This window comes from Lissotriton helveticus (assembly GCF_964261635.1).
Source record: "Lissotriton helveticus chromosome 1_1 unlocalized genomic scaffold, aLisHel1.1 SUPER_1_unloc_82, whole genome shotgun sequence".
Classification (NCBI taxonomy): domain Eukaryota; kingdom Metazoa; phylum Chordata; class Amphibia; order Caudata; family Salamandridae; genus Lissotriton; species Lissotriton helveticus.
The window spans coordinates 321,573-465,751 of NW_027611728.1; the positions used below are offsets into that span (position 1 = coordinate 321,573).

Below are 144,179 nucleotides of genomic sequence, written 5' to 3' on the forward strand. Positions count from 1 at the left end.
TAACACACACCGTCGTTATGTTTTGCTATATCTTGAAGGCTGATTATGTCCGCTTGCCACTGATAATCTATACACGCATTAACGATTGTGGGTCGCCTCTTAAAACGTCTTCTGGCAGGTTTATGTAGTGAATATGCCTCCTCTCCTGATAACCATGTCTTCACAGCTTCTCTGCTTACAGACTCCTTTTCAGCCACAGCCCTTCTATATAGAGCTGCGCCGCTTCCAAAGCTGCCAACCCCTCTTGTATCATAATAAAGTTTTCTTAACAGGCCCTCCGACATGTTAGCGGGCATTACAGTACAGGAAATGAAAGACGCTTGTTTTGTGTAAGAACATTTTATTAAAAAAGAATGAGTATTACCATATCACAGACATTTTACATTATTACATAGCAAGTACGGCTTACATAAAGGTATCTTGAGGGTGTAACATTCTACTACATTACTTTAAATGCACGCTATAAGGTCACAATACATCAGGCCTTATCTATTATAAAACAGCCTTTGTGGTGCCAAGGATACCACTTTTCTGTTTTTTAGATACAGATTACACATGCGCCTTTCTATAAGTCTCTGTGCCATCTTTTTGTCACAGCACACACCTGTGCCTGGCATGCTTCTTAGTTTTGCGTAGGGGTCGTTGGCATAGCGTATCTCCTTGACTGTCGCTATCATGATCTTCAGCATGTTCGGATGGACAAAACTATTTTCAGCGCTCAGGCCGTGCACCACCCTTAGCAGCTTATGCATCTTGTACGGGTCTAGCATACTACATATGTACCGGATTACACGGTCTCTGTATGATCCGGATAGACACTCGTGCGCCCCCTGTTCAGGGTCGTTAATACGATGGCCGAAACACAGGCTGTAATAGTCCCTTTTGACGCATGTGTATACAACCACAGCTGCGAAACCTTTAACACTTGATATGTCATCAGTGGTGAACCCAACTCTGGTGAACCCTGGCGTTGGTTTTTCAGAGTCGTCGTTCTTAGAACACTCTTCACACTCCTTAGACATAGGTGTCCCCAGATTTGTGGAACTCCCCGTCTGGTTTGCACAGCATATACAAGACAGATTCAAGCTGCGACCTTTTGCAGTCTGCCCCTGGGCATCAGTTCTTTTCGGTGTTTCATCCTAGGTTCAAAAGATAAATATTGACAACCCGTTAGCGTTAGAAAGACAACAAACGTTCATGTAAAGGGTCTACTCCTAAATTTTTTTTTTGACTTACCACCACATTTTCACCATCCTCTGCAGCGCCTCTGAAATCTTGAGAGTCGGTAATATCCATTGGGGACCCTTCATCTTCCACGCTTGTACCAGGCTGTTGCACAACTACTTCCTGAGGACTCGTCATGTGAACATCCGGGGTTTCATAGATGGGTGTGTTAGGAGCTGGTGCTCTCTAGAGGGGCCAAAAGTAAGATTAACGTTTGGTATTTGAAGAAATAAAATACATCCTTATGCAAAATAGTTGCTCCTAACATTTTAACTCACCTCCACATTTTCAAACCCCGCGTCGGCTACTCTGACATCTTGAGAGTCGGTAATATCCATTGGTGAGCCCTCATCTTCCACGCTTGTACCAGGCTGTTGCACACCTACTTCCTGAGGACTCGTCATGTGAACATCCATGGTTTCATAGACGGGTGTATTAGGAGGAACTATGGATTCTTCCTCATCCTCCAACTCCAAGAGCATGCTTTGCTCACACGCCAAACCGTCACTCGAACACTCGCTAGAGCTGCTGTCACGCTTAATCGGGGGCACCCGGCTCGGCCATTGCTTAACAAACCCCCAGCCAGAAGGTTCTCCTGGTTGAGCATTATGTTCCATTACCGCAGGTCTGGTTCTGTAAAAGCTACTGACGGGGATCTGTGAGCCACCAAACCAATGTTTTCTCTCAATTGGTTTATAGCTCTTCCTTTCTGCCATGGTGACCCTTCACGTTGTCCGGCGGCTGCTTGCTACAACAGGCTCCTGACAAAGGCTTATATGTATTCAAAGAAATCACCACCCCTAAAAGAGGCGTATACCTCTACACCACAACAGGGACACATGGCCATAGGGCTGCTTTGCCACGCCTCTACCTCCAAAAAACAACCCGCCCCCTGTGACTCATACGCCCCTTCCGGGGCACCTGCCGGCCCTTGTCAACACTCGGGCCACCTGTCACTTGTTTGAGGCCAGCAGTTTAAGGCCAGAAGTTTAAGACCAGGCTGTTTAAGGCCAGATCAAACCCTGGTCTTAAACAGTCCTGGTCTTAAACTGTCAAAATTGAGACCAGAAGTTTAAGACCAGACATGTCAAAAGCTGTCAAAATTGCGACCAGCCTTTTGCGACCAGACATGTCACTTTCGCGACCAGGATTTTTTGATGAGTGGTATCCCGGCTTACTACTGCCCTCTCATGCCAGATTATTCTAGCGGCCCTGCAAATACCTTTGTCGGTGAAGATTAAGTTCAACTAATAACTGAACAAAAGAAATATGATTGTTTTATTATGACGTCACTGCACGAAATTGAAAAAAAACCTGAGAAGGCTGGTCTGATTTTCATGAGACGGGACCCCCTCAAAGCAGAACAACTCCGAGATATGAAACGGGCGATAAGACCCCGAGAACACTGGCGGCCTGACAGCAGGGAGCGGCTCACGGGCCGGGCATGCTTCATGTAAAGCAAACAACAGCTTTAAAATAAGCCTCGCCTGAGTGCCTATGTGCGACACTATTTAAGCCTTGAAAGCAGTTTTATAACATCTGTCAACACTGTCACAACAAAGCCCGGACAGATGAAATGTCTGTGACCTGAAATATTTAAAATGGGGGTGTTATGCAATCATTGGCCGACGCTCCAAAAAGAGGGGGCAGGAAAGACCCGGTACCTCTAAGGCTCCCTCTGCAGAGGCAGGCTCAGTATATGAGAGCCAGGCATCCCAGCCTAAGTGACCGTCCCTGTCAGGGCGAACGGACAGATGGATGCACAAGTGAATGAATGCATGAGATAATGAATCAAGGTAATACGGAGTAGCTGCAGGGGCAGTTCCAACGTAGATTATTAGTTAAAAATGAAACTGGAGTGTGGGCGAGACTCTTGGAGAGGAACATTTCTATAATGCTGTGCTGAACGAATCAAAAGTTTTTACTGTCTTACAACCTGACTTCAAGCTCTCACTAGGACCCAGAAGGTAGACATTGGAGTTTTATTTATGGCCAATCACCAACACAGCGGTGACGCTAAATCACTCATTATTACATGAAACACTTTCAAACTAAGACCAGGATAAATGTCAGATTACACTATACCTTAAAATATACTTCAGACCCTCATCATGGACGTACACTAACCCTCTATGAACATCAAAGCTATATTTATATTGGCTGAGCTAACTTAATAGGTACTATCGTGACCCACAACAAATGCACACCATTAATCAAAATAGAACAATGCTAATGACTTCGTATCTGTAATTAAAAAACAGGTGGAGCCACTACGAATAGCTGTAATCTGTCGCTCCACTAGCATTCCAGAATACTGCAAACCTTAACTTATGAATGCTGCGCCACCCGGGTCGCAGCTAATCGGGCAGATGACCTTGAAAACCAGAATGATTTAAGATATCAGGAACATCAAGGCTCGAGCAGCAGACTTCCAGCAAGGAAAACAAGCACTGTTTACAGAAAAGAGTGCCTTGCCATGCGCCGCTGCCACAAAGTGAACGCAACGCGAAGCCTTTGAAATCCCAATCCGAACAGATGGCAATGAGAGCGCCCCTGCTCGTAACCGCAAGCAATAGGCCGTGGACAGAGCAAAGGCGAGAAATGCACCCGCCTCTGCCCAATTGCGTGCTGTCATTCTTAGTGGCAGAGTGGGCTAAAGAACGATTATGGATTAAACCCAGATCAGTTTACTGGGGGTGAGTGCTTGTATTGTCAACGCTCCTTCCATCATTTCCTATGGTTTTTCTTTGTCCGCCATAAGTTGGCAGGGTATGCTCAGACATGAGTCCCCTGCTCACTTTGCCACTGGATTCAAGCAAGCCGGCCTGATGAAGGCTGAAATGCCAGAAACCGGACCTCGGTAGCTTGTTTCCGGTCCAGGGAAGGCTGACTCGGTCCTTTCGTAAGCGGCTCAAAAAAGGTTGTGTAACCCGGCAACTCCATTAACTTCTCCACCGGATCAGGAGGGTCGCCGCCTGGATACCATTGGGAAGAAATTCACCACAATGGCTGCTACGATGGTCAGGGCAGCAAACTACAACCGTCAGATGTGGTCAGAGATCGCGGCATTGGTTGACCAACTTCCAGAATCTTCCAAGGCAGAGGCACATAAGATCCTGCAAGAGGGCGAGAAAATATCTTCTGAAATCATAGATTGTGCCGTGGATATTTCGTCAACGGGTTTCAGACAGCTCGCAGGTGCTGCAGTCTTGAGGAGGTAGGGCTGGCTTAAGGCTACAACTTTTCAGCCTGAAGTGTAGGCAAGAGTGCTCATTTTGCCATTTGATGGAGAGTCCCTCTTCGGCAAGCATGTGGACGACTCCCTGGAGTCCATCAAGAAAGACACGAACACTGCTCGTGCCCTGGGATCTCTCCAGGACTGGAAACTGCCCTCCTCCAATTTTCCTGGCTCTTCCCAGTACCGCTCCTACGGTGAAAACAAGCAGCGCTACTCCTACCAAACTCAGAGTAAGCAATCCAATTCCAGGCCTTGCAGGCGGAAAACCACTTACAGAGGAGGTACTACCTCTAAAAAACAGTGACTTTCCATGGATCACGTGTTCTCCTGCTCGGAAACTTGGAGGTCGAATCTCCCAACACTTTTGCAATTGGTCGAAAATAACTTCAGATCGTTGGGTCCTGGATGTCATCTTAAAGGGCCACGCTCTCGAATTTCTCAAATTTCCTCCCAACCGCCCATCCTGTGGCCCTCCACTAGCACACTTGAAGGAACTGTTTGCACAAGTCGCAGTTATGATTAAAAAAGGGGCTGTCAAAGTGGTTCCTCAATTACAACAGGGCCGGTGCTTTTATTCCTGCTTTTTTCTTATAAAGAAAAAATCGGGAGAGTGTCGCCCCATCCTAGACCTCCGAGCCCTGAACAAGTTCATCAAGTCCCAAACATTTCGGATGCTGACTTTGCTGGAAATTTTACAGTTCCTGAATTCCGGGGAGTTCCTCTCCACAATCGACCTCCAAGGTGCCAATCCACCACAGGAAGTACCTTCGTTTCACAGTGGGATTGAAACACTTCCAATTCAAAGTTTTACCTTTTGGGCCTTCATTCCGCTCCGAGAGTCTTCACAAAGATCATGGCTCCGGTTGCGGCTTATCTACGCCTACAGGGCATACAGTTCTACCCATATTTGGACGACTGCTTGATAAAGGCCCAAACTTTTCTGGCAGCAAGACCACACACTCAGGCTTGCCTGTCCGTCTTTCAAACACTGGGTTCTTCCGTCAACCACGATAAGTCGCATGTCCGTCCAGTACAACAAAGGATCTTTCTGGAGGCATTGATACACTCTCATCTGGCGAAGGTGTTTGTTTCGCAGGAGCGCCAAGATCGCATCACCAAGATGGTGGATCTTCTACGTTCAAGAAAGTCTGCTTCTGTCCGGATGTTAAAGTCCTTTCTGGGCATGGCATCGTCCTGCATACAACTGATCCCCAATTGCAGGCTACGCATGCGAGTCCTACAAGAGGAGTTGGACAAACAATGGCGGCAGGTCTCAGGGTCGTTCAACGACAAAGTCTGCCTGACCCCTCGCATTAAGGGTGCATTGGAATGCTGGGCTCACCTTCCAAACATCACAACTGAGTGGCGTTCCAGGACACAGACCCCACGCTTACCCGTACGACGGACGCTTCCTTAGAGGGTTGGGAGACGCACCTCGAGGGGTTGTCAGTCAAAGGCAAATGGACGGCAGTTCAGCGCAAATGGCATATCAATCGCCTGGAGCTTTTGGCTATCTTTCTCGCTCTGAAATCTTTCCGGCTGCTGGTGGAAGGGAAGTCGCTTCTGGTGCGTACGGACAACACCACCAGTATGCACTACCTCAAAAAGCAAGGGCGTATGAGATCTCTTTGGCTCTCCAGACAGGCATTAAAGATCTGGTAATGGGCAATACACCATCGAGTCCAGTTAACAGCAGTTCACGTACCGGGTGCCTCCAACGCCCTTGCAGACTCTCTCAGCAGATCGGCAACAGACAATCACGAGTGGGAACTCCATCAACTGACTCTGGAGTCTGTGTTTCACTCGTGGGGCCAGACGGAGCTGGATCTATTTGCGAATCCACTCAACCGCAAATGCATACGCTCCGCAAGTTGGCATCCCCACAACGGATCGAGCGGGAATGCATTTTCGATCAACTGGTCGAACAAATTCGTTTATGCTTTTCCACCAATCCCTCTGATACCACGCCTCCTGCACAAGATGAGACTTCAACTGTGTCACTTCCTGTTGATTGCGCCCAGGTGGCTGCGTCGGCCATGGTTCACGGATCTTCTTCTGTTTTCCCAGTGCGATACGATTCTCCTTCGTCCCCTGCCTCATCTTCTCACCATGAACCACGGCCAAATTTGCCATCCAGATCCAGCGTCTCTTCAGCTTCACGCTTGGAACATGAGCACCATGAGTTTGAACATCTAAATATTACTCCTGAGTGCAGAGAGGTTCTTGCTCATGCATGTGCTCCTTCGACAATCAAAACCTATAAATTAAAATGGAAATGGTTTTGTGTTTCATGCCATACGGAAAAGGTTGATCCTCTGCTCGCAACACCTGAGCAAATCCTGCCTTTCTTCCTCCTCTTGGCAAAGTCGGGACTTTCGCATTCTACTCTCAAAGTCTTCCTGGCCGCGATTTCCCGCTTTCGCCATGATGGTTCCACTTCTTTGTACTCCTCTCGGATTATTCGCCAGTTCTTTAAAGGCCTGTTCCGGATGTTTCCGCATATCCGGCATCCACCTCCTGCTTGGCGTCTGAATCTTGTCTTAGCACAGCTTCTCAAGCCTCCATTCAAACCTATTCACTCAGTGGAACTGAAATTCCTTACTTGGAAAGTTTCCCTCCTCCTCGCGCTGACGTCATCCAGGTGAGTGAGCGACATCCAAGCTTTCACCATTCAGCCTCCTTTTCTTCAATTCTCAAGGGACGCTGTTACACTTCGTACAAACCCAAAGTTTATTCCAAACGTTCCTTCTGACTTCCATCTTAACGAACCTGTCATTCTTAAGATTTTTTTCCCAGACCCTCAGTCTCCAGCTGAGCATTCTCTACATTCCTTAGTCCTGAAGTGATGCCTCAAATTCTACATCCAACGCACTGCTCTGACCAGCTCTTTGTGGCCTATGGACGGATGCGCAAGGGGCATCCAGTCACTAAACAAATGATAACTCGCTGGATTTCTTCGGCCATCTCCTTATGCCATCAATGAGCTGGCAAGCCTCTTTCTGCTCCGGTGCGGGTACACTCGACGAGAGCAGTCGCATCTTCTACCACCCTGTTTGCTGGAGTGCTTCTACATCAGATCTGCTGGGCGGCAACGTGGTCTAGCAGGCACACGTTCACGAGGCACTACTGTCTGGAGTCAGCTAATGCTGTGGACACTGCTGTGGGTCAAGCTATGCCACGAAATCTCTTCAGAAAAGGTGAGCCTCTGCTGCTTCCCGCCTCCTGTCATAAAAGGTTCTCTCATAGTTTTAAGCAATGTTCCTATTTGCATTTACTTGATTGCATTGTTCTTGTTGCCTTTTATGACTTTCTCATGTTGGCTTACTGCTTTCTATTCTTATTCAAGCATGTGAATCTATGAAAGACACCCTAATACTGGAGAAGAACAAAAGTTACTTACCTGTAAACTGTGGTTCTCCAGTATTGGTGTCTTTCATAGATTCACATGCGACCCACCCTTCCTCCCCTCAGAGGCTCTCTTCTCCTCATGCACTCTTGGTCACTTTGGTGCTACGAAAATCTGAGAGCTTGAGCTTCTAGAAGGTGCTGCAGCCTGATTGGTTGGAATGTGGACCATTATAATGACATTGATATGTTACTAAAGTGAACTCCCCCTTTGGCTTTCTATGGGCCTATGTTGTTCTATGGTACTTTTTAATTTCTTCTTTATATCTATTTATATTCTTATTTACATATATGTATGCATATTTATGATGTTTTCTATATGTATATATATATATATATTACTACTATTTTATGTACCGTGGGACTCCCACTTCGATGACGGGGAATTATTCAAGCATGTGAATCTATGAAAGACACCAATACTGGAGAACCACAGTTTACAGGTAAGTAACTTTTGTTCTTCTGCCTCGTCAGTTTCAGAGCCAGAGTCTGTGTCTGTTGTCACTCGGGAAGCAGGAGCTAGGAGTTATCTGTATGAGCACGGCAAGTGTTTAGTGTATCCTCAAATTAGTCATCCTTTCTGCTAAGGCGCATATGTGTCTCCTCAGCTAGGGCCCAGTCGAGCGCATCTCTATGCCAGAGGGCAATCGTTGGGGCATGCTGGGATTGCATGTTTACGTCATGCCTGTACCATAAGCGACTGACCACATTTATAGGTTATCTTGCGCCCTTCTGGCATCTAAAGAGGCTTAGTAAGCAGCATTTGTGTGTCAGATCAATACTTAGTTGTGTGGCATGCACTATTTCTTCGACAGCTTGTTGTCAGAAGGAGTGTATTGCATCGCAGGGCCATGGTTAATGTAAGAAATCAGCCCCCACAGTGTTGCAGTGCAAGCATATATCTGGGCAAGACACGACCATTCGATAAAGGTCTTGTGGCGTTAAGTAGGTTCTTCGTTGAAAATTATGATGTATCAGTCGCAAATGGGAATTACCAGACCATGCTATGTTATTTCACAGGACCGCTGTGAACCGATTCCAGTCTTGATCTTCCATTGGAATGTCAAAGTCTAAATTCCAGGCCTCTCGGGTCCGTGTGTGGTGTCTACTGTACAGTTTAAAATGCAGCCCTTCGGGGGTGCGAGGGGTCCTGGCTCCTGCTCTCCGTTTCGGGGATGTTACAACCAATACCAGCAGAACCATCCCTATCCGGGCCAACCGCGTTACTCCTCCTCCCTGCAACAGCAGTTGTTTCGACGGCCACAGTCTGCCTCTTACGAGCAGTACAGAGGGAAATCCTCCTGCTGAATCTGACCAAAGTTGGAGGATCTCCCATTTCTTCTCCAATTGGTCCGCAATAACTACAGATCGATGGGTTTTGGACATAGTGTCCAGAGACTACACTCTGGAATTTGTGAAATTCCCCCCAAATTCTTCCCCCAGAGGTCTTCCTCCTGACCGTTTGAAGGAACTTTTATGCCAAATCAATCTCATGTTAAGGAAAGGAGCGATCAAAGTGTACCGAATCTTCAAGGGGATGCAGGCTTCTATTCAAGATTCTTCCAAATCAAGGAAAAATTGGGGGGAGTGGCGCCCCATTCTGGACATTCGTTCCCTCAAAAAGATTCTCAAGAAGCAAACTTTCCGGATGTTGTCTCTTCTAAAAGTGCTTCAATTACTGTCTCAAGGGGATTACAAGCCAACACTGGACCTTCAAGATGCCTATTTTCATGTCCCTATTCTACCCAGACACAGAAAATTCCTGCGATTCAGAGTGGCTGGCAGAGATTTTCAATTCCAAGTCCTTCCATCTGGCCTTCGCTCTGCACCCGAATGTTCACCAAAGTCTTGGCACCGGTGGCAGCATATCTTGGTCAAGCTGGTGTCCAAATATTTCGCTAACTCAACGACTGCCTTATAAAGGCGCAGTCGTTCGCAGTCGCAACCAGACACACTCAATCATGCCTGTTTCTGCGTCTTTCCATCAATCTGGAGAAGTCTCAGTTCACCCCCTCTCAAGTGAGGACCTTCTTGGAGGCCATCATAGACACACAACAAAGAAGGGCTTTTGTCTCAAACGGAAGACAACAGCGGATTTCCAAACTGGCAACTCTAAAGCGCACATAAAAGTATGTTTCTGTTCGACAGTTCAAATCGCTTGTGGGGATGCTGTCTTCTGGTATTCCCCTAATTCCAATTGTTGCCTCAAAATGGGACCCCAACTGGAGGAACTCGACAACCAATTGCAACAAGTCTCAGGGTCCTTCGACGTCATCAACATCACGTCTCAGATACGAAGAGCATTGCTATGGTGGACTTGCATAACAAACATCTCAGCAGTTCGTTTGTAGTGGAAACTCCAATTTTCATCCTCACAACAGATGCCTCCCTCGAATGGTGGGTAGCGCATCTTCAAGCCCTCACAGTCAAGGGGAAGTGGGAAACCCACCTATGAACTTGGCACATAAACATTTTTGAGTTACTGGCGATATTCCCAGCTCTGAAGTCCTTTTGCACCCTCATTCAAGGAGCTTCAATGTTGATCCGAATGGACAGCACAACAAGCATGCATTATGTGACCAAACAAGGGGGCACGAGATCCACTTTGCTATTCCTACAAGCTCAGCAAATTTGGGATTTGTCGATTCAACATCAGATCACTTTAACAGCAGTCCATGTTCCGGGGGTGTCCAACCTTCTAGCGGACTCCTTGAGCAGGTCGGTCTTGTCAAACCACTAGTGGGAACTTCATCAGCCGACGCTGGACCGCATCTTTCAGCTTTGTGGACACCCCAATCTGGATTTATTTGCGGCCAACCTGAACAGCAAATGCCCATTCTATGCGAGTTGGCTTCTCCACTCAGAATCGTGCTGGAATGCGTTTTTGATGAACTGGTCAAAAATATATGCTTACGCTTTTCCACCGATTCCTCTAGTCACAAGGGTACTTTGGAAAATGCAGAAATAACCCTGCTGCATTCTTCTCATAGCCCGCAGATGGCCTCGCCAGTTCTGGTTCACGGAGCTCCTCCTTCTGTCGGATTGCAATCCAATTTGGCTGCGCCCAATTTCGAATCTTCTTACTATGAACCACGGCCTGATCTGCCATCCGAATCCAACTGGCGCCTGAGAACTATGAGTTTGCTAATTTGATTATTCCTCCGGACTGCAGGGAGTTCCTCACCAACGCTAGAGAACCCTCCACTATCAAAACCTACAAACTCAAGTGGAAACGGTTCTATCTTTGGTGTGAAGCTTCAAATTCAAATTCTTCAGTTTAACTCTGAGAAGACAGAGATTCTACACTGTGCAGTAGAGAGAATCCCTCCTAAACTTCCGCTTGAGTTTTGGCCAACATCCCCTGCTACTCCATTGGCTCCCAGTAGCGTGGTACATAATCTGGGAGTCATGGTTGACAACAGATTGACATTAGAAAACTGTCAACAAAACAGCTGGAAGTGGTTTTACTCTGATCAGAGCATTTCGGAAAATCCTTCCGGTGTTCTCTTAACAGAACGGAGCGCTGATAGTCAGGAGCACCATCCTCAGTAAGCTGGACTATTGTGATGCCCTGTTACTAGAATCCCCGCAATATCTGATTGAGAGATTGCAGAGAGTACAGACCATGGCGGCCAAACTGGTACTAGTGCAACCACGCTGCTCCTCCGCCTCCCGGGCACTCTCAGATTTACACTGGCTGCCAGTCTCGCAGAGGATACGATTTAAGGCACTATGTATAGTATTTAAGGCTCTACATGGTCACTGTCCCAGATCTCTGCAGGAGAAACTGACATGGTATGTCCCTCCACGAGCACTGCTCTCCTCATTGGCTAATCTGGTGAGGTTGCCTAAAGTTAGGAAAGTCAAATCAAGAGGTAGGGCCTTCAGTGCGGCAGCGTCCTGCCTTTGGAATACTCTTCCATTTGATACGAGACAAATGGACAACATCCTGCAGTTTAGAAAAAGGTTAAAAACCTGGCTCTACCCTCGAGTAGGCTCCTTGGCATCCTGCTAACTTCTTCCTGGCAGGGGACACAGTCTCTCGGCCCTAAGCTAGTCGCCTGTATCACAGCGCCAGGTTACCCGTAGGGTGTCAGTTGCTAACTTAAATAAATAAATGTTCACCCTGTTCACTCTACGCCAATTAGCAAAATCCGGCCTCTTTCACTCTACCCTGAAGGTTTTTCTGGCTGCAATTTCCAGATTCCGGCAGGATGGCTCCAATTCTCTTTATTTTTCAAGAATTATTCAATAGTTTTTCAAAGGCTTATTTCAGATGTTCCCTCCCATTCGACGCCCGCCTCCTCCTTGGCATCTGAACATTGTGTTGGCACAACTCATGAAGTCCCCATTTGAGCCCATTCGTAGGGCTGATCTTAAAATGGTCTCCTTGAAGACATCACTGCTTTTAGCTCTTACTTCGAGTCAGCGAGATACAAGCTTTTACTATCAAACCACCTTTTCTTCAATTCACCAAAGACGCTGTGGTGCTCCGCACTAATCTGGCCTTAATTCCTAAAGTTCCATCTGATTTCCACCTGAATGAGCCGTTCATCTTAAAGACTTTTCCCCTAATACACAGTTGCCAGCAGGAAAGACTTTACATTCTCTAGATGTTAAGAGATGTTTGACATTTTATTTGCAAAGAACAACCAGTATCCGTTAAACTGATCAGCTCTTCATAGCCTACGGCAGGATGCGTAAAGAACCTCCAGTTGCTAAACAGACTATTGCACGTTGGATATCTAGAGCAATTTCCTTTTGCAATCAGCAAGCAGGCAAGACACTTCAAGCAACGATTAAAGCGCACTCTACTAGAGCAGTCTCCTCTTCTACTTCTCTCTTTGCTGGTGTGCCTCTTCATCAGATTTGCAGAGCTGCGACCAAGCACTACTGTCTGGAAGCTGCCAACAATGCTGACACAGCTGTTGGGCAAGCGGTGCTACGTAATCTTTTTAAGTAAGGTGAGCCTCTGTTTCGTACCTCCTCCTGCACACATTGTATATATGTATATATTTCTGCTTTTGCAGATGTGCCCATGTTTACTGCTATACTGTAATATACGTATATGTATTCTCTCGTACTCTGTTTATAATGTACTTATGGCTTACTATTTACAGTTCTCGAATTACTGCTATCTACTCTGATTCAAGCATGTGAATCTATGAAAGATACCCCAATACTGGAGAAGAACATAAGTTACTTACCTGAAAACTGTGCTTCTCCAGTATTGATATATTTCATAGATTCACGTGTGACCCACCCACCTCCCCTCGGAGGCTCCCCTCTTCCCCTTGGCTCTTATGCCACACTTGTGCTCGTAAATCGGAGAGCCTGAGCCTCTGAGGAGAAGGTTCCAGAGGGTGCTGTCGCCTGATTGGCTGGAGTCTGGACCATATCTAATGACTTGGACAAGTTATTAAAGTGACAAGTTTTTTCCTATTAACTTCTATGTTACAATACTTCCTATTGCTCTTTTAGCTATGCTTTCGCTATACTATTGCTATATTGCTATTCTGTGTACCGTGGGAATCCCACTTCGACGACGGGGAATGATTCAAGCATGTGAATCTATCAAAGATACCAATACTGGAGAACCACAGTTTACAGGTAAGTAACTTATGTTCATTTTCCTGATCTTCCGGAGCAGAAAAAAGCAGGTAGAGACCACCGTCCCAATCTGGGATTCCATAGACAGATCGCAGTCAATTGTGATGCCAAGGCTTTTAGTTTATCTAGATGGTAGGGGTGGTTTCCCAACTAAGTCGGCCAAAAATTAGAGTTCCAGGGCCCACCAATTAGGATCCTTTTAGTTTTGTCTGGGCTAAAATTGAGGTGGTTAATGTTCATCCAACTACCAATATGTCACTTGGTAGCTGCAGACTTGTCGATTTCCAAGATCAGTTGATGATCGTCAGCGTAGTTGAAAGTGCATACCTTTCTTTAGCCGAAGGATTGAATTAGAGGATACAGATACAGATTAAAAAGGTGCGGTGACAGGGAGGAGCCCTGCGGCACCCCACAAGTCAATTTGACTTTAGAGGTAGAGAATTGGGCACAGCGTACAGCTTGAGTGCGATCCTCTTGGAAAGGTGCACGCCACTTAACCACTTCGCTGCTAATGACAAGGGTAACTCGTCATGGAGTTTCCATTGATTTCAATGGAAATTGCATTGAAACATCATGTGGTACCTTAGCACTAAAGGGGTTAAGGGCCAGGCCCTGTATCCCTACATTACTCACATTATCCAATAAGAGGGCGATGAATACTGTAGAGAAAGGTTAGTTTCATCCTCTTTCATTGGAGGGGAGGGCGTCAAGAATACAGGTGCCTCTTTTGGACATAGTTAGCCCCCACTTGTTGCCTGGAAAATATTGTGGGTTAGACTGGAAGTGCACAGAGTCCCTTCCAACCATGCCTTCTGTGCCAGATCTCATTCCCTAAACTGTGCCAGTCATTACCACAATTGGCACCCCTTTAGCTCACATATAAGTTCCTAGTAAAAGGTACCCCTGGTACCAAGTGCCTTGTGGTTAAAGAGGGTCCCTACGGGCTGCAGCACAAATTATGCCACCCTAAGGGGTCCCTCACCTAGCACATGCACACTGCCACAGCATCCTGAGTGTCTTGGTGCAGACAAAACTGAAGAGCTAACCTGTGTGCCATACCCATGAACACTGCTAGAGGGGTGTCTTCCCTTATCTGAGGCAGTGAGTTAAAGTTCACAGATGTATATAGTGCGACTCATCACCCGTGATGGTTTCCAGACGCTGTCTATGGTCACGGGGTGATAAAGTGATTTTCCCAGAATCACAGGATGTTGCGCTGAAGCAGAGACTCAAACCCGGATCCCCAGTTCCTGAGTCGGCAGCTCTGGCTGCTGCACTACATCCTCACCTCATCCTGTGAGGACATATCTGCATGAAATGCCCCTGATGCCCCTGCAATATACTACTTGATTCCTGGATAGTGTAAGTGACCAGGGAAGTCATAGTAAGTACATAGGCTGGACACTCGCCATTATGAGTTCCCCAGCTTCATGATGGCTTCACTGAAATATGTGATGTTTGGCATCAAGCATCTCAACATAATAAACCTGCACTGATTCCAGTCTCGATTTTCCTATAACTTGCACACAGAGGGCCCCTTAGGGGGGGGCCCCTGAAACCTACCAATCCTTAGTGTGGTCATTGACTGGCCCGAGCCAGCCTGCTACCACCAGACTATGTTCTGACCTCAGGGGAGAGTGCCTGCGCACAACAATGCCTTTCCTGGGTGGAGGTGTTCACATCTCCCCCTGGACAGGAAGAGCCATCCGTGGTGGGGAGCTTCAAAGGTCTTGCCTCTTTTGTAATGTGACCCCAGCCTCTCCTGTTCAAAGGAGCTGGCCTCCATCCTGTCCTCACCCCCTTTTTAGTGTCAGGACATGCCGGAAACCTTTGATAGAATAAGCCCCCCTCTGCCAACTCCACCCCTCGGTGCTGGAGGCTAGGTCAAGTACACTTTTCAGTGCCCACCATCGTTAAGATGATGGGACTTATCCAGTTAGCTCTAGGACTGTGTCCTCCTCTCACAGAAGGTGGGCATGTTAGAGGGCCTAGACACCCCAGGCAAAGAGCCCATTGGACACCACCTGTCACTCCCTTGTAACACCCTTAAATCTAGTTTTCAGATGGCATCCCCAGTCCATGAACTTCAGTTCCTGACCACCTAAGAAGAGCTGGGCACTACCGATCTGCACCAGCAGAGATGATTGCAGAGAACTACTGTACACGGGTGTTCCAGGACCTTTTGTCTAAAGTAAAATCTGGATCCCCTACGGACTGCTGCCCACCACACGCCCTAAAAGAAGCCTTCACCGGCCTCCCGGGTCCAGCCCTCTCTCTTCTGAATGAGGCCCTATTCTAGGGTTGTGTCCCTAAGGCCTTTAAAGAGGCAATTGTGGTTCCCCTTCTGAAGAAATCAGGGGCAGACCCCCAGATCCTGTTGAATTACCGCCCAATCTCCTTGCTCTCGTACCTGGCAAAGGTACTGGAGGCTCATGTGGTGAAGTGCCTGTCCAATTTTATTGAACAATAAAACTATCTCGACTCGCACCAAGCTGGTTTTCGGCCTGCCCACTCAACGGAGACCGCAATACTGGTGGTATTGGACTCCCTGCGAAAGAAGGCTGACAGGGGTACTACTCAGGCCCTGGTGCTGTTGGATCTCTCAGTTGCCTTTGACACTGTCGACCATGGTATCTTGGTGGACCATGTCAAGGAGGCTGGCATTCAGGCTCAGCCCTTAGTTAGATTAGCTCCTTTCTAGAGGATCGCTCCCAGTCAGTCTAGAGCGAGAGTCCACCATGAGTGGACCTCTTCTGGACTCCTCAACGTTACCTGCAGCCTCTGCAAGGAGACCCCCTCCACCTTGACGTGCTCTGGTATGCCTTTTCTGACACCAAAAGGCACCCTTGCAACCATCCGTCCTGGGCTTTGGTGAAGAGGACAAAAAGTGTTGCTACGTCCTCAAGAATCAAAACTTACGATGACAGCTTTTGGTTTCCTTCAACCGGCCTCCTGGCCTGAGCCTGCAGACCTTTTCCAATTTGGCTTGTCTTTGATGCTGTGTTGGCATCCTGCACCCGGATGTCCCCGTACCGCTGGTGGTGCGGTGTAGTCATGGTGCTGCCTTGGGCCATGTCCAGTGTTGGCCTCAACTCCCAGAGACTCGTTCACCCAAGCCGCTGTTACTTACCTGTAAGCAGCCTCTGTCCGATTGCCCAAGTCCCCCTTAATTTGTATTGGGTTTCCAACCTTGAACTTGCACCTGGGCGCCCCTGTGCCGCTGGTGGTGCACTGTTGGTTCTGAAGTGAACCGTGTCCAATACTAACCTTAACTTCCGAAGAATGGTCTTGTAAGTAGATGTTGCCTATACGTATGTTGAATGTTTTCTTCATCCCATAGGTTAACATTGCAAAGTCTGGAAATTGCACTAATTTTCCACTTTTTATATTGAACAGTATTTCTATTGCAAAACGTATTTACTCAAGATGAAATTCTGTGGGTCCGCAAAATAAATCTAACCAAGTATCATTTTATAAATTGGTCTTAGATTTATTCATTGAGTATGTGTCATTTATTGCCACTGTGTGTACAACAGTGTGCATCATTTATTGCCACTGTGTGTACAACAAATGCTTAAAACTACCCTTGTATACTGATCCCCCACACTACCACAAAAGAGCAATAGTATTATCTACTTTAACCTCTGAAAATCTCTGGGGATCCACTGGACTCTCTGCACACTATGCCTGTTTTTGGTGTAAACCCAGGCACGACCAGCCACAGGAAAACCACATGGTTCACCGACGCCCTCAAAGACTCAAAGAAATCCTGCCGTACTCTTCATGAAAGGATGACAGAAAACATGACAGACCTTAAGAACACCACTCGCAAACACCACCAGCTGATCTGCACCACCAAAAGGACCTCGTTCAAAGAGTGGCTGGACAACAACACCCACAACAGCAAGAAACTCTTCAACATCGTAAAAGAGCTCTCCAACCCCAGTGCCAGCAACAACGACATCACACCGTCGCAAGACCTCTGCAACTCCCTCGCCACGTTCTTCTAACGCAAGTTCGCAGATATACACGACAGCTTTGACGCCCAGAATCCGCCTCCAGTCACCAAACCAACGACCCCCACCACCACCCTCAGCGCCTGGACCCCCATCAGCACAGAAGACACCACCCACGTCATGAACACCGTCCACTCTGGCTCTCCCTCTGACCCATGCCCCCATCATATCTACAACAAAGCCGACACCATCATCGCACCCCAATTCCAGAACATCATAAACAACTCCTTCGATATCTGGGGCATATCAACTCTCGAAATTCGGATACCAGGAGGGTCAAGAAGGGTCGCCACAACTCAGGGAACTCCGACCCCCTACCAGCCAGTGTGAGTGTGAGTTTCTCCATACCCAGTATCATCCAAAGCCGTTGAAGCCAGCCGGAGAGTGTAGGGATTTGGGCGGTGCGCCAGGGGATCAAGATGTTCTGCAAGGCCGCCCCTATGGCAATCGCTATTAGTCGTCCCCTTCGGGATTTTAGTGGATACATCAATGGGTTAGGCAGGCCCAGGAGGATATAGGAGGGAAAACGAGGGAGCCGAGTTTCTAAGTGAAGATCTATTTCATCCAGTACTTGGGACCAGTATGGCTATATGTGGGTGCAACTCCAGAGGATGTGTTCCAATGTTCCTTTCTCCCCACACTCCCTTCAACAACAGATCGCTACGTCGAGGGTCAATGCGATTCACGCGCTCCGGCATATGGTACCAGTTAGTAACTATCTGACACATGAAAGTGCGCCTTAATTTCATTGCCCTTGATTCATACTCTGGACCATAGTTGAGGGATAGGTCTAGGCCTAGTCCTTGCAACACACTATAGATTTGCGTGCGGCAGAGGCCAGAACTCAAAAGTCACGGTACCAGATACAAGTAGGTGGTAACTCAGGGCGGGGGAAAACACCTGTTGTCCGTGGAGGGGAAATTCCCATCTCAAAAATCTACATTAAAAATAAATTAATATTATTCTTTTTTAAATATCTGTTTGATGCCAGTCCATATGACTTTAATATCTGCCTTTGGGATTCCATGTTACAAGTCCATAGGGTGCATATATCCTTTGTGTGCTTAATAAAATGTTGGAAATTCTACAAATCCTCACTCCTACACCCAAGTACTCTCATGCTACCATTCTACACTCTGCTCTGTCTGAAGAACAGCTCAACATTTTCAAAATTCTGCAATTCGGCATTGATATGGCTTGTGTAAATTATTTTTGGGGAAATGTACATGTATTATGTATTAACTATTTAATTTTAATACTGTAGGTGATTGAAATTACGGACGAAGAAAGCAAGATTTAGCACCAGACAACTGAATGTTAGTGCCATAAGAAGGATTATTTTGAAAAACTGAAGGACATCCAGCATTCTAAGTTTAAACAATTTCCAGAATCTAGGTGTGGCGAGGAAGTGGGAGCTGAGGAAAGTACTATACCTGTAAGTGAAGTCTCTAATTTTGCATTTCATTAACCCAGAGCAAAGCCATATCTGTGCACACAGCATCAGAAATAATCCCAGAAAGACCAATCACAACATCCTCATCTGAAATATTATCAGAAAGACAAATTACCTCAGCATTACAGAATAACGTTCATCTAAAGCATCATGTAATTTCAGAGAGGAAGCACACACTGCATAAAAGAAATATATAACAAAAGGTTTCTTCTGCAAACCATCAAAGAAAAGACTCTGAAAGAAGACTCCGAAGCTGACACGTTAACAACCAAAAGATTGGAAAATCTCCTCTGTTCAACAAGCGTTTTTAACCAGTTACACAAGTTTGAGATTATCTGCCTCGGGATATAACACCTCAACCCACTCTGCTCATTCGGGCGAAAACCTTAAAAATTCACCACTTTATTGTGTTGTTCGTGACCATCTCAGATTGTTTCCTTTTTTATTGTGTACTGTTCTGTAATTCTATGTAAATCGCCTCAACCTTATCTGTTGTGCAGGAATGATATGTAAAACTGTTAAATATCAAAATGGATTAAATGAGCACCGTTGCGCTATAGCTAATGTAAATAAATCCTCGTCTTCAGAACTACAATCCTTAACCTTACACCAAACACAGAACGGGTAAAAGGAACTGATGTTCTGTGACTGATGAGCCACAATATTACTGTGCATGTTCTAATGTTCTCAGTTACTGCCATTGCGCCAGTGCAAAAAGGTACTTCTCAGTTTAATCATTAAATATCAGACTAACTCCTTATCACTGCATTGCTAAGAACCTATGCAAATTGATTTGAGAAAAACTTCAGTCACAAAATAAGTTGCTGCCGGAGAGGCTATAACCAAAAGACTATTATCTGCTACAAACATTTCGACAGGTGTTACAGGGCTGCATCCAGACATATTTTGCTCAATGCAAGTGTTAAGAAGATTACACACAATATCTTTTAGAGATAAATGCTGAACATTATCTAAACAAGCCAGACTCTAAAATCGGGTTCACTCTTACCGTGGCATATAAGCAAGAGAAAACTAAATGTAGAGATATTAACTCTAGGAATACACATTTTAAAAACACGGGCTGTGAGAACAATTTCAGTGTTCAAACCCGCCTCAATCAAAGCAAAATAACCCAAGTTGGGGAAAAAGTTACCTGTGCCAAAAAAGATTCAGCCATAAATCTCATCTCACTGAATTTGAGAGAATGCACACTGGGAAAATCCTCTCTCAGTGCTCTGAATGGCAAAAAAGTTTCAGCCGTAAATCTAATCTCACTACGCATATGAGAATCCACACTGGGGAAAAACCTTATCAGTGCTCTGAATGCCAGAAAAGGTTTAGTTTCAAACCGCAACTTTCTCTACATGCATTAACCCACTCTGTGGAAAACCCTTATCAGTGCTCTGAATGCCAAAAAAGTTTCAGCAGTAAATTTTATCTCACTGAACATATAAGAATCCACACTGGGGAAAAACCTTATCAGTGCTCTGAATGCCAGGAAAGGTTTTATAACAAACAACGTCTTTCTCGACATGTTATAACCCACTCAGGCGAAAAACCTTACCAGTGCTCTGAATGCCAGAAATCTTTCATTTACAAAAACAATCTCACTAAGCATATAAGAACCCACTCTGGGGAAAAACCTTTTCAGTGCTCTGAATGCCAGAAATGTTTCAGTCAAAAATCCAGTCTCACTCTGCATAGAAGAACCCACACTGGGGATAAACCTTTTCAGTGCTCTGAATGCCAGAAATGTTTCAGTTGCAAAGGCAAACTCACTGTACATACAAGAATCCACACTGGGGAAAAACCTTATCAGTGCTCTGAATGCCAGGAAAGGTTTGGTAACAAAGAAAGTCTTTCTCGACATGCAATAACCCACACTGGGGACAAACCTTATCAGTGCTCTGAATGCCAAGAAAAGTTTTATAACAAACAAAGTCTTTCTCGACATGTAATAACCCACTCTGTGGAAAAACCTTACCAGTGCTCTGAATGCCAGAAATATTTCAGTGATGAAAGAGACCTTACTCGACATACAAGGACCCACACTGGGGAAAAACCTTATCAGTGCTCTGAATGCCAGAAAAGGTTTTGTAAAAAACAAAGTCTTTCTCTACATGTATTAAGCCACACTGGGGAAAAACCTTACCAGTGCTCTGAATGCCAGAAATATTTCAGTAAAAAAAGAGACCTTACTGTACATACAAGGACCCACACTGGGGAAAAACCTTATCAGTGCTCTGAATGCCAGAAAAGGTTTTGTAAAAAACAAAGTCTTTCTCTACATGTATTAACCCACACTGGGGAAAAACCTCACCAGTGCTCTGAATGTCAGAAATATTTCATTAGAAAAATAGGACTTATTATACATATAAGGACCCACACTGGAGAAAAACCTTATCAGTGCACGGATTGCCAGAAATGTTTCAATACCCAACCCGAGCTCACTTGGCATAGAAGAACCCACACTGGAGAGAAACCTTATCAGTGCCTGGAATGCCAGAAATGTTTCATTGACAAAAACAGTCTCACTCATCATATAATAACCCACACTGGGGAAAAACCTTTTAAGTGCTCTGAATGCCAGAAATGTTTCAGTGTAAAAATCAAACTCACTAAACATACAAGAATCCACACTGGGGAAAAACCATATCAGTGCTCTGAATGCCAGAAAAGGTTTGGTAACAAACAAAGTCTTTCTAATCATGCAGTGACCCATTTTGTGGAACAACCTTATCAGTGCTCTGAATGCCAGAAATGTTTCAATGAAAAACGCCATCTCACGGTGCATATAAGAACCCACACTGGGGAAAAACCTTATCAGTGCTCTGAATGCCAGAAATGTTTCAATGTAAAATGCCAACTCAAGGTGCATATAAGAACCCACACTGGGGAAAAACCTTATCAGTGCTCTGAATGCCAGAAATTTTTCAGTTTAAAAAGTAGTCTCTCACAGCACATAAGAATCCACACTGGGGAAAAACCTTATCAGTGCTCTGAAAGCCAGGAAAGGTTTTGTAACCAACAAAGCCTTTCTCAACATTCAATAACCCATTCTGTGGAACATCCTTATCAGTGCTCTGAATGCCAGAAATGTTTCAGTATAAAAAGTAGTCTCACACGGCACATAAGAATCCACACTGGGGAAAGACCTTATCAGTGCATTGAATGCCACAAATGTTTCAGTGAAAAAATCAATCTCACTCGCCATATAAGAACCCACACTGGGGAAAAACCTTATCAGTGCACGGATTGCCAGAAATGTTTCAATACCCATACCCAGTTCACTCGGCATAGAAGAACCCACACAGGAGAGCAACCTTATCAGTGCCCGGAATGCCAGAAATGTTTCATTGACAAAAACGGTCTCACTCATCATATAAGAACCCACACTGGGGAGAAACCTTATCAGTGCTCCGAATGCCAAAAATGTTTCAGCCGTAAATCTGATCTCACTGCACATGGGAGAATCCACACTGGGGGAAACACATCAGTGCTCTAAATGTCAGAAAAGATTCAGAGGTAGTGATGGTTACATGCACCATAAGAAAACACACCATCAAAAATACTTCAGTGCTCCAAGTGCCAGAAAAGCATCATCAATTTTAAATGCAATCTCACTCTACATGAGCAGACGCACACAGCGAAGAAACATTACCTATGCTGTGAATGCCATAAATTCCTATTTTTTTATAGGCACAGCCTCACTAACCATAATCCACTCCATACTGATGAAAACCTTATGAGTGCTCTGAATGCCAGAAAAGCTGCAGAGAAAAATGCTATCTCACCATGAGAAACTCCACACTGGAGAAAATCCTTATGACATAAAAGCTTGAATCTGAAAGATAGTGTTATGCTTCATGAGAGATCCCACTCTGGGAAAAAACCTTACGAGTGCTCGAAATGCAAGCAAAGTTTTGGTCACAAATTACTTCTCACTTTTCATGAGCAAACTCACACGGGAGAAAAAAGCCTTGTGTGTTCTGAATGTCAGATAAGGTTTAATCACGAATACAATGTCACTTCACATGAGAGAATTCACACTGGACTAAAGCCTTATACAGGAGGGGAAAGCCAGAAACGTTATACTCATAAAGGAGATCTCACTAAACATGAGAAATGCACCCACACCAGTTAAAAAGTAAGGCGTATCTTGAGTTGCAGAAAAGCTTCTAACAACCTGACTTTACATGAGAGAACACATATTGTAGTTTCAATAGGATTAATCAAGAAATTCTTGCAGGATAACTTAGGCTGCCCGCATGCAACCTCCAAAGAAATTTCAGGCCTTGAAAATATTTGAATTGCAACAAAATCCACAATTTGAGTATCTGAAAGTTACAAAACTCTCAAGGTCTTTACTTGACACAGAGAAGTGTTAGTACTTGCAAACATCAACTAATTAACAAAAAATTCACAATATTAATGTCTTACATTTTCTCCACCCAAAAGGTTTCTACTCACACTTGTTTCTTAACATATGACTGAAATCTAGAATTTCATGATAAGATTAGGCTAGGCGGTGTTCCTCAATGAAGAACTCTGCAGGGAGAGGCTGAGGAGAGAGTGCATCAGTGAAGGGACGGCGCAAGGAGAGGCTGAGGAGAGTGCATCAGTGAAGGGACAGTGCAGGGACAGTGCAGGGAGAGGCTGAGGAGAGAGTGCATCAGTGAAGGGACAGTGCAGGGACAGTGCAGGGAGAGGCTGAGGAGAGAGTGCATCAGTGAAGGGACAGTGCAGGGAGAGGCTGAGCAGAGAGTGCATCAGTGAAGGGACGGTGCAGGGAGAGGCTGAGCAGAGAGTGCATCAGTGAAGGGGCAGTGCAGGGACAGTGCAGGGAGAGGCTGAGGAGAGAGTGCATCAGTGAAGGGACAGTGCAGGGAGAGGCTGAGCAGAGAGTGCAGCAGTGAAGGGATGGTGAAGGGAGAGGCTGAGGAGAGAGTGCATCAGTGAAAGGATGGTGCAGGGAGAGGCTGAGGAGAAAGTGCAGCAGTAAAAGGATGGTGCAGTGAGAGACTGAGGAGAGTGCAACAGTGAAGAGACGGTATAGTGGAGCTGAGGAGAGAGTGAAGGGATGGTGCAGTAAGAGGCTGAGGAGAGTGCTTCAGTGAAGCGATGGTCCTGTGAGATGCTGAGGAGAGAGTGCAGCAGTGAGTGATGGTGCAGTGGAGGAGTGAGGGCTGCAGCCTGGATGGGGGGGGCTGAGCAGAGAGTGCAGCAGTGAAGCGATGGCGCAGGGAGAGGTTGAGGAGAGAGTGCAGCAGTAAAAGGACAGTGCAGTGTAAAAATAAAAATATGCCTTACCTCTAACATAAACTAAAATCAACATACATACCTGCCTGAACAACTCCGTGCACAGCGGTGCACATCGCTGAAGGGAATCGCCACGGGCCATGTTGAACCTAGAAAAGAGAGAATAAACATCTGAGAGTAGCCCCCCACTTACCTCCTCCATCACCAGCTTCGGAGAAGCCACACGGATAGCAATCCCCATGTCTGCAAGCTTGTCCAGCACATCCTGTAAGTCTAGGTTACGCCGGGACTTGGCTCGGGACAATGCGCGACCCTGAAAGATCTTTAAATGCCGAGGAGCGGGCGATTACTGACGGATGTCGTGGCGTCATTCAGGTTCAGCTGGAGCACGTTTCCCAGGAAGGGCAGCGGGGCGGGCCCTGTGGGTCACCGGTGCGAGGGATACCACAGCCTCCGGAGCTCCAGCAGCAGCAGTATGGGGCAGACCAGTTTGGGAACTTAAATCAGATATACGCTATTGTCTTTGGTATTGTGCGCTAAATGCGCCGAACAGGCCATTTTGTGATAAGGTAGCGCTACAAAAACACAGCCATTAAAACATACATAATAAAGTGTCAGTCAGTTCTCCCCCTTTAAAATTGTGCGGGGAAATGATTCTGTAAAAAAGATCAATATTAGATTAAACAATTATGATTTGGCGGTAGTCAGATGCCCTTTTTTCTGTTCTCAAAATTAGTGATGCTGCACACTTTCTACTAACTCCGTATAACTCTTCTTTTTCAATGATCTCTTTTCTTAGGTGCTATGTAGAGCGCCAAGATGCTTCTTTTCTGTCTCTTAGCCACACAGGTATTCTCTTCTGTCCCGTGCCAGTGCTAGCTCAAAAAATTATGTAGAATATAAATTAAGTAGCAATGTAGGTGAGAATGAGCATTTTACATAAGTGGCAAGTTAGTGGCGGAGTTCACAGGGTGTACATTTCCGTAAGAGGGTGTGTCTGCTTCATCACAATGCCCTTAACCCCTCCGCCCTGACTGAAGCGTACCTGCGGAGGTCAGGGCGGAGAACATTTTCAGAAACACTCTAAAAAGGACTACAAATTGCGTTTGTTTCTTTTAATACCACAGTGCAAAGGTTGAAAATGCTTTACTGTGGCAGAAGATGCATTCAGCGACATTTCGCCCAAAATGCACTCTGTAACCAAAAGTTCACTCAGAATTATTTAAGAAAGCGACGCATTTAAACACCTGTTCATGAATATCAACTAACCCGCTCACCATCTCTCATGCGCTCCCTCATGCACATGTAATCAACTGTGATGATCCCACACCCCAATTCTCGCTGGTACTGCTCAGCTGGATTCTCTGCACATAAGGTGCTATCTATTAGCCTTCTCGCATGCAGCACCAAGTTGAAACCATCGAGCTTTCTCCCACTGCACATCTAGGACTCATTTGCCTTATCACCTTCAGACATCCAGACTACATAACCAGTCTTCAGAGTAGTAGGTGCGCCTCTAATATTTGATTTAACTGTGTTTTTCACATTAGCTGTAAATGCCACTCAGTAAACAACCGGCAGTAGTGGAAAGCAGTGACCTATAACCCCAAAAGCGTTGCACACCTCGTGCAGCTTATACCCCGCCCACTAGTGAATGGCTTGGAACGGATTCGCACCCCCTCAATAGGGAACCAGGCCGTGCCCAGGGGATGCCCTTCTGGCACGGTGGAAAAATATGCTGCCCCCAGTACTGCAGTCAGCATGCCAGCCAGCTGCAGGCCGCCCCTGGGGAGCACCCCGGACCCAGGCTGCGTATGGGGGGGTCAGGTGGACTTCCTTCCCTTTGGACGGAGGAGTTCGGCCCTCCACAATGAAAAAGAATCAATCAGTTCTACCGGGATCCCTAGTCAGACAAAGGCCCGGCTCCGGATTCTCCCCGAGCTCACCCACTCCCAGGATACCGACCTTCAGGAGATCCTGCAGCCGAGACTGGCACCGAGGAGGACGGGGACGGCGAGGCAGAACAGGCTGGCGTCGGGGCGCTCTTCTTGGCTGACTTCTTCTCCTTCTTCCAGGGGAACTCTGCTGCCAGGGGCAGCCCCCCAGGCTAGGCCAGGGCCGGGTGCGGGGGCTGCTGGGCCCCTCCATTCAAGAGCCGCTTCTGGCCGCGGGCCCTGGGCTGGCTGCCGCTGCCACCGCCGCTGCTGAGGTTGCCGTGGCCGCGGCTGGGGATGCTCTGCTCGAAAGGAGGAGGAATTAATGTCGAGTCCTTGATTGATGAAGTTTGAAATGTCTCCAAAGCTGAGGAGGGAGCTGAGGCGGTGAATGGCGAAGCCAAGGAGGAGCAGCCGAGGCGCTCAAATACATGGAGAGCGGGCGGGGGGCGGGAAACAGACAGGGGGAAGTAGGCACAAACAGACACGGACAGAGAAAATACATGGAGAGCGTGAGGGGGCGGGAAACAGACAGGGGGAAGAAGGCACGGAGGGAAACAAACACGGGCTTACCTTCACTGCGAAGGATAGAAAATGGCGGACACAAGCTTCCGGATTTTGAGGATTTATGGGCGTGGTTTTGCTGTCCTGAGTGACGGACGACGTCACAGGGCTAAAGAACGCAAAAAATCACGCCCCCAAATCCGAAAAAGACGGGGCTTCTTTGGAGGGACGGCTCTCTCCTCCAATTACCGAGACCTAAAAAGGTTAAAAACCTGGCTCTACCCTCGAGTATGCTCCTTGGCATCCTGCTAACTCCTTCCTGGCAGGGGACACAGTCTCTCGGCCCTAAGCTAGTCGCCTGCATCACAGCGCCAGGTTACCCGTAGGGTGTCAGTTGCGCTTTACAAATAATGATAAATAAATAAATAAATAATTGTTCACCCTGTTCACTCTACGCCAGAGCAGCTTCTGCCTTTTTTCTGAGAATTAGCAAAATCCAGACTCTCTCACTCTACTATGAACGTTTTTCTGGCTGCACTTTTCAAATTCCGTCAGGATGGCTCCAATTCTCTTTATTCTTCAAGAAATATTCAACAATTTTTCAAAGGCTTATTTCAGATGTTCCCTAAAATTCGACGCCCGCCTCCTCCTTGGTATCTGAACATTGTGTTGGCACAACTCATGAAGTCCCCATTTGAGCCCATTCGTAGGGCTGATCTTAAATTCATCTCCTTGAAGACATCGCTGCTTTTAGCTCTTACATCGAGTCAGCGAGATACAAGCTTTTACTATCAAACCACCTTTTCTTCAATTCACCAAAGACGCTGTGGTGCTCCGCACTAATCCGACCTTAATTCCTAAAGTTCCATCTGATTGCCACCTGAATGAGCCTGTCATCTTAAAGTCTTTTTCCCTAATCCACAGCAATAGCAAATTTCTCCGTACATGAAGAGCTAGGTATACCATTTCTATGTGATAAAATAGCAGTAAACCCTCTAGTATGTTGGCTAAATTGTTGGTTAAATAACGATGTACCTCTTACTCAGCTTATATTGAGGGAAGCGCTAACATGGGAAAACAGGCTTAAGGTTCCATGGATAAAGTATTTAAGTAACTGCTTCAGGGAAATTGGGCGCCCGAACTCTTCTTAACTCCAAAATCCATTACGAAACTGGATGTTATTCTTGTGAAGAACGCTTTTATCTCTTCCAGGTACTTAGTCAGGGACGCCGGTGAAATAAGGAAAGGAAGTGTACGAAAACATGGGCTATTAAAAACAACTTTGCTCATGGAACCGTCCCTGTCATGGCCAATGTCAAGCTATGATCGTTTTCTGTTGACAAGGTTCAGGCTGGATTTATTTCACTTATTGCTGGCCGTGCCAAAGGGATCCTACCGTGGACAAGTGTTGCCGGCTTGCGGCTGCGACGAAAAGTCTCCGCAAGACCTGGCACACTTTTTATTCTTCTGTCCGTTTTACATTATACCACGGAGGTTATATTTAAAACCCTGTCTTAAAAAATTGAATTTCTCTCAATTTAGACCAGCACTTTATTATCTTCAGATGCTAAGCTGTGATTGTACCCTATTTGTATGCAGTTTTTTAAAATTAGCACTCAAATTTAGGAAAAGTATGGAAGGTTAATTGTACCGGTAATAGATATATCTCTAGAAAAATACTAACCTTTTTATATCCTCTGAACACTCCTTTTTAACATTTTGAGTGTACATCCTGGCTGTAACTTTTTGTAACCTTTTATAATCAATTTAATCTAGCTGTTTTTAACTTCTTTATGTAAATACGAGTCAATATATGTTTTGTGTGTAATGCTTTTATGGTTGTTATTTTAAATAACCGAATAAAGTTATTTGACTTGACTAATCCACAGTTGCCAGCAGAAAAGACTTTACATTCTCTAGATGTTAAGAGATGTTTGAAATGTTATTTGCAAAGAACAACCAGTATCCGTAAAACTGATCAGCTCTTCATAGCCTACGGCAGGATGCGTAAAGAACCTCCAGTTGCTAAACAGACTATTGCATATTGGATATCTAGAGCAATTTCCTCTTGCAATCAGCAAGCAGGCAAGACACTTCATGTAACGATTAAAGCGCACTCTACTAGAGCAGTCTCCTCTTCTACTTCTCTCTTTGCTGGTGTGCCTCTTCATCAGATTTGCAGAGCTGCCACCAAGCACTACTGTCTGGAAGCTGCCAACAATGCTGATACAGCTGTGGGGCAAGCGGTGCTACGTAATCTTTTTAAGTAAGGTGAGCCTCTGTTTTTTACCTCCTCCTGCACACATTGTATATATGTATATATTTCTGTTTTTGCAGATGTGCCCATGTTTACAGCTATAATGTAATATACGTATATGTATTCTCTCATACTCTGTTTATGGTTTACTTATGGTTTACCATGCACAGTTCTCAAATTACTGCTATCTACTCTGATTCAAGCGTGTGAATCTATGAAAGATACCCCAATACTGGAGAAGAACATAAGTTACTTACCTGAAAACTGTGGTTGTCCAGTATTGGTATCTTTCATAGATTCACATGCGACCCACCCACCTCCCCTCAGAGGCTCCCCTCTTCTCCTTGGCTTTTATGCCACACTTGTGCTAAAAAATCTGAGAGCCTGCGCCTCTGAGGAGAAGGTTCCAGAGAGTTCTGTTGCCTGATTGGCTGGAATTTGGACCATATCTAATGACTTGGACAAGTTATTAAAGTGACAAGTTTTTTCCTATTACCTTCTATGTTACAATACGTCCTATTGCTCTTTTAGCTATGCTTTCACTATGCTATTGCTATATTGCTATTTATTCTATGTACCGTGGGACTCACACTTCGACGACAGGCATTCAAGCATGTGAATCTATCAAAGATACCAATACTGGAAAACCACAATTTACAGGTAAGTAACTTATGTTCATCTTCCTGATCTTATGGAGCTGAAAAAAGCAGGTAGAGACCACCGTCCCAATCTGGGATTTCATAGACATATCCCAGTCAATTGTGATGCCAAGGCTTTTAGTTGATCAAGATCACGGGTACTCATAGTACGGCCCGCGGGCCGCCAGCGGCCCGGCAAACCTTCCTTGGTGGCCCACGGACCTTGCAGACATCATACCCGTGATTTAAAAAATTTTTTTTTAAAGAGTTTCTGCAAACACTGGGCGCGACTCTGTGAGAGTCTGCTGCTCTGTGGGGGCACGCCATTCCAGTGATAGTCAGAGTGGAGCTGCAAGGGCACTAAGAGGTGAAATACAAAAGCCTCATTAACATGAAAATGTTCTTTTAAAGTCCTGTGAAGTGCTCAGGTGCGGCTGTATGTGTGTATGTGTGCCCGTGAAGCTATCTCAGCTGGGGCACACACAGGCAGGGTGAGATGAAAGAGGGAGACAGAGGGAGGTAGAGGGAGATAGACAGAGGGAGAGTGAGGGAGAGTGGGACAGGGAGGTAGAGGGAGGGAGAGCGGGAAAGGGAGGGAGAGCGGGAAAGGGCAGCAGAGGGAGGGAGAGCGATGGAGAGCGATGGAGAGCGATGGAGGCAGAGGGAGGGAGAGAGGGAGAGAGGAAGGGAAAGGGAGGCAGGAAGGGAGAGGGAGGGAGGGAGGGAAAGGGAGGCAGAGGGAGAGAGAGTGAGGGAGAGGGAGGGAGGAAGGGAAAGGGAGGCAGAGGGATCGAGGAAGAGGGAGGGAGGAAGGGAAAGGGAGGCAGAGGGAGGGAGAGTGAGGGAGAGGGAGGGAGGGAAAGGGAGGCAGAGGGAGGGAGAGCGAGGGAAGAAGGGAAAGGGAGGCAGAGCGAGGGAGAGGGTGGGAGGCAGAGCAAGGGAGAGGGAGAGGCAGAGCGAAGGAGAGCAAGGGAGAGGGAGGGAGGCAGAGCGATAGGGAGGGAGGCAGAGCGAGGGAGAGGGAGGGAGGAAGGGAAAGGGAGGCAGAGCGAGGGAGGGAGGCAGAGCGAGGGAGAGAGAGGGAGAGAGGAAGGGAAAGGGAGGCAGGAAGGGAGAGTGAGGGAGAGCGAGTGAGAGGGAGGGAGGAAGGGAAAGGGAGGCAGAGCGAGGGAGAGTGAGGGAGGACAGGAGAGCGAGGGAGAGGGAGGGAGGAAGGGAGAGCAAGGCAGAGCTAGGCAGAGCGAGAGAGAGTGAGGGAGGAAGGGAGAGCGAGGGAGGAAGAGAGAGCGAGGCAGAGTGAGGGAGAGCAAGGGAGGAAGGGAAAGGGAGGGAGAGCGAGGAAGGGAAAGGGAGACAGAGCGAGGAAGGGAAAGGGAGACAGACCGAGGGAGGCAGAACGAGGAAGGGAAAGGGAGACAGAGGGAGACAGAGCGAGGGAGACAGAGTGAGGGAGACAGAGCGAGGGAGACAGAGCGAGGGAGACAGAGCAAGGGAGACAGTGCGAGGAAGACAGTGGGAGAGGGAAGGAGAGAGAGGAAGACAGTGAGGGAGAGGGGAGGAGAGAGAGAGAGGGAGACAGAGAGAGAGCAAGGGAGTGAGAGGGAGTGAGACAGTCTGAGCGAGACAGAGGGAGAGAGGGAGGGAGAGAGAGAAATAGAGAGAGGGAGGGAAACAGAGAGAGTGGGAGATAGAGATGGAGGGAGACAGAGGGAGGGAGATGGAGAGGGAGAAAAAGGGAGGGTGGACAGAGAGGGAGGGAGACAGAGTGAGGGAGACGGAGAGAGGGAGACAGAGGGAGACAGACCGAGGATGACAGACGGAGGGAGAGAGAGGGATGGAGACAGAGGGAGAGAGGGAGCAATAGAGAGAGGGAGGGAGAGGGAGAGACAGAGAGAGAATGAGAGAGAATGAGAGAGAGACGTGTGTATGCCGGGTCTGGTGGCTCAGTGGACGAAGACATCCGCTGCAGGGACCTGTGTTCAACCTCATGGCCACAGTTTTTTTGTTGCTCTAGCCCCAACCACTCCCCCTCTGACCCTGCCCCCACCGGTGCGGCCCTCGGACACAAACCACACTGTAAATTTTGCCCCCGAGAGAAAGTTTGTGAGTACCCATGTTCTAGATGGTAGGGGTGGGTTTCCCAACTAAGTCGGTCAAAAATTTGAGTTCCAGGACCCACCAATTAGGATCATTTCAGCTTTGTCTGGGTTTAAATGCAGGTGGTTACTGTTCATCCAGCTACCAATATGTCACATGGTAGTTTGAAAGTTACTAACGGAGGCTGCAGACATGTCGATTTCCAAGATCAGTTGATGATTGTCAACTTAATTAAAAGTGCATACCTTCCTTTCGTCTAAGGATTGAATTAGAGGATACAGATACAGAATAAAAAGGTGCGGTGACAGGGAGGAGCCCTGCGGCACCCCACAAGTCAATTTGACTTTAGAGGTAGAGAATTGGGCACAGCGTACAGCTTGAGTGCGATCCTCTTGGAAAGAGGTAAGCCACTTAAGGGCCAGGCCCTGTATCCCTGCATTACTCACATTGTCCACCAAGAGGACGATGAAGACTCTATAGAGGAAGGTTAGTTTCATCCTCTTTCATTTGGGGGTGAGAACGTCACAAATATACATGTCTCTTTTGGACATAGTCAACCCGTACTTGTTGCCTGGAAAATATTGTGGTTTAGACTGGAAGTGCACAGCGTCCCTGCCAACCAGGCCCCCTGTGCCAGAGCTCCTTCCCTAAACTGTACACGTAATTTCCACAATTGGCACCCCTTTAGCTCACATATAAGTTCCTAGTAAAAGGTACCCCTGGTACCAAGTGCCTTGTGGTTAAAGAGGGTCCCTAAGGGCTGCAGCACAAATTATGCCACCATAAGGGACCCCTCACCAAGCACATGCACACTGCCACAGCGGCCTGAGTGTCTTGGTGCAGACAAAACTGAAGAGCCAACAAGGCACACATCCTTGTGTGCCATTCCCATAAACACTGCTAGAGGGGTTTCCTACCCATATCTCAGGCAGTGAGTTAAAATGTGCAGATTTATATAGTGCGGCTCATTACCTGTGAGGGTTTCCAGACGCTGTCTATGGTCACGGGGTGATAAAGTGATTTGCTCAGAATGACACGATGTTGCGCTGAAGCAGAGACTCAAACCCGGATCCCCAGTTCCCGAGTCGGCAGCTCTGGCTGCTGCACTACATCCTCACACCCCTGTGAGGGCATATCTGCATGAAATGCCCCTGATGCCCCTGCAATATCCTACTTGATTCCTGGATATTGTAAGTGACCAGGGAAGTCATAGTAAGTACATAGGCTGGACACTCGTCATTATGAGTTCGCCAGCTCCATGATGGCTTCACTGAAATATGTGATGTTTGGCACCAAGCATCTCAACATAATAAACTTGCGCTGGTTCCAGTGTCGATTTTATTATAAATTGCACACATAGGGCCCCTTAGAGGGGTCCCCTGAAACCTACCAATTGTTAGTGTGGTCATTGACTGGCCCGAGCCAGCCTGCTACCACCAGAGTGTGTTCTGACTTCAGGGGAGAGTGCCTGCGCACTCTGAGGCTGAGAACAATGCCTTTCCTGGGTGGAGGTGTTTACGTCTCCACCTGGACAGGAAGAGCCATCCGTGGTGGGGTGCTTCAGAGGTCTTGCCTCCTTTTTAATGTGACCCCAGCCTCTCCTGTTCGAAGGAGCTGGCCTCCATTCTGTCCTCACCTCCTTTTTAGTGTCGGGACAGGCCGGAAACCTTTGATAGAATAGGCGATGTGCCCCCCTCTTTCAACCCCAGCCCTCGGATGCTGGAGGCTAGGTCAAGTACACTTTTCAGTGCCCACCATCTTGAAGATGATGGGACTTATCCAGTTAGGGCTAGGACTGTGTCCTCCTCTCACAGAAGGTGGGCATGTTAGAGGGCCTAGACACCCCATGCAAAAGGCCCATTGGACACCACCTGTCACTCCCTTATAACACCCTTAAATCTAGTTTTTAGGTGGCATCCCCAGTCCATGAACTTCAGTTCCTGACCACCTAAGAAGAGCTGGGCACTACCGATCTGCACCAGCAGAGAAGATTGCAGAAAACTACTGTATACAGGTGTTCCAGGACCTTTTGTCTAAAGTAAAGTCTGGATCCCCTACGGACTGCTGCCCACCACACGTCCTAAAAGATGCCTTCACCGGCCTCCCGGGTCCAGCCCTCTCTCTCCTGAATGAGTCCCTATTCCAGGGTTGTGTCCCTAAGGCCTTTAAAGAGGCAATTGTGGTTCCCCTTCTGAAGAAATCAGGGGCCCAGATCCTGTTGAATTACAGCCCAGTCTCCTTGCTCTCGTACCTGGCAAAGGTACTGGAGGCTCATGTGGTGAAGTGCCTTTCCAATTTTATTGAACAATCAAACTATCTCGACTCACACCAAGCTGGGTTTTGGTCTGCCCACTCAACGGAGACCGTAATACTGGCGGTATTGGACTCCCTGCGAGATAGGGCTGACAGAGGTGCTCCTCAGGCCCTGGTGCTGTTAGATCTCTCAGTTGCCTTTGACACTGTCGACCATGGTATCTTTGTGGACAATGTCAAGGAGGCTGGCATTCAGGGCTCAGCCCTTAGTTAGATTAGCTCCTTTCTAGAGGATCGCTCCCAGTCAGTCTAGAGCGAAAGTCCACCATGAGCGGACCTCTTCTGGACTCCTCAACGTTACCTGCAGCCTCTGCAAGGAGACCCCCTCGACCTTGACGTGCTCTGGTATGCCTTTTCTGACACCAAAAGGCACCCCTGCAACCATCCATCCTGGGCTTTGGTGAAGAGGACAAAAGGTGTTGCTACATCCTCAAGAATCAAAACTTACGATGACAGCTTTTGGTTTCCTTCGACCGGCCTCCTGGCCCGAGCCTGCAGACCTTTTCCAATTTGGCCTGTCTTTGATGCTGTGTTGGCATCTTGCACCCTATGTCCCTGTGCCGCTGGTGGTGTGGTGTAGTCATGGTGCTGCCTTGGGCCATGTCCAGTGTTGGCCTCAACCTCCAGAGACTCGTTCACCCAAGCCGCTGTTACTTACCTGTAAGCAGCCTCTGTCCGATTGCCCAAGTCCCCCTTAATTTGTATGGGGTTTCCAACCTTGCACCTGCACCTGGGCGCCCCTGTGCTGCTGGTGGTGCACTGTTGGTTCTGAACAGAACCGTGTCCAATACTGACCTTAACTTTCGTAGAATGGTCTTGTAAGTAGATGTTGCCTATACGTATGTTGAATGTTTTCTTCACCCTATAGGTTAACATTGCAAAGTCTGGAAATTGCACTAATTTTCCACTTTTTATATTGAACATATTTCTATTGCAAAACGTATTTACTCAAGATGAAATTCTGTGGGTCTGCAAAATAAATCTAACCAATTGTCATTTCATAAATTGGTCTCAGATTTATTCATTGAGTGTGTGTCATTTATTGCCACTGTGTGTACAACAAATGCTTAAAACTACCCTTGTATACTGCTCCCCCACACTACCACAAAAGAGCAATAGTATTATCTACTTTAGCCTCTGAAAATCTCTGGGGATCCACTGCACTCTCTGCACACTATACCTCTTTTTGGTGTAGACCCAGGCACGACCAGCAATAGGAAAACCACATGGTTGAAGGCGCTAGGGGGCGCACAGCGGAATGGCTGCCTAGACGTGCAGCTCCGCCGGGCGGATCACAAAATCGCCGAAAATGTGCGGAATTTCGTGATGGAAAGGAGCGCAAAACATCTTGAACTGTAGGTGGATGACCGGAGCCCTGGTGGATGTGAAGGGGGCCGAAACAACAGCGCAGGCACTTTGATGTGGACGTTTGCTCGGAGGTGATCGGAAACGGACAAGATGGTGTCCGGAGACCGGCGGAAAACGACAGCGGTGAGTCTGCTGAGCAGAGACTACCGGCGCTAGTGGTGGCAGAGACATTGGGACCGGATTGCTCGGCAGAGTGGCAGGCCATGACCCCTTAATTGCTGGCAAAGCATAACCACACATGGCGCTGGACCCCTCCAGGGCAGCTGAGACGGCCGTTGTCAGTGTGGGGGAAGGGTGGCCCTGAGCATTACGAGCTGCTGCGCAAAGGTGAATTTGCGAGACTGGCTGCCAAGTGTTGATCGCGGGGGATCTTACACGCCAGTGCGATATAGGAGATCTAATGAGGAGTGCAAAAAATAAGAACTCAGGCTAAATAGAAGAATTGGGCTGGCATACCGCATTAGAAACGGAAACCAAAATGGCGGCGCCAAAATACATGATAATAAATCCATGCAGCACACGACAGTAGAGAGCTCCCATGACTGTCAACTGCGACCTCAGTGGCTCCTATCAGGAACTATTGCCTGCACTAGCAAAATGGGCCACGTTAGATAACCTCGCCATCCCATTCTGGATGTAACAGCAAAGTGGAGGGGAAACAGCGGCCGGAGAGCGGAAACGCAGGGTAACTCGCACAGCGGAGGTACGCATCCATGGAGCACTAGCGACGACCACTAAAGAGGCCGGCGGGATCAGTGGCGAGGCCCAAAATCGGTGCTCGTGCTTCCACGAGAACTGGGCACCGGGACTGGCGCATCCTTTGTGCTGGAGGGACAATACCGAGACCCCTAACAACGTATATGCACTCTGGCGATCTGGGGTGCGGGAAATAACGCACTGACACAGAACGGGCTGGGTCAGATCTGTTGCCACAGTGATCATGATGCAGAGGCAGTAACTCATTAATACTTATACCACCACTAACTACATCCAACTGTTGAGGCGTACGCTGAAGGTCTACTACAGGCTGCACGTCAAGCGGGCACTCCTCCCTGATACTGCATTGTAAATCCACGGCGTCGCAAAAATGGGGAAGCCGGACAGGCAGCAGCCCAAACTCACGTTTGAAGCCAAAAAAACGCCTAAGGGCCACGCGGAATCAGTCGACGAGGAGCAAGACACGGACGCCGCGGCGACCAATGCTATGGACAACATTCTGAAGGCGATTCAGGAGTCACGGCAGGAAATTAATGCTAAACTCGATCTTCTGACGGGCAGGGTGGATAGCCTAGCATCGAAGATAGACAAACATGGCGAGCGGTTGGACACAGCTGAAAACAGGATCTCCACGGTTGAAGACGAATCGCGAGCCACATCAGCCAGATGTACAGGGATGGAGAAAGTCATGGATGTGATAAAAGCCAGGTCGGAGGAGTTGGAAGCGAGGTCAAGAAGAAACAACATACGTATAGCGGGCCTGCCAGAATCCACCAATACGGGACGCATGGAACCATACGTTGAAAACCTCTGCAAAGAACTGTTTGGCGCCGAAAACCTGTCGGCCATTTTCATAGTGGAGCGTGCTCACCGCTCCTTAGCTCCACAACCAAAACCAGGGGCCCCTCCCAGACCAATAATTGCGAGAGTCCTCAATTATCGTGACAGAGACACTGTGTTAAGACTGGCGAGAGAGAAAGGGGTGATCCAACATCAAGGTAATAAGCTGGAGTTTTACCCGGACTTCACGGTGGCGGTACAGCAAGCACGTAAGGAATTTAACGCTGTTAAGGCCAAACTGCGAGACCTGCAAGTGCCATACGCCATGTTGTATCCGGCGAGGTAGCGGGTCATCTGGGATGATAAACCGGTGTTCTTGACGACGCCCAAAGCTGCCATGGACTTCATCAAAGCGACGGTTGGTAAAGGTACAAGATCTAATCGTAGAGACCACCAGCAAGAAACGGAATGAAGGTAAGACTGTCCTATGATGTGGGTGGGAACTCTGACCTCATACAGGCCCCGCAGGTTCTGCCGACAAAAAGTGTGGTCCAATGGTGACTGATCGGCCAATGTCCATGTAAGATATCAGGTAACAGGCCAGAAATCCACAAATTGTACCTCCCCGAGATACACGAACTATGAACATAGGCACCGAGGGTCCCCCTCGGCGATGGCAGGGAGGTGTTTGAAGAGGCAGACATTAAACTTTACTGGCCGCTATGGATGACTCTTCGACGCCCACTTAGGCGGATGGTGATAGTGTGATCACCACGATTAACACTGTTGCTGGCCTGCGGAACACACTAACTGTGCACTGGCGTATTGATGCGGGCCCCCCACTGGGCTCACCGGTCACTCACCGAACATGAATTAATGCTTGTTCTAGACCTCAAAGGGACGCTGATAGGCTTTGACGATATATTCTGTTTACAGGTTACTGATCCGCCCCCATCCTCTAATCGGGATGGTGGGATGCGCCCTCGGCGGACCTCTTCTAGGGTGGTCCCCAAATAGTTCTAGTACTTAGAAAAGTTATGAGGGTAGAATGGCTTCGGCAAAATTGGGATGCTGGAGTGGGTGGGATAGGGGAAAGTTGGGGTTTGTTGTTGTTATTTTCTGAGCCAAAGGAGCAATCAAGATACACTGCCGAGTACCATATTGTAATGTATGATAACCGAACAGCATTTCACATGATACGTATTAGCGATAATGTGCTGTGTTCAAGGGGATGGAAGGTCACTGTCGGATACACTGCTGCAGGACTCACAGTCGGATGTGTTATTATATCGAGGACTAAGGGTGATTTGTCTGGAGGTGACACACGGGGACGTTCTATAGTGGTTGCAACCGCAGCACACAATAAGAAAGATGTGAGAAAATGGTAAATGCTAGTGACCTGAAACTGATAACATGGAATGTGAGAGGATTTACCAATCCTAAGAAAATCAGACAGGTCTTCGCTGCGCTTGACAGACACCATATAGATATTGCATTGATCCAAGAAACACATATAGACCCTAAGACACATAGAGCTATTGGCACACGCTGGGCAGAATCCACATATGCAGCAAACTACTCTTCTTACTCGAGGGGGGTAATGATTTTGGTGAAGAAGGGAACCAATTATAAGATCACCAGTACCATTACTGATAACAATGGAAGATATGTAATTGTGTCCGGGGTTTTGCGAGGTCAAAAGGTAACAATAGTTAACGTCTATGGTCCGAATGTAGACGCGCCGGAATTCTTTCAGGAATTGTGGGATCGTGTGTTGGAATTCAGTGACACTACTATGGTATGGGGAGGTGATTTTAATATAGGGTTATGTAACGAAAAAGATCGATCCACTTCTTCAATAGAACCACACAAGAAGGCCAGGGACAAACTCAGGGATATGATGGAGGAAATGTCGTTGTCAGACATATGGAGGATACGACATCCGACAACACATGGCGCAACACACGTAAATTTGGCACATGGAAGTTGGTCGAGAATAGACTATTGGTTGGGATCTGACAAGATGGTTCTCTGGACTGCAAATATTGTTACACTACCACGCACCTTGTCTGACCATAGCCCAGTGGCACTCACGCTACAAATACCCCATTACACACCACCACCATTCAGTTGGCGATTCAATGCACAAGCACTACTAGACCCGCTATATCTCACAACCGTCACCACTGCCATTCAAGATTACTTTCAATTAAACACTGGTTCAGTAGACGATCCCTGTATCGTGTGGGAGGCATTTAAGGCAACACTCAGAGGAGTATGCATAAGCACGACTGCGGGGATACTTAAAGACATAAGGGCACAGATTACCAGACTGGAGAGAGACATGTCCTCCCTAGAGCAGGAGTATGCCCGCACTGGAAATGTGGAGCTATTGGGGGAACTCAAGATAAAAATCGTTGAACATCAACAATTCACAGAGGACGAACTGAACTATATCACCAAGCGACCACTGGCCAGACAATTTGGCGAAGGGGGCAGACCTGGAAGGGTGCTAGCGCGGAAAATATGTAAGGGGGGAGGCCCTCAGATGGTGACTCAAATCAGGGACAAGGGTGGGACGCTACACTCCCACAATGACGAGATACTTCGCAGTTTCGTTGATAATTATGCAGAACTATATAGTTCTCAAGACCCAGCCCCGCCTCAAGAAACACTTAAATACTTAGAAGACATAGCCATAGCGTGGTTGTCTGATGGTCAGCGAGAATATCTGGCACAACCGATAACAGTAGAGGAGGTTACCGCGATTATACACGCACTCCCCAACGGCAAGGCACCGGGCCCTGATGGATTCTCATGCGAATTCTATAAAAAATTTGCTGACCTACTTGCCCCACATTTGGTTGAAATGTACGGCACCGCATTTGACCAGCAGATATTGCCACCGACGCTGAGGGAGGCGGTGATTATCACCCTATTAAAACCAGGAAAGGATCCAGAGCTATGTGACTCTTATCGACCATTGTCACTCCTGAATGTGGATTCAAAAATTTTAGCTAAGCTCTTGGCGGAACGGTTGCAACCTTTGCTGACAAACCTGATACTACCTGACCAGGCAGGCTTTATTCCTGCGAGATCCACATCACACAACACAAGAACGTTGTTCGCACTCTCCCACTACCTCACACCTCAAACTAAAGCTGTCGCGGTAATGTTGGACGCCGCAAAGGCGTTCGACTCTATTGAATGGTCTTACATTAGCACAATTTTGCAGAGAATGGGCTTCCCTCCGCGATTCATAACATGGATTGCATTACTCTACACAAAACCTGTGGCAAGAGTAAGAGTAAATGGGTACATTTCTAGCCCTTTTGACATTGCGAGGGGAACGAGGCAGGGGTGCCCGCTCTCGCCTCTGATTTTCGCCCTGGCATTAGAACCGCTAGCATGTATAGTCAGGCAAACCCACAAACAGTCAGCCCTGCAGTTCCCTGGGAGACCTCTACATATTTCGCTTTACGCAGACGACATGCTGCTATATGTACGAGACCCGGAACAGAACCTGAGTCCATTACTCCGTGACTATGTACGATTTGGACGGCACTCCGGGTTGCAAATTAACTGGGAGAAATCATTAATCATCCCACTTACCGACTCAACAGAACAATATGTCCCAGAGTTCCCACTAGACTGGCAGACGGAACCGACTCGATACCTAGGAATTTGGTACAGTCGAGACCCAGAAGAGGTTATCAGGACAAACTATGGTAGGGTACTCGCAGAATTGGAGGGGCACGTAGCCAGATGGATACAACTACCACTGTCACTGGCAGACCGAATCGCGATAGTGAAGATGAATATCCTGCCCAAACTCCTATACCTGTTCAATAATATACCCATAACACCACCCAAAGCCGTTTTCAATAGCATAAAATCGCTAGTATTAAAACTAATTTGGGCAGGTAAACAAGCTCGCATCGACCTGCATACACTCACACTACCCTACGAGAGAGGGGGGTTCTGTGTACCGGACTTTACACTCTACTATTTATGCGCACAGGCACAATATGCATCACATTGGTACCACCCCACGACATACCTGACGCACACTGCGGTTGAGGAGGGTGACGCCTCGCCAATCCCATTGACAGCGATAGTGACACACAAACGGCCTCCACTACACTCTAGAGATATTAACACGATAGATACTACCGCACGAGCATGGCAGACGCTGGGGAGAATGGCCCATAAGCTACCTCTCTATGCACCAGCACTCCCACTCCATTTCCACCAAGAGGTGTCGGTAACGAATGAAAAAGTAGGCATGGACATATTGCGGAATATAGGGATAGAAAAATTCGGAGATTTATACCATGAGGGAACTTTCTGCAAAACAGCAGATTTAACATATATTAGCAACCCAACATTACTCTTTAAATTCACGTATTATAGAGTGCAAAGGGCCATACAGGTTCTATATCCAGACTTCCCACAGGAACCGCCAACCCTGCAATCGCTGCAATTCATTATAACGTCATCCAACACAGCACATATGGCGTCTAGATTGTACAAGATAGCCCAAAGTGAAATCCCACATGCCTCTGAGAAAGCGATGCAGAGATGGAATGGTGTTCTGCCAGAGGCACTACAAGAGAATGAATGGTTGACTGCATGCACGCTGCTTAAACTACTCACTCCGAATGGGAATCTGCGTATCACGCATTTGAAGTATCTACATCAAACATATCACACGCCGAAAAGATTGTATAATTATGGGTTGCGAGACAATGCCAGATGTAAAAGATGTGGATGTGATGAGGCGGATTTTGTGCACCTGGCATGGCACTGCCAGAAGATTCAGGAGTATTGGGTGGGGGTTACGGACATGCTGGGCAAGATGGTGGGCACTGAGGTAGAATGCGACATGAGGATGTGTTTGCTTGGCCTTCTATCAGGTGTTAAGGCGGGGAGGAGAAAGTTCTGTGCGGTGGCTTTATTGATTGCTAAGAGGCAGATATCAAAATGCTGGGAAGGTAGAAATGTACCTAAAATCAAGACTTGGCTAACAGATATGACGTACTGCAGAGATAAGTTAGTCACTTATGAAGAGGATCTGCCAATTAGATCACGCCCGAAGGACTTTTGGTGCTACTTGTCGGATTATCTATTAAAAGAAGACAGTGATGGGGAATCAGGATAAAAATCCAAGAGATGCTGAAGTGGCATGTGCTAAAATGTGGCAGGGGATATCCGGCACGTTCATGAACAGTTGTGTTTAGGCTGTTATATCTAAATGTAATGTTGCATACAAGTGGCGTCGGAGTGTGGAATTGACCGAGGCTCTTTAAGTTTACTGTTTGCAATAGTTATGCCCAAACACTCGGAATCTGGGCAAAAATTTAAAACCAAAAAGTTCATGTCATAGCAAGAAAAGGGGGTACCAGGGTGGAATGATATATCTTGCAGTAAACATTAACATGACGCCGCTGGACCCCTGGGTTATCAGCTGAATGGCTGTAGACTATTGTAAAACTGCTATTTGCGGCCGGCCTCCGGGTTGTAGGCCATTGGCGGTTAAAATTGTGTTGCACTGGCAAGCCAATAAAGATTTTGTTGAACTTCAAAAAAAAAAAAAAAAAAAACCACATGGTTCACCGACGCCCTCAAAGACTCAAAGAAATCCTGCCGTACTCTCAAAAAAACCTGGCGCCATAAAAGGACGACAGAAAACATGACAGCCCTCAAGAACGCCACTCGCGAACACCACCAGCTGATCCGCACCACCAAAAGGACATCGTTCAAAGAGCGGCTGGACAACAACACCCACAACAGCAAGGAACTCTTCAACATCGTAAAAGAGCTCTCCAACCCCAGCGCCAGCAACAACGACATCACACCGTCGCAAGACTTCTGCAACTCCCTCGCCACGTTCTTCTACCGTAAGATCGCAGATATACACAACAGCTTTGATGCCCAGAATCTGCCTCCAGTCACCAAACCAATGACCCCCACCACCACCCTCAGCGCCTAGACCCCCATCAGCACAGAAGACACCACCCACGTCATGAACACCATCCACTCTGGCTCTCCCTCTGACCCATGCCCCCATCACATCTACAACAAAGCCGACACCATCATCGCACCCCAATTCCGAAACATCATAAACAACTCCTTCGCGTCAGCCACCTTCCCAGAGAGCTGGGAGCACGCAGAGATCAACGCCATTCTGAAAAAACCCACAGCAGACCCTAAAGACCTCAAGAACTTCCGCCTCATCTCTCTTCTTCCCTTCCCGGCAAAAGTCATCAAGAAGACCGTCAATAAACAGCTGACTGCATTCCTCAAGGTAAACAACTCGCTCAACCCATCCCAGTCTGCGTTTCGAGCCAACCACAGCACCGAGACCGCCCTCATCGCAGCCGACGACGACATCAGGACCCTGATGAACAACGGGGAGACAACCGCCCTCATCCTCCTAGACCTCTCAGCCGCCTTTGTTACCGTCTGCCACCGCACCCTAATAACCCACCTTTACAACACTGGGATCCAAGGAAAAGCCCTGGACTGGACCACCTCGTTCCTCTCCAACAGAACCCAGAGAGTCCGCCTCCCGCCGTTCCGCTCCGCGGCCACCAAGATCATCTGCGGCGTACCCCAAGGCTCCTCGCTCAGCCCAACCCTCTTCAAAATCTACATGAGCCCCCTCGCCGCCATTGCACGCAAACACAACCTCAAAATCATCTACTACGCCGACGACACCCAGCTGATACTCTCCCTCACCAAAGACCCAGCCACCGCCAAAACCAACCTCCAGGAAGGAATGAAAGACGTTGCAGAATGGATGAAGCTCAGTCGGCTGAAACTGAACTCAGACAAGACGGAGGTCCTCTTCCTCGGACAAACTCCATCCGCCTGGGACAACTCCTGGTGGCCCACAGCGCTGGGCACCGCACCGACACCCACGGACCAGACACGCAACCTGGGATTCATCCTGGACTCCTCCCTCACGATGACCAAACAAGTAAACGCCATCTCATCCTCATTCTTCAACACCCTGCGCCTGCTCCAAAAGATCTTCCGGTGGATCCCCACCGAAACCAGAAAGACGGTCACCCAGGCCCTCGTCACCAGCCGACTGGACTACGGGAACACCCTTTACGCAGGAACCACAGGCAATCTTCAGAAACGTCTTCAGCACATACAGAACGCCTGAGCACGACTCATCCTCGACATCCCTCGCCACAGCCACATATCTGCCCACCTGAGAGACCTGCACTGGCTCCCCGTCAGCAAGAGGATCACGTTCAGGCTCCTCACCCACACACACAAAGCACTCCACGATATGGGCCCCGAATACCTTAACAACCGCCTCACGTTCTACACTCCTACCTGCCAGCTCCGCTCCACCAGCCTTGCCCTCGTCACCATCCCATGGATTCGCAGAGCCACCACCGGAGGAAGATCCTTCTCCTACCTGGCCGCCAAGACGTGGAACTCCATCCCCACACACCTACGACTGACTCAGGACCATCTCACCTTCAGGAAACACCCCAAGACCTGGCTATTCAAGCAGTAGCGCCCCCTCTTCAGCGCCTTGATACCCTCGCTGTGAGTAGCGCGCTTTATAAATGTATTGATTGATTGATTGATCGATAGTACAGTGAGAGCCGGCTCCCCACGCTTAAGTACTCACACACACTCAGACATAGACAGACAGACACAGACACTCTCTCTCTGTCCCTCTCTCTCACAGACATTCTCACACTTACCCACCCTACCTCACATAAGAAACATATATTCAACTTCTAAATGACACTTTCAACTAGGACTAATAGTAAAAAGGTTCATGCAGAATTCATAAGATCCTACTTGTAAGGATATCTGTGCAACCATCCCCATGACAGGAAAGAAGAAATGCAAATGAATTAATCAAATGCTTTAGGAGGCTAAGCACTCTTAAACTAAGAAATGAATTAAAGATAAACCAGGAATAGAGAGAAACAGAAAAAGAAATAAGAAAGACAAAAAAAAGAGGAAAATAAAGATAATAAAAACAAGGGAGATAGAAAGTACGAAAGAAAGAAATGAGGCTCCCATATATTATATTCAGTAGTGCTTGTAATATGGCGGCCAAGATATCCGTCACGTTTGTGTCTGAGTAACCAAGGCCAGCGAACTCTAAATCAGGCTCTTGACACTTTGCAATGTTGCTGCTGTTAACTGTGCACCATTACTTCCTCAGAAGTCACAGGCAGGAGACACCTGGTCGCCTGTAACATAATTTTTATAATTACAAGTGTGTGACAATACCACATAACACCACATAAACAACAAGTGCAGATTAAACCACAGGGTTCAAATAAACCCACACACACACACACCGTAAGATTAAACCTGTACTAAACACACAAGCCTCAATAACAGGTAGATAATACTAAGACTAATGGACACAATGAAGCAGACCTAGAGATAAATGCATAGCACAGAAAAGAAAAAGGTCTTGATTTAGAGTTTGGTGAGCAGGGTACTCCTTCACAAGCGTGGTGGAGTATCCTGTCCAACAAACGGATGGTCTGCCTGATCTAGTGCAAGTCAGCTGGATTGTTATGTGTCCAGCCTTACTTGAGTGCCATCGGTGTAAATACATCGGACGGCCCTTCCTCTCTAGATCAGGCAGTCTGATGTATTTTTCTCTTGTTCAGGACCACCAGGGAATACCTGGCAGCCGTGATGAGATTTTCTTTTTAAATATATCCCACTTCCTGGGAGAAAATTATTCAGGGAGAAAGTTCCAAGGGTGTGAGGGTGATTAGTTATTGGTTTTTAAAAACAAACTCAAGCTTTGGAAGCTTGTTTTTAAAAAACACAAAAGTTGGTGAATGGCTGCCTGAAACATCCCAAGGGATCCAGAGAATTGTAGATCAACTTCCTATAGATGGTTGAGATTGCTTTTTCGGTCAGTGGATTAGTTAGCAGCTGGTCCTCCATTGGGGATGCATCAGGTAAATCCCCCCTTCCCAGATGTGACCTTGCAGAGCGTGACCCACCTGCAAATGTAAGAAACGTTTTTAGTCACCTAATTCATACTTTTGTTGTAGGATCGTGAAGGACACAAGCGCCTGTCCCCTCCACACATCGCCCGGCCACTCTAAGCTAATCAATCCTCATTTTGTGAAGCCCTGCAATCCTCCCACTGCACTTAAGAGATCACCATCATACAGTGGCGTAATTTCAGTCAGCTTACCTTCTCAGCCTAAACACTTGGTAGCCTCTCTCCACACCCTTACCACTTTTTGGGTATGAGTAGATATGGTGCACTCATACTCTCTTAAATACAGCACCAGGGTGAGGTAACCTCTCTTTCCCATGGCCAATTGATCTACCCGGTAAGCAGGATCCTCACGGTCCGCAAAAACCCGGTTGTTGACTGACACCAGCTGCGTGACCCAGTTATACTTGAGAATGCTCCGGACCGCCAGTCTACCTTAATCTCCCCTCTACACCTTACTAAGCACGAAGTGCAACCATCCCACAACAGGAGCCAAAGTTCTCAGTCTACCTTTTGAAAGAAAATGTCTGGTGGGATCTTAAAGGATGTTTTTTGCACGATGTACAGGAGACCCTGGAGGGTCATCACTTTAAATAGGGCAACTCGGCCCAGTAAGGAGAGCGGGAGTGCCCGCAAGTGTGGGGCATCCCGTAATTTCTGGAGTATGTTCCTGCCTGTGGCTCCCTTGTAATAAACACGCCCAAATATTTATGGTTTAAATCTTTATTAGACAGAAGAAAAACAGGACCCTGAGCTCCCACGACAGAATTCAAAGGAGACCACAAGATCGCAATGTATAACATTACCACAGGCAAGAAACATTTAGCGGGTCCACAGAATCAACAAGAGAAGAACAAATGAAGAATTTCCCAAACTAACGCCCCACCCGTCCCTTGTCCACCGAGAAACATAAAATTGGAAGGGATAAAGGGGAAGGCTACGCCCTGATCAGCGTCGTCTTGTATGAATTTTCGTGGAACTGTCACTAGGAATCTGCGTGTCTGGGATACGCAGTAGTCAAAGATATCTGGGGCATGTCAACTCTCGAAATTCGGACACCAGGAGGGTCAAGAAGGGTCGCCACAACTCAGGGAACTCCAACCCCCTAACAGCCAGTGTGAGTGTGAGTTTCTCCATACCCAGTATCATCCAAAGCCGTTGAAGCCAGCCGGAGAGTGTAAGGATTTGGGCAGTGCGCCAGGGGATCAAAATGTTCTGCAAGGGGGGCGTGGCCAAGATGTCGGCTTAGGTGGACGTGTTTTCCGGAGGCTCCCCGTCCTGGACTCCCAAGCCCTGTCTAATTCGCTGACCACCCTGCAGCCGGACCCGGGGCTTTGAGGCTAGGAGTGGGAGAAGGAGCAAGCCGCCGACGGGCGAAGAAAAGCACTCCACGTTACCGGCAAGCGGAGACGGGCAGCGAGAGCCTGGAGGTGGCCCGTCCCCCCGCACTTCACACGGGGCCGGGAGGTCTGCGGCGGTGCTACAACGCCAGAAGAGGCCGTCGGGGCTGCCCTGGGCGCTTGCGGAGGTCCGCTGGGAGTTGGGCCCCGTTTGGTGACTGTGGACCGAGGGGGCGACACGTGCAAGAAGCTGCCGGGGTGCCCGGCCGCGAGCAACTACGTGAGGCCCCAGCTGCGGCCTGGTGGCCGGAGGTGGGCAGCCCGGCCCCCGGCCTGGAGAGACTGCTGCCTGCCGGAGGTATGTGATCGGAGCGGTCTGGGACTGACACGGGCCGGCTCCACTTAGGATCCACTGGTGAGCGGCGGGCCGGGGGTGCCATTGCGAGGCCTAGCGGGTACTGCTAGGGAGGGCCCCGGCTGCGGCTTAGCGACTGAGAGTGCACAGGCCCGGAGGCCACGGCTGTGTCGACGTGGGACCTGAGGGCCGGAAGCGAGGCCATAACCACCGGGGGTGCGACGTGGCTGACACCACAGGGGGCACCCGGTATGGGACGTGGAGGCACGGGCCTGAGAGCAGGAAGGGCCGGCTAAATTGGAGAGCTTGGACGCGGCGTGGGCTGTGAGGAGGCAGCCTAGCTAGGGGATCTGTGCAAGAGCCCGCGTGGGGTCCCCTCGCCCCGGAGAAGGAGCACAGGCTGGGCTGAAAGGGGGTCCTGCTGGCGCCGTTACCCGGCGTGGTCCATCCCAGCGGCATCGAGCGCCCAGCAGTCGGAGCACTCTGCGGCCAGGAGGCGGAGATGGGGGTGAACGAGCCCCGCAGCGTCCTGCGGCCCAGGACAGGATCGGAGCCCTGAAGGTCAGGGAAGAGGGCCTGCAGTGGACCCACGGCTCACGGCGGTGACCCAGGGACGGCCAACGCCTCTGCAGTGGACTGTGAGTGGTGAGCCCCCATCTTCGGGGGTGGGGTGGCAGCCGGAAGGCGCGAAGGGCCTGGAGACACTGGAAGCCACAGGGGAGACGCGAAAGGCCTAGGGGCACTGGACCGCTGACGACTCGCCACGTTACCTGATCGAGCTGGGCTCCTGGTGCGGCCATCGACCCAGACGACCCGATTGCACCCCCAACAAGCAAGCGCAGAGCCAGGCGGTGGTGGAGTTGCTAGGGAGAGGGAAGATGGCGACCATCAACCGCAAGGGGAACCGCACTATCACTGACTTGTTGTCAAAAGGGAACCCCAAACCCGAAAAAAGCCCAGACAAGCTGACTCAGGGGCCCCAGACTAAGGGGAATGACCGGGATGGGGGTGAGGCCCCGGCGACCAAAGCCTTCATGGAGGCACTCTTCAACTCTCTCAAGGAGGACATTCAATCCCTTCGACAGGACATGGTGGGGGAATACAAGGAACTCCGCCGCGATGTTGATGACCTAGGGGAACGAGTGGCGGCCAACGAGCTTTCCGGACAAGCTAGGAGCGAAGAGGTGGAATTTCTCCGACAGGAAATTGTCCGACTTAATGACCAGCAGACTGACCTCCAGTCTCACACGAAGGACCTAGAAAATCGTTCCAGACGGAATAACATCAGAGTTCGGAACGTGCCCTCCTCGGCTGAAGGGGGAGATGTTACAAGCTATTTACAAGGCCTGTTCCGGGCAGTCCTCGAGGAGGGAGATGACTTCGAGATCCGCATCGATCGAGCGCACCGGTTGGGCCCGGCACGCAGGTCCCAAGGGCCTCCCCCGGACATCCTTGCTTTTCTGCCCGATTACATCTTAAAGGAACGCATCCTGAAGGCGGCACGCCTCAAACAGCCCATTCAATACCAAGGCCACGCTCTGGAACTCTTTCAGGACCTCTCAGTGATCACGCTACAGAAGAGGAGATCCTTCAAACCCGCAACTACATTCCTGCGCAATGAAGGGGTCCAGTATTCCTGGGGTCACCCCTTTAGACTGATTTTCCGTTGGAATGGGACCCTCCACCAATTGCGCTCCCTGAGAGACACCTGTTCAGTGCTCGGGATTCCTTACGAGGAGCCCCAATCAGGCTTTGGAGGCAGTGGAGACTCGACGGGGTCTCCGCCCTCATCCTCTCAAGCGACGAGCGACGGCTGGCAGAAAGTTCGACGCGGCCGATCATCGCGGAAACCGCTCAAACCTGACTTAAAGACAATGGAACAGGAAAAGGCGGCAGCGATACAAGAAGTCTCCAAAGATACAGGTGCTGGTCCATGAGGTCCGGTAAGGGGGTTATACACAGCTATACACAGCTACCTGTAGAGCGAGGGGTGGGGAATGGGGCGGGAAGTCTCGAACCGTCGGGGGGGGATTGAGTGGTGATGTGATGCTGCACTGTGGCTCCCGGGGCCTTCCACTGGGTGTGGAGCGGGGGGTGGGCGGGGGGCCTCACCGAGGCAGTGTTGAAAGAATGGCCCTGGGGAGCTATCTCGGAGCCTTTGCCGGACGAGGTGGGGTGGGTGGACGGGACATGAGGATTGCAGAGATGCCCCGGTTTGGGAGGGTGGGGCAGGGGATGGCATTTACGACGCGGTGGCCAGGTCTCGTTCCTAAATGCCTATAACTATCGGGACCTGGAATGTTAAGGGCCTAAACTCCCAGCAGAAGCACCAGAAAGTGTAGAAGTATGTGCTAGACCAACACTTAGATGTTGTCGCTTTGCAGGAAACGCATCTACTAAAGTCGGAAGACCACCGGCTCAAGCACAAGAAGTACCCCCTTATATATAAAGCCTCTGCGACCACTAAGCAAAAAGGGGTGGCGCTGCTGTTTAGTCCGGCCGCGCAGTTCGAACCGATGTGCACACAGTGTGACAAAGACGGGAGGTGGCTAATGGTCAAGGGCCGCTTAAAGGGTAAAGTGTGCACTCTGGTGTCAGTTTATGCCCCCAATACTGGTCAAAAGAGTTTTCTGCTAACACTTCTGGGTAAGGTGACAGACTTTGCCGAGGGTCCTGTTTTCCTTTTGGGAGACTTAACCTTGTTTGGCATCCAACACTAGACAGTACACACACTAGAAGATCTGACATGGGCCTATTCCCGGACTCTATCCAGGCACAGATTGAGGACATGGGGCTTCTAGACAGCTGGTGAGTGGCACACCCGGACACTCGGGATTTCTCGTTCTATTCCCATATACACCACACCTACTCACGCCTCGATTACATCTTTTTTAGTCAGTCCCTACAGGGCTCCTTGCAGGATGCAAAGATCCTCCCCATCTCCGTATCTGACCATGGGATGTACACTATTTGTTTAACCTGGCTGGGTGGTGCCCCGAAACCGGCGCGATGGTATTTCCCGGAAGCATTAGTGAGGGACAAGGAATCATGCACGCAACTGAGGGAGGCAATTGGGGAGTTTTTCTCCTTCAATAACCCGGAGGAGACCTCTGAGTATAACACCTGGGACACGTTTAAAGCGGTTCTTAGGGGTAAATGCATTGCGCTTCACTCGGCCCTTAATAAACAGCGCGCTAGAGAACGGGAAGGCCTAGAACAGGAGCTATTGAATGTCGAACAGGTTCACAAGTAGAAGCCCACCAGACAGACACTGCGAGCACTCACGGCCCTTAGAGGCAAATTGCGAGCCATATATAACAACAGAGCGGAGTTCACCCTCCTCAAATTGCGCAGCCTAGCCTACACGCAGGGGGACAAAGTGGGGAAGCACCTGGCCAGGCAGTTGAAGGATAAACGGGAGAGGGAAAATATCGGGGGCATACGAGATGGGGCGGGGAACCTACAGCACAGGGATGAGGACAAAGCCGACCTCTTTGGGGAGTTCTATGCATCACTGTATACAGCTGATACCCCTGACGCTGACCGTCAGAGCGCCTTTTTGCGGTACCTGCCCGTCCCACAGGTGCCCACGGAGTGGAACGAGGTCCTCATGGCCCCTATCACCCTAGAAGAAGTCCTAGCGGCTATCAAGTCGCTCAAGGCCCATAAGGCACCGGGGATAGATGGGTACACCGCAGTCTTCTATAAGACCTTTGCCACCGAGATTGCACCCCACCTGGTCAACCTATTCAATTGTATGGCCGCGGAGGGCAACTCAGCGGCCTCCATGAACGAGGCGGTGATCTCGGTAATCCCCAAACCGGGCAAAGACCCCTTCCTCTGTGCCTCATACAGGCCCATTGCCCTCCTTAAAGTGGACGCCAAACTTTACTCCTCTATACTGGCCAAGAGACTGGGCGACCTTATGCCGCTTATCATACACCCCGACCAGTCTGGCTTTATCAAAGGGAGGCAAACTCACGACAACACCAGGCGCATCGTCCATTTAATAGAGAAGGCCAACAAATTCAAAATACCTGCAGTGTTGATCGGTCTTGACGCCGAAAAAGCGTTCAACCGTGTGGATTGGAGCTTCCTGTGGTCCAGCCTGAGGAGGTTTGGGTTTTCCACCCAATTCATTACAATGCTCCAGGCCAACTATAGGCACCCGTGCTCTGGGGTCTCGGTCAATGGGGTGCAATCGACCCCCTTTGGTCACACTAGGGGGACGAGGCAGGGTTGTCCCCTGTCCACCTTACTCTTTGCCCTCAGCATAGAACCCCTAGCTATAGCGGTCCGGGAGCACCAAGGGATAGAGGGTCTCCCCTTCACTGGTGAGGCCCACAAAATCTCGCTCTTCGCGGACGATGTCCTCCTCTCCCTGTCCAATCCGATGAGTTCCCTCCCGCATTTACAAGAAGTGCTCACCTCCTTTGAGGGGGTGGCAGGCTTCAGAGTCAACCTGGCCAAATCCTCCATACTTAACCTAACTCTCTCTCGAGCTGAGGCCTCGCAGCTTCGAGCGCTCTCTCCGCTGGACTGGGCACCCTCCTCCTTACAGTATCTAGGGGTCCAATTGACTCCCAAGATCGATCAACTATATGCGGCCAATTTCCCTGTTCTCCTCACCCGCCTCCAACAGGAACTGTTCCGCTGGAAGCTGCTTTTCCTCTCCTGGTTGGGTCGCATACATGCCATCAAAATGACCCTCCTACCCAAACTACTCTATTTATTCCAAGCACTCCCTATAGAACTGGAGGAGGACTTCTTTGCACGTCTCAAGACCATGATCCTAAAGTTTTTGTGGCAGGGGGGAAGGGCACGTTTCTCCTTTTATATGCTATGGCGACCACAGCGAGAGGGGGGGGCGGGACTTCCAGACCTTTGCCTCTATTATAAGGCGGCTCAACTGCGCATCCTGGTTGAATGGGCACAGATGGAATCAGAAAAGCATTGGCTCCATATGGACCGCAGCGTTGCAGGCAGAACTATTTGGGATTTAATATGGCGCGCTAAAAAGACAGACCCCTGAATGCGTACATCAGCACCCCGAAACGCACCACCCTTAAAGTGTGGGACACCGTGGCTGAGAGGGAGGGCTGGACGTCCTTCCCGTCGCCGCTTACCCCAATCCACTTCACCTCTTCCTTCCCACCAGCGCTCCGAGAGGGGCCGTTCGATGCCTGGAGGACGGGCGGATGTCTCGCACTCACACACCTGTTCCACAACTACGACCCACTTACTTTTGACAATTGCAAGAGAGACTACGGGGTGGGAGACCGGGAGCGCTACCATCACGCGCAACTCCTTCACTGGGCCCTGAGTCCGCAGGTCAGGAAGGGAGCCACTAGACCTCTTACCACATTCGAGTTGTTCTTGCTCAAGGCTAAATCTATGAAAGGGGCTATCTCGACACTGTATAAACTACTGCTCTCCACAGAGACTGCACCACGGCCACGCTTTATGTCTTGGTGGGAGGGATTGGCTCAGCGGGACATTGGGGAGGAGGAGTGGAAACACCTGTGGGCAGACATCTTTCGCTTTAACCGCTCCACGAAACTGAGGGAGGCACACATGAAGGTAATGGCGGACTGATACTTGTACCCAGCTAAACTGGCTAAGATCTTCCCAGGGGCCACAGATAGGTGCTGGAGGGGGTGTGGACTACTAGTTGACTTCCAACACATATGGTGGGACTGCCCCTCCATTAGGCCGTTCTGGGAGGAGATTCTCGCTCAGATAAAATCCATTTTAGGATACCCGGTCCCGGTTACGATGGCGGAAGCTCTTCTGGGCCTTCGGGACCCCCAGCTAGAACACCAAACCAGAGCCGATAAAAGAATTATGTGGTTATGCTTGGGGGCTGCTAAACTAGCAATAGCTAATGCTTGGAAACAGAGGGAGGCACCGGCGATGTCACTGTGGCACGCCCGCCTGTGGCAGCTGCTCAGCCTGGAACGCATGTCCGACATTTCCCGTGAGGACTTTAAGAACTTTGAGTACCGCTGGGGACCACTGGTCTCGTTCCTCTCTAAGGGCCTCCCATCTGCGGTGTGCCCCTCTACTATCAGGGCCTTGCACTTGTTCCAGTTTTAAGAAGGCCTCGAGGGCTGACGCGCTACTGAATGGCACTTTCACCACTGGGGGGCGGGAGAGGGTGTTCGGGGGGGGTGGGGAGGGAGAGTTGAGGGTTCTGGGGTTTCTTTGTTACTGTTCGTATACGGATAAAATGTTCACCATTAGCTGTCCTGGAACACTGGGGACGCCCCACTGGCGGAGGCTCTCGCTGGTATGGTTGGAGCTTTGAGGTTGGGAATACCTGTCATGCACAGGGGTATTGTGATGTACCAGGGCACTTGGGGTTTCTCCCTTCTGGACTCTGCTGAGACTCGTCCCTGGCAGCTCACGCAATGACTGTTATAGACTTACTGTGCATGGTCCAGAGGTGTCTTGCGTTGTGGGGACGTATTGACCACTTCCCTTAGCCATACTGCGAATGCGATGCTCCTTGTCTTATGGGCCCCTGCGTGGGCATGTTGGCGGATTGTGCCCTGTTTTTTTTTTTTAATGTGGACAACAATAAAATCTGTTTACAAAAAAAAAATGTTCTGCAAGGCCTCCCCTTTGGCAATTGCTATTGGTCGTCCCCTTCGGGATTTAAGTGGATACATCAATGGGTTAGGCAGGCCCAGGAGGATATAGGAGGGAAAACGAGGGAGCCGAGTTTCTAAGTGAAGATCTATTTCATCCAGTACTTGGGACCAGTATGGCTGTATGTGGGTGCAACTCCAGAGGATGTGTTCCAATGTTCCTTTCTCCCCGCACTCCCTCCAACAACAGATCGCTAAGTCGAGGGTCAAAGCGATAACACGCGCTTCGGCGTATTGTACCAGTTAGTAACTATCTGACTCATGAAAGTATGCCTTAATTTCATTGCCCTTGAATCATACTCTGGACAATAGTTGAGGGATAGGTCTAGGCATAGTCCTTGCAACACACAATAGATTTGCGTGCGGCAGATGCCAGAACTCAAAAGTCAGGGTACCAGATACAAGTAGGTGGTAACTCAGGGTAGGGGAAAACGCCTGTTGTCTGTGGGAAGGAAATTCCCATCTCAAAAATATACATTAAAAAAATTTTTAGGATTCTTTTTTAAATATCTGTTTGGTGCCAGTCCATATGACTTTAATATCTGCCTTTGGGATTCTATGTTACAAGTCCATAGGGTACATGTATCCTTTGTGAGCTTAATAAAATGTTGGAAATTCTACAATTCCTCACTCCTAGATCCAAGTACTCTCAGGCTGCCGTTTTACACTCTGCTCTGTCTGAAGAACAGCTCAACATTTTCAAAATTCTGCAATTCTGCATTGATATGGCTTGTAAATTATATTTGGGGAAATTTACATGTATTAACTATTTAATTTTAATACTATAGGTGATTGAAATTACGGACGAAGAAAGCAAGATTTAGCACCAGGCAACTGAATGTTAGTGCCATAAGAAGGATTATTTTGAAAAACTGAAGGACATCCAGCATTCTAAGTTTAAACAATTTCCAGAATCTAGGTGTGACGAGGAAGCGGGAGCTGAGGAAAGTACTTTACCTGTAAGTGAAGTCTCTAATTTAGCATTTCATTAACCCAGAGCAAAGCCATATCTGTGCACACAGCATTAGAAATAATCCCAGAAAGACCAATCACAGCATCCTCATCTGAAATATTATCAGAAAGACAAATTACCTCAGCATGACAGAATAACGTTCATCTAAAGCATCATGTAATTTCAGAGAGGAAGCACACACTGCATAAAAGAAAGATATAACAAAAGGTTTCTTCTGTAAACCATCAAAGAAAAGACTCTGAAAGAAGACTCCGAAGCTGACACGTTAACAACCAAAAGATTGGAAAATCGCCTCTGTTCAACAACCATTTTTACCCAGTTACACAAGTTTGAGACTATCTGCCTCGGGATATCACACCTCGACCCACTCTGCTCTGGCAAAAACCTTAAAAATCCACCTTTTATTGTTTTCATGACTATCTCAGATTGTTTCTTTTTTAATGTGTACTGTTCTGTAATTCTATGTAAATCGCCTCAACATTATCTGTTGTGCAGGAGTGATATGTCAAAACTGATTAAATGAGCATTGTTGCGCTATAGCTAATGTAAATAAATCCTCGTCTTCAGAACTACACCTTACACCAAACATAGAAAGGGTAAAATTAACTGATGTTCTGCGACTGGTGAGCCACAATAGTACTGTGCATGTTCTAATGTTCTCACTTACTGCCATTAGGTCAGTGTAAAAAGGTACTTCTCAGTTTAATCATTAAATATCAGACTAACACCTTATCACTGCACTATAAGAATAGTTTTGAGAAATACTGCAGTCACAAAATAAGTTGCTGCCGGAGAGGCTATAACCAAAAGACTATTATCTGCTAGAAACATTTCGACAGGTGTTACAGGGCTGCTTCTAGACATATTTTGCTCAATTAAAGTGTTAAGAAGATTACACACAATTTCTTTTAGAGATAAATACTGAACATTATCTAAACAAGCCCGACTCTAAAATCGGGTTCACTCGTACCGTGGCATATAAGCAAGAGAAAACTAAATGTAACGCTAGTAATACACCTTATAAAAACACGTGCTGTGAGAACAAATTCAGTGTTCAAACCCACCTCAATCAAAGCAAAATAACCCAAGTTGGGGAAATAAGTTACCTGTGCCAAAAAAGATTCAGCCATCAATCTCATCTCACTGAATTTGAGAGAATGCACACTGGGAAAAACCTCTCTCAGTGTTCAGAGTGCCAAAAAAGTTTCAGCAGTAAATCTTATCTCACTGAGCATATGAGAATCCACACTGGGGAAAAACCTTATCAGTGCTCTGAATGCCAGAAAAGGTTTAGTATTAAACGGAGTCTATATCGACATGCATTAACCCACTCTGTGGAAAACCCTTATCAGTGCTCTGAATGCCCAAAACATTTCAAACTTAAATCATTTCTAACTGCACATTTGAGATTCCACACTGGGGAAAAACCTTATCAGTGCTCTGAATGCCAGAAATGTTTCATTGACAAAAACAGCCTCAAACGGCATACAAGAACCCACACTGGGGAAAAACCTTATCAGTGCTCTGAATGCCAGAAATATTACAATGCAAAATGCCATCTCACTCAGCATATAAGAACCCACACTGGGGAAAAACCTTATCACTGCATTGAATGCGACAAATGTTTCAGGGACAAACCTAGTCTCACTCAGCATATAAGAACCCACACTGGGGAAAAACCTTATCAGTGCTCTGAATGCCAGAAATGTTTCTGTGGCAAAGGAAGACTCACTAAACATACTAGGACCCACACTGGGGAAAAACCTTATCAGTGCATTGAATGCGACAAATGTTTCAGTGACAAACGCAGTCTCACTCGGCGTATAAGAACCCACACTGGGGAAAAACCTTATCAGTGCTCTGAATGCCAGAAATGTTTCAGTGACAAAAGAAAACTCACTAAACATACTAGGACCCACACTGGGGAAAACCCTTATCAGTGCATTGAATGCGACAAATGTTTCAGTGACAAACGCAATCTCACTCACCATATAAGAACCCACACTGGGGAAAAACCTTTTAGGTGCTCTGAATGCCAGATATGTTTCAGTGAAAAAAGACGTCTCATTCAGCATATAAGAACCCACACTGGGGAACAACCTTATCAGTGCTCCGAATGCCAAAAATGTTTCAGCCAAAAATCTAGTCTCACTGCACATGTGAAAATCCACACTGGGGAAAAACATTATCAGTGCTCTAAATGTCAGAAAAGATTCAGAGGTAGAGATGGTTACATGCACCATAAGAAAACTCACCATCAAAAATGATTCAGTGCTCCAAATGCCAGAAAAGCATCAATTTTAAACGCAATCTCACAGTACATGAGCAGACGCACACAGGGAAAAAACATTACCAATGTTGTGAATGCCAGAAATTCCTATTTAATAGGCACAGCCTCACTAACCATAAGCGACTCCATACTGATGAAAAACCTTATGAGTGCTCTGCATGCCAGAAAAGCTGCAGAGAAAAACGATATCTCACCATGAGAAACTCCACACTGGAGAAAATCCTTATGCCATAAAAGCTTGAATCTGAAAGATAGTGTTATGCTTCATGAGAGATCCCACTCTGGGGAAAAACCTTATGAGTGCTCGAAATGCAAGCAAAGTTTTGGTTACAAATTACTTCTCACTTGTCATGAGCGAACTCACACGGGAGGAAAAAGCCTTGTGTGTTCTGAATGTCAGATAAGGTTTAGTCTTGAATACAATGTCATTTCACAAGAGAGAATTCACACTGGACTAAAGCCTTATACAGGAGGGGAAAGCCAGAAACGTTATACTAAGAAAGGAGATTTCACTAAACATGAGAAATGCATCCACATGAGGTGAAAAGTGAGGCGTATCTTGAGTTGCAGAAAAGCTTCTAACAACCTTACTTTACATGAGAGAGCACATGTTGTAGTTGCAATAGGATTCATCAAGAAACTCTTGCAGGATAACTTAGGCTGCCCGCATGCAACCTCCAAAGAAATTTCAGGTCTTGAAAATGTTTTAATTGCAACAGAATCCACAATTTAAGTATCTGAAAGTTACAAAACTCTCAAGGTCTTTACTTCACACAGAGAAGTGTTAGTACTTGCAAAAAACAACTAATTACCAAAAAATTCACAATATTAATGCCTTAAATTTTCTCCACCCAGAAGGTTTCTACTCACCCTTGTTTCTTAACATATGACTGAAATCTATATTTTCATGATAAGATTAAACCTAGGCGGTGTTCCTCAATGAAGAACTCCGCAAAGTTTAAAAAAAAACTCTGCCGCTCTACGTGGAGTTCTACGAGCAGCATAGTGTGTTAGGGTCATGCCGTTCGTGGTGATTTTGATCTCCGATTGTTTGTCATGCCCTGTAAAATTAATCGTGAATGGCATCATGTGCAGCGCAAGAGGGTGCAGCTGCTTTACTCGAGCGGCAGCTTTGTCAATGCGAAGGAAGGTTTCTCAACGCGAGTGCTAGTGACCTGCCGCGACCTTTCGCGTTGAGAAATCCGACAACGAATCTCGCCAGGAAGTGATTTTGCTCGCCAACTAGACCTTGGCGAGCGCGAGCAAGGAAAATCTCATCAGGAGGTGGATTTTCCTCGCTCCAGTACATGACGTTGAAGAGCGCGAGCGTGAAAAAAAACCTTGCTACGCTCCACGGTGCAGAGTTTTTAGGAACTCCGCGAGCTCCGCGGAGTACGCGAAACTCTGCAAGCGGAATTCACCACCTGGAATTAGATAATATACAACAGCAGGAAAACATAACAAACCAGTTACTTGCCTTCGGTAACGCTCTTTCTGGTGGATACTCCTTTACCTACAGATTCCTTACCGTGTGAATATTCCCCACATGCCAGACTGGATCCTCAAACTTTAAAGTAGTCCTGCTGCACACAGTAGGAAACATCATGCAGCTCAGTGTCACATCACCCTGCTCCAGAAGTGACAAGCGTAGACGCATAGAAGCACTTCCCATGTGCACTGTGAACAACTACAAAGGTCTGTGAGTTCATTATCTCACTGGTCTGTATCCCATATGCAGGCCCTAGCCAGATATTAATTCACCATTTTTATCAAGATTAGAATTCAGATGAAGTCTTTTCAATTCCAAAAATTCTAATTGTGTTCTCAGCAGCAAGTGTATATATAAATCGTTGAGTGATGACTGCGCAGTGCTAAAGTTGAAAGTGATATGATAATAAAACAGTCCGATCCACATTTTGCACACAGAAACAGGGGTGTAAATACTTTTGTACAATACAAGTTAAGCAAAGGCGATTCTTTGAAGATATCATTTATATGAAATAGTCCCTGTATAGTCAATGTTTCAACCATTCCAGTTAATTACCATGGTCTTATCAGGATGGTATATCACCGCTTCTCCAATATGATTCTCAACTATATTCAATACAACCCAGTAAGGATTCTTCTGTATTTCGGGGCAGCGTACCTGGGAGGAAGTCAAATTCAACTAAGCAGTTCCAGGGCCCGTTCGTCGGACCAAACAACTGCAGCCAGTGAATCCTCGGCTCGCTGTCAAACAAGTTCAAGTGTGACTCTTCCTGATGAGACCATCATCAGTGACTGTCTTGTCTGTGAGAAGTTGCACCAGCCATCCTGTGATGGTGGGCAGGAAGACATTCACCGCCAAGTGAAATGCTCGCAACTCCAACAGCTTGTTGTGGAGTTGGGTCCCTGCCTGTGACGAGGGTTCCCTAGTCTCTGTCTCTCATATGGCCTTCCCATCCCAGAAGTAATACATCCGTCGCCACTGTTAAGTCTGGGTGGAATAGGGAGAGGGGTCTGCCACTGGCATAATCTAATTCACTGGAGAAAATGTTGGGTACGGCCTACAATAGGGTGAGTAAGTGTCTGGACGGACACAAAGAGGTTTTGCAGCTACACCAGTTGTAGCAGCAGGCCCCTCAGTGGCATGATGTCCCGGACTTTGCCTTTATGTGCTATGGCTTTGAAAGAACTGGGAGACCTGTTGGGTTTGCAGCAGGGTCTGGCGCTGGCAGTATTGAAAAACCCTACAGTAACCAAAAGGGGACGAGATTTGTGATGAAATTGCGTGGCGGAGGCAGACAGACCAAAGGAATCTGCCTGGGGCCTAGTCCACTTTCTTGCTTAAAAGGCGAGAGCCATCGAATAGCTTGTCCATTAACGATGCTCAGGTTTCTTTAGAGAACAATATAGACCTAATCTTGGCAATGCACTGTAGTTCTACACTCATGCCAATCGCCTGACCCAAGCAATAGGCTACGTCCAAGTCACAACATAGTACAACCTTTGCTGCAACACATCTATCCTGAATAGCTTGTGTTCGCCTGCAGAACTTGGGCCACTGTTTCCCACAGGGCATGATTATATTTGGGAGCATTGTCATTGAGACCCTCCAGGATTTAGCGATGTGTCAAAAAAATCGCCAGTTTTGTAACAAGTCTGCATTTTTCAAAAAAATGCCATTGAATGTTACCTCGTCCTTGCATTGATCCAGTGCTCGCCAATGGGCCAATAAAAGGAGGAGTCTCAGCAGCAGGCAAGTGATGTGTTCTTTGTTTATTTACTCCTCACCGGCCTGCCTGCTGTTTTGCATTCATCTGGAGGGCTTCGGACTCCCCCACCAGACAGTAGGACCTCATCTTGCACATTGTTACCAGTCAGTTTGTCAATTAGGGCCTTTTAGATTGAAGACTAACCATCTGTCTGCGCCTTCAGCGCCATGGTTCTCCTATGATCTCAAGAAATGTAAAAGAAAATGTAGGCACCAATAACAATTTTGGAGGAAGAGTAACAGCCTATTGTTCAACACAGTTAAATCACTTTCATCATTTGGTTATAAAAATGTAGCAACTCCCAGCCAAAAAGCTGTGATGAACTAGCCGAATTCTTTTTCCCAAAGTAAATAAAATATTCCTGGATTTTAAGATAACACCAGATAATCTTCAGGGACAGATACAGTGGAGTAACGTACGGTGAATAAACTAACTTACCATTTCCTGGTAATGTGTACATTCACCCCACTTTCTGAAGAGAAAGTCTCTAATCTTATTAGCACTATGAAATGCGGAGCCCTGCAGATTCTTGCCCGCCATCCGGTTTCAGCCACCATTTCTGCTCATCTCACTTTGTTATTACAATGGTGCTCAAGTCCGTCTTTTTTCCAGATGCTTGGAAAAAGCATCGATTTTGCCACTTCTAAAGACTCCTTCCCTCGATGCCTCAGATGTAAAGAACTACAGATCCAAATTGGTCTTTCCTCTTCCTGATGAAATTTTAGAAATGGCCATGAATCAGGAGATCACCGCCTTCTTTGAACATACCAACTGTCTGGATCCTGCTCAACATGGGTTTAGACCCTACTGCTGTACAGAGTCGGCCTTCTCAGCAGTAGCTGAAGAGATCAGATCCATTGTGGATAGAGGAGATAAATGCAGCCTTGATCCTATTGGATCTTTCGGACACATTTGATACAGTTAACCATTTCTCTTTGGTAAGCCGTTTAGAAAGTATAAGCATCAACGGTACTGCTCTCAAACTGACCAGGTTATTTTCGTCAAACAGAGAACAATTGGTATCTTTGGAAGATTTTACCTCTGCTCCATTTTCATTTCCTTGTGTGGTTTCGGGGATCTTCAATAAGTCTGACTTTGACAGGGTTAAGACTGATTCTTATATGGCTGGGCCTGAACTGGGATGGAGAAGTGAGCTTAAGAACGATGATGGATTCAACCCAGATCTGTGACTGGGGGCGAGTGTCTGAAAGGTTTCAGCCGTTCGTCAATCATCTCCTTGTGTTTGCTTTGTTTGCCCTAAGGCGGCAGGGTACGCCCAGACATGGGTCCCTTGCTTACTTTGCCACTGGATTCAAGCTAGCCTGGCCGATGAGGGGTTTTACCCCGTAACCGGTCCCAGTATGCTTGTATCTGAAAGAGACTATTAGTTATAGATTCCTTACCTTACAATTACCCCCAGGCTTCAGACTGGATCCAGAGATATTTTTTCTTAGCAGTACACCTGTGCTTCAGTAGGTGGGGTTGGTCGACTCCGTGTCCGGCGTCGTAGTCACCGGGATGATGTCACAGTGTCTACTTAGACGCCACACTTACGTGCTGACATCTGTCTTTTTCTGCGCCAGCCAACCCAGATCCGGAGAGGGTGGGCCTTTTACTCAGTTTTTAACTAAACCATTTTCCGACTTTAATTGACCTCTTTTTTTGAGTCTTTGACTTCTGGTAGCACAAGAGATGTCCCATCGTCGGACCGGCTTCAAGCCCTGTGACTTCTGTCACAAGTTGATGTCAGTCACCGCTCCGCATCTCGTGTGTCTTTGGTGCCTGGAGCGCGACCACAATGCTGAAGTCGTGCTCCAACTGCCCAGCCATGAACCTGAAGTCTTTACTGGAGCGGTCCCAAAAGCATTTAAAGGCCCGGCAGACCGCTCCGCGTAGCTCTAAGTCCCCATCAACTTGAGGAGCCGGACTGGCAAGATAGAGTTGGGTGATGCCAGTGGTCTGGATACCTCCCCAGACCTTGGTATGCTTTCTCCCTCTACCGTGGCTACAAAGGAGAGAGCCTCCTACGCTGTGGTGTTGCGTAGGGTGGCTTAAACCTTGGGCCTCAAGCTTCCTACGGTGGCTGTCCGGACTACCCTTCTGACTGAGGTGCTTCATCCAGAAGCAGCCTCTTCGGAGCCCCTGCTGCCTTTTAATGAGCCACTCACTGACATGCTTCTGGGAACTTGGTCCAAGCCCAGCAGCTTCTGTGGACAGGATGATTACCCAATGCCACCACCCGGCCCTGGGCGACCCATTATTCCTCTCCTAACACTCTACCCCTGAGAGCTTGGTGGTCAAAGTCTCATCCTCAAAGGGCGCATTCCCTACTGATTGCTTAGGTGCTGCCGCAGTGCATAGAGGAGGCCTGGGCAGTGCTCACCCGAGCTGTTGCTGAGGGTCAAGACGCAGCAAAGTTCACCATCCGGTGTAAGCTGGATACCGCCGACTCGTTGGGTAGAACGGTTTCCACGTCTGTAGCCTTGAGGCGCTACTCCTGGCTGAGAACGTCTGACTTCTCTGGTGATGTCCAATCTAACCTTTTGGACATGCCCTTTGATGGCCGCCGCCTGTTTGGTGACAAGGCGGTCGGGTGTTTAAAGAACTCTAGGGCTACGGCCAGATCCTTGGGCCTCGCGACAACTTCAAACCCCATGCAGTCTGCCTTTCGTGGCTGCAGAAGGAGTGCCTCACCGCGTTCCACCCAGAGCCACAGGGTTGCGCAAGCTACCCAGCCTCTGCATGGTCGGGGACGTGGGACCCGGCGTCATGGGTCTGGGGGCCAGTGGGCAGGCCAGTCCACCAAAACCCCTCTGTAGTAGCCTCTAAACCTTCCTAGTCCGATCTTCCAGGGCCACCAGTTGCCAGTGGGTGGCAGGATCTACCATCACGTCCCCCACTGGCTCAACATCATGTCGGACAGGTGGGTTTTACAGATTGTCCAAAAGGGCTTCTCCCTCCCCTTTGAGACTACCCCTCCCTCTATGCCACCAACACTCCATCCCATGTTGGAGGATCATTTTGCCCTTCTCTGCCAGGAAGTTACAGATCTCTTTGCCAAGGGAGCTATTGAAGGCGTCCCTGTGCCAGAAGTAGGTCGTGGTTGCTACTCCCACTACTTCTTGGTACCCAAGAAGGACAAAGGCCTGCGTCCTATCTTAGACCACAGGGACATCAACCGCTTCCACCGGAAAGGAGAAGTTCAAGATGTTAACCTTGGCTCAGGTCTTGTCTGCCCCCGACCCTGGAGATTTGATGGTAGCCTTGGACTTGCAGGACACTTACTTTCACATCCCTGTCTTGCCTGCCCACCGGCATTACCTACGGTTCACGGTAGGCCACACGCATTTTCACTTTACTACTCTCCCCTTTCTCCTTACCAGCTCCTCCGTATGTTCACAAAAGTGATGGCGGTGGTCGCAGCTCATCTGCGCAGATCAGGGGTTCCAGTCTTTCCCTATCTCGACGACTAGCTGTTAAAGGCGGGCTCGCCGAGACTGTTGTCTCCCACCTCCAGACTACGACAGACTTCCTGCATTCGCTGGGGTTCACAGTTAACGTGCTGAAGTCGTACCTGATTCCCTCCCATAAGCTCCTTTTCATCGTAGCGGTTCTGGATACAGCGCAGTTTTGGGCCTATCCTCCCTAGCAGCAAGTCCAGGATATTCGGGCTATGATACCGATGTTTCAGCCTCCATCCCGGTTTTCGGTGAGAATGACACTGAGGCTGCTGGGCCTCATGGCCTCCTGCATCCTGCTGGTGCATCATGCCAGATGGCATATACATGCTCTGCAGTGGGACCTGAAGTTCCAGTGGGTGCAGCACCAGGGGAATCTTTCCGATGACGTTCAGATTTCGGAGGGCACTGCACGTCAGTTGCAATGGTGGTTCACGAACCAGGATTGGGTCAACAGCAGATCCCTCTCCCTTCCCCAACCTGAGTTCACAGTAGTGACGGATGCGTCACTCCTGGGATGGGGCGGCCATATGGGAGAGGCGGAGATCAGAGGCCTCTGGTCTCCAGTAGAGTCCAGGCACCACATCAACCTTCTGGAGCTCCGGGCGATTCGTCTTGCACTGAAGTCATTCCTTCCTTCTGTCAAAGGAAGGACAGTGCAGGTGTTCACGGACAACACCACCGCCATGTGGTACTGCAACAAACCCTATGTCAAGAGGCTGTTCTCCTTTGGACATGGCTGGATCATCAGGGCATACCTCTGGTGGTTCAACACCTGGCAGGTTCCCTGAACGCCAGGGCGGTCAAACTCCGCCGCTGGTGCATGATGGATCACAAATGGTGTCTTCACTCGAAGGTGGTGCAAGGTCTCTTTCAGCAGTGGGGAGAGCCTTGGTTAGATCTATTCGCCACCGAAGAGAACGCGCAATGTCAGCAGTTCTGCGTGTTGGAGTTTCCAAGGTGGCTCTCGCTCGGCAACGCTTTGCGTCACGAGTGGAGTTGCTACCTCCTGTAAGCCTTTCCGCCTGTACCACTTCTGCCAAAAATGCTGAAGAAGATTAAACGCGTCCGGTCCCAAGTCATTCTTGTGGCTCCGGACTGGGCACAAAGAGTCTGGTACCCCAAGCTCTTGAGCATGGCCATCAATCCTATTGTTGTCCTCACTTATCTTATGTGTGCTCCCTTTGAGACCCTACATAATTGTCCTCTTCGCCTCCTTTGAAGACTGCTTTTTTGCTTGCCATCACCTCTGCTCGCAGGGTGAGTGAGCTTCAGGCTTATCTTCCAGACCTCCCTTTCTTGCAGTCCACCCGGACAATGTAGTCCTCTGTACTAAGCCCTCTTTTCTGCCCAAAGTGATTACCTCTTTCCACATAGGTCAGACCATCACATTGCCCACCTTCTTCCCTCCTCTGCACCCTTCTAAAGAGGAGGGTAGATTCCACAGTCTGGACCCAAAACGTGTGCTCTCTTTCTACCTTGACCGCACTAAAGACTTCCGGGTGGGAGATCAACTCTTTGCGGATTATGTGGGCACCAAGAAAGGTCAGGCAGTGCACAAAGGTACCATCTGTCGATGGGTCGTCCTATGCATTAAGATCTGTTATTCTTTGGCTAAAAAGGAACCTCCAGTAGGACTGTGCACCCACTCTACCAGCTTTGTTATTGCAGTGCACATCAAACACGTCCGCAGTTTTCAACTTGAAGAATGCTGCATCTATGTTTAAATTAGGCCGTGTTATCATGTGCCTTACCGCTGCATATTTTAATGGGGCAGTCGCTTCTAAAATCTAAGCATGCTGTACTTGTGTGTTAGGCCAACTAGCTCTAAGAGTCTTTTTTTCCCTATAACACCACATGTTTCCAATAGAAGTTTCTGCACTAGGTTCTGCTTTTGTTCACCCTGTGCTGCCACAACACAAGCCTGTTTTTATGAGGAACGAGCCATCAAAAGCATTAATACACAAACTTCAAGGCAGACACACAACTGCCTCCATTGTCTTGGCGTGTCTCCCCCTAGTGTTAAACACCATTACGCTGCCCGCTTGTCTCGATAAACCTTAGTGACAACTGAGAACATGCTTGGGAAACCTATTAGTGACTTCACAGCCATACAAAAATACGTCAATCACTATTGCAGACACCGCCTATGAGTATTTGGAAGGTTTTTAATCTACATGGGCACACTTTATCCTTACACTTGTTCTGAAATGCCTAGAACTGTTACAACCTTCCAGAAGACTTATTTTCTTACCATGCTCACCTTCCTATAATTCTTTTATTGGGCGGAGAGTCACCATGAGCCGCATGCCACTGTGAGTTGAGGCACATTTCCCGACATCAGCGGATTAATCTTTCTACAGTATATTGTTATTGTAGTGAATGTTGTCTAAAAATTATTTTATTTTTCACCTATACTAAGAATAACAGACATTGACTAAACAGTATATGGTTGTGTCCCGTTCGGACAGGTTTGTATGTCCTGGACTGAATAGCTTTGAAATGTAACGCTAGCACAGTTGTTCAAATGTCTGACCTAGATTTTTTTCAAACCTTTCTTATATTTCCTATGTATGTATTCGTTTAGGTACCACCAGTAAATTCACCACTCTATGAAGATTAATATGATCACTGGATGGTTTTGTATATTAAAACCCTTCTTTATACTTATATTGGTTCGTACACCATTTTTAGGTCTCGCCTGGGCCAGCGCGGATGTTCTGCTGTGCGAGGCTTGTAGTAAAGGCTTTAAACTCTGAACACACGCTTGTGCTTGTTTATCCTTGCTGTCTCTCTTTATCACCTTCCCCTTTTCTGCCTTTCCCTCTCTCTTTCTTTGGGACTTTTTCAATGGTTAACAAAAAACTGTAAAACCTGCTGACCGATCTTTGTTCTTTTAATAAGGCGTTATTTTTTTATCACCCTGTGCCTGGAAGCTATGGCAGATTGGATTACGACAAACCCATGAAAAATGGACCTCGTCTGCCGGTTTATTAGCATCAACCAAGAAGAAATAAATTGCTTTATAGCTTGGCGAGATGAACTGACCCGTCAGAGATCCCACAGCAGCTCTGTGGAGACTCAAATTCACGAGCTCCTTCTTGCAAGGAGTAATGGGAACCAAATCATGCACACTCTGGAGCACGCTGTGCCCTCTGACCTTTTGCAGGCGACATAGTTAATTTTAAATCCCTCCTTGCACAAAAAAAATTCTGAATGCTAAAGAAACCATTCTTTTGAGGTCAGGAGCGTTGGATCTGTCTTCTATATCTATGCGTTGTGATACCAAATAATGAAAGCGCCTAGATTTTTGCACCATATAAGTCAAGGTAGTTTACGAGAACTCTGCGTGCCCCTTTCATCTGTTCCCTGCGGCGCGTTCATCATTCCAGGAATCCGACCCAGAGCTGGGGGCTCCCGCCGCATTCCTGTGCTTTGGTAGCCTGGTTCATCGAATTGTTGCCTTCTGAAACATTTAACCCCGGTTTGTCCAAAATGCCTTCAGTATTGATACAGTGCCTATTTATTACTTTACATTTACTTTCCAGTTTGCCCAGTAACATTTTCATTTTGGGAGGAGGTATGTTTTTGATAATTCAGATATAACTCCTGTAGAGGCGCACATTTCCATAGAGAATATTGCAGTCACAGTGTATCCTTCCTGCTATATTTGGATGGGTGTGGCCCGGAGCGTTTTTCAAAATCATCCAATTTTCTTTTGTATATTTAGAAAGCTTTTTTCCTATCCTTGTGCTTGCGAACATGAATTGTATTAAAATTACAATCCTTTACTGAGCCAATAGACTCTTCGATAGATATTGTATGCTGTGTTTGTCTCTGCCAGGCGCACAACATATAGACTGTTCACACACTTTCTGTAGTATGCTTCGTTCTTGGCAGATCAACTCTAAGCCACTCTCTACTTCTATCCTCTTGTTAGTGCAGCCCGATGTAAACAGAAATTGTAATGTCTTGGCATTTATATAACGCTTACTACCCCTGACGAACATTGAGGCGCTTTTTCGGCGAGTAGCCCGCTACTCCAGGATCCAAAAATGGTTAGTGAGGAACCAGTATAAGGAAATATAAAATTAATTTGAGAGCTGGACATGCTGGTCTGTTAGTTGGGTTCAAAAAGATAGTGGAGGGATAGAAGAGGGAAGGGTTTGCATTTATATAGAGCTTGCTACCCCTGATGAAGTGTTGAAGCGTTTTTCGGTGAGTAGCATGCTACTCCAGAACCCAAAATGATGAATAGATAGATCAATTATGGTGGGTAGGTTTTATTATATACACACAACTGTACGAAAATTAATAAAATTCTGTTGTAACGTTGTATCCAAGAGGCAAGTATAGTCTCTGATAATAATGTATACAATACTGATAAGTTTTAAGTTGGCTTGCCAGCAAGACTGATGCCCCGTAATGTTGATGCAAAGTCAGTTGTGGTGAAGTATCTTAGACTCTTGTTGAATTGCCCCATCCACCTTGTAGGTACTGCTATTTGTATCAGGTCCACGTTGTAGGCAGTCAGAAACGCCTAAATTGTGCACTATTTATATTAAGCATAATGTAGGTGAGCAGATGACAGTAACCACTGTATAAGCTGTATTAGGTGCTTAGAAGTAGAGTGACATAGAGGGCAATTAACACTCACTAAATATTTTTTATTATTATTAACAGTCCTCCTAAGACCATACAATTCAATACGATGTACAAATAGCCCATTGGGGAACAGTTCAGGCATGATCTGGGGATTACACATCCCAGAAACACAAGTGTCTTTCAGGAATACAAATTGACTACTCCTCCAAGGACTGCACTGTATTATTGACACGGGCGAAAAGGCAAACAAGCAGTCAGGATGCGCACTGATTGTATACCCCCCAACCTGACAGGATGGTGACAGACCCCTCCCACCTGCAGGGGAAACGTGCCACCTCACTTAATAGCTGCCAGACGCTTTACTATGTATGCAGACTGGTGGTTTACAACTGTGCCTACGTTGGGGCACCACATGTTTTTTCCAGCATAATCTGGTGTGCTCCCCCCTGTGTGGGATGACGGCACCCACTGAAAACTGCACCGTTGTGTAGTCTGGGACAGTGCACCTTCCATATAATTCTGAACTGGGCCTTTAAATACGGTACTATTTTGTGTGCCTATTTAATTCAGGTATACAAAGAATGTGGTACTACTTGTATACTAGGGTAGGACAAGGAAGATTGAATTTCTATGGTGGCAGAAATGTTTTTGTCAAAGTGCTTTATGCCCTCAACACCCTCCCATACCCTGAACATAATGAGATTACGTAGAATACACCTCTGCGTGCCTAATGCTGCCATTTTCATTTCAAGGCCAGTGATTAATGTGGCTTTATCTCAAGTTCAAAGCCATTAGGCGTTCCCGACCTGTCTGATACTTGCATATGGAAAAGATGGGTCATTTGAACCTAAAGATAGATAAACATATTCATAGGTCACGATTTATGTCTGCATCTAATATAAAACTGTAAATTAGGAGAGGTGATAAGTGAGAAGTTAAAGGCAGCCGCTAACCGAGTTGTATTTGTACATAGGCCTTCCTATATTATGATATCTATTCCTGCTTCAGTCTTTAATTGTAATGAATACTTTAATACCCAGGCATGAAGCCATCATCGAGCTGTTTAGATAATCCACCTGTCTCGCCACCTCTTCCCCACTGCATCCTTAACCAGTGGCCTAGCCAGTGTGCCCTGGACCCCAAGGCAAGAAAGGAAATGTGACCTCTGCCGTTTATTTGGACTGTGGAAAACAGCAATAATCATTGTTCTGTGGGCCCCTCATGCCTCTGTTTGAACTGTGACAAACAGCAGTTATCAGGGTTCAGTGGGCCTTTAAGGCATCTGGGACCTGGTGCCACTGCACCTGCTGCTCCAATGGGAAGCTAAGCCCCTGCCCTTAACAGCTTCTATTCTAGCCCCACTGGAGAACCGAAACAGCCAAGTACTGATCTGGCCATATCTGCAGGCATGCAGCCGCCTCTTCCTTTGAAGGGATTTAAGTCGCATGAAAGCAGCATGCGGGAAACAACCATTTTCTGAGGTAAAGTCAACCAACACCTCTTCTGTTCCAACCTGAATCCATTTAAAACCAGGGACGAAAAAACAGTTCATCTTCATCCCTTGCTTATCAGAACGGTAAAACAGATTCATCTAACATTACAGTGTACCGCATAACAAATTGTGATTCTGTTTACAAATTAAAACTAGCATGCATATAGAAAGGGGAGCCTTTGGCCAAAATAGCCATTTTTCCTACCCATATTTTTAACACCTCTTATTCAAAAAATGCTAATTACATTGTCATCCGGAAATAGTCATTAGCTCCTACTCATAACCAAATGGCACTTAGAATTGTCTTTCACTTCAAGCTTTCAAAGGTATATTAATATGGAGGCGCTAGGGGGCGCACAGCGGAATGGCTGCCTGAACCGCAGCTCCGCCGGGCGACCGCAGGCAATGTGAGAATTTGCCGCTTTAGCCCCTTCGAACCCACCCTCCAAGCGGCTGTGCATGTGGGGGAACGAGGGCTGCGCCGTTCGGTAAGGTGATGTTCCCACGTTATGCGGCGGAAAATGATTATAGCCGGAGGGAATGCAGCGTTCGGTCGATTGCCTGACAAAATGGCCGGCGGCACTGAGAGACCATCGGACTAAAGCAGTGTTAGCGGCATGAGCCCAGCGCATTACAGCAGCGGACTACCACACAGGGTGAGCTGTAGCCTTGACCACCAGAATCGCTGGGCCAAGCAGCCTCCGCCTACCTTACACGGCAGGGTATCGCACCAAGATCGCCGGACAAGTGCCTGACAAGATGGCCGCGCGGTGTGGCGGGGTACGGAGATTGCTGCCTTCGCGCCTTGAGACACGGACTGCGCGGGTCGGCTCTCACAGGCTGGCTGGCAAAATGAAGACCGACGCTACCGGGTACTAGCGCTTGCTCCCAACTCCCGGAGAGCGCACTGCCAATTCCTGCGACTTTAAATTGCCACAGGTCGGTAAAGTCGGCGCCGGAAGCCTACACAGCATAGACGGCGGGGAGCTTGTCAAGACGGATGCGCCTCGGTGTCATGCGTTATATGGTGGGGTGAGGAGCCCAGGACAGGTACTACCCATCCTTCTTGCACCGGGTACAAAAGGATACTACCCTACCGTATTGCGCCGCATTGTTGCAGTGGGATACTGGCCTCGAACCCCATCACCCGCAGGATCTGAGGGGCAACTTACCCAACGCTGACCCTCAATAGCGGTGGCAGTGGTGATTGTAGCAGTGGAGTGCCCAGGGAGGTGAATCACGGCGACTGCGGTAAGAACCACGAGGGCGTCTCGGCCCGTTTGCAGGAAAGTGTCATCCCCATCTACGAACATGGGGAAACCGGATAAGCAGCAGCCCAGGATCTCCTTCGACAACAGGAAAACGACCAAATCCACGGAGGATGTGTCAGAAAATGGTGGTGCGGCTGAGCATACGCCTAACAGCAACATGGAGAAGATCCTATTGGCGATACAATCTAATCTGCAGGATATCAACGGTAAGCTGGACAACCTGACTTGCAGGATGGATGGCATGGCCGCAAGGCAGGAAAAACATGGCGAGAGGTTGGATGAAGCCGAAACTAGGATATCAGCCGTTGAGGACGAAGCACGTGCCTCCACCTCCAAATGCACGGGCATGGAAAAAATCCTGGAAGTGATAAGAGCGAAGGAGGAGGATTTGGAAGCGCGCTCGAGGCGCAACAACGTGCGCATCACGGGCCTGCCGGAGACGACGAACACGGGGAAGATGGAGAACTACATCGAAGGCCTGTGCAAGGATCTTTTTGGGGCGGAGGCCTTATCACCGATCTTCATAGTGGAGCGGGCACATCGATCACTGGCCCCCAAACCGCCACCTGGTGCCGCACCTAGACCGATAGTGGCGAGGATCCTAAACTATCGTGACAGAGACACCATCCTACGGCTCGCACGAGAGAAGGGTAAAATACAACATCAAGGCAACTCCCTGGAGTTCTACCCGGACCACACTGTTGCAGTACAACAGGCCCGAAAGGAGTATGCTTCAGTGAAGGCTAAGCTGCGGGATTTGAACATTGCATACTCCATGTTATACCCAGCACGGCTTCGGGTGGTGTGGAAGGAGAAGGCACTGGTGCTACCCACACCTAAAGCGGCCATGGAGTTTGTTAAAAAGGCACAGCGGGAAGCGAGAGCGGAATCGCAAAATGAGCAACAGAGAGACTCAGACTGAGGCCGCTGGTAATGTCCCACATCTGAAGGCGGTGAGTTATAGTATGCTGTTGACGGATGTGTGTTGCCACGTGTTCACCTACGCCTGTACTATGCAAAGATGGCTGCCGGATCCGCAGGGCGGATCAGTTAGATGGTGATGCACTGCTTATATATTTAAGGGACTGACACTTCTTGTAGTATAAGGATTTGCTACAACTCCTCATGTCTCCTCGCTGGCTGTTTTTTTTTTTTTTTTTTTTTTTTTTTTTTTTCAGAGCACGTTAACAATAGTCACGCCTGGCAGCACGTGTACGCTGGAAAACCAGCAATGTGGTGGTGATAGTAGGGCGCATGTGATAGTGAGTGCAGGAGAATCACCGGAGAGGGAGTGAGATGCACCATGCGCAGCACGAATTAGGGGTGTGACGCCCGACAATTGCGCACTCACTCCTGGAAGACTCAAATGTGCAGCCTATGGACAATGATGAGACTGCCACAGGGCGCACACTGAACATTGTACATGAGGAGAATAGTGCGGAAGCCGTCATCGGCAGCAGTTGTAGAATTGTTATGTTACCCTGTGCCATTGACGTTGCTTGGGAAATACTAGGCGCTGCTTGGAGGGGGGAGGGGAGGGCGGCGGAGGATCACAAAACCACGCATATACACAGTTTATATAGTGTTGCCGCACCCATATTCTGGGTGAGGTAGTGTGCACCTGGCGGTCCTCCCTGAGGGTAATACCCAACACGAGTTCTGAATATGGGCACTGAGTTGAAAGTTTTCTATTTATGGGGAGGGTGCTCAGAAGGGATATGGCTTCGGCAGGTTGGGGATGCTGGAGTGGGTGGGTTACGGGAGGGGGGGTTATTTGTACGTTTGCATAGACCGACAGCACTGTCTCTGGATGTGTTCTTTGTTTCTCCACCGGGACTGCCTACCGCAGATATAGAGGTTTATTATGCGAAGGAAAGAATCGTATTATTTGCGCCATGGAAATGTATGAAAATGTTATATTTTGCATTAACTGCTATTCATGGGTTCTAGAAATACGGGCGGGAGTAGCTTAAACGTTCTTACCTGGAACATCCGGGGATTTTCCAGACCTCAGAAAATCAGACAGATCTTTGCCAGTCTTACTAGATGGAAGGTGGATGTGGCGTTTCTGCAGGAATCACACCTTGCACCCAACACTCACGCACATCTGGGAGCGAGGTGGGCTGGGTCTGTGTACAGGGCTTCCTATTCGTCCTACTCTCGTGGGGTGATAGTATTGATAAGAAAAGGGGTGGAATTTGAAGCACAACAGGTCACACAGGATCCATATGGCAGATACGTGATAATAACGGGTACTTTGCGGGGCCAGCGTGTTACGCTGCTTAACGTGTATGGACCTAACACCGAGGCACCGGACTTTTTTAGGGAAGTCTGGGATCATTTGCAAAAACATGCTAACACGCACATACTATGTGGGGGGGACTGGAATATGACACTGCAGGACGGGATAGACCGTTCCTCTAATTCATTGGAGCCGCATAAGCAATCGAGACAAATGGTAGACCACATGATGAAGGATTTAATGTTAGCGGATCTCTGGAGACTGCAGCACACTGACACGCCGGGAGCCACTCACATCACAGCATATCACAATAGTTGGTCTAGATTGGATTACTGGTTGGGATCGAGAGACTGGGCCTTGTGGGTTCGACAGATACAGTTGTTGCCACGTACATTGTCAGACCACAATCCGGTCATGTTGCAAGTGGACATTCCGCAATACACCCCTCCCCCCTTCCAGTGGCGATTCAATTCCCGTGCTCTTACAGACACGGTATATGTATACACCATTATGGCAGCAATAAAAGACTATTTTGATATTAACACACAGACGACAGAAGACCCGTGCCTGCTTTGGGAAGCGTTCAAAGCCACTATTAGGGGTGTATGCATTGGCACCACCATAGGGGTGCTAAAAGACATCAGGAATCAGATCCACCGTTGCGAACAGCAGATGAGAGATCTGGAAGTGCAATATGAGACGACTAGAGACGTTTCATTGCTGCCTAGACTACGCGAGATGCATACTGAGCACGCAGAATTCCTGGAATCTGAAATGAAGTACCTGGATCGCCCACATGTGGCTAGAACCTTTGGAGAAGGGGGAAGGCCAGGGGCGCTGCTGGCTCGGAAAATTTGTGAGGGAAAGGGGCAATCAGCGATACTTAGAATTAAAACCGGGGAGGGTGTATTGCAAACACACTCAGCGGACATACTGCAATGTTTTGTAGACTCGTTCGGCTCACTGTATAGGTCGCAACCCACGGCACCGGAGGAGGAAACACACGACTACTTACATGACGTAGCGATTGGATGGCTGTCGGACGGACACCGGGAGTTCCTGGCCAGACCCATAACGGTGGAGGAGGTCACTGAAGTGATATGCTCCTTGCCAAATGGAAAGGCACCGGGCCCCGACGGGTACACCGCGGAATTCTATAAACGATTCGCGGACAGGATAGCTCCTCACTTGGTGGCAATGTATGGTGCCTCCCTGGAGAGATCGCTACTTCCCCCATCACTGCGAGAAGCAATGATTATCGCCCTGTTAAAGCCGTCCAAGGACCCGGAGGAGTGTGACTCCTATAGACCTCTCTCCCTGATCAATGTAGATTCGAAAATTCTCGCCAAACTCTTGGCAGGACGACTATCCCCCTTGATGACCCGACTGGTTCTGCCGGACCAATCTGGGTTTGTACCCACCAGATCGACTGCCCATAATACTAGGTCCTTATTTGCACTCTCACACTACCTGCAACCCACGGTTAAGGCGGTGGCTGTCATGCTGGACGCCGCCAAGGCATTCGATTCAATTGAATGGCGTTACATGATTACGGTCCTGCATAGAATGGGGTTTCCCAAGAGGTTTGTGCAATGGGTCTCTCTGCTTTACACACAACCGCGCGCCAGGGTCAGAATAAATGGTTATGTCTCGGAGCAGTTTGATATTGAGCGTGGTACCAGGCAGGGCTGTCCACTGTCGCCACTGCTATTTGCGCTGGCCCTGGAGCCACTGGCGTGCATAGTGCGACAGAACTACAAGGAGTCAGCGCTGAGATTTGTTGACAGACCTCTCCACATTTCATTATACGCGGACGACATGTTACTATACGTCCGGGACCCGGAAACACACCTGAACCCGCTGCTTAGGGAATACATCCGGTTTGGCGGGCATTCAGGGTTAGCGATCAACTGGGCTAAGTCCTCTATAATACCCCTCACCGACACCACATTGTCCTTTGCAGTAGACTTTCCGTTGGAATGGCAGCGAGAGCCGATTAGATACCTAGGAGTTATGTATCATAGGGATCCGGATGAGGTTCTACGAGCAAACTATGGGGTGGTGCTCTCCAAACTGGAAGACAAAATTCAACGCTGGATTCATCTACCGCTATCGCTAGCTGATAGAATAGCTATAGTCAAGATGAACGTGCTACCCAAGTTGCTCTATATGTTCAACAACATACCGATCACGCCACCACAGGCAATATTCCGCCGAGTGAATTCCTTGGTGAGGACTCTGATATGGGCGGGCAAACAAGCTCGTATTGACTTGCAAACACTTACATTACCATTCGCGCAAGGTGGGTTCGGGGTGCCGGACTTCCTCCTCTATTACCTCTGTGCGCAGGCACAGTATGCAGCGTATTGGTACCATGCGGTCCCGTATCTAACACACACAGCTATAGAGAGGGATGATGCATATCCGGTTCCTCTCTCTGCAATAGTCACGCACACGAGACCGCCACTACATGCAAACGATATCAATACTGTAGATACGACGGTTAAAGCGTGGCACAGGCTGGGACAATTGGCTCATAAGGCCCCGCTCTATGCACCTGCCATGCCGTTGCAACATCATCAGGCCTTGTCTGTAACTGGGGAAAAGGTTGGGATGTCTTTGCTGAGTAAAGCTGGGATTGACAGACTGGGTGATGTGTTTAAGGAGGGCACGTTCGTAGGTCTAGACCAACTGCACTATATTCAAAATCAGACTCCTATGTTTCGTTTCACATACTACAGATTGACCAGAGCATTGAGGGAACATTACCCGACGTTCCCACAGGAACCAGAATGCCTTGCACCATTACAACTGATAATTACCTCTAATGATCTTTCACATTTGGTGTCCAGATTATATACGGCAGCGCAGTCCGAGGTAGCGGGGAATACTCAGAAGGCTAAAGGGCGGTGGGATGCGTTGATGGACACACCATTGACAGATGAGGAATGGAGTAGCACCTGCGCTTTAACACAGATACTGACACCTAACGGCAATTTAAGGATTATACATTTTAAATTTCTTCATCAAATATATTATACACCGTCGAAATTGCTCAGGTTTGGGTTGTACGAGGAAGACAAATGCAAAAGGTGTGGCAGGGAGGGGGCGGACTTTGTGCATCTGGCCTGGGACTGCGCAGGGGTGTCGACATACTGGGGGGAGGTTACAGACACACTAGCGTTGATACTGGGAGAGGTGGTGCAGTGCACACCCAAGATCTGTCTGCTGGGTATTGTGCCACAATTCAGGGCATTAAAGCGAAAATTCTGTGCAATTGCTTTGCTACTGGCGAAGAGACAAGTGGCGCAATGTTGGAACAGCCGCAAAGTGCCAACGAAGAAAACGTGGCTCTATGATATGACCACATGCCGTGACAAACTGCAAACATATGAGGAGCAATTGCCGGCTAAGTCCAGGCCAAAGGACATTTGGTGTTTTCTAACAGATTACCTCACCTCACTGCAGGACAGTGAGGAGGACTAGCTCTCCTTTAATTTCAATCTAACCGGGATGATGTGTGAGGCGCAAGCCCGTGTCTGGGGGTGGCAACTTTTGGTGGGCATGAGAACTATTATCACAATTGTTGTTTAGAATGTGCACGATGGAGCTGTGAGGTCTTAGTTGGGGTATGTTGACTTCTGTTTTCCTTTCTATGAAAAATGTTAAATGGTGAGACTCAAGTAATGTGTCGGCTTGTGGACCTACGGAGGATGTGTGGGGGGGCTCGACTTTGTAATACTGTACTATTCTTCTGTACACAAGCAAAGTATGACTGAGGATAATACCAACGTAGCGAGCCGGCCCCAGGGTTGTAGGCTCATGCTGTGTAAAAATCTTTTTGCTAATAAAGGTCTTACAAAAAAAAAAAAAAAAAAAAAAAAAAAAAAGGTATATTAATATAAAAGCAGTATTGAATTTTTTGACGTTGTGTACTCTTACCAAAATTTAAAGCATCAACTTTATATGACACACCATAGAAAAAAGGAGTTGTTTATATATACTAAACCTCCAGAAACGTTTGATTGATTAACCAGTTATAAAGTCACGTCTAGCTTAGTTAGTTTATAGTCTTCTTTTTTTAATAGTAATTATTTCACATTGTTACTGAATATGCATGGCTATACACTTATAAGGTCCCAAAGGGGAGACCTATTGGCTATGACAATGCTTGTTTTTGATTGAGTACATTGAGTGGCAGAACTTTTGATTAAGTCCTGAAGAATGCCGCAAACCCCTCTTTGGAGGGTTAATAGGCTGAAGCATGTTGACCTCTTATTGACTCTAACAGTGCATATATATTTCTCCCACAGTGTCCTATTTTTAATCGTGGCCCAGGGGCGTACAAATAATGGAACCCACATACCCTTTAGCAAGTTTTAACTTTCACTCTGCTGCCCCCACTACCCTGAGCTCATTATTGTTGTATTTAGTATACCTTTCTCTATAACAAAATATGCCTGAACTCCTCCCTCTCAGTGAGGTGGTTGTTTCATGGTGCAAGGAGATTCCCAATAAGGAAGCATGCCAACTATGGTGGGTGAGGGAGATCGTCCTTTTAAAGGGATATTTCATCTTAGCTAGGTCTTCATTTGCAACAGTAATCCTCAGAGACCCAAGGGTTTCTTGATTGTGGTAGAAATGCATTTTTACCCCTTCATTGTACGTTCAAGCACAGACCATTGCATGAAATGTGATCTATGTAGGGAAAATACTCTGTGCACTGACAAAATGTGTTAAAATAACAGAAAGTTGATCATTGCAAATACAACTAGAATGTTAATTCTAGCATATTTTTGATACCACAAGCTATAAGAAATTTGGGGATCTTTATCTGATATCTTTATCAGTAAGTTATCTGAAATTATTGAACATAAACTTTTCCAAGTATTATTTCGAAAGATTAAGGAATTGGTCTTTTCTAAACTAACCCCAGTGCGTATGACTACAATAATCACCTCTCTCAAATCAACATTGTGCTTGTTTTAGTGAGAAAGCTAAATCATCTAGGAGAAACCAGGAACTGGCGTCAGTATTTTTTTTAGGAAGCTTCAAGTTAGAGAGTGAAAACACTTTTTAGAATGCCCCAAAAATTGTGATAAAGATATTTCAGTATGTTTGACAAAAAGAATAGGGACATTTCATGACAATATTGAAATTCTGAACTAACAGGAACAAATATTTACACAACATTACAAAAATATTAGAGACTAAGTTTCAGCAATATAGGAAATACTGAGGTTCATGTACTAATAATCCATTTGGTAAAAAGTGGTTGCTTGTAGAGTCAGCACATTACTTTGTCTGTGATAGCTTTTAAATAAAGGCATTTTTAATGCACCCCATTTTACTTTCAGATTCACAAATGTCCCCTTGGGTTACTACCTGCTGTTACTGTTTTTCAGGCCACATATGGTTTCAAAGCTCAATACATACCTTAACAATGTATTAAATATTCAGAAGGGAAACTATTAACTTTCCCCTTCCAAATTCTGAATTGTTAAATGGTCTTAGTACATTTCAAAAAAGGGTTTAGCATTTGCAAACTCTGTGAATTACTGAACCAGTAGATTTTTTTAACAATAAAACATGAGGCAATTTTTCTCAATTCCCTCCAAATTAAGTTTGCTAATAATGTTAGTTGAATGATAACCGGTGCATGTACCTATTTAGTGTTAATGTTGCTTCAGATCAAATAAAAACCATCACACATAACTCTTACACAATACTTAAGGACAGATTTTCTGACATCCAGCGTTAATGTTTTGTTAAATATATTTGCAAATGTTGTCACCTAAACAGGAAAGCAGCTAAAGCAGTCTCTGGACATAAAATAGGATGTAATCATAATCTTTAGATAAATTTTCTGAGTTTCAGGAACAATGTGTGTCTTCTGGGTTTACTCTAAACCATTATAATAAACATATTCAATGATTTTAGATTTGATCTGTTTGTACTGGTTTCCATTGCAGACAATAATCTAGATTTAGACCAAGGATCAATTCCACCCATGGCTTTTAAAATCTATTTATCAATGATCTGTATTAGTGTTATCACAACTAAAACTGTAATAGAACTGATCTGAGAGATGGACCTTCAAGTATTATGCTCAGTCAATTTATTGAACAAACTATGGAGTTAAAATCTGAATAGATTGGATCCTCAAGCATTGCCTGACCACTGCATTTTACATCAATAGATTACTTATCAGCATATTTTCTCTAAGTACAATTCAGTCATCTTCTATTTTTCACGGAGCTCGTGCTGGGTCTGTTAGAACTCTTTCAAAAATATGACATTTAAATGTCCAAAAAATCAGGAATTCTAGTTTCAAGCCTGGTCAAACCTTAATGAATGCTACACCAAAAGATGCCCTTCTGTTCCTACATTTTATTGTGCACCATGATTCAGAAATGGCATGTTTTTGCTTTCGGAGGTAAAATTCTAAACATATTTATTGTTGTTACCAGCCGAAAAAGTACCACTAATTGGGAAGATAATAACAAGTGGTCTTGTGATGCTTGCGGAATGGGAAGTGTTTAATAAAAAACTGGATGGAATTCAAGTTTAGGAGACAATTTTACAAAAGTGTATGGATTTTGTCTATATTTCGAATTGTTGATCTCCAAAATGGCCTAATTCAATAAATTGATTTGAAATTCAAGTTTATCATTTGAATCCTATTGTTGGAAAAGATGTGATTTTGAACCCCATGAGGTGGTTCCTTTCCAGAAAGCATTCAGGTTGTAATTATGAGTCAAATAATGCTGAGGAGGTTAAAATATTCAAATTGAATTCTAATTACATATGAAATGTTCATTGGTAAATATATTTCTCTTAGTATTTTAATGTGAGGACTTTATTGCTTAAGCAGAATAATTAGTATTTGTTTTTCTATGTGTAGAAAGCATTACATTAATGAAATCACTGTATTCTACCTTCTTTGTTTCCTTTCCTGTTCTTTATGAACGTTTCTATTGTTGAACTTTAAAGATTGCCCGAAATTAAGAATTGTGCTCTACATAACTTTGCTATGTTACAGTATTTTGATTTTTATGTACTACTTTTGTCTCTTATGTGTATGGCAACTGATGTTTTTTTTTGTTTTAATAATCAGCTTATGTTTATTAGGTTTTATTATTCAATAAAAAGTTTCAAACACAACAAATGTTAGTTGATATGTATTTACAACTGCAACATTTTTATTTTATGGGCAGTTTCAAAGCGGCCAAAAATATGGTCTGTGGGATGACGGAGGACCACATTGGCATCAGCAGGGAGAGGTTTGGGCAGGTGACTAGGGGTACATGTATGGTTGGAAGTAGGGGGAACAAAGCATGTACATTGTGTGGACTGTGACTCCTGGAGTTTTTGTGAGGGATACCATGCTACCCTGTAAATGAATCCCCTAGTGATTATTATCAACAAACTTTATTCGGTTTTTATAAAAGAAAAACATCTTCCAAATTACAGATTGACAAATATAATATGTCCAAGTTAATCAGAACACAAGATACAAATTCATGAATTACAGTACAGAAGTTAATCGCAGCTTGACCTGAACAGCGACCCGTGAAAAGATAAGCGTATGCAAAACAGTGTCATTAGAGAGCAGTTGTTATAAGATAAGAGCTGGTTTCACCCTCCTAAAACCCGCTTTTTTGAGAATGGGAATAATAAATAACTTTCTAGGGACAGCAGAAAAACTACAAAACATTAAAAAAGTGCATCATGTCCTGAGTAGGCTCCCCGTTGCAGCCACAGGGCATGAGGCACAGGCCTCTGTGGGAGCCACGAGGGTGTGCCAAGAGGTAATGGAAGAGGTTGAGCCGAAACCGGGTCAATAGAAAAAGATCATGGATGCTTTTAAGCCCTAGAAGATAAGGTTCTGTGGTTGGTACAGTTTTTAACACAATGTACTTACGCACACTAGGCTTACACAGCTCATTTCCCTCTCTATCACACCGGCTCATTCTTAAAAAACACTCTTTGACCAGAGAAAGGTCCCTCTTACATATGCGCTCAGGGTTAACGAATATTTCCTCAGATGAGGAGACGCGCCACAAACCCAACGGTCCGGTGAGCTTTGTCCCTGTGGTGCCGCCAACCTGAACTGGCAAAGCCATTTGAGCAATTCTATACACCCCGGCGGGGGTCCATACTGCGGCGCTGCCGCGTTAATCGCCTGCGGGAGAGATTTACGGCACTTGGCTGTTAAAACCTTTTGCCTGCATTGGTGGCGGCTCAGTCCTGTCAGTTTCACTGAGGACCTGTGCGCTGGAGGTGGGTGACGCCTTACATTCGGGTTTTTACTCCCATGCTAAAAAGCTTTGAAGTCTTGTTGGCTGCCTATATTTTCAAAGAAAGAAGGCAAATGGTCCATGGTGATCACGCTATTGTAACCCTGTTTTTCAAACACTTGGCAGTTGTAGGAGGGCTCTAGTTACTACCATTACCTACAGTTTGTGGGGGTTTAGTATAGGTTGTGTTTCCTTGAGCCATCTCTATAGCAGTCAGAGTCCAGGTGTGTTGGACCTAGGTTTCTTATACTGTCCTGGGGTGCAGGTGACCTTGTTGCATCATGAACACTGAGGAGTTTTGTGAGGAGGAACAGGTGCAATACTTACCCTTAGACGATCAATTCTTTGAGGCAGTGGAAGGGTCCATTTTCAAGTGGGTGAATGATGTGGTTGGTCCGATGGAGGAGCGTCTATCTAACCGCATTATAGCGGAATGCGCCAAGTTGGCTTACTCCCACTTGGTTCCCCAGGACCGACACCTACTGTACTCCAGGGGGAGGATCCCTCGTTGCCTAAGAAGGGCCGCATGGAGGAGGGGCCGGGGGAGTGCCAAAGCGTGGATAAGAAAGCTTTCGCCCGCCTCAAGAGTGCATTCCTCGCAAAGAAGTCCGCTGCACCACCTCTGCCTGCCCCGGCTCCGAACCCCCGCGGAATCCGTTGCCCCGGACTCTCTGTTGCCTGATTGGGGGGTTCACCGGCAGATTCGGACGATGATGAAGGGTCTTCGGGGTCGTGGCGTTCAGACAGTTCAACCGCCGAGTTGCCTCAGGATTCCTCGGGCATGCTGGATTCAGATAAAATTGTTTATCCATGGTCGGCGGCCTGTACTCCGGGGGACAAGGAGGTTAAGTTCGTGGCATGTCGCCTCTGCAAGCCCTTGGAGAAGGATGCTAGGAGTTGCTTGAGAGCCGAGTGTCCTTGTCCAACTTTGGTGGGGAAGGTGGCCCATATTCCGGAGCTTGACTCCAAATGGCCACCTTCATGGCAAAGTATACAAAGGATCCCCGTAAGGGTATAGACCGCTCCGGGCGTTCCTGTCAGGACAAGCTCCTAGACGCGGTAGGGCTCATGACGAAGATCCTGGCTATGGTGGAGGAGGCGAAAGTAACGGGTTCCACCATATCCCCAGAGGTTTTGTCGAACTGGGCTCAGCGGGCGATTATCTTTGTGGGTAACGCCAATTGTGCTCTGTCAACTGAAAGTAGGCGTTCACTCCTGATAAAGCTAGACCCTAAACTGGGCGACTTGGCCTCTTCGGGGGATGGTGCGGTGGCTCAACTCGGCCTTTTTGGAGATCCTTTTGTGAAGGAGCTTGGGAAATTTGTGGCCACTTTCACTAGTTTAGGCAAAGCCCAATCCAACATTAAGCGGGTCTTTCAGTCTCGTTTTTCAAATGGGGCCGGTCATGGTAGGGGCCGAGCGACCGGCCGTGGTGGACAACACAATCCCAGTGGTGGGCAATGCTCCGGGCGGGGTCAGTATAATACTAACCCCAATTTCATCATCTTCTATTTGTCAAGAGGACAGAGATCCTGTGGCCGAGGAGTATACAGGAACAACGCAGGCGGTCCTGCACCCAGCGGTAAGTCTGATTTCCCCTTCTCAGGTCTGTATTGGGGGTCGGTTAGCGGCCTTTCAAGAGGCCTGGAGGGAGGTTACAAGCGATGCTTGGGTCTTACAGGCAGTTTCGGGTTTCCACATAGAGTTTTACGATTCACCCCGCCAAACAAAACTTCCTTGTCTCATCAGTTTTTCAGTAGCAGACACCAGTTTGATCGACTAGGAGGTGTCCGAGTTTCTACGCAAAGGAGCAATCTGTCGGTCAGATCTGCAGCCCCGTGTTTTTTTTAGCAATCTTTTCCTGGTAGAGAAGACCAATGGGGGGCGTCGGCCAGTCATCAACTTGAAGGAGTTCATTGGTTGGTTGGTGTACCGGCACTTCAAAACGGAGGGGATCCACCTCCTTCGGGACGTTCTGCTCACGGGGGATTGGATGGCAAGGTTGGACCTCAAAGACGCCTACCTAGCCATCCCAATCCACCCTCCACACTGCCGGTTTCTTCAATTCCATTGGAGGCAGCAGGTTTACGAGTTCACCTCCTTCCGTTCGGGCTGTCCGCCGCGCCCTGGTGCTTCACAAAGGTCCTCCATCCTGCAGTGGAGTTCCTTCAGAGTCAGGCTGTTCGGATGCTTGTTTACTTGGACGACATCCTCATTATGGTGCAATGCCCTCAGAAGCTGGCTGCTCAGGTCCGGCAGACGGTCTCTCTCCTGCAAAACTTGAGGTTCATTATCAATGGGGACAAGTCAGTCCTCTCCCCGACGCAGAACATAGTCTTCTTGGGTTTTGTGGTGGATTCAGTCCACGCGTCGCTAAGCCTTCCTTCTCGAAAGATGACCAAGATGCGACATCTATTGCGTTAAACCATCTCAAAATATCAGACCTCCCTCTGCCAGATTGCCCTACTGGTGGGGCTGCTTTTCTCGTCCATCCAGGCAATCTTTCCGGGGCCCCTGCACTACCAGGCATTGCAACGCCTGAAGGCGCATCACCTCAGGAAAGGCTTGTCATACGATCAGTCGGTTCCTATGACGGACGAGGTCAAAGAGGAGATGGCCTGGTGGCAGGGCAATTTTCGGGTCCACCCCCGACATTGTCATACAGTCCGACGCCAGCAGGTCGGGTTGGGGAGCCCGCTGTGGCGATTTTTCTACTGGAGGCGCTTAGTCGTTAGACGAGCAAGAGCTCCATATCAACTGCCTGGAGCATTTGGCGGGCTCTTTCGCTTTTCAATTTTGGACCAAGGACAGAGTTTGCTCATGTGTCCTCCTCAGAATGGACAACGTCTCTGCGGTGCATTACATCAACCACCTGGGCGGTCCTCGCTCTCAAACCCTGGCGAACTTGGCGAAGGAGTTTTGGAGTTTTTTGTCTGGCTCGCCACATTTCGGTGACGGTGGAGTACCTGCCGGGCAAGCCAACCATGTGGCAGACTGGCATCCCCGTCATTTGCGGGACTCCAGCCAGTGGAAGCTGTATTCTCAGGTTTTCAGGTGGTTGGTCGCCCTTTGGGGCCCTTTCTTGATAGACCTGTTTGCTTATCGCCTGGACCATCAACTTCCGAGGTTCTTCAGCTGAAGGCCGGATTCTCTACCGCAGGCGACAGACGCTTTCCTTCAAGACTGGGGTCAGGAAATGAGCTATGCGTTTCCTCCGTTCGTGAGATTGGCGGCTCAAGTCCGCCGTCAGAAGGCAGAGGTGGTGCTGGTGACACCGCTTTGGAGGTACCAAGTTTGGTTTCCAGTTCTTCTGGAACTTTCTTGGGATATTCCAATCCTACACCCCCTCTTTCCTCATCTTCTTCAGAACCCGGCCAGAGACCAGCATCACCTGGTTGCTCATGGCTCTCTTCCACTTCATGGCATGGCGTCTTTCAGGAGTCGCTGGTCGCTCCCAGGCCTTTCAGAACCGGCTGAGAGCCTCTTGTCAAGGGCCTGGGCTAATAGTACATCAAAGCGTTATCGGTCAGCCTGGTCGAGGTGGCTACGTTGGTGTCTTCAAAGGGATTTGGATCCTGTGGTCGCAGGAATTGTTCCCATGTTGAATTTCTTAGCAGAGTTGGCGTCCGAAGATCTGGCGTACTGGACTATTAACGCTCTGCGCTCCGCTATTTCAGCAAGCCATAGCCCGGTTGATGGTGCGCCGGTGGGAGAAACCCTTTTGTTCGGCGACTCTTGCGGGGTATACGTTTATCTCTACCCCCGGAACCACGTTACTCAGTTTTGTGGGATGTCTATTTAGTCCTTAACCTGTTTTTGTCTTGGCAACCTAACAAATATCTTTCCTTGAAGCAACTCTCGGCTAAGTTGGCCATGTTGCTATGCTTGGTTTCTTGTCACAGGGTTTCAGATGTGCGGGCACTCGACATTTCGGCACAGGTTTTTTCCCCAGAGGGAGTGACCTTTATGATTGGCCGGCGAACGAAATCTGCCTCCAGGACAATTTCGTATCCGGCTTTTGATGATATGCCCAAGCAATGTGTGGTGCAGTGCCTCACGTCTTATGAAGATTAACCTCAGAGTTACTCCCTCCGGGCGAAAGACAACTTCTTATTGCACTACGGAAACCACACAAGGCAGTCTCTTCCCCCACCATTGCTAGGAGGGTGCGTTGGGTCATGCAAGAAGCAGGTATTGATGCAAAACAATTCGGTGCTCATTCAGCTGGGGGCGCAATGGCTTCGAAGGCTTTTTCCTTGGGCACTCGCTTGGAAGATTTGATGCGAGCTGCAGATTGGTCCTCGGATTCCACGTTCAAGCGGTTCTATTTTAAACCAGTTGTGGATATTGCACATTTGGTGGGGAGCAAGCTTTAAACTAGCATAATCGGAGCCTCCTGTCCTGACATAGTATCGAAATTTGCCTAGCTTAGTAACGGTACGTTTCAATTCTATTAAGGACACGGAGGCGAGGATTATCCCACCCTCAGCACAGCTGTGCGAACCCGCCCGTAAGGCGGTAAGTAACCTCTTTTCGGTTTTAAATTTACATGATATGTACAACTCAGTAGCCGTGTTAGATAAATCTGGTGGTATACCTTTTTTTTTCAGACTCTTTACACAGTATGTTTTTGTTTCAGGACATGATGGTTCAAAACAAGATCAGTGATTCAGTGACGTACGCGCAAAGAAAGAGGAAGGCCAGCGTTGTGAGGGATCTTCTTGGGTGCATAGACACTGTGGAAGGACTTGTGGCTGATCCTACCTTATGGACTCATGGATATTGTAGTCTGTTGGTTTCTTCTTTGGATTGTTTTTTTCCTCTATTGGGATAAAAATGTTTAAGACTTTTTCTGAAGCTGCTGTGAAATAATTTTTGTTAATAAAGTGAAGAAAGAAAAGCATAATCCTCGCCTCCGTGTCCTTAATAGAATTGAAACTTACCGTTACTAAGCTAGGCAAAAATTTGATTCTTCGTGCACAACATAAAACGGGGTGCTTTGTGGGACAGAAAGGGCCATCGCAGGAAAGAGTTTTCAGCACTTTGCACTGCCCCTACCCCAATGTGGCCCAATATCTCACTCCCATAACTAACCTTTGAGATATTTTTGGCTTCATATATCTTCAAAAGAGGCCCTCTTGGCTTCCCTCTGACTCTGTTGGCAAAGTTAAAAACAGCTGCAAAAGCTTTCCCTAGATCCCCTTTCTTCCAAGTAAGCCAAGAGCACCAACTGAGGGAATCGTCAAACACAACTCCCAAATAGGAGAAAACAGTGGTCTTCAGCATTGACGAAAGTCTGAGTTTAAAAGTGAACTGCTTAGCTTTATGATGTCCCACCTGCATAATGAATGACTTGGCATGATGAAACGAAAGGTCCAAGTCCTTCATAAAAAGGACAAAATAATTCAGAAGAAGTTGTAGGCCCCTACCTGCCCTCCTATAGGACTGGCAGGCTGCGCTCGCCAACCTGGGGACAATCAGCATTTGTGGCCAAAATATATAGGTTAAAAAGAAAGGGTGCTAAAATGTACCCCTGACACACCCCTCCCTTGAAGTCAAGCTGACTGGACACTTTCAGATCCTTTGAATAGCGGACAACGGCGGTTGAATCACGGTGAAGATCCCTCAGAAATAAAACCATATTACTGTCAATGCCAATCGAGGACATCAACTGCCACAGCTTGGACCTATTGACACAGTCGAATGCTGAGAACTGGTCCATGAAGGCTAGGTATATGGGGCTGGAACGAGCCACAGTGTATTTGTTCAGAACCATGTACAGGTTTAAACACTGTTCCGCAGTGGAACGACCTGGGCGAGAGCCGTTTTGGATATCCCAAAAAAATTTGTTTTCATCAACCCAGGATACAAGTGTGTCAAGTACCATGCAGCCCACCACCTTCACCACAGATTCCAGAAGAGAAATGGACCTATAGCAGTAGGTCCTGTCCCTATCTCCCTTTTTAGGTTTCGACCTGGCGATCTGCGCAAGCAGTTCGCGCAGGTGAAATCTTTTGTTTACCATATTGGCTATCGGAACGTCCCCCACCTCCCATTAGCTAGCTCCATAAATGGAGGCTAGCCATTGGGAGCCGGATCTGTCCGTCAAGGCCGGACCAGATTCGGGGGCGTTCCCGCGATTTTTTCCCTCTCCGCCTCTGCGATGTCGTCATCGCGGCGGTGGGCGGAGTTTCGTTTTTTTTCTTCTGTGTTTGTTTTGGTCATTCCATGCCTGCCGACCACGGCCGCCGGAGGAAGCCCAGGTGAGTGCTTGTTTTCCATTTCAAGCACCGATTAAGATTGGCTTAAAAATCCTAGTAAGTCGAATGTTGTGAAAGTGTCACACTTGAGAGCTTTGCCAGCTGTGCAAGTATGTGTGTGTGTTCGTGTATATAAATAGTGTTGTGGGGCGCAGTCCTTTATTATTAGCATGGGTGCCTGCATGTGTGTTGTGCTTGTGCCACGTGTCTGTTTGTGCGTGCGTAGTTGCGTGCTTCTTTTTTGCTTGGTCTGCCCTTGTGCATAGGCCTCTTTATGTACATAATGAACTATGCAAACACCAAACACACGAACTTTCTTTCCCATATTTGTTTGTGAATCGGTTCCAGGAAGACTAACATTTTAAATATAAGACACTAGGTGGCAGTGTTGTGCACATTCACTGTATAAAGGAAACATTTTCTGTGTGCAATGGCTCGGCACAGTTAAGATATAATCGCGCTTTACCATAATACTCCTTCAGACCAGCAATATTTGTGCACTGGAGAACTTGTCTGATGTTTCTTCATTTTTAACTATCGCTGTGCTGGCAAAAATGCAGCCACTAATGCGCCTGTCTTTGCTTATGCGCCACACAGAGATCGCTTATGGGCGAATTAACAGCAGGAGGGACCAGCAAATTCGTAGCACTGTGATATTTATTTTAAATCAAGCTACAATCGTCGAGTTCCTATTAAGAGAACAAAAGAAGGTGGAGAAATATGTCAGCGATGCGACAAAGACGTCAGCGCCCTGTTTGTTTAGGATTCATATAACATATTGTTTGCCTCCATACAAAGGTAAGACGGAAGTAACAAAGGCTCCTGACGTCGTTCTTAGCAAACGTACTTCTAAAGAAAAGCAGCTGCGGGACAAGCCAGGGATAGAATATCCAATAAACGCCTGGGCGAGTGACAGCCCATCAGATATAGAAAAACTTGCATTGGGAAGAAAAAAAGATAAACACCAACACATGAAAGTATATAGTTTTTGCCTCTGCCGTTGATTGTTTTTTGGCACATAATTAGAAAACTTGAATTATTATTTGACAAGTTCTCACAGTCTAAAAGTTCAAGTCTTTGCAATTTGTATACTGTTGTTATTCTGCATTCCTTAAAGAAAATCCAAGGAAGGAGGCGATCCTGATGAAGGTCTGAACATATTTATACTATGCTAATTTTCAACACTAATCCTTTATGGGTTCAGTAGTGGCGTGCTACTCGCCAGAAAAGCGCTTCAACACCCATCAGGAGTAACAAGTGCTATATGAATGCAAATCTTTCTTCCCCTTTTATCCAACCGCTATCCTTCTCACTCCAAGTAACAGACTAATATCCACCACTGAAATTACCTCATATTTCACCGTATTAATCCACCACTAATCCTTTATAGGCTCCCTGAATAGCGTGCGTCAACAAGTGAGCGATAAATAAATACAAACCTTTGGCCTACTCTATCCTTCTGCTATCATTCCAAATCCAAATAACTGACTAACCTATCCACCACTTAAAATGTACTTGCATGTTTCACTATACTAATTCAACACTAATCCTCTATGGGTCCCGGAGTAGCGTGCAACCCGCCGAAAAAGCGCTTCGACGCCTCGTCAGGGGTAGTAAGTGCTATATAAATGCAATTACAATACAATACAATACAATTACCCCGAGCTCTTCTCTGCACACGGCAATGCGTGGGATATTATGTGGACCACATTGTCCAATCTGGCCTTTTTGTAACTGTGGCCCATTCATCCATCCATCTTTCTTTCTCTCTCTCTGCGGCCTAAATGTATGACTAGGTTCTACAAAAGCTCACTTTAGCAAGTTTAATGTATGTTCTATATTAAAATACCTATGATGTTGACAATTTTGTTTGTTTTTGTATTCTTGCTTTATAGGATATTCTATAGTAGACTTGGAAAATATTCTAATGCGTGTACTCTTCTTGCCCTTTCATCCCCAGTGTTTACATTTCACTGCAGAAAAGGGACCTATAAATAAATCATTTTATGTGACACGAAGGGAGACAAAAGGATCTATAAACTACAGTGAAACAAATGACTCCTTTTACGTTTTGAGCACCTTGGTTTTTATTCTTTCTCTCTTTAATTTCCTACCGGAGTAGTGTGGGAGCGGAATGAGTAACAAACTTCATAAAGGCCCGGGACAAACACTAGAGTGTAGTACTCATGTATGAAAACAATGGAGTTTGAGAGGGAGTTTACAGTTTTGTACCAGGCAACTTGATGGGCCTAATAGCCCTATTATTAGACATTGACCACTTTCAATAAGACAAATTATTATGGATGAACGGTAAAAACAACTCTTCAGTTTGAAATAATATATTGGATAGACAATTTCAGGTAATGGCTAGGCATAAATAAACCCGTGAGCGCAGAAGTTGGAGTTTGAGCTGATGTCCATAGATAAGGGGGCTTATCATCGAAAGAGCATCAGATGAAAAACAATAATTGGCTAAGCAAATAGGTCTCGCCTATGAGACGAGAGCTATTGACTTTGTCAGTGTTTAGCCACGTTGTACAGCAGAGTGGCTGTCATGCAGCATGGCTTAAAAAGAGCATTGGCAAAGCCAACACGTCTAGTCTACGGGAGCTATTGGCTTTAAAACTGTTTTTAGCAATGTTATTCAGCAGCGTGGCTGCAATGCAGCATGGCTAAAAACTTTTTTTAAGTGCTATGATGCGGCCAGGAGCTACATGTTCAGCATATCAAGTAGAAGTGGGCTAGCCACTTCAAGCTTGAGCCGGGCTCCAGCCTGAAGCCTGACTCAGCTTGAGGTCCTCATGGAACCTCGGGCCGATAAGGAGCCAAGCTTTCATGGAGCTTCTCCTGCCTCCCTCCCTGCACTCTGAATGTGGCTTAAGGGCCAGAGCTGTGGACTTTGGAATTGGGAATCCAGCTTCAAGCCTTAGCATCGGCTCAAAATCCTGTGATCCTGGGAAAATTACTTCATCTCCCTATCCCTATAAACAAGCATTTACAATGCAACGGTTTCGCCTTTGGAAAAGTTAGAGCTATTGGCAATGTAAATGACAATGCCATTTATTTATCGGTTTTCAAAACCAACACATAAATACACATTTTGTCATTTACAATGCCAATAGCTCAAACTTTTCCAAAGGCGAAACCGTTGCATTGTAAATGCTTGTTAAATACTGGGACTATAATCAATAAAGCCCAAGAATGTGGGCGGTCAACCTAGACTGCAGCATTGCTAACAGCTGTGAGGACTGGCACCCAGGTTTCTACGTGGGCGATGTAGAGATCTGGCGGCATCCCATCTGGCGCGGGGGCCTTGTTTTTAGACAGACCTTGCGTGGTGAATATAAGTTCTGACTTGCCTTCCACCCTTTCCTGCCCCTCAGTTGGCAGGGTTTCCGACTGGAAAATACCCTCGAAATGATGTACCCAATCGTCCTCTGTGATATGGAGCTCGCGGAGTGCCTAACACTCCTCTTCGCAATGTGCAGTGGAGTTTTTTCCCGCTTGGGAGCGGTAAGTTCACGATCACAATGGTAAGTACGCAAGCACGAGCTGCTGCTCGGGTAGAATTTCTACCCGAGCTGCAGGAATACGAGCACAAACTGTAGTTCACACTGCACTCCACCACTCGCGGAACTTCGTGGAGTTTTTTTGTTTCTTCTCAGAGTTCCCTGTAGCAAAAATCCGCGAACTACACCCAGGCCCTATAAATTAATTCATTAACTTTATTCAGATGAAATAAAAAATACAACAATAAAAGTGCATATATAAAAACAAGCAATAAAACCCCTGTCACATCATCCAAAACTCAAGATTATTTAGTACATAAAACAAAGTAGAGTATACCACCCCTTTTCTATTGCAACAGAGTAGCATGTAAAAAGTAGTCTTATCGTCTCCAAAATTCATATATACAATTAATAATTAATATATAATACTAGACAACAATCAGTAATTTAGATACATCTAAAAATTGAATAGGTCAGATTTAAAAAGTAAAAACGACATAGTTTTCAATTCCTTAGCTGTTGCAGTATGCTTTTCTTACTTTAATAGCATTCAATATAAAGAGTGCAACATTGTAACACATAAAGGGGTCACCTAATGTCACCAAGTTTTTCATTGCAGCTTTATAAGATCTGATATTCTGGCAACAGACATAAGTTTCAAGTAGAGGGACCTAAAGTTCTCGTACAGTTTGCAGAGCAATAAACCGTGCATGGTGCTTTGTTTGCTCTCACCATCACGGAGACAAAAAGACATATCAGAGGGGCAAGACCTCATATGGGGGAAGGCAACTAGGTGACACACAATACCACATCTCAGCCTTGTCAGCACAAAGCGGTGCTACATATAACAGGTTATTGTTGTTGCCCTCCTCCTTATCGAATGACTTCTAGAATATTGCTGATGATTTGTTCTCATCATCTAACTCACAGTTATCCAACCTAGTTTGGAAAAATATATTTTTAATCCTATTCTTGGCTAGTAATGTGAACTGGGTAGGGTCAGACCAGATTGAACAATTTACCAAGGCAAGAGTCAATGTCGGATAGCCAGGGTATACTTACGGCCTTGTCCAAGGCTAAACAGTCAAGGATAATAGTTCTAGAGAACCTGGTCTCTTCCTTAGCCCAGAGGGATATGCATAATTAAAAGGGTCTCACCAAAAGGTGGTCTTCTGAGAACTGCAAGCCAACCTCATTATGAGCATGGTAGCTGATGCACAAAGTGGCAAACATAAAAGCCGTTTTAAGAATTTGTTTTAGTCTATTTGTAGGGCATAGTCGTTAGCATGGCAGCAAAGGCCAGCCCGGTACATAGCAGTAGTCACGCGCTGAGCTTTATATATAGCTACCATTTCCTTAATGGGTCAGCTACCCAGTTTAGAAGCAAACTTAAAAATAACCACCTGGGAGACCCTACTCCTTTTGGCTCTAGTATTCAGTCCATGCTGTGTCCGTGAGCCATTGCCCACAAATAGAATCCCCAAATAGCAAAAATAATTCACTGAGACTACACCAGTCTTTAATGATTTGAAATGGCGGAGGGGGGTAGTGTGGCGATGAGTGGGGGTTTTTAGTATGTGGAACAATGAAGAGTTGTTGATAAACAATAAGATACTCTAAAGTGATTTTCTTTAGGTTTTAAAAATATTGCACATAAACAGGACACATATAAAATACAGTAGGCCACTTTCCACACATGAACCATGTGTATCCTTACTCAACGTTATGTAAATATCAGTGATCCCCACAGTAATAATATAATTCCTAACAATGAGCTCTAGATACAGTGCAAGCGAGCTAATTCTGACCCTTAATGTGTTTCCGGCGTCAAATCAAGAGTAGTCGTATGTACAGCTCAATCATTTATCGCCTTCCAGAGGTCCCAGATGTTGGCGTGCTTGTGAGAGGATCCCCAGGCCTCATAGATTGGCTGTTGCAGCATTCAAGAACAGTCCATTTGACGTGTCCGTTGTGTTACACTGGGTTCAGTTGCATCTCTCCAGTGTTATGCTATGTCCCTCTTCCCCAAAAAGAGACACAACTTATCAAAATCATGTGAAACCCTCGTCCTTCATGATGTGTGGCAGGGCTAGCTTAGGACAGCACCTCTGTGATCTCCTAAGGACTCTCAGCAGTGCTCCAAATATTCCCTTCCAGAAGGGCTTTAAGATTGGACATAGGCAAACCATGTGATAAAAAACCCCGGTGTGCGGCCACAATGCAAGCCTTCTAGTCCAGAGCCTCAGACAATTTTCCATAATCACCCAGGGGTCAACTAAAACCTTTATAGGTATCTGAATTGGATTAGGCTCTTCGAAATTGCAGCCTCATGAGAGGCCATCAGAGCAAACGTCCATTCCTCATCCCGCAACTGCCCAACATTCATCTCTAAGGCATGCACAAGTGTCAGGGGTATTTATCACCAGGGATCTGTCCATATGCGTAATTTTCTCAACTAACAAATCCCTCTAATGTATCCTCTTCCTACAACATATTGTGAATTGTACCTCACGGCTTGCCACGTGTCATTTACTCCCACTCAAGGATCATGAAACAATGATCTAATCATAGTGGATACACTCAAAATTCAACCTTTTTATTCTATAACATCAAGCCGACCTACTGACAGAATGAATGCAGCCAATATGAGACATTTCCTCTCTTGAACATATTTATTCACCTATCAGGAGAAGTGTGAGACATTAATCCACTGTGGGTTTTGACAGACAGAATCCCTTTAGGGTCAAAAGCAGGACAGAGCATCATCAATTTGTTCTTGTAAGGCATAAAAATAAACTTCACTAGAACATCAGCTACATTTTTAAACAGGCTGATCAATCTAAAATTGGCAGAATCTTCTCAGGCCTCTTTCTGTGGACCAAGCATATCCTCCCTCTTATCCAGGGCACCACTGAAGCTTGGAGTGTGAGTTCTTCTCTCCACACTTCTCCTCAGTTGCCCGTCATACCTTTGGAACAAGTCAGCGTTCCTCCAACAATGACATCCTGAATCCTAATATTTTGTTGCAAAGATGCCTATCAGCCTTTCCTCACACAGTGGGATCACCTCTCACAGCGGAATTGTCAGTCAGACAGGGGGGGCTGGGTAGGGGAGAAAACACGCCCAACCAAGCATTTTTTGCCAGCTTATCACTTAGGAAAAGACCCTTTACCAACAACAGCTGAGGAAGCTACAGCTATAGCACAGTGAATATCTCTTTCCCTCTTTTATATCTGTTTATTGTTGTTTGTCCGGTACATTTATAATTGGCTTTGCGCATATATAACATCATATAGACTGCTTCCAGCCATACTTAAGTGAGGATATGTCTCTGCGCCCTCCAATAAACTTATTTAAGGGTGTTCCCCATCAATTGTCCAGCGTGTGTTTGTTGCGCACAATGTCGGATCAGGTTGGGAATGAGATGCATTTCTGCGCTGGAGTGCCACTTGCCCAGTCAATATGTTACGCAGGTGTCAATCAGTAAGTAGTCGAAACCAATAACAGTTCTGAACATTAACAGGGGTAACTACTGAGCTATACAATACCCCATTCCGCACCCCGGTGTGATGAGTGTGCCCAACATTGAATTGAATTGAATTGAAATAACATTTGTATAGCGCATGGCTACCCGGAGGCATCCCAGAGCTAGCAGTAACAGCAATGAGGGGTTCACCCATTTAGGGAAAAAGCAATGTTTTAGGGATCTGCGAAAGGAAAGGTGTTTGAGTTCTGCTCGCAAGTGGGGGGGGGAACGTTTGATCATAGCTCAATTCTTACAGATCATCGTTTATTTATCTATGTATTCATTAGCGCCCGCATGTCCATAGGCTTATTGAAACCAACTAACTTTGCCCACACATGTCTCACCGTCCATTCCTACCCATAATATCCCTCCAGCTCCACCAGTTGGGCCACTGCTTTGTTGTGATTCAGGGGTGGATCATGTAATAAAGGGCAGTCAGTGGTAAGCAAGGTGCCCCAGGAGTGAGGGCGATCACGTGCAATCAATCAATCAATGCATTTATATAGCGCACTACTCACCCGGAGGGTCTCAAGGCGCTTGGGGAGGGGGGGGTCCGCTACTGCTCGAACAGCCAGGTCTTGAGCTGCTTCCTGAAGGCGAGGTGGTCTTGGGTCAGGCGGAGGTGGGTCGGGAGGGAGTTCCAGGTCTTGGCGGCCAGGTAGGAGAAGGACCTTCCTCCTGTGGTGGCTCTTCGGATGCGGGGGACGGCGGCGAGGGCGTGGCTGGTCGATCGAAGCTGGCGTGTGGGAGTCTAGAAGTTGAGGCGGCTGTTGAGGTATCTTGGGCCTTGGTTGTGTAGGGCTTTGTGTGCCTGGGTGAGGAGACGGAAGGTGATTCTCTTGTTGACCGGGAGCCAGTGCAGGTCTCTCAGGTGTCCGGAAATGTGGCTGTGTCGGGGGATGTCAAAGATGAGTCTTGCTGAGGCGTTCTGGATCCGCTGGAGTCTCTTCTGGAGTTTGGCAGTTGTTCCGGCGTAGAGGGAGTTGCCGTAGTCCAGCCGGCTGGTGACGAGGGCCTGGGTGACCGTCTTCCTGGTCTCGGTGGGGATCCACCGGAAGATCTTACGTAGCATGCGCAGGATGTTGAAGCACGACGAGGAGATGGCGTTGACTTTTCTGGTCATGGAGAGGGAGGAGTCCAGGATGAAGCCCAGGTTGCGTGCGTGGTCTGTGAGGTTGGGTGCGCTGCCCAGGGCGGTGGGCCACCAGGAGTCGTCCCATGCGGAGGGTGAAGAGCCCAGGATGAGGACTTCCGTCTTGTCTGAGTTCAGTTTCAGGCGGCTGTTCATCATCCACTCGGCTACGTCTGTCATCCCTTCGTGTAGGTTGGCTCTGGCGGTGGCGGGGTCGTTGGTGAGGGAGAGGATCAGCTGGGTGTCGTCGGCGTAGGAGATGATGTTGAGGTTGTGTTGGCATGCGATGGCCGGAAGGGGGCTCATGTAGACGTTGAAGAGGGTGGGGCTGAGAGATGATCCTTGTGGTACGCCGCAGATGACTTCGGTGGCCTTGGATTTGAACGGGGGGAGGCGGACTCTCTGTGTCCTTCCGGCGAGGAAGGAGATGATCCATTCTAGTGCCTTTTCTTGGATTCCGACGTTGCTGAGGCGCTGCACCAGGGTGCGGTGGCAGACAGTGTCGAATGCCACGGAGAGGTCCAGGAGGATGAGGGCCGCAGTTTCCCCGTTGTCGAGCAGGGCTCGGATGTCATCGGTGGCTGCGATGAGGGCGGTCTCGGTGCTGTGGTTGGCCCGGAAGCCAGACTGCGAGAGGTCGAGGGATCCGTTCGTCTCGAGGAAGGCGGCCAGCTGCTTGTTGACGGTTGCAAGGGTGCGTTCCGCTTTGCTACAGCTAGGCTCAGCGCCCGGGGTGTGCTTTGTGATGTTTGATGCTAGGTTCAACAGTGGAAGGCCGGAGGACGGTCTAGGTGTCGTTTGTGTGCGCCTGTTGAAGGTCCTGTCTTCCCATTGTGTCACAATTGGTTGCTTGCAAAGCCCCAGGGCGTCCTCAGTTCGCAGGGCTGCTCCCTCCGCCCTAGCCCACAACAGGAGGGACTGTCTCCAGGCCTGTAGAACCAGTGGATCAGGCCCTCTTCCACCTCCTTGTGCTCAGACGCTTGGCCGCCAGGATGCCCAGGTCTAAAAATCCAGTGGTGACATTCCATCTCTTACCTCTATGGTAGAGATGGAGTATGCATTCCTCCCATGTGCGTGCGAGAGTGCGACCACTTCACGCCACCAGTGCGTCACTGACCTGTTGCCAGTAATCACTTAATAACGGGCAGGCCCAAAGCATATGAACCATTGACCTCAAAAACTACAGGCCCATCTCCCGTTCCCAGGGAAGTCATCGAGAAAGCCATCAACAGCCAACTCCCAATCCGGCTTCAGAAAAAATAACAGCACGGAAACCGCCCTCCTCGCCGCAACAGACGACATCCACACCCTACTGGACAAAGGAGAAACAGCAACCCTCATCCTCCTCGACCTTTCAGCGGCGTTCAACACACCACACCCTAATACGCAGACTCCACAATGTAGGGATTCAAGACATGGCCCTCGACTGGAGCCGCTCCTTCCTCTCCGGCAGAATGCAGAGGGTCAGGCTCCCCCTTTCCTCTCGGACCCTACACCAACCACCTGCAGATTACCCCAGGGTTTATCCCTCAGCCCTACGCTCTTCAACGTCTAATTGGCTCCGCTTGCCCCCATCGTCAGAACCTACGTACTCAACATTGTGTCATACGCAGACGACACCCAACTCATTCTCTCCCTATCCAACGAACCCAACACCACCAGACACAATTTTCGAGAAGGCATGGAAGCCGTCTTCAAATTTATGAAAAACAGCTGCCTACAACTAAACACTAACAAAACTGAAGTACTCATCATGGGCTTACACCCCGATGCCTGGAACAACACCTGGTAGCAACCGGCCCTTGGAAGCCCGCCCACCCCCACGGACCAGGCACGCAACATGGGAATCATCCTGGATTCCGAACTCAAAATTGACTACCAGATCAACGCCTTCTCGTCCTCCTTCTTCCACACCCTCCGCCTCCTACGCAACACCTTCAAATGGATCCCCCCTAGAACACAGAATGACCGTCACTCACACCGTGGTCACCAGCAGATTCGACTACGGCAACGCCCTCTATGCGGGAATAAAAATAAACCTCACACGCAAGCTGAACAATATCAAAAACGCCGCCACAATACTGGTCATCAACTTGCCAAGACACTACCACATCTCCCAGCACCAGCGCACACTCCACTGGCTCCCCATCGAAGCTAGAGTCTCCTTCAAGATGCTCACCCATACTAACAAGGCCCTCCATGACACCAGGCCAGCATACCTGAACAGTCGGCTCAAATTCCACGCACCTCAAAGGACCCTACGATCAGCCCAGCTCTCAAACGCCATGGTCCCCCGCACCAGAAAGACCAGATCAGGCGGCCGCTCCTTGATTGACTGATATGAAGGAGGTCAGCGTTTAGTAGTTGGCACCTGGGCATACCGCATCTGTTCGCTTATATAATGTGTTGATTTTTGCTGTGGTGAAGAAAGCTCTCTGAATCACATAATCATGTATGAGCTTAAAGCGCACATTGCGCAGGATATATGCAGGGCTGCCTACTATCTCAGCCCAATCCCTGTCTTCAAAAGGGCAACCTCTGTCTGTTTCCAGCCGCTGCCTCAGTGGTGTAAGAGACACCCCCCATGTGATGCCGTAATGAGTCAGCCAACCATTTAGTGAGTGCTTGCCCCATCCCATGATGTGTTGGTATTGGATGGTCAGGTGCGTAGGCATTTCTATGAACATGTCCCCTATTTGTCCCTGAAGGTCGGTAGAAGGGAATGATGCAGGAGAAAGCCGCTAGCTGGCATGTCATTCCATTCTGCAAGTGCTTCATATGGTAGTAGCGCACTTAGTGCAAATATCGGCAACATTCACCATCCACCCATGCAGCAATCTCATATAGAAATAACCAGACAAGACACCTTCTTTGTGGAGAAACATTGCTGCAGGTTTATTAGCATTACAAAGATGCCAAGATTGGTGGGTTAGCTTACGGGCGATCCCAAAGTAGGCAGCCCCTCGCCACCTGATGAGCCAAATTACACCGGGGCCCTGCCAAACGGTCTTTCCCATATTTTAGGGGCGGGAAGACCCCTCCCACCGGTGGGCCAACAGCCCACCCCTTTTGCTCACACCCCATAGGGGGGCGGAGCCTTCCAGGCAACCCCTGGTTGCTCAGGTCCACAACCGCCCGTAGGACTAACGGGGTGCCGTCGCTCCTCCAGGGTCCAACCGGACGACCTCCCTGTGGATATTTGGCCTTTGCACCCTTGTTGTGCTACTGCAGAGGGTACCCATATGTACCTTACAGCCTCTGGATCGCCCTGTAACTCCGCCTGCAACACAAAAGAATACATTAGACAAAAAAATAACACGACTCCCTGCTTCACGCCTGGTATGTGGTAGGGTGGGAAACAACATCAGGGTTCGTGAAAATGTGCAAAGAGGGCGCCCAGTGGGCAGGGAAAGGTATATACACCTCCTCCCTGCCTACCTCTAACCGGAAGTGACCTGCCCTCCGGACCCCTGAGGGTCCGAAACACTAGAAGGCTGCTGCCTGTGCCCTCATGTGGCACTAAAGCGACCACCCTGTTCGTGGGTCCCCTGCGTGGACCCCGGGCAGCCGGCATAGTGCCAATATCGGCAACAGTCACCATCCACCCATGCAGCAATTGCATATAGAAATAACCAGACAAGACACCTTCTTTGTGGTGAAACATTGCTGCAGGTTTATTAGCATTACAAAGATGCCAAGATTGGTGGGTTAGCTTACGGGCGATCCCAAGGCAGGCAGCCCCTCGCCGTCTGCCACCCGATGAGCCAAATTACACCGTGGCCCTGCCCAACGGTCTTTCCCATATTTTGGGGGAGGGAAGACCCCTCCCACCGGTGGGCGCACAGCCCACACCTTTTGCTCACGCCCCATAGGGGGGCGGAGTCTTCCAGGCAACCCCTGGTTGGTCAGGTCCACAACCACCTGTAGGACTAACGGGGCGCCGTCGCTCCTCCAGGGTCCAACCGGAGGACCTCCCTGTGGATATTTGGCCTTTGCACCCTTGTTGTGCTCTTACAGAGGGTCCCAATATGTACCTTACAGCCTCTGGATCGCCCCGTAACTCCACCACAGCTCTGGGTGTGGCCACCGTCGCCCCAGAGCCGCCCACCAAGATAGCCTTCCTTACTTACACCCTGCTCTAAGGCCTCCCCCAGGTCAAGTAGGAACAGGTCCATACCCACTCTGTACAGGTGTACGCCATCTTCATCAAAACACCCTGTGGCCTTCGTGTGCAGCAACCCATGATGGATAAAGCAAAACCCCCTTTGCTCAGTGAATTTTTTCATGGTGCTGTTAACCTTCCTGCAAAAGACCTCCATGCTTCCCTTGATTGTGCGTACTGCCACACCAGCGGGGGCACTATCTCAGGCCACTATATCCCACAGGTCCCCAGCTGGTTGCTAAACTTACACATAATGTCTACTCTGTTCGGTGGATAAACTTATGGCGCGGTTAACTCTTTTGCATGAGGCTTCCTGGCCTCCTTTGACCAGGCTCCTGCTTCACTAAGCAAGGGGTTATCCATGACCCCTATAACTCACATGTCCCTCAATAGTCGCTATCTTAAACCTGGAGGACTTCCTTTCTTACAGTAGTGCCTTCCTACCCATGGAAGACAACTCATTACCTCTTAAGTGGATGCCCCACTGTTAGGAGGGGAGACACCCCCCCACGGTCTGTGCCGCAGCTATCTTTGGCAAACTGTCCCAGCGCTTGCATAGGCCCCAAACCGAATAACTAAGTGGTGGAAACACCACCTGCCTCCGATTCCTGCATTCCGCCTCTCATGCCACACTGAAGACACGCGAAAGGACATATACCCAACCATTGATCATGGCAACATAAAGAAATTGAGTTGTTGAATGACCTTAATTGAGCACGGCACACCTTTCTAAAAACTCCACTTTGCACTTAAGAATATTTACCTACATCTCGCATGCTCGAGCCCCTCTCCAGGTCCAGAAACCTTTCCATGCCACCTCTGGACATGGGCACGCATCTTTACCAACATCCAGCGGATACCCGGTCGAGCAAACAAGTCCACGCCACTTTTAGCAGGTGAAGACCCATCTTCTTCAAAACCCCCTGTGGACTAGGCAAGCAAAAGGCTAATGCACATGCCCGCAATTGTTGCCTAACTTACACCCGGAGAACTTCATCTCTAGCAACTGATCCCTCTTCCCCAAGAGAGACAAGTGTACACAGGGCCAGTGTTCTTGGCTAGTGTAGCCTTGTGGTAAGTCACAAGCATAACATGCCTGCCCTTTCTTTTCCTATTGCCTGCACGTCCATCACAGTCTGCAAGCGATCAAAGATGCTGCGTCACCATGCTATTATCCCCACCCTGGCGTGAGTGACCCCCTTGCCGGACTACTGCTATAGTAACCCTGAAGCATACCAGTGGATGATGATAATGGGAGGACAGTTTGAGACGAATCCCCCCCAGTCTGACTGCGGGCTTTCATGGACGTTGTGTAGCAGTTTCGGTGTACCCACCCTGGTGTGGAATATCCAGCCCCCTGATTGGGATGTAGCTGTGAGCAGGAGAGGACATGTTATGTTATGTTATGTTATGTTTCTTTTGTATAGCGCGCGGCGACTCAAAAAGAGTATCCCGGCGCTTTCACAGCGAGACCTACAGGAGAATAACATAACACGACAATAAAAACAGAGAGGGAATAAAAATAAAAAGGGGAAAGAAAGGCCTATAGAGTAAACAACCAAGTCTTGAGACCTTTCCTAAAAACCAGCAGGCTAGTGGCGCCCCGAAGTGTCAGCGGCAAGGAGTTCCACAGCTGGGGGGCACGCAACCCAAAGGAGCGACCCCCGATGCGGGCTCTTTGAACGCGCGGCACCACAGCCAAAAACTGAGACTCCGATCTAAGCGCCCGGGCCGGATGGTAAAAAGACAGTCTCCTTTGGAGGTACTTTGCGCCTCCAGAGTGCAGGGCCTTATAGGCCAAAGTCAGCGTCTTGAAAATAATACGCTTGCGGATAGGCAGCCAGTGTAGGGCCTGCAAGAGGCCCGCCACCCTAGCTCGCCTATTTAAGCCATAAATGGCTCTTGCCGCCGCGTTCTGCGTCACCTGGAGGCGCTGTAGCAGATACTCCGGCAGGCCCAGGTAGAGGACGTTGGCATAGTCCAACCTGGACCCGATCAGAGCCTGCACAGTGAGTTTCCGATGTTCTTCCGACAACAGGGGTAGAAACTTTCTTAGTACCTTCAGGAGACCGAAGCAGGTGCCCGTCACTCCCAGAATCTGGGCTCTCATCGACAAGCCCTTGTCCATCTTAACCCCCAGATTCTTGGCAACTAAAGATGGGGAGGAAGGTGGAAACATATTGATAGGCCACCAGCCATGCCAGTCAGGGTCAGACGCACACCCAAAGAAGAGCACCTCAGACTTCTCGGGATTGCACTTGAGGCCACTCAAATGAAACCATCTGAAAACAGCCCCAAGGCAATCCCGGATGCTCTCCCCGTTAAAATCTCCTCCCCTCTCACAGGAGAAGAGGAGCTGAGTGTCGTCTGCATAGGACACGATCCGGGCTCCGAAAGACTCCGCCAGTGCCGCCAAAGGGGTCATGAAGATGTTAAAGAGGGTCGGGCTCAAAATAGAGCCCTGAGGGACCCCAACACCCAGTGGCGGCATCACAGCAGAGTCCGGCGGGGTCCAGACCGTTTGTCGGCGGTCGGCTAGAAATGATGAAAACCAGCTGAGCACCGTCCCCCTGAGGCCTATCTCGAAAAGTCTCGAGAGAAGGCCATCATGGGGGACGGTGTCGAACGCCGCCGACAAGTCCAACATGACCAGCATGGCCCTGCCTCCGGAGTCCAGAACTCCTTTGATGTCTTCCGACACCTCCAGGAGTGCTGTCTCAGTACTGAGATTAGGGCGAAAGCCTGATTGGGAGGCATGCAAAAGCTCATGCACTTCCAAAAAATTGGAGAGCGCCATTTGAATGTGCTTCTCCAAAATTTTCATCAGGGCAGGCAAAAGAGAGATTGGTCTATAATTGACCAACGCCTCCGGGTCAAGGCCAGGCTTTTTCAACAGGGGGATCACCATAGCCTGTTTCCACGCTAATGGGACCAAGCCCTGGCTCAGAGATGAATTAAGTAGAGGGTTGACCAAGGGATTTAAAACTTCCGCCATTCTAGAAAGAAACTTTGCCGGGCAGGGGTCCAGAGGCGAGCCGGACTTGAGTGTGCCCATAAGTCCTAACGACTCAGCGGCCGACAGGAGAGGGAAGACTGCCAGCGACGGGCCTGATGTAACAGCCAGGTGGAGGTCCTCCCTTATACAGGTTACACCCGCAGGCACCACCAGTTGGAGAGAGTCCTGGATAAGCTTTATCTTGTCAGTAAAAAACTTGGCAAGGTCCGCGGCCCAGGACTTTAAGGGCATATCGTGGGCGACATTCGAGCGGGGAGCTGTAAATTCCTTCACAATGGAAAAGATTTCCTTGCAGGAGTTAGAGGCAGCCTCTATTCTCCCAGCAAGGTAAACCCTTTTCCCAGAACGAATGTCCCGTTGATAAGCCTTCACCGCAGACTTATAAAGCAGTTTTGCCTCAGGATCATATTGGGCACGCCAAGCTCTTTCCGCCGCCCTGCAAGACTGCCGGGCAGTCGCCAGTGTCGCCGTGAACCACGGGGCCGAAACCCGTTTCAAAGTAGAACGGGGGGCCATCACTGGGGCAAGATCGTTAAGTCTGTCCAATAGCCAGCCCTGCAGCGCTTCCAAGTCCTTCTCAAGATCGCCCGTAAGGGGGCACGGGTGATCAAGAGCTGCCTGCGCGAGCATTGCCGGCGTTACAGAATGATAAGCCCGGTGGGCGCGTCGCTGTTGCAGAGACCCCATGTTAACAGGTCTCGTCGAACCTTTGACCAAAAATGTGGCCAGCCGATGATCAGACCACAGCACCGGAATTATCTCCTTAACCTCAAGGGGAATGGTAGAAAAAACCTGATCCAGGGTATGCCCCTTCACATGGGTGGGTCCCAAGAGAAACGGCGTTAAGCCCAAGGGGGCAGTAGCCTCCAAGAGTTTGATGGTATCCGAGTCTGATGGGTCATCCATGTGGAGGTTAAAGTCTCCAGCGACAATGCAGTGAACCGCTTTCAGAGCCAGCCCAGATAGGACAGACTCAAAGTCTTCAAAAAAGGTGCCCAAAGGGCCAGGTGGTCTATACACCAACAGACCCTTGAAGGATTGGTGAGGTGCCAGGGCGATGGAAAAAGCAAGGGACTCAGAGCCCCGGATGTCATCAACCGGCAGGATGGAACAAGCCACGCTCTCCTGCACCACCAGAGCCACTCCTCCGCCCCTACCCTTGAGTCTATCCTGCCTATAGATGTTATAGCCAGGAGGAATAGCCGCTGCCACATCAGGGTTAGAGAAATCCCCCAGCCAAGTCTCAGTTAACATGAGACAAAGGGGCTTTTCCAGATCTAAAAAGGTCAAAAATATCCTGCGCATGTCTGGCAAGAGATCTGGTATTAAGCAGCATGCAGAGATGGCCAGCATGCTCGATCAGTCTATTGGGGGAAAGGAACACGGTACAGCTCGGACGCCAACCGCATCCAGGGCAGCAGCACTTACCCCTAAACCGACCGGGAAAAACGGTACGGCAGCCCCCTTGAGGGGGGGGAGAGGGCGAAGTGAGCGCAGCTCACATGATGTATAGTGGCGCCGAGAAGACCCTACGACGGAGTCAGACGGTGGTGGAGCCCAGCCCGCCGCCCCGCCCGCCTCCGGGACGCTGACGGGCGCAGACGGGCTGGACTCTGGCGTGACTCCGGCAGTGATCCGGCGCGTCCGCTCCGCGTGACCGCTGCGCGTAAGCATGGCTCCCTAATAAGCAGTCCGTCGCCTGCGCCACTAGACCGCACCGCCCGCGCCCCTCACCCAATATGGCCGCCACTGAAGCACAGGGCTCCTACAGCCAGCCCACAGGAGACTGGGACCCGCAAAACGCGGTGAGTCAAACTATTATGGTGCAAGTGAGGGCGCTAACATTTAAAAACAGGGAATACCAAAATTAGACAACAAAGCAAATGTCAGAACAGGAATTAAAAGCACGCTGCTAAATCGCGCGTCAGGTTAGCACAGCGCCTGGAAGCGCTCTGGTAGGTCTCGCGCCCGCTCGTAGATCAGCGGGGCCAAGAATGACAAGCTGAATGACATGACATGTAGGAGCTCTAATCCACTTTATCAACCAGAGTCCTCCAACCAGTGTACCCCACAGTCTGAGGTCCCTGCCCTCCTCTACGGGTAACCACTCCTACCCATCTGGCTGGGCCAGCTATGGGGCAGGCAGGCTCATGACCAAGAGGAAGCGTCCTGTGGTACCCACTGCTGACCTTGACCTGACCTTGACCTTACTTCCTGTAAGATATAAGGGACCGGGTATATGACCGGTCAATAACTTTGCTGTCTTTTGAGTGTGGTCTGTTGTCTTTCCATTTACTTGTTGGTATCAGATACTGCCTGACACCCACCATGCTCTAGTGAAGATGTTTCATGCCTTCTGGCATACCTCCTGGCCTGCCCCATGCATAGATCAATTAGTGGTAACAAACAACCCCGATGAGCGTTATCCTCTCCCACTGCACCCAAACAGCTTCCCCCGTCAGATGCTAGACATGTAAAGCGCTGTTACTACTTGTTACTAGTGTACTGCACGCATACCCGGGGCACAACTGTTGGCCAGCACCCCTATGAGAATTCCTGTACCGACATTGCAATCCCTGCATCTAGCCTAGGGGTGCATACCCAGAAGATCCACCCACCCCAGAGTCAATTGCTGGCCTCGTATGATGGAATCAAATGCGCCTGACCGAAACCTTGGTGCGCTGTAGCTGACCCAAACTAATAGATCTACACGACTTAACGTAGTCTCCAGTCCTATATGGCAAATTACAATTAGGAGCCTAGAGACGGTGTCCTATCAGATCTTTCCTAGGCATAGACACCAAATGAATGTTCAGTGCCGTGCTTAACCTTTATAACCATCTGCCAGGACTGCGACTGGCAGCCACTTCCGTTGGACCACATATAGCTCCTGTCATGCTGCCGCAACATATTCAGATCGCAACTACTGCCCCTGGCACTGTGCAACTATCTGCCAGGACTGCAGTCAGGTGGCCCCTTCAGTTTGCCCCATACATTGCTCCTGTTGTGTTGACACTCCTGATAACCTCACAACTCCTACCCTGACAATAGTTCAATTGTGACAAAACAGACAATTCCAAGCCCCAACAGCTAACATCAAGGCATCGGCAGTGTGCACTAGTAATTTTAATATGATCTGCCCTGCCCAAAGACTGGTGCAATTAGGGGCATGGGGCCTAGCAATGGGTGTCTTTTTGAAAAGAAAACAATTGGCCACGCAAAGAACCATGGTCAAACCCTTAGATGTCTCCGCGGTGGGGAGTTGTGGAACACCAGACGGGCCAGATGCAGGAGACACGGATGCAGTTGAGCATCAACCCAGGGATAGTGTCTTGTGTTTAACATTGTAACAGCAGCAGCTCACTGATAATACTGCAAATAATATCTGTGACACCCACCACCTCATTTGGTCTAAGAGATGCTTTTACGGATGTTGCGTGGAAACAACACATTCATTCCCTGCAAATGAATGAGATCTGTCGATGAATGCAGAAAAATTCATATCGTACCTCCCCATGTAATCCCTTTCCCGGACATGTGACCGAGGTTGCACTGAATACCTTTACCTCCGTCTGAATTTTGGTCTTTCCTGAGTGTGTTACTTCACTACCCACCTTTGTGCGGACATCCACGTCAGAGTGGTTGAGGTTCTACTTAGTTTACTACTCCAAGTAAACTGTGGAAGAACGACATCATTTGCTTCTCAAATTAGCGCACTCTGTACTTGAAGTAAGGCATTTGGACTGAGTTGAGACGTCTGTGGAAGGGAAAGAGACCACAGACCCCTTTCCATATAACACTAATGTATCCAGCCTATCAACTGCACACCACATAATGCACATACCTATGTGCTTTATTAAATATTGCTGTAAAGCAGCGGCACGCATAGCGACAGGCCCAAGGATGAAAATCCCAGTGATTAAGAAAATGTCGATGCGATGATGGCTCTTGAGTCCAGGGGACCAGTTCCCGAACCTGGCCTCGCTCACCATATCTGAAAGATTCTCAGACATTCCCAACAGACTGATGCTGGTAGAACAATTACACTGCTGTATGACCAGTATGCGAAGATTAGGCGCTATGGAAAAGCCATATCAGCGAAACCTACACAGGCAACTTTTGGCTCAAAACATTCTGAACTGCGGCTCACCAGAACTGTGCTTACACGCAGCCGAGACCCTAATCGCCTGACTCGCTGCATGGTGTAACTGACGTGTTTCCGCGTACCATTAGAGAATCTGGTTCTAAATGGAGGGTAGAGGATCTGGGGTCAAATCATATTGAATAAAGCTGCTAAAGTTTGTGATTGCTCTATCGGACCATTTCACAATACAGTAGAATTAGTGAAAACTAACCAATTATGAGTGACACTTTTTCACTAGTATTAGCAAGCTGTTAGAATTGGGGGTCTCTGGTTGGCGCAGGTATGTACTTGCGACAAGCAGGGACCCTCTCCTCTAAGTCAGCGCAAAGGATTACTCTCAGGAAATATCCCCTGCTCACCCTCTAGGTAGTGTGGCGCAAGCAGTCAAGGCTAATCTCTGGAGTACATACGGTTAAGCATTTGCAATGTCCCACAATAATCACCAACCCACAACACAGAGACACAAGACTGTATTTATAAAAATATACTCTTTATATAGAAGTGTTCAAGCAGGCTTCAAATACAGTCTTTATACTTTAAGAAGGGTTCCAGTTACTTTCAGTAGGCCACAGTTCTTAAAATGCAATGTTTTGGTTCTTTTTAGGAAGTTCTCCTAGGTTTGTGCGCTTCGTAGCGCGCTTGTACGCTTTGTACCGTTTTGAGGAAGGTGCCCCCCTAGTCCTTACGCTTCTCGCGTGAACCGGCGTACGGCGTGATCAATGTAAAGGGGAGGCACGAGGCGTACCAGCAGCCGTCCTCAAAGCGCACTGTTCTCAGCGCACGGTTCTTCCCAACATCCAGTGTACGAGGCGTACAGTTCACTAGCAAGATCAGCGTAGAAGGGAAGAGTGGTACGCATCACACAGTTCGTTCAAGGTGGTGCGCAGCGTACAGATCTCTCCCACACCAGCATACATGACGCACAGTGATCTGTACCTTTGCTCTTGGTGTCAGGTTCGGGACGGGCAGCTCTCTGCTGAGGTCAGACATTGCGGTGCCATCCTGGAGGGCGGGGTGGTGCGGAGGCTACAGGGTCACTTCTCCGTTGGTTGGTGGTGCTTCAGGGGACACAGGCTCACGAGTGCAGAGTCCTGGAGTCCTGAAGTGGGGTCGGGGGTGGGGGCGAGTCTCAGTGCGGCCGGACGCACTTTGGCAGGCTCACGGCAGGGAAGCGAAGCAGGCAGACGTCCTTCCTTGTGATGCGATCTCTGACACGGGGGCCACAGCGTCGCGGTACTCGGACCGGACAGGTCCTCTCTTGCTGCGAGAGCTACGGCTCAGCTCTGGGCGGCAGATACGGTGTGCAGGCCTGACGGGGCTGGGCTTTACTTTGCGGCTGCAGCTTTTGGGCCAGGTCACAGGTCACTTTGCTCGGTGGGACCAGGGATGCATAGCTTCCTCAGAGGGCGCGTTTACACAGCGCACTCAGCTTCTCTTCGTGGGCACTGCAGATCAGGCAACACCATTAGCAGTTCCTCCTTCAGGGAGGGGGGTAGCGCCCAATGTTCCTGGGGCGCAGTTGGCTCACATGCAAGCCCTTGGAGATTGTTCACAGCAGAGGCACAAGATTAATTTAAAAGTCTTTCTCAGTCTTCTCTCCTTCATGCAGCAAGGCCTCCACCACAGGCCAGTCTCTCAGGATTAGAGACAGTAGTCCTCCATGCAGCTTTCCCAGGCCCTTCTCTTTAGGCAGAGTTTCTTCTTGGATTAAACAGGATCTGATTTCTTAGGAGCAGGGCTCCTACTTTTATAGGACATTTCTTTTGTTCTTGCAGGCCAGGGGGGCCTTTGCCTAATCCAGTCAGTCTCTGAGCACTTGGTTTTGCAGGCTCTGGTTTCTCCTTTCAGTGTGCAGGGCAGGGACATCAGCCGCTCCGCAGGAGGTGGAGTCAGCATTGTGATGACAAGTACAGCCAGGAGCACTCTGTTGACAGTCTTCCCTCTTCCTGGACCAGGTGCAGGGCAGAGTCATCAGTCGCTCCCCAGGGGGCGGAGCCAGCATTGTGGTGGCAGAGCACAGCCCTATTCAGAGTCAAAGGGCACTCCCCCCACCCATCCTGGTGTAATCTCTCTATTCACCACCTGTCAACCCCAGCCTGTCCCTTGGAATTCCCCAGCCCTGTCACACACAGAAACCAGACAGCAGATACACATCAGGGCAGAGGCGGGCTGAAATGGTTAGGCAAGCAAATGCTAACTTTCTAAAAGTAGCATTTGCAAACACAGAATATTAATATAAACTTTACTAAAAGAAGTATTTTATTATTCTGAGTTCAGGCATTCTAAACCTGACTTTCTACCATGCTCTCTGAGTCTGCTGGGATTATAGAGTGTAATTATTCCAGCAGCCCATTCTGACCTATGGAGAGTAGGTAGCCTTACAATAGTGAAAACCGAAAATGGCTGTAATTCACTCTTAGGACATACCACACACATCAGGGCTTGTCCTACCTTATGCTTACAATGCACCCTGCCCTTGGGCCTACCATAGGGGTGACTATGAGAAGTTAAGGGAAGGTTTAGGGACTGGCAAGTAGTTATACTTGCGCAGTTAGCATGACAGTTCCAGACTGCATGCAGGTCTTGCAGTTGCAGACCCTAGATACATTTTACTAGGCCGGTTATGTGGGTGGCACAACCAGTGCTGCAAGCCCACCAGCAGCATTTGTATTTACAAGCCCTGGCACTCCAGGTGCACTTTACTGGGGTCTGACAGTAAACCAAATAAGTCAATCATGGACACCAATCACATATACACTTTTCAGTACGGAGAGCATATGCACTTTAGCACTGGTCACCAGTGGTAAAGTGTCCAGAGTCATTAAACCAACAAAAACAGGTCAGAGAGAATATTGGAGGAAGGCAAAAAGTGCAGGGATGACCCTGCCAAGAGGGCCAAGTCCAACACCGTCACTGTGTCCACTCACACCGTGTGTCTCTCACCGTGATCCCAAGCCCCCCGTGTGCTCATCATTATGACCCCGCACCTCCTTAACGAACAGTGACCTCCTCCGGCCTCTCTGTGCCCGTCACTGAGGCCACTCACCCTGTGTGTTTCTCACCGTGATCTCAAGCCCCCGTGTGCTCATCATTATGTCCCCACGCCTCAGTAATGAACAGTGACCCCCTACAGCCCCTCTGTGCCTGTCACTGTGTCCACTCACCCCGTGTGTCTCTCACCGTGATCCCAAGCCCCTGTGTGCTCATCATTATGACCCCACACCTCGTTAATGAACAGTGACCCCCTCCAGCCCCTCTCTGCCCGTCACTGTGTCCCCTCACCCCGTGTGTCTCTTACTATGATACCAGGCCCGCGTGTGCTCATCATTATGACCCCACGCCTCGTTAAATTATGGTCGAGCGTGTGTCCGGCGGAGTGGGTGGGAGTCGTGACTAGCTGTTTGAGTCAGAGGTTGTCGAGCAGGGTGGTAAAGTTGCTGTTGAGGTGGAAGTTCAGGTCTCCGAAGAGGTTGTAGTCCGTGGATGCAAGGGCGTGCGTGCTGACGAAGTCGGGATGGAGTCGCTGCACTTTGGCCGGGGGGTCTGTAGACGAGGATTCCTCTGAGGGTGGTGTTGGGGTCGATGTGGATCTGGAAGTGCTGGTGTTCGGCGGCGCTGAGAGTGTCGTTGGTGCTGGTCGAGATTCTGAGGGTGTTCCTGTGGACAATGGTGATTCCTCCTCCTGCTCCGCTAGTATGGTCCCTGCGGGTGATCTTGTAGCCATCCGAGGTTTGGCTATGGCGATGTCGGGTGCCGAGGAGGGGTTCATCCAGGTCTCCATCAGGAAGGCGACGTCCGGATAGGATGAGTTACGTAGGTCCCAGAGTTCGATGGTGTGCTTGCAGGCAGGGTGGGTGTTCAGCAGTATGCATCTGAGGTGGTTGTGTCCTACCCCGGTGGGCGAGGTGGTGGCTTGGAGGCTGGTGAAGTTTCAGCTCCGGCAGAAGGGTCCTTGGGTGCACTTTGGGGTGGCCAGGAAGCAGGTGTATGATCGGCCGGCGTTTAGTGCATTGAGGGTGCTGGTGTCGTAGTGGCAGCGGGCTTCGTGACGTTCGTGGAGGCCAGTGGGTCTGGCGCTGGGCACGGTCCAGGTGCAGACGAGCGCAGGCAGGCTTGTACTTGGCACTCTTTTGGCGCGGCCACCATAAGAAGGGAAGGTGGAAGGGGGAGCAGCTGGGAGGCAGGAGCGGGACGAATGGGCGGGCGGGGGAGGGGCTGCAGGGGACGCAGCAGCGGGAAGGGGAGAGGAAGGCTGGAACGCTGGAGGGCTACAGAGCAAAAAACAGGTGGAAGTACAGAATACAAAGAAAAGGAATACAACAGTGGGCACAAAATAATACACCAGCAGAATACAAAAAAGTAATACAACAGTGGGTAACAGATACCGCAAAAAGTAATAGAACAACAGACCAGGTGGGAGCCTGTGGGTGGAGCAGGACCTCGAACTCGAGGCAGCAGCGAGATCAGGGAGTAGGGACACGGGCACTGACAGGTGGAGCTGTGCAGCGTGGGGATCGACCTGCCTGGATCAGGGTCAAGGGTCGCTCTCTTCACCACGCACAGGCTGCCATAAGAAGGGGAGGTGGGAGGGAGGAGCAGCTGGGAGGGAGGAGCAGGACGAAAGGCGAGCAGGGCTGCAGAGGACACAGTGGCGGGAAGGGGAGAAGAAGGCTGGAGTGCTGGAGGGCCACAGAGCGAAAAACGGGCAGAAGCACAGAATACAAAGTAAAGAATACAACAGTGGGCACAAAATAATACAGCAGCAGAATACTAACAAGCATTGAAAATGCAGTAGGTCTCGCCTTTGATTAAGTTAAAGCCATTTGCTTTGCTAATGGTATTGTATTCTAGACCATTTTTGCAATAAACTATAGTGGAGGGTGGATATTTTCTATACACCCGCTACGAAAATAGTAACGGTCTATGGCGGCTGATTCGTTAGTGCAGAGGGACAGACATGCGCATATGTACCTCTGGGAGAGGAGCTAGCAACCATCTTATGAAAAAACCCACACACTCAACATCACTACTGTGAAGATGGTCCTGCCTTGGAGCCAGAAGTGCCTGGAGGCTGCTTACCCCCGAAACTGGAACTGTTTCATCCACCGGTAAAAGCCCACAACGGTAAGGCTGTTTGAAGGCACAGGTACACCTGTCCGTATTTGCCAGTGATGATCAGGGAAGAAAGTTGTGGTCACATGTCCTCAGTTACCAGAAGCAGAGACGTTTTAAGGCATGGGTAAAGTAGGAAATGTCCCAGGCCCCCACATTCCAAGGGGCCCCCTGGAAAAGTACATTTACACTGTAGCTCAGTTCTGTGTATTTTTGATGCTTAACTATTAAAGTATACTTCAATATTGTTAGCCAACATTGCTTGAATCAAAAAATGGGTGTTAAAATTGAAAGTTGTTCCAAAGAGGCCCCCTTAAATATTTCTTGCCCTGGGCCCCCCAAATGCTTAAGCTGACACTGCTTGACTAGCCATCTAAGAGATACTGCCTGATAACATCTGGCATCACCAATGGATCTACTGTATGTACTAAAGCTCACTTACCAGTCTGGACTACTGTAACGCTCCTTCTGATGCTTGCCTTTCCTGCATGTGTAGCTCGGGTCAACTTAAACTTTACCCACCATACTCATGTCAATCCCACTCTTGTTCATTTTCGTTGCTTATGTGTCCCACGTCATATAGAAAACCAAGGGGCATATTATCAAGAACGGCAGTAAAATTATCGCCACTTTATCAGCAGGCAACTGCTGTTAAAGCGCGATAATGGGCTTGATAATATGCCCTTGTGAATTCCCATAGAAGCCCAGCTTCTGGTGTGAACCTGGGCTTCTATATTGGAATTCTCAAGGGCATATTATCAGGTTTTAGATAATAAATTCATTTTTTTAATTTTTAGAACATACTGTGGCTACTCCAGAAGAAGGCGCTGGTCGCCGAAACGCGCGTCGAGAAACAATATTTATGCCACTTTTTATATTTGTAACTTTTTCTTGCTTTATTGACATTGTATATATTGATAATTGATTCATTTTTTGTTTTAAAATTTATGTATTGTGATGTATTTTTTTGAAGTTTTAATCCAGATAAACTTGTCCTAAGTTTAGTCTGTTTTTTAATATGATTATCAATAAATGTTAGAAACTGATTCCTGTGCAGTCCAACCTCTCTGTTACTCCTTTGGTTTACAATTTTGTTACACCATAGTGCCTAGGTTGTTTCATTTCACTCATTTTTCCCTGACCTAGGACTGGTTCATTCGTTCCTTCAGGGGGTCCTTGATACTTAATCACATTTTTACATGTGTTGTACCACACTCGAGGTAGAATCAGATACAGGATGAAGCTTTGTGATGAATGACTCCTGCCTCCCCTTTTTCATTATCACTTTAGGATTAGAGTTGTTTTAGGATTCGGCCGATGTGGGTATCTCTGTACCCCCGAAGTATAAATTTGTCTGTGAACTCAAGAGTGAAGTCTTCACTCCAGGTACTTCTTTGGCTGCCCTTTGGTTTAAGTACCTTTTCTATGCCCCCGTGTGTCATTGGGTTTAACACCGACTTGGTGGTAATTGCACCATACACCCAGGCTTGGGTGGATATTTGAGTGGATGAGTGTAGAGTTTTGCTTCACGTGTGGCACCATCTTGATCCACTCCCCTTTTTTGGCTCTTTCTGATCTCACGTGGTCTCTTGACTTTCTGAGCACTGCATGGGCACTGATGGGATAGGGAGATTTTTTCGGGTAGAATAGAATGTATAGTTATGCTTTTTTCATTATAATTGTAGATATGGTTATACCCTTGTCCTGATGAAGCCCAAAGAAATGATTGGCTGAAACGCGTCGACAAACATATGAGGAGTCGCATTAATTAGAATTTTGCCTTAGAGTAAGGGCGCCTATAGAGTAATGAGACAAGCGGTGTTATACCTCAGGCGTGCAGGGGACCTCCTCAGAGTGTATTGCTCAGAGTAAGGAGTGTACATTCATTTTGGATATAATTAGGTATTGTATATGTAGTATATATTGTGTATATGTATTGTGTTATATACGTAATTGTTATGTATATGTGATTTTCAGTATTTGATCATGTCCTGTATATATTATGTTTAATGTATGAGTAATTGATGTTTTGTACTCAGCCAGTCATATGACACATGTATTTGTTAGAATCATGTATATGTAGATTTTCAAAATACTAAAAAACGTCAGGGTAATTGATGGTACCATGAACAAAAATAAATGATTGATTGGTCCTTCCGTACTATTTTTCTTTGCTATACATCTGTGATGTTATATGCCCAGGTATGGGGGGTGATTTGGGCATACCCCTTTTATTGTTGTTGTTTTTAAAAAAAGACAGCAAGCAATTGGCCCCAGGTGGGGGCATTGCTCCGCTCATGGCCTATTGGTGGCTGTTACGCGCAGCAGCGGCATCTGGTTTAAATTATAAACATCTGTTTATAATTAGCACGCGTTCGCTTTGCTGCCAGCCTCCCTTGCCCCCGCTCCTCTGTGCTGCGGGCGCACAATGGTTTCGATTCCGTGCTTGTTAATGTACCTTCGATATCCCCTTTCACCCTTCCCTCCTAGCTGCCTCCTATAGTCCCATACTGAGACATTAAATAAGTAGATGTGATAGGACTTATTTCAGAAAATGAACTGGTGTACTGTCGCTATGTAATGTTGTACATGTTTTTGTGAATGGACTCAATTGTTTGCAATTATTTTTCTCACATTTTGGTGTTTTTATATTTTTTTTAAAGTGTTTATTGATTTGAATGTCTTGTAGTGTTTTAAATTTGGACATTTTTGAAAATCACAAATGTGTAAAAATATATGATGTAAATAGATGATGATGACAAATATAAGTACCTAAGAATTAACTTGTTCAGGTACTGAGTCTGCCAAAATAACAAGCATTTGCAATGCAATAGGTCTCGTAATAGGAAAGTTTGAGCTATTGGTATTGTAAATGACAATTTTTTTATTTAGGTTTTGTTTTTGAAAATAGCTAAATTAATAGCTTTGTCATTTACCATGCCAATGGTTATAACTTTCGCAAATGTGACACCTATAGCATTTGTAATGCAATATGTGTTGTATGTACGTGACTTACATGTATTGATATTACAAATAACAATGGTTTTTATTTTTTTTTAATAATTAATACTTTTTTTTTTTTTAAACAAATTTTTATTGTTGCTCTGGGCGTATCATTTGAGAATATAGAGGGACACGGGCTGGCGTCAACATTCAGCCAGTATCCGTCAGTATCGCAAATTTTCTTTTGCTATTAGGATTATTGATATATCAAAAACGACAGTGCAGTTTCAACCAAAGCTAGTGACGAATGTCAATAAGTAAGAAAAAAACATCCCCCCAAAAAACAGCTCCTACCATGCCCGCACCCCCCCACCCCAAGATTTGTCTATCATATGCTGTGAAAGTTACATCCACCGGAGAAAAACAGGGTCCCACAGTAATACATTTAACAGGCCCAAGCTCCGTCTCCACCTTTGGGGGAATATCAAACATCAAGTATAACAAAGTCCACCTTCAGACCCCCTGTGTGTTCACTCTAGTCCGTGGTATTGCCTCCACTTTGACCACACCCTTCGGAACTTTTTGGGGCAACCCCTGGCTTTATATGTCACTCTCTCGGCCGACATATAGAGGTCAAGCCCTCTCCTCCATTCCTCCAAGTCTGGCGGTTCGGCCACTCCCCAGCGTCGAGCAATGTCTCTCTTGGCCACTACCAGTGCCAGCACCAGGAATATGGTCAGAGGGCGGGCCAAGTCGACTTCGGTCGTCAACCCCAACAGAGCTAGTTTTGGGTCACGTGGTAAAGTAGTACCCAGGACTTCATCCAATTCCCCGAATATGTCCTCCCAGTATTCCTGTATGATTGCACAGCCCCAAAGTATGTGGTAGAAGTTCCCCTCCGGCTGGTGGCATCTAAGGCATGCAGTGTCCAGGGCCTTCCCCATTCAGTATAGTCGCACCCTGTCGTAGTAAGCTCTATGCAACACCTTCAACTGTATGAGACGGAGTCTGGACTTAATCGCCACCTCACGCGGGTGCATAAGGACCATCTCCCTGTCCAGGTCCTCCATCTCCCCCGTGTCTGCCTCCCATTTGTTTCTCAGGTCCTGTAGGGTTCCCAGTGTGTTGTTGGTTAGCGTTCTGTACGTGAGGGACACCGCTCCCCTTCCTATTTGCTCTTGCAATAACCTACCCTCTAAAGGGGCGTACTCTGGGATGTCTGCCAACACGATGTTCTGCGCCCTCCAAGCGTGCCTTAGCCGTGTGTATTTGTAGTACTGAGTGTTATGTAGGCCAAAGTCTCCCTGTAAGGCTTGGAATGTTTTCAGTTCACCCCTGGCAATCACGTCCCCTATGTTCGAAATGCCGATGTCATCCCACTGCCGAAAGCCTGTCAGTTTGTTAAGTTCACCCAACCACCTACAATGCCATAGTGGCGTCTGTCGAGTGGGTCGTTTGTCCCATCCCATGCGTTTGGTTGCCTTAATCCATGCAGTCAACGTGATTCTGGTAGCAGGCAGAAGGTGCTTCCCCCTCGGACCTCCGTATAAATAGTAGAGAATGTTCGTGTGAGACCATTTTGAACGTTCTAGTGCATAAGTGGGGTGATCAATAGCTGCATGCAGCCATTCATTTATTGGGGCAAGGTGTTCCGCCCAATAATACGCCTCCAGGTTGGGGAGGGAGATCCCTCCACTGTACTGGTGGCGTTGCAGTGTGGCCAAGGCTATTCTTGGGTGCTTCCCCAACCATAAGAACGCTCGTAGTTCCGCGTGGATTTTAGGCAGGGTCACAGGAGGGAGCGGGTAATATTTGTTCTGCAGCGCATAGAGGAATTTTGGAAGCAGAAGCATTTTATATAGCGCTGCACGCCCTAATAGGGTGAGCGGGAGGTGCCTCCACCGGTCCATCTCTAATTTCGCACTTGCCATGATGCGGGTCACGTTATTATGAAGGGAAAGTGTCTCGTCTAGCGTAATAAACACCCCCAGATACTGAAATCCCTCGGTTGTGTGAATGAGGAGTTCCGGCAGGCACTCCCCTCGCTCTCGGCCCTGTGGGTCATAGAGAATCGATTTATGCCAATTAATGGTATGACCCGCTCTGGCTCCGAAGTCATCCAGCTCTTTGAACAGGACCGGGATCGTGGCATCCGGCTCCGTCACAAACAGCAGGACGTCGTCCGCGTATAGCGAGATTTTTTCCTGTGTGGCTTCCGAGTCCCCCCAGGTGAACCCCCTAATACCCTGGTTCTGTCGGATCCGGATAGCTAGTATTTCTATCGTCAATGTGAATAGAAGGGGGGACAGTGGGCACCCCTGGCGAGTTCCTCTGTTGATGTGGAATTCGTGGGACAGTCGTCCATTTTTAATAATTAATACTTAAATAAAAGTTATTGTAATTTATAATGGCAAAAGCTTAAACTTTTGTAAATAACATTTGTGAAGATTATGTTCAGTGTATTTTATTGTGACGAAAATCCAAGAACATATGTCAAATATTAACATCTTTTTGTTACATTTGTAATAAAGCTTGAAACATTGAGATAACATATTTGAACCAGTTGTTGTTGAATGGTTGCACAGATTGATGCTGTGGTGGAGATCAGTGATGTTGTGGTGCCACTGAGTGATGCTGTGGTGGTGCTGAGTGATGCTGTATGCTATGCTATGTTTCGTTTTGCTATCCTATGTTTTGTTTTGTTATGCTATGCTATGCTATTTTGTTATGCTATGCTATGTTTTGTTATGCTATGCTATACTATGTTTTGTTATGCTATGCTATGCTCTGCTTTGTTATGCTATGCTATGTTTTGCTCTGCTATGCTTTGTTATGCTATGCTATGTTTTGTTGTGTTTTATTATGCTATGCTTTGTTTTGCTATGCTATGTTTTGCTATGCTATGCTATGTTTTGTTGTGTTGGTATGCTATGCTGTGTTTTGCTATGCTATTATGTTTTGTTCAGCCATGCTATGTTTTGTTTTGTTAAGCTATGCTGTTTTGTTGTGTTTTGTTATGCTATGTTTTGTTATGCTATGCTATGTTTTGTTTTTCTATCCTATGCTTTCTTTTGTTATGCTATGCTATGTTTAGTTTTGCTATCCTATGCTTTGTTTTGTTATGCTATGCTATGTTTTGTTGTGTTTTGCTATGCTTTGTTGTGTTTTGCTAGGCTATGCTTTGTTATGCTATGCTATGTTTTGTTATGTTTTGCTCTGCTATGCTTTGTTATGCTATGTTTTGTTATGCTATGTTTTGTTATGCTATGTTTTGTTGTGCTATGTTATTTTTTATTATGCTATGCTTTGTTTTGCTATGCTATGTTTTGTTATGCTATGCTATGTTTTGCTGTGTTTGGTATGCTATGTTTAGTTTTGCTATCCTATGCTTTGTTTTGTTATGCTATGCTATGTTTTGTTGTGTTTTGTTATGCTATGCTGTGTTGTATTTTGCTAGGCTATGCTTTGTTATGCTATGCTATGTTTTGTTATGCTATGTTTTGCTCTGCTATGGTTTGTTATGCTGTTTTGTTATGCTATGCTTTGTTATTTTTTATTATGCTATGCTTTGTTTTGCTATGCTATGTTTTGTTATGCTATGCTATGTTATACTGTGTTTGGTATGCTATGCTGTGTTTTGCTATGCTATTATATGTTTTGTTATGTTTTGTTAAACCATGCTATGTTTTGTTGTGTTTTGTTAAGCTATGCTGTTTTGTTGTGTTTTGCTATGCTATGCTTTGTTATGCTATGCTATGTTTTGTTATGCTATGCAATATTTTGTTGTGTTTTATTATGCTATGCTTTGTTTTGCTATGCTAAGTTTTGTTATGCTATGGTTTGGTATGCTATACTATGCTATGTTTTGTTATGCTATGCTAAGCTTTGTTTTGTTATGCTATGCTATGTTGTGTTTTGTTATGCTAAGTTATGGTATGTTTTGATATGCTTTGTTATGCTATGTTTTGTTATGTATGCTGTGTTTTGTTATACTATGCTTTGTGTTTTGCTATGTTTTGTTATGCAATGCTTTGTTTTGTTATGCTATGTTTTATCTTATGATATGTTTTGTTGTGTATTGTTATGCTATGTTTTGTTTTGCTATGCTTTGTTATGTTTTGTTATGCTATGTTTTGTTGTGTTTTGTTATGCTATGCTATGCTTTGTTGTGTTTTGCTATGCTATTTCTTGTTTTGTTATGCTAGGTTTGGTTTTGCTATCCTATGCTTTTTTTGTTATGCTATGCTGTGTTTTGCTATGCTATGCTAGGTTTTGTTATGCTATGCTGGTGAGGGTGTGTGAGGGTGTGTGAGGGTGAGTGAGGGTGTGTGAGGGTTAGGGGGTGTGAGGGTGAGAGGGTCGTGAGGGTGAGTGAGGGTTTGAGGGTGAGGGGGTGCGAGGGTGAGGGGTGTGAGGGCGAGGGGTGTGAGGGTGAGGGGGTGTGAGGGTGAGGGTGTGTGAGGGTGAGGGTGTGTGAGGGTGAGTGGGTGTGTGAGGGAGTGTGAGGGTGAGTGAGGGGTGTGAGGGTGAGTGAGGGGGTGTGAGGGTGAGGGGGTATGAGGGTGAGGGTGTGTGAGGGTGAGAGGGTCGTGAGGGTGAGTGAGGGTGGGTGTGAGGGTGAGAGGTGTGAGGGTGAGGGGTGTGAGGGTGAGGGGGTGTGAGGGTGAGGGGGTGTGAGGGTGAGTGGGTGTGAGGGTGAGGGGGTGTGAAGGTGTGTGAGGGTGAGTGAGGGTGAGTGAGGGGGTGTGAGGGGGTGTGAGGGTGAGAGGGGTGAGGGGGTTTGCGGGTGAGGGTGTGAGGGTGACTGAGGGTGTGAAGGTATGGGTGTGTGAGGGTGAGGGGGTGTGAGGGTGGGTGAGGGTGAGAGGTTTGTGAGGGGGGTGAGGGTGAGTGGGGGTGAGGGGGTGTGAGGGTGGGTGAGGGTGTGAGGGTGAGTGAGGGTGTGTGAGGATGAGGGGGTGAGGGTGAGGGGGTGTGATGGTGAGGGGGTGTGAGGGTGAGGGGGTGTGAGGGTGGGTGAGGGTGAGTGAGGGGGTGTGAGGGTGAGTGAGGGTGTGTGAGGGTGAGAGGGGTGAGGGGGTGTGAGGGTGACTGAGGGTGTGAAGGTATGGGTGTGTGAGGGTGAGGGGGGTGAGGGGGGTGAGGGTGAGAGGGTTGTGAGGGGGGTGAGGGTGTGTGAGGATGTTGGGGTGAGGATGAGTGAGGGTGAGGGGGTGTGAGGGTGGGTGAGGGTGTGAGGGTGGGTGAGGGTGAGTGAGGGTGTGTGAGGATGAGGGGGTGAGAGTGAGTGAGGGTGAGGGGGTGTGAGGGTGAGGGGGTGTGAGGGTGAGGGGGTGTGAGGGTGGGTGAGGGGGTGTGAGGGTGAGGGGTGTGAGGGTGAGGGCTGGAGATGGAACGCCGCCCCCAGCAGAGGAGCCAAGATTTGCTGTAAAACACCATAAAATATATTAAAAAAATAAAAATAAATATAAAACTAACAAGGGCTGCATTGCTAGCCCGTTTGCGAGGCAGTTGTCTTTCCTCTCTTTGCGAGCTTGCCCTTCCGGTTCATTGTGCCCTTGGTGAGGGGGGAGGGGCGGGGCTGTCCGCGCGGGAGACGGAACCTGAAAGCCACCGAGACAGCAGCGCTATAATGTTTCATAAAAGAAGGCCACATGAATCACCCCTGGGGAGCCGGAGTGGGAACGGGATGAGGTCAGCGCACAACAGGCCTTTTAACCTTGAACATTGCATCCTGAGGTGGAGACAGACACGTTTATGCTATCTTGTTGCCAGAGCCTTTCAGAAGGAAGAACAATTTCAATAAAATCCCCCGTTTTGTCGTGTAAGCATTATACAATAGCCAGATTGCTGGTGCCTCCTGCTGCTGGCGCGCACATTTCTTTAAAATATGCTTTGGGGGCTGAAAGACGTTTTTTTTTTTGGTATGATTGTCGTCTTTACCGAGTTGCTTTTTCTGGCCGAGAGTCACATGGGTATTGTCTGATGCTGGGGTGACTGGCAATTCAGAGCAGCTAGCGAACAAAGGCTACTTGGATTGTAATCACAAGCTCTAAAATGGCTCATCATTCTCTGTGACATTCGCATGTCATAGTTTCCTATCTATGTGTGGCTGGTACAGCCTTTCATCCGCTTAAGGTCGATAACATGAATACTTTTTTTTGGTATGATTGTCGTCTTTACCGAGTTGCTTTTTCTGGCCGAGAGTCACATGGGTATTGTCTGATGCTGGGGTGACTGGCAATTCAGAGCAGCTAGCGAACAAAGGCTACTTGGATTGTAATCACAAGCTCTAAAATGGCTCATCATTCTCTGTGACATTCGCATGTCATAGTTTCCTATCTATGTGTGGCTGGTACAGCCTTTCATCCGCTTAAGGTCGATAACATGAATACTTTTTTTTGGTATGATTGTCGTCTTTACCGAGTTGCTTTTTCTGGTCGAGAGTCACATGGGTATTGTCTGATGCATCGTGGTTGCCTCATAAATGATATATCAGCGAATTCATGGCTGTTTGTAGCAAAAGGAGATATCCTGATTTTTGCAAAAGAAAAGAACAAGTCCTTAAAAATATGAAGTGGGCAAAGAGGTGTCACGAGGGAGACGGGAGAGGAAGAAGAAGAGGGAACGTGGAGGGAAAGTGAATGCAGCAGGGGGCGGAGCGGAGCCCTTTGAAGCACGGCCGCCGTGAAAGAAGTGTGTGTTAATTAGGGGGAGGAGAAGTGAGGCCGAGTGCACTGGGGAAGCAACAGATGGCTTTATTTGAAGCTCTCGGAGGCAGGCGGCTCAGATAAAAGTGCGGTCACGAGAACTCATGCACTCGGTCAGGTTTGTGACAGAGGATTTTATCTGCCAAACTCTAAATCACACATAACACACTTTTGGCTCTAAGGTTTTGATTACATTATGTTTACGAGAAATGGTAATCATTCTCAAAAGCTGCTAAGGCCCTGCTCAGGTAATTCTGAATGGAAATAAAGTTGATTAGCTTGGTGCAAATCTAAGACATGGCAGCGGAGTCTGAATAATTGATCTATCAGAATGCTGGGGTGACTGGCAATTCAGAGCAGCTAGCGACCAAAGGCTACTTGGATTGTACACAAGCTCTAAAATGGCTCATCATTCTCTGTGACATTCGCATGTCATAGTTTCCTATCTATGTGTGGCTGGTACAGCCTTTCATCCGCTCAAGGTCGATAACATGAATACTTTTTTTTGGTATGATTATCATCTTTACCGAGTTGCTTTTTCTGGCCGAGAGTCACATGGGTATTGTCTGATGCATCGTGGTTGCCTCATAAATGATATCTCAGCGAATTCATGGCTGTTTGTAGCAAAAGGAGATATCCTGATTCTTGCGAAAGAAAAGAACAAGTCCTTAATAAAAATAAGAAGTGGGCAAAGAGGTGTCACGAGGGAGACGGGAGAGGAAGGAAGAAGAGGGAACGTGGAGGGAAAGTGAATGCAGCAGGGGGCGGAGCGGAGCCCTTTGAAGCACGGCCGCCGTGAAAGAAGTGTGTGTTAATTAGGGGGAGGAGAAGTGAGGCCGAGTGCGCTGGGGAAGCAACAGATGGCTTTAATTTGAAGCTCTCGGAGGCAGGCGGCTCAGATAAAAGCGCGGTCACGAGAACTCATGCACTCGTTGAAATCCGCTTTGGTTAAAGTTTTTGGGTTCACCGTAATAGGTCTACGAGACCTAAAAAGCAGCCACGTAAAATCGAGACCAGGTTCCTTGTTTTTGATTAGATAATATAGTCCCCGAAGCACCTCATCCCGGTAGAAAGCCTCAAAACAACTACGATGCCAACGCCACTGTAACAGCTCAAGCCACAATAAGTCACATCGGGGGCAGTGTGAGAAGTTGGCCTGGTAGGGGATGTTTCCAATTCTGGAACCACCTACTACCTGACCAAACAATCCCCTTATGGTGTCTGGTTGTAAGTCAACCTTATTAGACAAGCTATCCTAGGGGTAGCATGGACTAAGCAGCCTAAAGGCTTAACTTAAGAGGTCGTGTTAAGCGAGCTGTTTTACCACATACAATCCTGTAATACCAAATGAAAGGACACCACACAAGTATATATTATAAAAATATATGTGTTTATTACTAAAAACAATCCCCAGTATTCTTTATGAATAAAGGGGCACAAGCGTTAAATCAAAAGCACTGTTTAAACATACAAAGTTGCACAATTATGGATGAGGGCAGGGGGCCACTCAAACCATATACTAAACAAGTGGTATAAGAGAGGCCACTCGAACAGTGGTTAGGCCTAGGGCCTAGGGAATCGCTGGGAGCAGTCAGGACAAGCAATGCTGAAGTCGGGAATGGCCCTCGGGATTCGGGAGATGTGCGGAAAGCGCACGCATGCACCAATGTTAACCAATGGTGCGTAAAAGTCAAATAGTTAAAGTTTAAGGACACTTCCGCTGAACCTAGAGGAACAAAACTTAACACACAGACCCTAGAGGTGTGCACCAGTGTGGGAACACCGGCGGAGCAAAGTTACCTCACCCACAGGAAGTGGGTGCACAGGGTCGAAGTGGCGTCGGGTTTTGACACGCAGGCTCTTGGTGCTTGAAGCTGAAAGGGCTGCAGGCAGGGTGAAGACGAAGTGTCCGGTGGAGTCCAAGGGTGGACTCAAGTTGTAGAGTACCTGAAAGCAGAGGGGACAGAGTCTGGGTCACTCAGCAGTGACCAGGGTGGAACCAGGACGGAACCAGGCAATGTCGGGCGCAATCAGGTGGTCGTCGAGGCGCTTCTCTTCGCTGTCACGTGGGCTCTGGGGCATCTGCGACGTCCAGGAGCAGGTCACGATCTGTCCCACGCAGGCTCTCACCGTCGGTGCAGTCGGCTTCCGGTTTGGAGCAAACAAGCCTTGGTAAGAGCAATCCACGCGGGATTGGAAGATGGCGTCTCACTCGGACCAGGAAGGTCAGAGTCGGGGCTCCCTTTCAGGGGAGCTGGTGTGGATCTGGAGCAACCAGAATCACGAGTCTTCTTTTGTAGTTCGTCGGCACAGGGACCACAAGCCAGCTGGCAAGTGACCGGGCCAACGCGTTGAGCCAAATCGTGCCAAAGGGCCCCACGCAGCACTCGTCGAGTGTGGAGGGCTGAACTTCGGCTCAGGAGTAGCTCAGGGTGGGGGCTTCTCAAACCCCGGTGTACAGCTTCGAGGGTCACTCGTGGGCTGCACGGTCAGCGTCTCGTGGTCACTTCAAGATGGCGTGCCCCACGCTTCCGGTCGCCTCCACGGGTCTCAGCTTTGCAGGGACTGTGGATCGGGCTGTTAGAAGCTGGGCAGGCTTGATCTCGTCGATCTCAGTCGCTCGAGTTCCGGCGGGAACTGCAACCAAGTAGACGTCGAGGGCTGGATGGTGCCTGCTGCTGCAGGGTGGTCACTCCTTGACCACAAGGGAGATTCTTCGGGCTTCCACGTTGAGATGGAGGGCGAAGGGTCCAGAATATCGTTTCAAATGTTTCTTCCAGGAAATCTGATGTGCATTGGCACTGCTCCCACTCTTATTCGAATCTGGTGGGCGTGATTACCTGCTAGGTCCCCTCCTATGGGTGGGACCCAGGAAGTGGGTGGATACACCCCCTTCCTTTGATCCAGGCCGCCCTGGCACGAGGGCTGGAGTGCCCCAGAACCGGTTTGGCCGGATTATGCAAGGGGCAGCCTTGTGCGCCCCAGGCAGTGTCTGGTTTCTTTCAAACCTCCCTGCTACAATACACTATCTCCTGTCTGGAGGGCGGTGACACCCTCCTGTGACAGGAAACCCTTTGTCCAGGACCCCCTTGACTGGGTTTCGGTCAGCTCCAGGGGTCCAGACATTTGTCTGTGGCAGAGGCATCCATTTTGTGGATCTTAAGGCCTTTGGAGAAATCAACCGCATTAAAGTGAAGTAACATGTCTTACCCCTCTAGAGGGGTGGAATGCCATCCCCGTCGCCAGAACTGGCGAGGGGATGGTATTCCAAAGCGTATGACACCTTACACGACATGTTTTGATAAAGCCAAACCAGAGTTGCTAAATAACCGCGAGGATTATAAGGCACTTAATAGTATATGGTATGGCATTATCCTGAAACAGCTTAGGGATTTGTTCCCGACGGCTGCAGACAGGCTCAGCTCATGCTAGAGCTCCATCTCACATAAAAACCATGCACCCAGCCTCCAGGATTGGTGAGGCCTGTCTATAGGAGTGGCTCACAGGTTTACATGTGTCCAGATATAGGTTTAGACATAGGTATACTATATCTAAGCAAGGGGTGTGTACACCACCTTACCCCAGCTGAGTGATCAGCCAGTTGTGTCAATTTAAGAACCAGCCAGGGGTGGCAAAAGATATGCTGCAGCCCCTGGTAGGCCTTAGTGGCTCCTGTGCCCTGTGCACCTATAGTGCATTCTACAGGGGCTGACAAGGAGTCCATTTCCAATTGGTATGTGCCTATAGCACATGTGTCATTAATTTAGTGAGAGAACAGCAGGCTGGGGGTCTGATCAGCAGGCCCACAGCCTCAGTAGTCGAAAACCAGTGAAGCAAAAAGCAAAAATTTGGGGTGACCATAGGATAGCAGACCCTACTCTCCTACACAACCCCCCCCCCAAACGCAGGGACATTAAACTAACCTTGACCAGATAAGTCTTCATGTTCTAAGTGGAAGTACCTGGAGAGACCATCTGCATTACCATGGTCAGTCCCTGGGCGGTGCTCCACTGTAAAGTCCATCCCCTGTAGGGAAATGGACCACCTGAGCAGTTTGGGATTTTCACCCTTCATCTGATTAAGCCATAAGAGGGGCTTATGGTCTGTTTGCACCAGGAAGTGAGTTCCAAACAAGTAGGACCTCAACTTCTTTAATGCCCAAACCACAGCAAAGGCCTCCCTCTCAATGGCTGACCAACGTTTTTCTCTTGGGGTTAGCCTCCTGCTAATGAAAGCAATTGGCTGGTCTTGACCATCTTGATTAAGTTGTGAGAGTACAGCTCCCACCCCCAACTCAGAAGCATCTGTCTGAACAATGAACTGTTTGGAGTAGTCAGGACTCTTTAGGATAGGTGCAGAGCACATGGCCTTCTTCAGGTCTTCAAATGCCTTCTGACAGCTAACTGTCCACTGAACCTTTTTTGGCATCTTCTTGGATGTCAAGTCATTTAATGGTGTCACTATAGACCCATAGTTTTTCACAAACTTTCTGTAATACCCAGTCAGGCCCAAGAAGGCTCTGACTTGTGTCTGGGTAACTGGAGGAGCCCAGTCCTGTATGGCCTGGATTTTGCTTTCCAGTGGCTGAACCTGGCCTCCACCTACTAGGTGGCCCAGGTATACAACCTTACTCTGCCCTATCTGGCACTTTGTGGCCTTGATAGTTAGGCCTGCCTTTTGCAGGGCCTCCAAAACTTTCTTCAGGTGGATCAGGTGATCCTCCCAGGTGGAGCTAAAGACAGCAATATCATCCAGATAAGCTGCACAAAAGTCATCCAACCCAGTAAGGACTTGGTTCACCAACCTTTGAAAAGTGGCAGGTGCATTCTTCAAACCAAAGGGCATTACCACAAACTGATAATGCCCACTAGGGGTAGAGAATGCTGTCTTGGCCTTTGACTCCTCAGCTAGTCTGATTTGCCAGTAGCCAGCTGTCAGATCAAATGTGCTCAGAAACTTGGCAGAAGCCAATCTGTCAATGAGCTCATCTGCTCTTGGAATGGGGTGAGCATCTGTCCTAGTGACAGCATTGAGACCCCTGTAATCCACGCAAAACCTCATTTCTCTCTTACCATCTTGGGTATGAGGTTTTGGCACCAGGACTACTGGGCTGGCCCATGGGCTCTCTGATGGCTCAATCACTCCAAGCTCCAACATCTTTTGCACCTCAGCCTTGATGCAATCCCTGACATGATCAGGTTGCCTGTAGATCTTATTCTTGACAGGCAGACTGTCACCAGTGTCCACAACATGGGTACACCAGTCAGTTTGGCTGGGTGTGAGTGAAAACATTTGCCTGTGAGCCTGCAAAACTTGTCTGCAGTCCCTCTGTTGCTGGTCAGTGAGGCTGCCTGCCAAGGCTACTCCATCAACTGAACCATCATCAGGGTTCTGGGAAAGCAGGTCTGGGAGAGGGTCACTCTCTTCCTCCTGTTCCCCATCTGTGGCCATGAGCAAGCTCATGTCCTCCCTGTCTACAAATGCTTTCAAGCGATTCACATGGATTACCCTGTGAGGGCTCCTGGGTGTTCCAAAGTCTACCAAGTAGGTGACTTCCCCTTTCTTCTCAATAATAGGATAGGGTCCACTCCATTTGTCTTGGAGTGCTGCTGGAGCCACTGGCTCCAGTACCCATACCTTCTGTCCTGGTTGGAACTCTACCAGTACAGCCTTTTGGTCATGCCAAGCTTTCTGCAATTCTTGGCTGGCCTCCAGGTTTTTGGATGCTCTTTCCATGTACTCAGCCATCCTGGAGCGGAGACCAAGTACATAGTCCACTATGTCTAGTTTGGGCTTTTTGAGAGGTAACTCCCATCCTTCCTTCACCAAACACAATGGACCTCTCACAGGGTGGCCAAACAAAAGTTCAAAAGGGCTGTAGCCAACCCCCTTCTGTGGGACCTCTCTGTAAGCAAAGAGCAGGCAGGGTAAAAGAATGTCCCATTTCCGCCTGAGCTTCTCTGGTAATCCTTTTATCATGCCTTTAAGGGTCTTGTTAAATCTCTCCACAAGCCCATTGCATTGTGGATGATATGGGGTGGTAAACTTATAGTTTACTCCACATTCCTTCCACATTGCTTTTAGATAGCTGGACATAAAATTTGTCCCTCTATCTGATAGTACCTCCTTAGGAAAGCCCACTCTTGAGAAAACTGCAATGAGGGCTTTTGCCACCACAGGTGCTGTGGTGGTCCTTAGGGGAATAGCCTCTGGGTACCTGGTGGCATGATCCACTACCACCAGTATGAATCTGTTCCCAGATGCTGTTTGGGGGTCCATTGGACCCACAATATCAATTCCAACTCTCTCAAAGGGGACCCCCACCACAGGTAGTGGTATTAGGGGGGCCTTTGTTGTGCCACCTGACTTACCACTGGCTTGGCAAGTGACACAGGAGCGACAAAACTCCTTGACATCCTCTGACATGTGAGGCCAGTGAAAGTGTGGAACAAGCCTGTCCCACGTCTTGTTCTGGCCTAAGTGTCCTGCAAGGGGAATATCATGGGCCAAGGTAAGGAGGAATCCCCTAAACTGCAGAGGTATCACCAACCTCCTGGTCATGCCAGGCTTGGGGGCTCTAGCCTCTGAGTAAAGGAGTCCCTCATCCCAATACACAGTATGGGTACCTTGGGCATCCCCAGCAGCCTCAGCAGCAGCCTGCTGTCTGAGGGGTTCAAGGGAAGGGCAATCTAATTGAGCCTGCCTCAGGTCTGCCCTTGAGGGTCCCCCTGTCCCCAGAAACTCAACCTGGTCAGGTTCAAGCTCCTCAGAGACAGTCTCCTCTTGGACTGCAGAATCAGTTTCCTCTGAAACCTGATCCTCAACCTGGGGCAAGGTGGAAGGCGAGGCCTTTCCTCTCTTGCTCCTTCTCTTGGGTTGTGGCTGGTCTATTGTCTCAAGATCCACCACTGGTTCAGGAAGGCACTTCTTAGCCTGAGCCCTTGTCATGGCAAGGACATGCTCTGAAATCCCTAGCATTTCTGCATGAGTCCTGTACTCCACTTCTGACCATGCTGAGCTTTCAAGGTCATTGCCTAACAGACAGTCTACTGGTAGGTCTGCACTCACCACAACTTTCTTTAGGCCATCAACCCCTCCCCAGGAGAAGTTCACAACTGCCACACTATGGGAGGTAGTGGAGTTGCTTGCATTGGTTACTAGGTAGCTCTCTCCTAGTACAATCTGTCCAGGGTCCACAAAGCCAGGGGTCACCATGGTGACACTAGCACATGTGTCCCTGTAAGCTTGAGCCAGTTTCTCATTTATTAAGGGAGTCTGCCTGTATTTGCCCAGGTTAGTGGGGCTTACTGCAGTGGGCAACTCAATGTCCACATCATACAGGAGAACTGCCTGTGTAGGGACTCTGACTAGGCCAGATCCTACTTCAATACCCAGGGTCAACCCAGCTACACCCTTGGACTGTGTTCCACCACTGCTTACTGTACTTGGGGTTGCAGTTGCTTTAGGAGCTGTAGTGGTGGGAACTGGATTTGCCTTGGTGCACTCACTGCCCCAGTGTGAAACTGATTTGCAGGTATTACACCAAGGTGTCTTTGGACCTTTGTTCTTCTTCTTCTTGTTACCATTTTGGGAACCACCCTCCTTACTATTAGTTTGGGGGCCTGAAGACTTCTGGTCTTTTTCTTTATCTTTCTGATTCTGATTACCACCCTTCTGGTCTGTTTTCTTCTGGTCACCACCTTGGTTCTGGGGTTTCTGCTTAATCCTTGTTCTGACCCATTTGTCTGCCTTCTTTCCCAATTCTTGGGGAGAGGTCAGATCAGAGTCAATAAGGTATTGATGCAACAGCTGGTTTGTACAGTTATTAAGGATCTGTTCTCTCATCATAAGATTGTACAATCCTGTATAGTCTGAAACTTTACTTCCCTGTAACCAACCCTCCAAAGCCTTAGTGGCACACTCCACAAAATCAGTCCAGTCTTGAGTCTGTGCTTTCTGGGTGTCTCTGAACAACAACCTGTATTGCTCAGTGGTTAGGCCATACCCTTCAATGAGAGCACTCTTCAAAACAGAGTAGTTTTTGGCATCCTCAGGTCTAACTGTGAGGAGCCTGTCCCTCCCTTTCTCAGAAAAGGAGTACCACAAAATTGCAGCCCACTGATTCTCAGGAACCTGCTGTACCATGCAGGCTCTCTCAAGAGCAGTCATCCATTTGTGGATGTCATCCCCTTCTTTAAAGGGGGGCACAATTTTGGTCAGGTTTCTATTATCATAGGCCCTGTCTTTTTCTCTTGGAAAATTGCTGCCACCAGTGACATCTAAGCCACTTAATTTCTGCTCTCTTGCCAAGGCAAGTTTAGCTTGAGCTAAGGTAAGCTTAGCTTGACTCAGGGCTACCTCCTCTCTCTCTATCTGGAGTCTGACAGCCCTCATTCTAGCCCTATGCTCAGCTTTCTGAGAAGCACTCATGCCTCTCTCTGATTCTCTGGAGGCACTAGAAAGATGAGAGTCCCCTGAGGGAGATCTCACTCTTCTGTTGCCTGGGAGAATCACATGTTGGGTTCTGGGGAGGTGCTGGCCCTCCCCATTCCCCAGTAGGTCCAAGTTGGCCTGGCTAAGCCTACCAACTGGAACCTGGCTACCCTGATCCTGTACTTCTAAGTCCTCAACATCTGAGTCCTCATCCAAGTCATCATCATCCTCCTCTTCAGGGGGATCAACTACAGGGGGGTTCTCTCCATTTCCTGTGTCTAGGGAAGCTGTTTTAGCCTTCTCTAAGTCATCCTGTTCTAGGATTTCTACCAGGGTTAGGCAGGTGGGGCTTCTGCCCCTTTTTAACCCTCTTGCTTTGCACAAGGCAATCAAGTCTCTGCGGGTTAGTTTGTCATATCCAAAAGTTGCCTGGGTAGGGTCAACTGTCACAGGACTAGACCCTGAGGCCTTTCCTGTGTCAGACATGGTTACTAGTGAGGTGTAAGTGGTGCACTTACCTACACTAAGTGTTTTCCTACTGGACCTTGCTAGTGAGTTGTAGTCAGGGGTGTGCTACTCCCTTCAACCTACAACTACTAAGTTCAGTAGAACTTAATATGCTAAGCTTTTGATTTTATATGTACCTAGGGGTACTTGATGTGATCTTTCAATTTGATATAAAGATTGCAATGGTAAAACAACAGCAAGCTCAAATCCGCACCGCTGCTCACCAATGTGAGAAGTTGGCCTGGTAGGGGATGTTTCCAATTCTGGAACCACCTACTACCTGACCAAACAATCCCCTTATGGTGTCTGGTTGTAAGTCAACCTTATTAGACAAGCTATCCTAGGGGTAGCATGGACTAAGCAGCCTAAAGGCTTAACTTAAGAGGTCGTGTTAAGCGAGCTGTTTTACCACATACAATCCTGTAATACCAAATGAAAGGACACCACACAAGTATATATTATAAAAATATATGTGTTTATTACTAAAAACAATCCCCAGTATTCTTTATGAATAAAGGGGCACAAGCGTTAAATCAAAAGCACTGTTTAAACATACAAAGTTGCACAATTATGGATGAGGGCAGGGGGCCACTCAAACCATATACTAAACAAGTGGTATAAGAGAGGCCACTCGAACAGTGGTTAGGCCTAGGGCCTAGGGAATCGCTGGGAGCAGTCAGGACAAGCAATGCTGAAGTCGGGAATGGCCCTCGGGATTCGGGAGATGTGCGGAAAGCGCACGCATGCACCAATGTTAACCAATGGTGCGTAAAAGTCAAATAGTTAAAGTTTAAGGACACTTCCGCTGAACCTAGAGGAACAAAACTTAACACACAGACCCTAGAGGTGTGCACCAGTGTGGGAACACCGGCGGAGCAAAGTTACCTCACCCACAGGAAGTGGGTGCACAGGGTCGAAGTGGCGTCGGGTTTTGACACGCAGGCTCTTGGTGCTTGAAGCTGAAAGGGCTGCAGGCAGGGTGAAGACGAAGTGTCCGGTGGAGTCCAAGGGTGGACTCAAGTTGTAGAGTACCTGAAAGCAGAGGGGACAGAGTCTGGGTCACTCAGCAGTGACCAGGGTGGAACCAGGACGGAACCAGGCAATGTCGGGCGCAATCAGGTGGTCGTCGAGGCGCTTCTCTTCGCTGTCACGTGGGCTCTGGGGCATCTGCGACGTCCAGGAGCAGGTCACGATCTGTCCCACGCAGGCTCTCACCGTCGGTGCAGTCGGCTTCCGGTTTGGAGCAAACAAGCCTTGGTAAGAGCAATCCACGCGGGATTGGAAGATGGCGTCTCACTCGGACCAGGAAGGTCAGAGTCGGGGCTCCCTTTCAGGGGAGCTGGTGTGGATCTGGAGCAACCAGAATCACGAGTCTTCTTTTGTAGTTCGTCGGCACAGGGACCACAAGCCAGCTGGCAAGTGACCGGGCCAACGCGTTGAGCCAAATCGTGCCAAAGGGCCCCACGCAGCACTCGTCGAGTGTGGAGGGCTGAACTTCGGCTCAGGAGTAGCTCAGGGTGGGGGCTTCTCAAACCCCGGTGTACAGCTTCGAGGGTCACTCGTGGGCTGCACGGTCAGCGTCTCGTGGTCACTTCAAGATGGCGTGCCCCACGCTTCCGGTCGCCTCCACGGGTCTCAGCTTTGCAGGGACTGTGGATCGGGCTGTTAGAAGCTGGGCAGGCTTGATCTCGTCGATCTCAGTCACTCGAGTTCCGGCGGGAACTGCAACCAAGTAGACGTCGAGGGCTGGATGGTGCCTGCTGCTGCAGGGTGGTCACTCCTTGACCACAAGGGAGATTCTTCGGGCTTCCACGTTGAGATGGAGGGCGAAGGGTCCAGAATATCGTTTCAAATGTTTCTTCCAGGAAATCTGATGTGCATTGGCACTGCTCCCACTCTTATTCGAATCTGGTGGGCGTGATTACCTGCTAGGTCCCCTCCTATGGGTGGGACCCAGGAAGTGGGTGGATACACCCCCTTCCTTTGATCCAGGCCGCCCTGGCACGAGGGCTGGAGTGCCCCAGAACCGGTTTGGCCGGATTATGCAAGGGGCAGCCTTGTGCGCCCCAGGCAGTGTCTGGTTTCTTTCAAACCTCCCTGCTACAATACACTATCTCCTGTCTGGAGGGCGGTGACACCCTCCTGTGACAGGAAACCCTTTGTCCAGGACCCCCTTGACTGGGTTTCGGTCAGCTCCAGGGGTCCAGACATTTGTCTGTGGCAGAGGCATCCATTTTGTGGATCTTAAGGCCTTTGGAGAAATCAACCGCATTAAAGTGAAGTAACATGTCTTACCCCTCTAGAGGGGTGGAATGCCATCCCCGTCGCCAGAACTGGCGAGGGGATGGTATTCCAAAGCGTATGACACCTTACACGACATGTTTTGATAAAGCCAAACCAGAGTTGCTAAATAACCGCGAGGATTATAAGGCACTTAATAGTATATGGTATGGCATTATCCTGAAACAGCTTAGGGATTTGTTCCCGACGGCTGCAGACAGGCTCAGCTCATGCTAGAGCTCCATCTCACATAAAAACCATGCACCCAGCCTCCAGGATTGGTGAGGCCTGTCTATAGGAGTGGCTCACAGGTTTACATGTGTCCAGATATAGGTTTAGACATAGGTATACTATATCTAAGCAAGGGGTGTGTACACCACCTTACCCCAGCTGAGTGATCAGCCAGTTGTGTCAATTTAAGAACCAGCCAGGGGTGGCAAAAGATATGCTGCAGCCCCTGGTAGGCCTTAGTGGCTCCTGTGCCCTGTGCACCTATAGTGCATTCTACAGGGGCTGACAAGGAGTCCATTTCCAATTGGTATGTGCCTATAGCACATGTGTCATTAATTTAGTGAGAGAACAGCAGGCTGGGGGTCTGATCAGCAGGCCCACAGCCTCAGTAGTCGAAAACCAGTGAAGCAAAAAGCAAAAATTTGGGGTGACCATAGGATAGCAGACCCTACTCTCCTACAGGCAGGTATAGCACGAAGGGGCTATCATGCCCAGGGCACACAGGCCATCCCCTACAGGGAAGGATATCCCTTCAAAGTGAGGAGCGCGATTATTAACCGCAACCTCCATTACTCATCAGTCCTTCCTCAAAAGCCACCCTACGGCGCAATTTTATATCAATGGCACAGCTAGCTCTGCTGCCACTTGAGCAAACCCAAACAAATTTGTTTCGGCTGTTAAGCTAATCTAAGAAGCGGGTTGCATTTTCCAAGATGCCATGCCAGATAATGAAGACATCATCTTTGTATTTGTACCACAGACGTAGCTCCTATGTAAAGGAGGTTATTATTCCATTTGTCTTGTTGTTCGAATCGATGTACATAGAGACAGGCTATGCTAGGCGTGAAAGTGCTTCCCATGGAAGTTCCATGTAATTGTGAGTAGATGGTATCTTTAAATTGAAAGAAGTACCTTGTTAGGGCGATGCACGCTAGTTGTATAGTCCACTTACTGGTGCTTCAAAGGCCACTCCCTTTCATTTAGGATGTCTTCAATGACTCATAGGCTTTCTTCTCGGTGAATGCTTGTGTATAAGGCTTCCACATCAAGGCACATCATAAGTTTGAAAGTTACATCAAACTCTTGATCTGAGATGATATTCAACAGGTTTTTTTGTGTCTTTAACGTAGCACCTCATTTCTGAGACAAGTGGCCATGAAAACCAATCCACAAATTTGGAAAGGGGCTCGAGAACAGAACCTTGCCAGAGATGATAGTGCGCCTGTAGGAAGGTGGCTACCTGACTATGGTTACCCCAGATTTTTTGCCTGTGTTTAGCTGGTTTTTGACTTAGTTGACCTGGTTTCCCTGCTAATCAGGGCCCCAGGCCATCTGCTCTCTCTGTAAAATGGATTCCATGTACCCTAGGTACATACCACAATTGGAAATGGACTCCTTGTCAGCCCCTGTATAATGCACTATAGGTGCCCAGGGCATAGGAGCCACCAAGGCCTACCAGGGGCTGCAGCATATCTTTTGCCACCCCTGGCTGGTTCTTAAATTGACACAACTGGCTGATCACTCAGCTGGGGTAAGGTGGTGTAATCACCCCTTGCTTAGATATAGTATACCTATATCTAAACCTATATCTGGACACATATTAACCTGTGAGCCACTCCTATGGAAGGCCTCATCAATCCTGGAGGCAGAGTGCGTGGTTTAATGTGAGATGGAGCTCTAGCATGAGCTGAGCCTGTCTGCAGCTGCCGGGAACCACTCCCTAAGCTGTTTCAGGATAATGCCATACCATATACTCTTAAGTGCCTTATAATCCTCGCGGTTATATAGCAACTTTGGTTTGGCTTTATCAAAACATGTCGTGTAAGGTGTCATACGATTTGGAATACTATCCCCTCGCCAGTTCTGGCGACGGGGATAGCATTCCACCCCTCTAGAGGGGTAAGACATGTTACTTTACTTAAATGCGGTTAATTTCTAAAAGGACCTTGGATCCACAAAATGGATGCCTCTGCCACAGACACGAGTCTGACCCCCTGAAGCTGACCGAAACTCAGCCAAATGGGGCCTGGACAAAGGGTTTCCTGTCGCAGGGGGGTGTTACCACCCTCCAGACAGGAGATAGTAGATTGTAGCAGGGAGGTTTGAAAGAAACCAGACACTGCCTGGGGCGCACAAGGCTGCCCCTTGCATAATCCGGCCAAACCGGTTCTGGGGCAATCCAGCCCTCGTGCCAGGGCGGCCTGGATCAAAGGAAGGGGGTGTATCCACCCACTTCCTGGGTCCCACCCATGGGAGGGGACCTAGCAGGTAATCCAGCCCCCAAAATTAGTATAAGACTGGGAGCAGTGCCAATGCACTTCAGATTATCCTGAAGAAACATAAGAAATGAAATTCTGGACCCTTCGACATCCTACTCGACGTAGAAGCCCGAAGAATCTCCCTTGTGGTCAAGGAGTGACCACCCTGTGCAAACAGGCACCATCCAGCTATCGACGTCTACTTTGTTGCGGTTCCCGCCGGAACTCGAGCGACAGAGTTCGACGAGATCAAGCTTGCCTGCTTTCCAACAGCCCGATCCACAGTCCCTGCAGAGCTGAGACCCGTGGAGGCGACTGGAAGCGTGGGGCACGCCATCTTGAATTGACCATGAGACGCTGACCGTGCAGCCCACGAGTGACCCTTGAAGCTGTACACCGGGGTTTGAGAAGCCCCAACCCTGAGCCACACTTGCACCGAAGTTCAGCCCTCCACACTCGACGAGTGCTGCGTGGGGCCCTTCTGCTTCTGTTGGCTCAACGCGTTGGCCCGGTCACTTGCCAGCCGGCTAGTGGCCCCTGTGCCGAGGAAAACTTGAAATCGACTTGTGAATCTGGTTGCTCCAGATCTGCACCAGCTCCCCTGAAAAGGAGCCCCCACTCTGACCCTCCTGGTTCGAGTGAGAAGCAATCTCCCGGTTCCACGTGGATTGCTTTTGCCAAGTGTTGTTTGCTCCAATCTTGAAGCCGACAGCGCCGACGGCGAGAGCCTGCGTGGGACAGATCGTGACCTGCTCCTGGACGTCGTAGATGCCCCAGAGCCCACGTGACAGCGGAGAGAAGCTCCTCGACAGCGACCTGATTGCACCCGACATTGCCTGGTTCCGTCCTGGTTCCACCCTGGTCACTGCTGAGTGACCCAGACTCTGTCCCCTCTGCTTTCAGGTACTTTTCGACCCGAGTCCACCCTTGGACTCCACCGGACACTTCTCTTTCACCCCGCCTGCAGCCCTTTCAGCTTCAAGCACCAAGAGCCTGCGTGACGAAACCCGACTCAACTTCGACCCTGTGCACCCGCTTCCTGTGGGTGAGGTAACTTTGCTCCGCCGGTGTTCCCACACTGGTACACATCTCTAGGGTCTGTGTAGGAAGGTGGCTACCTGACTATGGTTACCCCAGATTTTTTGCCTGTGTTTAGCTGGGTTTTTTACTTAGTTGACCTGGTTCCCTGCTAATCAGGGCCCCAGGCCATCTGCTCTCTCTGTAAAATGGATTCCATGTACCCTAGGTACATACCACAATTGGAAATGGACTCCTTGTCAGCCCCTGTATAATGCACTATAGGTGCCCAGGGCATAGGGGCCACCAAGGCCTACCAGGGGCTGCAGCATATCTTTTGCCACCCCTGGCTGGTTCTTAAATTGACACAACTGGCTGATCACTCAGCTGGGGTAAGGTGGTGTAAGCACCCCTTGCTTAGATATAGTATACCTATATCTAAACCTATATCTGGACACATGTAAACCTGTGAGCCACTCCTATGGAAGGCCTCATCAATCCTGGAGGCAGAGTGCGTGGTTTTATGTGAGATGGAGCTCTAGCATGAGCTGAGCCTGTCTGCAGCTGTCGGGAACAACTCCCTAAGCTGTTTCAGGATAATGCCATACCATATACTCTTAAGTGCCTTATAATCCTCGCGGTTAAATAGCAACTTTGGTTTGGCTTTATCAAAACATGTCGTGTAAGGTGTCATACGATTTGGAATACTATCCCCTCGCCAGTTCTGGCGACGGGGATAGCATTCCACCCCTCTAGAGGGGTAAGACATGTTCCTTTACTGTAATGCGGTTAATTTCTCCAAAGACCTTAGATCCACAAAATGGATGCCTCTGCCACAGACAAATGTCTGGACCCCTGCAGCTGACCGAAACTCGGCCAAATGGGTCCTGGACAAAGGGTTTCCTGTCACAGGAGGGTGTCACCGCCCTCCAGACAGGAGATAGTGGATTGTAGCAGGGAGGTCTGAAAGAAACCAGACACTGCCTGGGGCGCACAAGGCTGCCCCTTGCATAATCCGGCCAAACCGGTTCTGGGGCACTCCAGCCCTCATGCCAGGGCGGCCTGGATCAAAGGAAAGGGGTGTATCCACCCCCTTCCTGGGTCCCACCCATAGGGAGGGACCTAGCAGGTAATCACGCCCCCCAGATTGGAATTAGAGTGGGAGCAGTGCCAATGCACATCAGATTTCCTGGAAGAAACATTAGAAATGAAACTCTGGACCCTTGGACCTCCATCTCAACGTGGAAGCCCGAAGAATCTCCCTTGTGGTCAAGGAGTGACCACCCTGCAGCAGCAGGCACCATCCAGCCCTCGACGTCTACTTAGTTGCAGTTCCCGCCGGAACTCGAGCGACTGAGATCGACGAGATCAAGCTTGCCTGCCTTCCAACAGCCCGATCCACAGTTCCTGCAGAGCTGAGACCCGTGGAGGCAACCGGAAGCGTGGGGCACGCCATCTTGAATTGACCACGAGACGCTGACCGTGCAGCCCACGAGTGACCCTCGAAGCTGTGCACCGGGGTTTAAGAAGCCCCCACCCTGAGCTACTCCTGAGCCGAAGTTCAGCCCTCCACACTCGACGAGTGCTGCGTGGGGCCCTTCTGCTCCATTTGGCTCAACGCGTTGGCCCGGTCACTTGCCCGCTGGCTAGTGGTCCCTGTGCCGACGAAACTACAAAGAAGACTCGTGAATCTGGTTGCTCCAGATCCACACCAGCTCCCCTGAAAAGGAGCCCCGACTCTGACCTTCCTGGTCCGAGTGAGAAGCAATCTTCCAATCCCGCGTGGATTGCTCTTGCCAAGTGTTGTTTGCTCCAAACTTGAAGCCGACTGCACCGACGGTGAGAGCCTGCGTGGGACAGATCGTGACCTGCTCCTGGACGTCGCAGATGCCCCAGAGCCCACGTGACAGTGGAGAGAAGCTCCTCGACGACCACCTGATTGCGCCCGACATTGCCTGGTTCCGTCCTGGTTCCACCCTGGTCACTGCTGAGTGACCCAGACTCTATCCCCTCTGCTTTCAGGTACCCTTCGACTTGAGTCCACCCTTGGACTCCACCGGACACTTCATCTTCAACCCGCCTGCAGCCCTTTCAGCTTCAAGCACCAAGAGCCTGCGTGTCAAAACCCGACGCCACTTCGACCCTGTGCACCCACTTCCTGTGGGTGAGGTAACTTTGCTCCGCCGGTGTTCCCACACTGGTGCAGATCTCTAGGGTCTGTGTGTTAAGTTTTGTTCCTCTAGGTCCAGCGGAAGTGTCCTTAAACTTTAACTTTATGACTTTTACGCACCATTGGTTAACATTGGTGCATGCGTGCGCTTTCCGCATGTAGGAAGGTGGCTACCTGACTATGGTTACCCCAGATTTTTTGCCTGTGTTTAGCTGGTTTTTTGACTTAGTTGACCTGGTTCCCTGCTAATCAGGGCCCCAGGCCATCTGCTCTCTCTGTAAAATGGATTCCATGTACCCTAGGCACATACCAATTGGAAATGGACTCCTTGTCAGCCCCTGTAGAATGCACTATAGGTGCACAGGGCACAGGAGCCACTAAGGCCTACCAGGGGCTGCAGCATATCTTTTGCCACCCCTGGCTGGTTCTTAAATTGACACAACTGGCTGATCACTCAGCTGGGGTAAGGTGGTGTACACACCCCTTGCTTAGATATAGTATACCTATGTCTAAACCTATATCTGGACACATGTAAACCTGTGAGCCACTCCTATAGACAGGCCTCACCAATCCTGGAGGCTGGGTGCTTGGTTTTTATGTGAGATGGAGCTCTAGCATGAGCTGAGCCTGTCTGCAGCCGTCGGGAACAAATCCCTAAGCTGTTTCAGGATAATGCCATACCATATACTATTAAGTGCCTTATAATCCTCGCGGTTATTTAGCAACTCTGGTTTGGCTTTATCAAAACATGTCGTGTAAGGTGTCATACGCTTTGGAATACCATCCCCTCGCCAGTTCTGGCGACGGGGATGGCATTCCACCCCTCTAGAGGGGTAAGACATGTTACTTCACTTTAATGCGGTTGATTTCTCCAAAGGCCTTAAGATCCCCAAAATGGATGCCTCTGCCACAGACAAATGTCTGGACCCCTGGAGCTGACCGAAACCCAGTCAAGGGGGTCCTGGACAAAGGGTTTCCTGTCACAGGAGGGTGTCACCGCCCTCCAGACAGGAGATAGTGTATTGTAGCAGGGAGGTTTGAAAGAAACCAGACACTGCCTGGGGCGCACAAGGCTGCCCCTTGCATAATCCGGCCAAACCGGTTCTGGGGCACTCCAGCCCTCGTGCCAGGGCGGCCTGGATCAAAGGAAGGGGGTGTATCCACCCACTTCCTGGGTCCCACCCATAGGAGGGGACCTAGCAGGTAATCACGCCCACCAGATTCGAATAAGAGTGGGAGCAGTGCCAATGCACATCAGATTTCCTGGAAGAAACATTTGAAACGATATTCTGGACCCTTCGCCCTCCATCTCAACGTGGAAGCCCGAAGAATCTCCCTTGTGGTCAAGGAGTGACCACCCTGCAGCAGCAGGCACCATCCAGCCCTCGACGTCTACTTGGTTGCAGTTCCCGCCGGAACTCGAGCGACTGAGATCGACGAGATCAAGCCTGCCCAGCTTCTAACAGCCCGATCCACAGTCCCTGCAAAGCTGAGACCCGTGGAGGCGACCGGAAGCGTGGGGCACGCCATCTTGAAGTGACCACGAGACGCTGACCGTGCAGTCCACGAGTGACCCTCGAAGCTGTACACCGGGGTTTGAGAAGCCCCCACCCTGAGCTACTCCTGAGCCGAAGTTCAGCCCTCCACACTCGACGAGTGCTGCGTGGGGCCCTTTGGCACGATTTGGCTCAACGCGTTGGCCCGGTCACTTGCCAGCTGGCTTGTGGTCCCTGTGCCGACGAACTACAAAAGAAGACTCGTGATTCTGGTTGCTCCAGATCCACACCAGCTCCCCTGAAAGGGAGCCCCGACTCTGACCTTCCTGGTCCGAGTGAGACGCCATCTTCCAATCCCGCGTGGATTGCTCTTACCAAGGCTTGTTTGCTCCAAACCGGAAGCCGACTGCACCGACGGTGAGAGCCTGCGTGGGACAGATCGTGACCTGCTCCTGGACGTCGCAGATGCCCCAGAGCCCACGTGACAGCGAAGAGAAGCGCCTCGACGACCACCTGATTGCGCCCGACATTGCCTGGTTCCGTCCTGGTTCCACCCTGGTCACTGCTGAGTGACCCAGACTCTGTCCCCTCTGCTTTCAGGTACTCTACAACTTGAGTCCACCCTTGGACTCCACCGGACACTTCGTCTTCACCCTGCCTGCAGCCCTTTCAGCTTCAAGCACCAAGAGCCTGCGTGTCAAAACCCGACGCCACTTCGACCCTGTGCACCCACTTCCTGTGGGTGAGGTAACTTTGCTCCGCCGGTGTTCCCACACTGGTGCACACCTCTAGGGTCTGTGTGTTAAGTTTTGTTCCTCTAGGTTCAGCGGAAGTGTCCTTAAACTTTAACTATTTGACTTTTACGCACCATTGGTTAACATTGGTGCATGCGTGCGCTTTCCGCACATCTCCCGAATCCCGAGGGCCATTCCCGACTTCAGCATTGCTTGTCCTGACTGCTCCCAGCGATTCCCTAGGCCCTAGGCCTAACCACTGTTCGAGTGGCCTCTCTTATACCACTTGTTTAGTATATGGTTCGAGTGGCCCCCTGCCCTCATCCATAATTGTGCAACTTTGTATGTTTAAACAGTGCTTTTGATTTAACGCTTGTGCCCCTTTATTCATAAAGAATACTGGGGATTGTTTTTAGTAATAAACACATATATTTTTATAATATATACTTGTGTGGTGTCCTTTCATTTGGTATTACAGGATTGTATGTGGTAAAACAGCTCGCTTAACACGACCTCTTAAGTTAAGCCTTTAGGCTGCTTAGTCCATGCTACCACTAGGATAGCTTGTCTAATAAGGTTGACTTACAACCAGACACCATAAGGGGATTGTTTGGTCAGGTAGTAGGTGGTTCCAGAATTGGAAACATCCCCTACCAGGCCAACTTCTCACATTGGTGAGCAGCGGTGCGGATTTGAGCTTGCTGTTGTTTTACCATTGCAATCTTTATATCAAATTGAAAGATCACATCAAGTACCTCTAGGTACATATAAAATCAAAAGCTTAGCATATTAAGTTCTACTGAACTTAGTAGTTGTAGGTTGAAGGGAGTAGCACACCCCTGACTACAACTCACTAGCAAGGTCCAGTAGGAAAACACTTAGTGTAGGTAAGTGCACCACTTACACCTCACTAGTAACCATGTCCGACACAGGAAAGGCCTCAGGGTCTAGTCCTGTGACAGTTGACCCTACCCAGGCAACTTCTGGATATGACAAACTAACCCGAAGAGACTTGATTGTCTTGTGCAAAGCAAGAGGGTTAAAAAGGGGCAGAAGCCCCACCTGCCTAACCCTGATAGGACTCCTAGAACAGGATGACTTAGAGAGGGCAAAAGCAGCTTCCCTAGATACAGGAACTGGAGGGAACCCCCCTGCAGTTGATCCCCCTGAAGAGGAGGATGATGATGACTTGGATGAGGACTCAGATGTTGAGGACTTAGAAGTACAGGATCAGGGTAGCCAGGTTCCAGTTGGTAGGCTTAGCCAGGCCAACTTGGACCTACTGGGAAATGGAGAGGGCCAGCACCTCCCCAGATCCCAACAAATGATTCTCCCAGGCAACAGAAGAGTGAGATCTCCCTCAGGAGACTCTCATCTTTCTAGTGCCTCCAGGGAATCACAGAGAGGCATGAATGCTTCTCAAAAGTTAGAGCATAGGGCCAGAATGAGGGCTGTCAAACTCCAGATAGAGAGGGAGGAGGTAGCCTTGGCTCAAGCTAGACTTGCCTTGGCAAGAGAGCAAAAATTGTGTGGCTTAGGTGCCACTGGTGGCAGCAATATTCCTAAAGAGAAACCCAGGTCCTATGATAGTAGAAACCTGACAAAGATTGTGCCCCCCTTCAAAGAAGGGGATGACATCCACAAATGGATGACTGCTCTTGAGAGAGCCTGCATGGTACAGCAGGTTCCTGAGGAACAGTGGGCAGCAATCTTATGGTACTCCTTTTCAGAGAAAGGGAGGGACAAGCTCCTCACTGTCAGACATGAGGATGCAAACAATTACAAAGTCCTGAAGAGTGTTCTGATAGATGGGTTTGGCTTAACCACTGAACAGTACAGGTTCAAGTTCAGAGACACCCAGAAGACACAGACTCAGGACTGGACTGATTTTGTAGATTGTGCTACTAAGGCTCTGGAGGGTTGGCTACATGGCAGCAAAGTACATGACTTTACAGGGTTGTATAATTTGATTATGAGGGAGCAGATCCTAAGTAATTGTCAGAACCAGCTCTTACACCAGCACCTGGTAGACTCTGATCTGACCTCTCCCCAAGAATTGGGAAAGAAGGCAGACAAATGGGTCAGAACCAGGATTAGGCCTAAGAATCAGGACAGTAACCAGAAGAAGGAGTCTACCAAGCCTCAAGATAAGGGTGGGGATAAAAGTAAAGAAAAGACTTCCCCAGGGCCCCAAAACTCCAAGGATGGGGGTGGGTCCCAAGACACTTCTTCAACTGAGAAAAAACCCTATTGTTATCCCTGTAAACAGGTGGGGCATTACAAAACAGACAGCTGTTGTCCCAAGAATAACAATAAAGAAAATATACCTCCAAAGCCAGCTTCAACACCTCCTGTTACTGTCAGCAGTAATCCCCCAGGAAGTGGAAGCACACCCAGGAATCTGGGTGGGTTTACTTTTGGAAATCAGGTGGACCCTGGCCTATCCAGGTCCCCATCACCCAATGATCTTGTTTATGAGGCTGGCA

The 144,179-nt window shown here is 48.2% G+C and overlaps 1 long non-coding RNA gene across 1 annotated transcript; it reads left to right on the forward strand.

Moving 5' to 3' along the window:
• Positions 1 to 18,763: 18,763 nt before the first annotated feature.
• On the forward strand, positions 18,764 to 86,959 carry LOC144806543 (uncharacterized). The gene is made up of 3 exons (XR_013605827.1): positions 18,764 to 18,928; positions 54,957 to 55,127; positions 86,693 to 86,959. It is a non-coding gene; the product is annotated as an uncharacterized LOC144806543 (long non-coding RNA).
• Positions 86,960 to 144,179: the final 57,220 nt, after the last annotated feature.